Source organism: Chlorocebus sabaeus, chromosome 17 (assembly GCF_047675955.1).
Source record: "Chlorocebus sabaeus isolate Y175 chromosome 17, mChlSab1.0.hap1, whole genome shotgun sequence".
NCBI lineage: Eukaryota > Metazoa > Chordata > Mammalia > Primates > Cercopithecidae > Chlorocebus > Chlorocebus sabaeus.
This window is the reverse complement of record NC_132920.1, coordinates 37542508-37686011: the sequence shown is the minus strand read 5'-3', so window position 1 is coordinate 37686011 and position 143504 is coordinate 37542508. Positions and strand designations below refer to the sequence as shown.

At 47.7% G+C, this 143504-nt stretch overlaps 2 protein-coding genes, 1 long non-coding RNA gene and 1 other non-coding gene across 5 annotated transcripts; 3 read left to right on the top strand and 1 right to left on the bottom strand.

Annotated features, from left to right (window-relative positions):
• Nucleotides 1–7400: 7400 nt before the first annotated feature.
• On the top strand, nucleotides 7401–17576 carry LOC140708939 (uncharacterized). The gene is made up of 2 exons (XR_012089250.1): nucleotides 7401–7594; nucleotides 14941–17576. It is a non-coding gene; the product is annotated as an uncharacterized lncRNA (long non-coding RNA).
• Nucleotides 17577–52968: 35392 nt separating this feature from the next.
• Nucleotides 52969–70593, top strand: CCDC167 (coiled-coil domain containing 167). 2 transcript variants are annotated; one of them, XM_007972742.3, is made up of 4 exons: nucleotides 52969–53061; nucleotides 68395–68489; nucleotides 68724–68776; nucleotides 70237–70593. In XM_007972742.3, exons 1-4 carry the CDS (start codon nucleotides 53020–53022, stop codon nucleotides 70338–70340), a joined length of 294 nt encoding a protein of 97 aa, XP_007970933.1. In that variant the 5' UTR covers nucleotides 52969–53019; the 3' UTR covers nucleotides 70341–70593. The 2 variants fall into 2 exon arrangements, with proteins under 2 accessions (XP_007970933.1, XP_072862043.1); XM_073005942.1 differs by lacking the exon at nucleotides 68724–68776.
• Nucleotides 70594–72009: 1416 nt separating this feature from the next.
• On the bottom strand, nucleotides 72010–119680 carry CMTR1 (cap methyltransferase 1). The gene is made up of 24 exons (XM_007972744.3): nucleotides 119570–119680; nucleotides 117222–117360; nucleotides 109094–109245; nucleotides 106815–106973; nucleotides 102854–102946; nucleotides 101330–101401; nucleotides 100047–100141; nucleotides 99876–99948; nucleotides 94376–94574; nucleotides 93505–93623; nucleotides 91526–91622; nucleotides 91079–91211; nucleotides 90176–90355; nucleotides 82436–82492; nucleotides 81606–81663; nucleotides 81031–81099; nucleotides 79916–80047; nucleotides 78875–78997; nucleotides 78103–78194; nucleotides 77328–77396; nucleotides 75883–75930; nucleotides 75002–75114; nucleotides 74271–74379; nucleotides 72010–73509 (listed from the first exon to the last, which is right to left on the bottom strand). Exons 2-24 carry the CDS (start codon nucleotides 117352–117354, stop codon nucleotides 73377–73379), a joined length of 2508 nt encoding a protein of 835 aa, XP_007970935.1. The 5' UTR covers nucleotides 117355–117360; nucleotides 119570–119680; the 3' UTR covers nucleotides 72010–73376.
• A 110-nt stretch (nucleotides 119681–119790) lies between these two features.
• Nucleotides 119791–120721, top strand: LOC103222347 (uncharacterized). Its single transcript, XR_012089150.1, has 2 exons — nucleotides 119791–119899; nucleotides 120019–120721. It is a non-coding gene; the product is annotated as an uncharacterized protein (transcript).
• Nucleotides 120722–143504: the final 22783 nt, after the last annotated feature.

Here is a 143504-nt window from a genome sequence, read left to right as displayed (position 1 = left end):
TAGAATAATGCATTTAATTACTTCTTCCAGGGGAAGCCTGTTTGGAAGACAGTGAAGGCAATGCTAATAATAGCACTTTGCACCGAGGGCCTCAAACGCAGAGGAAGAGCCATGAGAGCATCTCATTTCTGTTCCCAAGAACTTGAAAGCTCCTGCGAACACTTGTGCCTTCTTCCTCAAGAGGCAGAGGGAATTGTGAAGAAAATGCTGCGGGTTTTCGCTTTTAACTCGCTGTTTTGATCCTCTGCAGCCGCTAGGATATAGGACCCCCAGAGAGACTGGGCGGGGTAGAGGGTGGTTATTGTCTGGTGGAAAGAGTGTGGAGCTGGGGGACACACCTCTTCTTCTCCTTCTTTCTACCATACCCCAAAAGGCAGGGCCAGAGGGAGCCCCCCAAAAATGCCTGCCCTGGCTGAGGCTGTTTCATGCACAGAGCACTGCACAGTAAATCCGGATCATCTATTTTGCCAATTTGGTAAATTATGCTCCTTCTTTGGCCTTGGTCCTGCCCAAGGGTGTTAGGCAAATTACTTAACTGCCCTGAGCCTTGTGTTCCTCATCTGTAAAATGGGCTCGTAAGGATACCTGCATAGAGGCATGCTATGAGGGTTAGATGAGTTAGATCCTATGAATGGGCTTAGAACAGCGTCTGACCCATAGAAAGAGCTCATTAACAATATCAATTACTATTTTCTGAGCAATGAGGTGTTTGAAGCAGATCAGGGACCAAGGAGATAAGGGTGCGAAGGGTATAAGGAGACCTGGTGTGAGGCTTTAGGGAGCGGAGCCAGCTGTGGGGCCCGGAGACAGCAGCCTGTCTAAACAAATTCAAATGTAAATTCTAAAAACGCTCTGCAAGCCAAATACAATGGGTCTGTGGAGTGTGCAGAGCTCTGGGACCAGGAGTTTCAACGGGCTGAGCTTTATGGTCCCTTCTACCATGACAAATCTCTGTTATTCAAGTTCAGGCTCTACCACTCAAATATGGAACCAGCAGAGCCTTAGGGACCTTCAAGTCCAACCAACCCCTTCACCCATTTTACAGGTGAGGAAACTGAGACCCAGAGAGGGGAAGTGGCTGTTCCTCATGCAGGGCGCTGTCCTACGCGGCCTCCTCGCTTGCTGCTGTGTGCTCTTGGGGAAGTGGCTCCAGGCTGGGTTTTGCCTTTGCTTTGCACCCCTCCAGGCTGGGTTTTGCCTTTCCCATAGAAGGAAGAGCTTGGATTGGATGCCAACAGAATGTGGTGAAATAAGGATGAGTTTAGGAGCCAGAGAGGCCTGGATTTAAATCCCAGCTAAAACCTGGGCAGGATCTCTAGTCCCCAAGCCTTATCCCCATCACCTCTATAGGGCTTGGTCTGTGGAGATACCACTACTCTAAGTTGCTTTACTTGGAGAAAGTCATTTATTCCGGGGAAGTGAGTCCTATTATTACCCCCAATTTACTGATAAGGCAACTGAGGCCCACAGAGGTCAAGTAACTTGCCCAAGGTCATGCACCTTGTAGGGTTGACTCTGGGAAGTGTTCAATGTCCGTTGTGTAGCCCAGGGCCCGGCACATAGTGTGCCAGGCACTCAGTGAGCATCAGCCCTGTCCCCAATCCAGTCAGCGACTTCTAGGATGATGTCATCACAGCCAGCCCTCCCAGGAACCAGGAGACCTTTCACACACACTGCATGGCTGTGGATTAATCAAGTGTTGTAACCAAAGATTGGAAAAGAGATTAGGGGATTCGGCTCCTGGAGTGGAACTATTAAAAAAGAAAGAAGGCGCTCAGCTCTGCTACAAAGGAGTGAGGAAATAGGGCCCAGGCCTCCTCTTAGATGCTGGGCAAACACCGGGCGAGGGAGCGTCCCTAACCAGCTCAATGTGTCTGCTGTTGGTCATAAAGACGGGGCTTATTGGCGCTATGGTGCCGGGAGAACCGAAGAGTAACAAAACGGCCTCTTCGGAGCGGGATAAAGAGGCAGGTTTATTACCTTCAACAACGAGGGATGCTCAGGACCACAGCCAGCCCCTCCTGATGAGGAGCCACAGCCCACCCCACTGGGATGCGAGGCCACCCTCACCCCACAGTCTCTGGACCTTTGCTCTCAGCTGACTCCCCTGGCGGGAGCCAGAATGAACCCCCTAACCTGTGCAGTCCTCCACCCTCACCCGTCCAGGCACAGTTGCTCCCCGCTTCCTCCGTCTCCCTCAATGCTTGGCTTGACTGCCTGCACTGAAATTACTGGCTGTGGGACCTTGGGCAAGTCATCTCACATATCGGGGTCTCAGCAGCATCATCTGTAAAACAGAGAAATAATAGAGGCCAATTCATGGGGTCGATGTGGGGATCAAGTGAGGGCTTGTGATGCTCTTAGCCCAGTGTGTGACACTAAGGAAACCCTCAGGAAAAGTCGCTCATGATTATTATGAACAGTTCGGCCCTCACTGCACGTTGTGTTATAATCTGATGATTTGATGTCCCCGATGAGACCATGGGCTCTGAACTCTCATTTCCTCATAACAACCCATGACATAGTTATTAATGTCCCCATTTTAAAGATGATGACACTGAAGCTCAAGGAGGGCCCCAAAGTCACACAGCTTGTACCAGACAAGAGGCAGATCCCAAACGTGGACTCTGTGGTCCTTCCACTCTGCCGCAGGACCTCAGCCTGCTCGAGTGGCCTTTGTGGCTCCCAGCTCTGCAGCCTCAGCTTGCGCTCTGTGCAGCAAATAGTTAAAGATGCTGCTCTAGGACTCAGGCAGGAAATAATTAACGGAAAGCAGCCTCAGTTTAGGAGGGCTCAGAAGCCAGAAGCCAGGTGTGGAGGCCCCTGGGATGTGGGGAGCCAGGGGGCCAAGAGGGCTCTGAGCTGTGGGAGGGAGCTGCCGCCACTCCCGGCAGAAGCGCCAGCCCCAACTGCTTCATCACCAGACGCTGCTGCTGAGAGGGCATGTGCAGAGATACAGGGACACTCACAGGTACAGAGAAGGGCATGTGCAGAGATACAGGGACACTCACAGGTACAGAGACATGGAGATACACACGCAGAAACAGACCCACACACAGAGATGCACATGCACACCCATGCACACTCGTCCTCCTGCGAGGCTGTGTTAGACGGATTGTACCTGCTTCCTAAGGAGAGAGACTGGGTGCTATGACCAGAATGCCTGGGGGCTCCTTGTCATATAAGAGAGATTTGGGCAACTGTGGAAAGTTCAACTCACAGGCCAGTACTGCAGTGGGGCGAGGGGGGTTCCTAGTGTCCTGTTGAGGATAGAGGGTGAAAGATCAGAGGATCTTAGGGTTAGTAGATCGGTTCCCCGCTGACCAGCATCCAGACAATTCTATGACCCTCCCCTCCCGAGAGGTTTCAGACTTTCATGGATATCAGATCCACCTAGGGTGCTGATTTAAAAATTCAGACGCCTGGGCCGCCCCATCAGAGATTATTATCCCCACCTGGCAGGAATGGAAACTGAAACCCAGAGAGGTTAGGTAACTTGCCCAGGACCACACAGCAGGGCTGGTATATGGGCACTCCAGTGCCCAAGCTCTGAACCACCACGCCAGGCTGTTTCAGGCACCTGCAGACCCAGGTGCAGACATCTGAGGACACACCACAACCAATTGCTGAGGGGAGCAAGATGGGGAGCAGGGTGCAGAGCTGGACACAAAGGTCCAGGACCCCAGTCTCAGAGCTCTGTTCCCACGTGGGCCAGGAGACTCAGCTGCGTGAACTGGCTAGACAAGGCTGCGGAATGCAGAGGCAAGTGCCTAGTGGTCAGGAACACTGGTTCCAGAGTTAGCTGGAGCTGTGTGACCTTGGACAAGTGACTCAACCTCTCTGAACCTGTAGTAGAACCAGGATAACAACAGTTCCCACCACAGGGGGCTGTTGTGAAGATTAAATGAACTAATACATGAAAATTAGCACCTAGAGGTGGCATCTGGGTGGGTGGCAGTTTAGTCTCCTACAGACTCAGCTGTGGGGTAGGGGCTAGGTGCATGGCCAGAGGCTGTCTGAGGAGGATTGGTCCATTCCTCTTGGCCCATCCTGGGGCAACTTGAAGCCAGTATGATTCATCTTCCCCTCCAGGAGAGGGACAGAAGGGAGGCTAACCCTGGCTCCAGATGCAGCCCAGCTAGATTCTTCTGCCCTGATCGTGGGCTGCCATCTGTGCAAGGCTGGATGGACCCGCCAGCCTCAGAGGGCAGTTAATTTACAACCCGTGCTGCTCCTTGTCCATACTGGGCCAGAGCGGCCTCAACCCCCAACCCCTCAGTCTCCCAGCAGAAGAATATGCGAGCACTCCTGGGAACAAGTTCCAGCTCGGGTTCCTTCCTTCCTACTTCTGTCAACTCCATCCCTCCAAGCTTTGGCCTCCCCCAGCACCTCATCCAACTGGCAAACTTCCGAGGAGAGGCAGGACAGTGAGCAGGCGCTCTGCCCAGGCTGCCTGGGTTCAACCTCCAGAGCTTACCAGCTCTGCAACCTTGGGTAAGTCGCTTAGCCTCCCTGTGCCTCTGTTTCCTCAGCTATACGATGAAGATAATAATAGAAGCCTCTTTTGCAGGATGATGCGATTATGGGTGTTGCGGAGCTCTGGTCTGCCAGTTCCCGCTGCGAGTCACCGCTGTTCGCTCACCAAGAAACAAGTTGATCAGGAAGCTGCATTGCAGCTGTGGTGTTGTTTTGTTTTGTTTTGTTTTTGTTTTTTGTTGTTGTTGCTTTTGAGACGGAGTCTTGCTCTGTCGCCCAGGCTGGAGTGCAGTGACGTAATCTCGGCTCACTGCAACCTCTACCTCCCAGTTTCAAGTGATTCACCTGCCTCAGCCTCCCGAGTAGTTGGGGTTACAGGCGCCTGCCTGCCAACATGCCAGGCTAATTTTTGTATTTTCAGTAGAGACAGGGTTTCACCATGTTGGCCAGGCTGGTCTTGAACTCCTGACCTCAAGTGATCCACCCACCTCACCCTCCCAAAGTGCTGGGATTACAGCCGCGAGCCACCACGCCTGGCCCAGCTGTGGCTTTTAAGGACACCAGAGAAACACTCATGGAGCCAGAGGTGACAAATCATGGAATTAGAATTACCCTAACCAGCCACAAGGAAAAATCCCTGAGGTGTGTGCTGACTTGATCAGAGGCACCAAGGAAAGGACTCTCGAGAGTGACAGGACCAGTTCTGATGCCTCTCAGGACTTTGAGAATCACCCTAAGGAAAACTTGTGGTGGGCTGGGCGCGGTGACTCACACCTGTAATCCTAGCACTTTGGAGGCCGAGGCGGGTGGATCACTTGAGCCCAGGAGCTCAAGACCAGCCTGGCCAACATGGTGACACCCCGTCTCTACAAAAAAATACAAAAATTAACCAGGCGTGGTGGCACACATCTGTAGTCCCAGCTACTCAGGAGGCTGAGGTGGGAGAATCGCTTGAACCCAGGAGGCAGAGGTTGCAGTGAGCCGAGATTGTGTCACTGCACTCCAGTCTGGACGACAGAGCAAGACATTGTCTCAAAACAAAAAAAACAAAATGACAACAACAAAAACTTGTGGTGAAGGTTCTAAGACGCAGGATGTATTCCAGATAAGAACCCACAAGTGACTCATTGACTTGCACGTCTTCCGAGGTTATCAGCTCATTACTTCCATTAGTAATGTGCCCAGGAGTGAAGGCTGAAGTCACCATTGCAGATGCTTAGGTCAACTATTGTAATAAATTGATTACTAGTTGTTAAAAAATATATTTAGCAGCCACTTCCTAGTGCTGTTGTTAGGATTAAACAATCCCATGTACAAAGGTTTCAAGCAGCCCCAGGCACAGGCTACCCGCTCAGTGATCATTCTCAGCTGCTGGAACCCCTGCAACATGGTGGGTGTGGGGGAGGGGGAGGGGAGTCAGGGAAAGGGATTGACTCAAGGCCTGCAGGCCTCAGCCGGGGGAGGAGGAGGGACCTCGTGTGTAACTAACTGGTCATGAGGGGAGAAGGGCCATGGGTGGTGAGGGGAAGGGCTGAGGGTACCCAGAGGAACAGCCAAAGTCAGGACTGTCCTCTGGGGGGAAGGAAAAGAAAGTTTGCATGGAGGCTGTTCTGCCTGGCTCCCGCTATTCCTCCTTTCATTCTTTCTTCCCTTTCTGCCCCACTCCTGAGGGAGAGACAGACAGGGAGAGAACCGTTGTCAGGCTTCACCCCGCTCCCTGGGCAGGCCTCAGGCCACCAACCGTTCTTTTAGGGCCTCCAGCCCTCTAGACAGGCTGGCCTACGACTCCACTGGGACAGTGTGGCCATTGCTGTAGAAGGCAGGGCTGTGTCCCCCTCAGACTGGGGCTCCCTGAGGCAGGACTGTGTCCCCTCAGACTGGGGCTCCCTGAGTCAGGGCTGTGTCCCCTCAGACGGGGGCTCCCTGAGGCAGGACTGTGCCCCCTCAGACTGGGGCTCCCTGAGTCAGGGCTGTGTCCCCTCAGACTGGGGCTCCCTGAGGAGGGCCCTGTGTCCCCTCAGACTGGGACTCCCTGAGGACGGGGCTGTGTCCCCCTCAGACTGGGGCTCCCTGAGGACAGGACTGAGTCTCCTCCCTGGGAGTCACCTCATTTATCTCCTGGAACAAGACTGACCTCTTGGGTGTTCTAGGGAGGGAAAGGATGTTCCATATACTCAAAAATTCCTTTCTTCTTGCCAATAGGTGGGCCACAGAATAGAGTATTAACGGGCCTGGTAGAAACTGGAAAGACCTGGTAAGGGCCATGGAGTCCACGCTCGGTGGTGGGGGCTGATGGAGGTTATGTTGGGGACATACTCTCTTCCCCGGTCCTGGCCTTGGCCACAGCCAGCAGCTTTCTCAAGCTTGCACCAGTTTCAGGGGACAGGAAGGAGTGTGGATGACTCCCCAATGCCCAGCCTTCTTAGGGAGGAAGCCTCCCGTGGTGTAGGGGTCTGAAAGACCATCTCCACGCAGAAAAACACAGGGATTTATTGAGCTTCAGGGGCTGCCCACTTCGTGTCTGTTGAATAAATAATTGCAAACTCACAGGCCAGTTCCTCCCCTAGCCTAGACCACTCACTTCTGCCAGCCTCTGTCTTCCCAAATCCCGCAGGGCCAGCCCGTGTTCTCCAGTCGGCCCAGCCACACATTGTCTCAACCTCTCTGTCCCCTCATTGCACTGAAGCCTGGCCTCCACTCCAGCCCTCAACCTTGTCACTCATTCAGGAATGCCCAGGCTCCACCACCAGAGACCCTGGTTTAATTGGCTGGTGGTGGGGCAGCAGGACATTGATTCCTTTTCAATCCCCAGGTCATGCTAACACGCATGCTAGCAAAGCTGGGAGTCTAAGCTGTGGGCTCCTCCAGAGGAAGGGGAGCTCCCTTTAATCTCTAAATCCTAGTGTCTAGCACCGTGCCTGGCTCATAATAGGTGCTCAATAAATGTTTCTTAATCAATGATTGCCTAACAGATGGGCCATCCCCTTCCTGGAGCTGCCTGAAGGTTCCCAGGACTGGAGTCACTCCTCCTCTCCAGCAGGCAAGCCAGTGATTAACTCTGTGAATCTCTGTTGCCAGACAGAGCTGGGTTCAAATTCTGCCACTTCCTCAACCTTGGGTAAGTCAAACCTCAGTTTCCTCATCCACCATTGGGGCTGATAACAGCCCCTCCCTCGGATAGTTGTTTTGAGGCTGGAGAACACTTCTGTGAAGGCTTAGCTCAGGCAGTCTGTGTTAACCTGGGTCCTGGTAGGAAACAGATGGGTCATTTGACCTGTTCAGGAGTTTACCAGAGGGGTTGTTTGCACAGGTGTGGGCTGGGTTGAGGAAAGCAACAAGGAACAATGCAGAACGCCTGGGCCGACTGCGCTAGGGAGCTGGCCATCCATAGGCCTAGAGAGGAGACGGGAGGGAGCGGTCAAAGGCACCCAGAGACAAAACTATGCTGTAGGCCAGGCGTGGTGGCTCAGGCCTGTAATCCCAGCACTTTGGGAGGCCGAGGCGGGTGGATCACTTGAGGTCAGGAGTTCAAGACCAGCCTGGCCAAACTGGTGAAACCCTGTCACTACTGAAAATACAAAAGTCAGCTGAGCATGGTGGCAGGTGCCTGTAATCCCAGCTACTCTGGAGGCTGAGGTGGGAGAATCACTTGAACCTGGGAGCTGGAGGTTACCGTGAGTCGAGATCGTGCCATTGCACTTCAGCCTGGGTGAAACGGTGAGACTCGGTCTCAAAAAAAAAAAAAAAAAAAGAAAGCTATGCTGTAGGAGAGGGGCCATGACAGGTACCGTGGACATTGAGGAGGCAGCCACTGCCATCCCAAAATATCTACCCCAACCTCACTCACCTTCCTCCCTCCAGTCTCCAACCATTGGGTAACACCACCCAGAGAAGATCCCAGGATGCGATCCACAGAGTCAGCCTCCTGGGGCACAGTGCAGGGCAGAAGAGGGTGGAGAGGGGATTTGGAGGAGCAAACGGAAGGTCTCCAGCACTGACATCGGCCAGCGCTGATTAAATAGTATTGCTATTATTACTGTTCATTTGGCCCGTGAACCCTCTTGTGATGTCTGACCTTGATATTTAACTTGATATTTAACTGTATTGTATGTACACACGGGGTCTCGCTGGCATAGCAGACAGCCTAAGGGCGGGACCAGGCCCTCGCAGCAGGTGCAGCAGGTGCCCCAAGCACACTGGAGGAAGAAAAGACTACGTCTTTGCACCACAGCACACTTCCACGTTCAGCCACAGGCGTTCACACTTTTGACAAGCCATCAAATGGCTTTTCAATAGCAAGCTTCATTAAAATGGAAGCACATTGCTCTAGTATGCAGATGGGGCCACTTTATTACTTTTTAATTTGTTTACAGAAAGCCCATGTTTGGTGTACACCATCTTTGCAAATAGTAACAAATGGGCATGTTCGCTGCCTCCAAAGCTGTGGTGTCCCTGGATAAATAGACCGAAACTGTGTTGGAGCACTGCGCTTGGTTACTCTTAATAGAATCTGACACGCTCTTCAAAATGTGCGGAAGGCTGGAGGGAAGGGGACCACCGTGTGTGTGGCGTGTGACTTTGGGCTACTCTAGTCCCTCTCTGGGCCCTCTTTTTCAATCTACACAGTAAGAGACCAGGCCCAAATAGAGCCTTTGCAGCTCTCCTCTTCCACGACTTCAAGATTTCTCTACCTTTACCATCCTGGAAGCTGCAAACTTCCTGAACCACCCGCCTCCCAACTCCCAAAGGAAGCCCTCTCCACTCAAATGAGATAAAACAAATTACCAAATTCATTTTGAAAATGGGTCAAATTGAATGGAGAATACTTAATGGAGCATAACTATTCAAGTGGCAGTTAAACACTCATGCGATAGACCCCAAAGCACCAATATTCTCAAACTGGGCAGGACCCTCCAATTCCAGTTTCATTCATTATTAGCTGTGCAGTGTTGCTTAACCTCTCTGTGCCTCAGTTTCCTCACTGGTAAAGTGGGGATTGTAATGATACCCTCCACCTGGGTTGTCGGGGGCATTTGATTCCTTTTTGTGGTTTATTTTGAGGCAGAGTCTTTCCCTGTCACCCAGGCTGGAGTGCAGTGGTGCGATCACGGCTCACTGCAGCCTCAAACTCTTGGGCTCAGGGGATCCTCCCACCTCAGCTTCCCAAGTAGCTGGGACTACAGGTACGCACCACCACCACTTCTGACTAAATTTTTTAAAGTTTATTTTTAGAAATGGGGTCTCACTAAGTTGCTCAGGCTGGTCTCAAACTCCTGGCCTCAAGAGATCTTCCTGCCTCAGTCTCCCAAAGTGCTGGGATTCCAGGCATGAGGCACTGCACCTGGCGGGGATTCGATTCTTCTAACCATTCAGAACAGGTGTGGCATCAGCAAATAGTCAGTAACTGTTAATTACTGTCATTGCCCGTATGCACGGTAGCAGTAGTACTTCCATTACAGAGAAAGGACTTGGGACTATCTGTGTTACATAAAGTGGCCCATTCAGCGAATCTGTCCTGTCCTGATCACACCCAAGGAAGGATGCTTGCCCTTCAAGTCACTTTCTATCACACTCCCCCGGTTTCTTTTTTTCAAGGCACTCGTTATCATGAAAAAAACCCTTTTTATATATCTTCCTATTTGTCATCAGTCTCTCTCCCTCTCACCATGGGCTCCATGAGGGCAGGGACATTGTGTTACTCATGGCTGTCTCCCCAGTGCCTAGAACAGCATTTGGCAGTTTCTCCATAAATGTTTGTCAAATGCATGAACGTCTACATCCGCAAAGTGTGTGGTGTTGCGCAGACATGAGCTCTGGGAACGAAGATGCTTGTTACAAGGGCACTGGTGAAAGTCGGGCCCATGTGGAAGCCACAGTACACAGAGGCACCCCTGACCTCTGAAGTCTGGATTCTTGGAACTATCCATTAAGTGGATTTATAAAACAAGATCAGAAAAGAATACAGGGAACAAAACAATATCCTAATCCCTTTATCTCCTGGGCCTCCCCTCCAGGGGCCTTGGATAAGGTGTCATCTTGTCCTGAAAAAGGGTTCCCAGGGTGCAGAGGCTCTGTGGTGAGGAGGATATGCCATTTTGGGTGACCGGTATGTTACAGTTTTAAAAGTTATCTTGGAGCTGTCATCTCACCTGAGATCTCCTTGTGAGAATGGAAAACCCCACGCCCTCTCGGTGGTGTTGCCCCCCTTTTACAGATGTGGAAGCCGGGGGAAGAGGCAGAACTGACTCGCCCTTCTGACAGCCTACCCACAGCTCCTGCTGATAATACCTCATGGCCTCCTCAGAAAGGAGTATTAATAATCCCGCTAAGGCAAGGGACAGGATTTGTGCATTTCAAATAAATGTTCAGCTATAGGAGATGAAACTGAAAGGAATGGGCCATTCTCAGTTAACCAGTGTATACTATTAGCCAGAAACACACACACACACACACACACACACACACACCCCGACCCCAACAGTCTGGCTGGAAGTATACCTTAAAGGTCATCCCATGGGGTGCCCTCAGAATTTCAGAAAGTATATGTCTCTAATTGATCACTCTAGCAAAGATGCAGGAGACAACATGGTAAAATAAAAAGGTCACTTCTCCTGAGAAGGGTTCAAAGGCATTCTGTTATTATCATTCACAGTAATAACACTCAACACTTAATAAGTTTGCACTAACTATGCACCAGGTACTGTTTTAAGCCCTTCAGATCACAGTAACCTTGTGTTGTATTATTTTCCCCACTTTATTTATTTATTTATTTATTTATTTGAGATGGAGTCTGTCGCCCAGGCTGGAGCGCAGTGGCACAATCTCAGCTCCTTGCAACCTCCACTTCCTGGGCTTAAGCAATTCTCCTGCCTCAGCCTCCCAACGTAGCTGGGACTACAGTATTTTTAGTAGAGACAGTTTCACTATGTTGCCCAAGCTGGTCTCAAACTCCTGACTTCAGGTGATCCACCCGTCTCATTCTCCCAAAGTGCTGGGATTACAGGCGTGAGCCGCTACTCCTGCCCATTTGTCCCACTTTAAAATGAGGACACGGAGGCGCAGAGAAGTGAAGGGGCACCCTCAAATTAACAAAGCTGGTAGGTGGCAGAGCCAGGATTCACATCCAGGCAGACAGGCTCTTGGGCTCACACTCTTCACTCTTACAGCCTGTTGTCTCTCCAAGGGAAAAATCTTAGGAAATTTTTTAAAAAGTAAAAACATACAACATGGTATGGTTTGGCTCTGTGTCCTCACCCAAATCTCATGTTGAAATGTGATCCTGAGTGTTGGAGGTGGGGCCCGGTGGGAGGTGATTGGATCATGGGGGTGGTTTTTAATGATTAAGCACCATCCCCCTAGTACTGTCTTATGAGATCTGCTTGTTTAAAAGTGTGTGGCACTTCCCCCTTTGCCCTTTCTCTCCTGCCACCATGTGAAGAGGTGCTTGCTTCCCCTTCACCTTCCTGAGGCCTCCCAGCCATGCTTCCTGTACAGCCTGCAGAACTGTGAGTCAATGAAACCTCTTTTCTTTATTAACTACCTAGTGTCAGGTAGTTCTCTATAGCAATATGAGAACAGACTAATACATAGCAATATGGTAAGAATCCATCTTATTGCTAAAATTTTAAATCACAAAGATAATTATTAGTAGTGAAAGTGCATGACTGTCCTGTTGGCTGTAAAACCTTCCATGTGATAGCATTATCGGCAAGTGAGGCTACAGAAGATAGCCCAACATTTTGGCTGGTGGACATGATGGGAAGAGCATTTGGGCCACGGTTATAAAACATGTGTCCCAGCATGATTACTTCTGGGTCTCAGAAATGGTGCACTCATCTCACCCCCGCTGTCATTTTACATATAAAGTATGTGAAGCCCAGAGAGGTTAGGTGACTCACCAGAGGTCACCCAGCAAATTATGGGGAAACCTAACCACTCAATTCAATGAATGCTTAACGTCACGTCTACCATTTGATTGAGTTATGTTCTTTGCATTAGAAGCCAGAGAGAAGCCCAATGCCAGATTAGGATGGGCCAAGTTAGCCCGCAAAGGGCTAGAACCAGTTCCTTCCAGGGCTCCAGTCACAGCCCGGGGCTATTTTCTGCCTAAGTGCAGCTGCTGCTGTGGGGTAGTCACTTAAGAGTTTTAGCCCTTGGCTCTCCTCAGGAGAGGAAAAAGGAAAGACCAGACTCCTACTGATCCTTTTGTGCGAGGGCCAATGAATACCTCACACCTTTCAGAAACTTCCAAATAACCCTCTGCCTTCCAATAATTCTAGGAGAATGGAAATTGACTCCCACCTGCCTCTCCTACCACCATTCAAGCTAATGGCTCGGGGAAAGGCCAGGGACCGCTTCTCTGTGTGTCTGCAGCCTCCTCCCTCTCACAGGCCCAGGATATTGATCATCTCCATCAGTGAGGTCACAGGACTGGGTGGGGAGGAGGCAGCTGCCCTGCAGGGGAACCTGAAGACAGCGATCTCCAGCCATGCAGCTGGGAAGTGGGGAGAGCAGAAGAAGGGGGACCAGGAGCCTCTCTGAGGGTCTGTGCTGAAGGCTTTCCAGTGAGGTGACAACGGCTTATTACAGCTAATTTCCTTCCCTTTGCTAGAACCAAAAATCCACAGGGTTTTTGCTGCATATTTGTGTATCTGGCACTCTCAGCTCACCTCCCCTTGGGGACCATAAGAGATGCAGAGGAAAGAAACAACATGGCCTTCCATAATTTCAAAGTCAGTTCCAGAGTTAATAATAAATTAAGAGCTGGGGGCGGGGTGGAAGCCTAGATGTGGCAGACCCGCTCTTGCAGCATAGACCAGCCCCTCTGGGAACACCTTCTGGAAGTCAGCAGGAAAAGTAGGTGCCCTGGGGACCAAAGATGCTGAGGTGGCTTCCCTACTGTGGAAGGCTTCCCCCTGGACCTCAGGTTTCTGTGGTACCCACGCCTGTGGGTGCCCACACCAGGATGGATGGGGATGGAGGTGGGAAGAACTGGAGAGTATTCTCTTCCACTTCTCTCCAGAGCAGACACCAGCCCCATCAGGGCACCCAGTAGTCCCACGGTCTCTGAGGAGGGGGAGCATGGCTGTTTCAGAGAGAACAGGAAGACTTCTCTCCCTGGAAGACAACTGAACCCACTCACCTCTGAGGAGGTTTCCAGACCAGCCGCCATGCCGGTTGGAAATCCAACAGTCCCAAATGCCTGTGTGATTTTGTTATTCATTCTTTAGGTCCTAGGAAGACTATCTCCCAGACTAGAAGCTTCCTGGAGACCAGGGCCTCTGACGTCTGACTGGAAGCTCAATCAGTTCTTGTCAGAGCTAGAGCGTGAGGGGACTGGGGAGCAGCAGGGAGGATACTAGGCAGGTTTTGCCCCAAGTAGGTGGAGTGGAGGGTGGACAAGATCACTGCCCTGAAACATCTGAAGGGCGGTCCTGTAGGCATGGAGTTCACACCTAGGCCAACAAGAAGAGCTAGGATGAATGAGAGATGACACAAGGGACTCGACTTGGGATCCAGAAAAGGGTGAACTTTCTGGGAGTGGCTCAGCAAGAGGCAGTGAGCCTCCCACTTCGGGGGTGGGGGTGCTTCTTGGGAGGGGTCTGGAGCACAAGGTGGTGGTCAGACCAGGCGGCTGTTAAGATCCTTACCAAGCCCAAGAGTCAGTCCATGATGGATAGATGTTCTGGTCTCTTCCACCCCTACACCTAGAGCTCCCCCTCCTGACTACACAGAGAGGGACCAGAGGCAAATGTGCAGGAGGACACAGGAACCCAATCCCAGCCAGGGAGGCCACCAAACAAATCAATCAGGCAAACAGCCACAGACAGAGGATGGACACAGCGGTGGCTGGTGTGGGGATCTGTCCTCCTCTTCCCCACCCCATGGCCTAGAGGACAGTCCCCGTGTCTGCCAGTTGAACAGGCTAATAAGCAGGAAAATCAGTCTTCCCTGCCAATGGAGAGAGTGTTCTGTCCTCTCCACTGCAGGGGAGCGAGGCCTCAGCTCATCCTGCATGCTACAGGGGACCACTCATTCTTCACAAGGAAAATGGAACAGCACAGAGCCAGGGTGTGACTTGCCCACAGCCACACAGCTCACATGGCTGGTAAGAGGAAGGGGTGAGGCAGAGCCCAGGACTCCTACCCTACTGCCAGCCAGTATTCTTTCTCCTGCCCTTGCCTGCCCCTGTGTCACCATCTGCTCCTACAGCAATTGGGATTCCTTTTAAAACATATGTTCATCTCAGGCAGGTCCCAAAGTGGATGGAGAAATGATATATATGTTCTTTGCTGGCCCAGGAAGAGCTGGCAGAAAGAGCTCTTGACATTTCTGGGATACCAGAAGCATTCCTGGGATGCATGGTCCCCATGCTTCCTTCCCACTACCATATTCTCTCCCGAGAACTGCGGAAGCATGGATTTGTCATTCTTCTCCTCCCTGTGCCCATCTGCTTCCTTCCAGGAGCCCCTCCACACCGTGAAGGCCAGACCAGCTCCTCCAGTTCCTGATGGGCTGTTAACAAGAAACTTGGAGGCCAGACCTCTATGCACACTGCTGAGGAGACCAGGGCAGTTCAGGACTGAACACAGCCAGATGTGTTCAGCACAGACCATGACCTCTCCCCGCCTGCGAGGAACAGGAACTAGTTCTGGAACTAATCCACATCTGAACCCAGACCCCTGAAGTCCACCCTCCTTCACCCACCAAAGCAGACAGCTGCGTCCCACAGCCTGGGCCCCTCCTCCACTACCCAGACACTGTCTGAGGCTGGAGACTGGAGGCAGTGACCTCTGGGGATCCCTTGCCTGAGGTTTCTGGTTCCATCAATCCCAGGGAGCTGGAGAAGGAGAGCGGATTTCCCTCCAGGACTCCCGCGGATACCGACCCGAGCACATCAGCTAAAGTCCTCGAAGCAGCGCATTCACAGGCTCCAGAACAGGGCCTGAGGGTCCTATCCCCTCCCCCACCCCTGCCCCTCCTCTCAGACCCAGGGCAATTTCCCTACAAGTGTGCTCACGCTGGGCCCTCTGAGCCACGGCGCCAATTGACTGGATTTCAATCAGAAATCCATCTCCCTTAAGGACCGCTTTGGATAAAAGCAGAAGTAACCTGCAATCTAGATGCTGATGCCAAGCCATAATGGGGAAGCCGGAGAGAAGCCGGGCCCAACTCGGCCCCAGCCCCCAGCTAGGACGAAATCAGGCCTCAGCTGAAGCGGACTCAGCTTCCAGGGCCCGAGGAAAAGAGCCTGAGTTCCCTCCATCTCCGCCACCAGCTGCCACAGGCTAAATCCTCGAGCCTGCCGATGGGGTTAGCCGGCTGCTAGCCGTATTAACAGTCGGCCAGGGGCCGGGGACCAGTCTTGCACCCCTGGGCAGGCCCTCTGTGTGGTTCCCAGCGCGCGCCCAACAAAGGCCCTTACAGGCCGGCTAAGGAGGGTCTGGGTGTCCTTAAGAGCCAGGAGGAGCTGCGGGCTCAGCACTTGTTCCCACCTACCAACCCCCAACCTCATCGCCAGCTGCCGCTTCCGCCCCTGAGTCCTCTCCGGGCTATATTGCGGTCAGGAAAGGGTCACTCCAAGAGAGCGGGGCTGCTCCAATGCCCCTCCCCGCGCCCCGGCGCCTCCAGACCCCGCACTGCGGGCGGGTCTCTAGGGACAGGAGGAACCCCGTGGAGCGCTGTTGGCTCTGGTGCGCAGCACGGACAGCCTCCCTGGTAAATAATGCACGCCTCCCGGGCCAGGCTGCAGCAGGTAGTGTATCAAAGTAATATCGCGCTGCGAATTGCAGTGTAATCGCCGTAATTTAGGGCTCCGTGGGTGAGCCCGTTTCGGAAGGGCTGCGCGCCCGGACGGGCAAGGTGACTTGAGCGTCTGCGCCGGCTTTGACCTCTGGATTTCCTCCAAGCTAAGTGAGCCCATAAAAAATGGAGAAGCCCAGGCTGTCTCCCAGCAAATGGGGTGTGGGCAGAGAGATTGTATTATCTATCCAGACCCAGCGAGATGAATGCACCTGCCGGGAGAAAAGCGATGTCACTGCGCGCACAGCCCTGCAGGTTGGGTATCCGCGTGCGGCGCCCATCCTCTCCCAGGTGGCCGAGAAGGCCGGGCGATGTGTCGGCTGCGCCCTGCCAGGAGCTAGATGTTTTCATTAGGACTTGGGCGGCCCCTGCCGCCGTGAGCTGGAGGATCCGTGCCTCCCACGAGCTGTTCAGCAACCACCTTCCAGGGCCCCCAGGACCTGACTGTGCCATGGCCGCTCCTCCTCCCTCCTGTTGTGCTGGGAAGTTGGGGTATTAATATTCCTGCCCAGGACCTCCTGGGGGCCTGCTGCTCGTCTCCCCTTCCCCAGTTCTACCAGGGAAAGTCATTCTAGGGTGGAGAGATGATAGCAGAAAACGTGTTTGCAGGCTCCCTTCTAACTTCTTGATGGGAGCCAGCTGGAAGCGCAAAAGCTGTGTTGTTCCTCTGTGTTCTGCTCCTGGTGACCTAGAAGGCAATAATCATGAGCCTGTCTCAGGAAAGACAAAGAAACGGAAAAACTTACTAGGGGCGGCAGCCCAGTCACATTGCATCAGCAGAGAGCCTTGTGTCTGCGGCCTCACCTCGGTGCCAGGCAGGGTGTTTTGAGTATCTTTAGAAGCCCCCGCCCCCACCCCATGCCTAATTCCTTTAGAAGCCCCCGACCCCACCCCATGCCTAATTCCCCGATCCAGGAGTTACTGGTTCCTCCTCACCCATCTCTAAATCATTTTACGTCCCTCATTGAAGAGCTGGGGCAGATACCCAGGCTTCCTAGTCTGAGAATCTGCTGATATTCCCCAGCCCTGTTCCACACCCACCTCCAGCTTTTCCTTTTGCCTAGGTGGTGGGCTCTGAGCTAGTAGGGGGACCTTGGAAACCAGCAGTTCTGGTTAAACAAGCCAGAGTGCATCCTTCCCGCAGAACATTCTGCAGCAAGAATGAGGGAGATTTATGTGTATGGGGACATGGAAAGATGTCCAGGATATATTGTTAAACAGAAAAAGCAAGTTGCAGAATAGCATGTAAAGTACAGTCTCATTTGTGTTACATTTTAAATAAAGGCTATATATACTCACATGCTTGCATATGCATAGAAAATGTCTGGAAAGATAAAAAGAGACTGTTAGCAATGGTTGTCCCACGGGATAAGGAGAAGCAGAAAGGGACTTTAACCTCTCATCTTACTGTTATGTACTGTTAAATTTTTTTAACAATTGTATTACTTTCATAATTTAAACATAAATCTTTCCCCTCCCCCCCCACAAAAAAACAACAATCTCTCAGCGCAACCCCTTCTTATGAAACTGAGGCCCAGAGAAGGAAAAGGACTTTCCCAAGTTGCACAGCACTTATAGCTTGGCCTCAGCCCTGGTCCTGCCCTCTCCTCACCCCAGGCACACAGCTCTGCCAACCAGACCCACCAGACCCATGAGGGAATCATGAAATCCACTTCCCAGAGCAGGAAGGGCCCCTGACTGGGGTGCGACCTTACTTGAGGGAGCGGTCAGATAAAGGCAGGGGATCCCAAGACGAGAAGTAGAGACGGATTTGGAACCTGGCTGGACGGCCTGCACTTGCCCGTGACCTTATCCAGCCACCACCAGCCCAGTCTTCTGACACAGCTGGCTTCTCTTGGTCCAGAGTTGGCTGGAGTAGGGACTGAAGGTTCATGCCTAGGGTGACCTACCATCTCGATTTGTCCAGGACTGAGCGGTTTCCTGTGACATGGGACTTTCATTGCTAAAACTGGGCAATCCCGAGAAAACAGGAACAAGCCGGTCACCTTTGTCTTGCCAGACATGTCCGCAGCAACCTGCTAAGAGCCTGGCAAGGACACCTCTGCGTAACTCAAGGGCAAAGCTTCTAGAAGGTTGTCTCTGGGCGGAGAGAGCCAGCCCCTGCTCTGACTTTTCTGAAAAATACGAAGCTGCAAGAGTTAATTTACATTTTGTCAATTGTGCTTTCTCCTTGCATTCGTACACACATGCACACACACACACACACACACACCCCGCTTCTAGTCTCCCTTAGTCTACTGAGAGGCATGTCCACCGGGGCCCAGAGATACCACCCAGAGCCCACTGAGTCTCTTTGAGCAACATAATCCTCAAGACATTGTAGAGCCTATAATTACACATGGGATGCGGTGCGATTTCTCATCTCTCCCTCCCCACCCCAGGAGACAAAAAGGAAATTTCACACCCTAGTGAGCCAGGCTCATCTTTTCCTCTTTGATGCCAGCCTGGGGTTAAAAAGCAGGGACAGACGACACACACCTCCTCTGGGGCCTGATTCCTTGGCTGATTTTGAGATTCAAAGCATGCATCTTAAAGATCATAATCTGATTGTGCTATGCCCGCCTTCCCGGCCGATTAATGGCCTCCTGGCTTCCGCACTGCAGCACCCAGTGCTCTGCAGAAAGTCACCTCCCACACCCCAGCCCCACCTGAGTCTGGCAACCCAGAGCAGAAAAGGCTAAGGCTAAGCAGGGGGCGTGTCAAGGAATGAACAGAGATCTAAGTTCAAGTCCTAGTCCTGTCGCTAGCTAGCTGTGTGACTTTAGATAAATTGCTTGCCCTCTCTGGTCTTTGATTTCCTCACCGTGAAATGAAGATATTGACCTACACGGTCTCTAAGGCCCTTTAGACCCGATAAACCAGACTTCCTTGGTTAAAATCCTGACTTCTCCTTCTAGGTGGGTAAACTTGGGCAAGTTTCTTCACTTTCCTATGCCTCTGTCTTCATCCACCTCATTGTGTTGTAGTAAGAATTAAGTGAGTTAACATTTTAAAAGTGCTGAAAACAGTGCCTGGCACATGCCAAAGCACTTGTGGCAGGGACATTGGTGCTCTGTCTTTATACCCCTGGCACTCACTAGTCCCATGCCTGGCTCTTGTGTGGTTCTCTGCCCTGCCTGATAGGTTTCTTTGATTCCCTCCCATACTCCTACCCTGTCACGCCAGTGTCCTTGCCCTGAGCTCCAGGCAGGCTGGAAGTACAAGGAGTTTAAATGACTCAGAGTAGCCCTCAACCTGATAACTGTAGGGAGTTGGCATATAAATACCCCAGCAGTCCCTCTGAGATAGCTCTGAGGCTTGTTCTGCACAGCCTCACAGAGGTACAGCAGGATTGAGCCCTGTGCCCAGGAGACTAACTGCTCATTCCCACACCTTTTACTGTCTTCCTTCCTGCCCCAGCTTCCCTACCCAGTGCTCCCCAGGATCAGTCTCCAATAAACTACTTGCACCCAAATCCTTCCCTCAGTTATTACTCTGTGCTAATGCACTTTACAAATGTACCTTCGTTCTTTTTTTCTTTTCTTTTCTTTTTTTTTTTTTTTTTTTTTTTTTTTTTTTTTTTTTGAGATAGCATCTCACTTTGTCACCCACACTGGAGTGCAGTGATGCAATCATAGCTCACCACAACCTTCAATTCCTGGACTCAAGAGATCCTTCCACCTCAGCCTCTCAAGTAGCTAGAACTAAAGACATGAGCCACCACGTTTGGCTAATTTTTAAATTTTTGGTAGAGGTGGCGTGTTGCTATGTTGCCCAGGTTGGTCTCAAACTCCTGTCCTCAAGTAATCTTCCTGCCTCAGCCTCCAAAGTGCTGAGATTACAGGGATGAGCCACTGTGCCTAGCCTACCTTCGCTCTTCAAAGCACCTGAGAAGTGAGTGTGATTGTGCCCATGTTACAGATGTGGAAACTGAGGCCAATGGAGGCTAAATGCCTTGCCCCAGACCACACAGCAGGTGAGCGGCCCAGCTGGGATTTGAAGCCATGTTTGTCTGACTCCACAGACTCTACATCTCCATCCGTCTCCCTCTTTTCCCTCTGAGGGGCTGGATCTTGCTTCAGAGACGGAAACCTTATTCCTTCAGAGGTACAGCAGCAGCTCCTTTGCTCCAGGCAGAGAGCAGAGGCACAGGGCTAGGGCCATCTGTGGTATTTTCTCCCTTTCCAGTCACACTCATAGAACCCTTGGGTGGCACAGTCCCAGGCAGAGCAATCAGGCACTTGGTACCACAGCCCCAGTTTACATGCAAACACGTGGAAACCCTTGAGGGAAAGTGGCCTCCCAAAGTGCCAGGATTGGACCGAGCTGCTGCCTGCCCCAAGGGGATGCAGCACTTCCTGGTCCCCAGCTGAGCCCCGTCTCAGCCCCTGCAAGTGTGTGCTGATGGCAAGAGCAACAGGCCATGTGCCTGAGACTTGGGGAGCCAAGCCTCACATCATCCCCTCAGTGCAGAGAGCTCACTTCAGACCTGGCCTTATTACAGTTTTTGGCTTTATACATATCAATAGCTTTTATAGGCACATGGTTCCAAATCCACAAAAGCCTTCCTCTTTTCCTGTGCCCCAGCTTTCCTCTCTGAAGACAACAGCCACTGTCACTGATCTGCTATGAGTCCTTCCAGAGATAGTCTATGCACAGACAAGCACATAAATGCAGTCCTTCCAGAACATTCTTTCTCTCTAGAACAAAATGTCTTGGAGATCTTTCTGTGTGAGTACAGAAAGAACTTCCTAATTCCTTTTTAAAGCTATATAGTATTCCAGTGTATTTATGTCTCATAATTTATTTAACTAGTTCTCAGTGAATGGAGATTTGAGTTATTTCCAATCACTTACTAATATAAATCTTGTAGGTAAGTTATTTCACACACTTGGAAATATAACTGTATGAAAAATAGCTAGAGATAGAATTACTGGGACAAGAGGAATGCACATTTGTAATTTTAAAAGATGTGACCAACGGACCTCCAAAGGTGCTGAGCCATTTACACTCCCACCGGTTATGTGCTGCGCTGAGGCCCAGCTGCATGCCAGGCATGGGTGTGCATTATCGACTTTGGTCTCACTACATTCCTGGGGGGTGGCACTATTATCCTTATTTGATGAGAAAATTGAGAGACTTCAATTTTGCCCAAGAAGACCCAATAAACGTTCTATTATTTCATTACATGCTAGGGTCTGTGCTTTACATTTATTATCTTATTTAACCTTCATAATAGCACTATGAGGTAGGTACTTTTACCATCACCGCTCATTTTCCAAATGAGTCTAGTATTGGAGCTCAGAGAGATTATGTAGCTTTCCTAGCATCACACAGCCAGTGGTAAGTGGCAGAACCAAATATGAGCCTGGGCTCTCCCTGCTCCCACCAGGAGTCTATCACTGGCTTCCTGCTTCCTGCCTTATGTGTGCCTCAAACTCCTCTAGTTTGAGGGACTCTGCACAAAGCAGAGTCCCCTGGAAGCACCAGAGAATCGAGGAGTCAGCGATTGCTAGAAGGTAAGAGCCGGAAAGATCCTGAAAGGGGCAGGGAGGGTGGGACCGGAAATACGAGGGGTGGTTGCCTCGATGTTTGGGAGAGGTGGGGCTGCTGGGATGCTAGATTGTTGTACCCTGCCTGGGATATTCCTTCCCCCCACATGTCCATAGTGCCCCCTATTGAGAAATTCTGCATTTCATTTTGCAGATGCAGAAATAAAGGGAGGATCCCCTTGGAAAAGGCACAAGAGTCCTGCATTGGAGGCAAAGCCAGGACGAGAAATCGCTCTGCGGGGATTCTGGGTCCCACCCCTCCAGGACCAGCACTCTGAACTCTGCGTGGGGCTGCCTCCTGCACAACTTGAAATAAAGTGAACCAGACCAAGCAGCCTTCGTGTGGGAGGAGGGCTCACTTACCAAGCACCTGCTGTATACACATAATCATTTAAGTTCCATGATAGCTCTATCCCTTTACAGAAGAGAAGATTGGCACTAAGTCCCCCAGCTGAAGGAAGGTGTCGGAAGGCAGATTTTGGGAGGCCTGAAACCCAAGCAAAGGGCTTGATGTTGACTGCGATATTGAGTACAGTGAGTTAACAGGGCTCTAGAAACAGGTTCTTGAACCAGGACATAACTTACATGACTTGATCAAATTCGTGCTTTAGGACACTCACTCTGGTGGCAGTGCTTTGCACATGCCATTCCCCCTGCTTGGAATGCCCTTCCCAGACTTGTCTGCCCCAAGAACTGCAGCTCGAAGCTCTCTGTGGAGCATCCCCTGAACCCTGATCCCCCCGAAGGCAGGGGCTGGGTTTTAGCTTTTCATCCCCAAGCTCTGGTCTAGTGTGAGGCACATCATGGGAGCTTCATAAATGTTTATGGGATGAAGGAATGGAGTGAGGAAGGCCTGACAGAGACAGTGGCAGTGGGAAGGAAAGGGAAATGTGAGAACAAGGGAAAGGAAGATGGACAGGGCCCCTTGACTGGTTAGATGTGATGATAACAGCTTATACCTTTTATAGCAACTGTTGTATACCAGTTTTTATAAGGGAGGCACTATTAGCACCTGCATTTGACAAATGAGGAAACTAAGACTCGAAGAGAGTACACAGCTAGTTGGTGCTTGAGGTCATATAACTCGCAGGCGGTAGAGCCAAGCTTTGAATCCAGGCAGGCTAACCCAGGATTCATGCTCTTAACTTCTGGTCTGTTTTGTACAACTTACAAGGACAAGCAGGTAGTAAAGTCAAAACCATCCATCCTGGAAAACTGGATAATGATGCTCAGAGTTCCAGGTCTTCTGATCTCTCATCTGTTGCACTGTCTGCCAGGTGACCCCCTCCCATTCATCACCTCCTTAAAGGCTCAGCCCAGCACCCACCAGGATCCAAGCTCGGTCTCCACAGAATGTGCTGCCTGGACAGAGACTCAGTGTGCAGACATGCGGGTGGGGGACATGTGGGAGCGCAGGCAGGAATCTGGGTCCCACTCCTCAGGCTCTTGGCCTGCCCCAGCAGGCTCCAGGCAGGAAGCCAGTCCAGCCTGCTGTGCCCTGTCTCTGCTGCACCTCCTCCCTCACCCAAGTCACACTCCACACGCTCAGGTTCCTTTGTGGTGGGTGTTTTGATTAATTTTATTCTAATTAATTCAGTAATCTCAAGCTGTTTGCAAAATCTTGCACCGAGCGCTGCTCTGTGATGGATCTGCAGAAGAGGCTACAGACAAACACCGGATTCATGTCATTTCTCCATTGGCGCTATATATATCTTACGGCTGGGAGAGAGTGGGCTGGGGGAGAGCAGCAGGACACTGCCTGCCTGTCAGCTTTTCACTGTCATTCCCCAAATGCCCTCTATTTGCCTGCGGCCAGGGCGTGGGGTCTGTGGTTGGGGCACAGGGACCCCAAAGGCTTTTCTACAGGCAGGCGGGCTTGGTGGCAGGGCTTTGAGCCCTACTCTGCCTCTTCCTCTTTGTGGAGCCTCGGATGGTTTGCTTAACCAGCTTCAGCACCCTCACCTAGAAAACGGAGATGAGCCAGGCACGGTGGCTCACGCCTGCAATCCTAGCACTTTGGGAGGCTGAGGTGGGTGGATCACAAGGTCAGGAGTTCAAGACCAACCTGGCCAAGAGGGTGAAACCCCGTCTCTACTAAAAATACAAAAATTAGCCAGGTGTGGTGGCAGGTGCCTGTAGTCCCAGTTACTTGGGAGGCTGAGGCAGAAGATCACTTGAACCCGGGAGGCGGAGCTCGCTGTGAGCCAGTATCACGCCACTGCACTCCAGCCTGGGCAACAGAGCGAGACTCCATCTCAGAACAACAACAAACAAACAAACAAACAAAAAAGGAAACGGAGATGAAACGCCTATCCTGGCCACCTCAGAGGCATTCAGAGCCAGCTGGAGTATGGGGACAGGCTTGGGAAACTGGAAGGACCTTAGAGTACTGCTAATGTCTTTACTGGAGAAGCCGTAGAAGGTGATGCGGAAGACTCAAACCAGATTTCCTGGGTTTGAATCCTGCCTCAACCTCTTACTAGTGGGGAACTTTGCAGAGGTTACTTCACCTCTCTGTGCCTCAGTTTCCATGTCTGTAAAATAAGGGTGAAAATAGCACCCATCTCAGAGGGTTCATATCAGATTAAATGAATATGAGCAAAGCTTTTAGAACAGTGCTTGGCATGGAGTCAAGCACTATACAGGATAACTATTATTATGGTTATCTTAGTTGTCTTCATCCCTTCAAAATCTTCCCAGTGCATTGTAAATGCCTTCTCTGGTTAGCCAGAACGCACCTTGCACTCCAGTCTCAAAGCACGCATCCTTCCCTCATTTCTCTGAATGTGTTAGTCTTGGCCCATAACTGGTTTCCTCTCCAAGTGGCCAATATCTCTCACCCCAGGTCCGTAACTCCCACCATGGTAGGATTAAGGGGGCTTGGTCCATGAGTGTTCCAGTAGTCCTATCCAAAGGGACTTGGAGGCAACAAGATGATTAGAAGGGAGCTCATCTTAAAGCTGAGTCTGCTAAGTATGCACATTGATTTTACTTAAAATCCAAATACAGGAAGGTTTTCAAAAATTGAGGCAATGTCAATTATGTATATGAAGGGTTATTTTTCTTTTCTATGGAGGGACATTGGGAGGGACACACAGAAATGGGGGACATCCCTCCCGGTACACTTTTGGCACCTGTACTCATGCCATGAAGAGGAAAACAACTGACCCAACCAACGGGTCAATGGAACAGGGTGGTAAGTGATGCTTTAGGTAGGTAGTCAGGGAAGGCCTCTCTGAGGAGGTGTCAAGCCCTGAAAAAAGGGTGAAAAGCCCATTGTGTGACAATATGAGTAAAGAGCACTCCAGGAAGAGGATACAGTGTGCAAAGGCTTGAGGTGGGAATGAGCTTAGGGGTATTTGGGAGACAAAGAATAGCAGCTGATGGGGACAGCAGGATAAATTAGAGTGACGAAGCCACAAGGTCCAGGCCAAGGATTATCAGCCATAATAAGGAGCTGGATTTCATTCTAAAGGTACTGGGAGCCTTTGGAGAGTTTTAAGCCAGAAAGTGACCTGATTTCATTTATGTTTTTAAAAGATCACATTGGCTGCTGTTCTAGCATTCATCCGTCCATCCTTCCACCTGCTTATTAACGAGATTTCCTGCATACCTACTGTGTGCTAGGGTCTGTGCCACGCACTTGCAGTTTAGAATTGAGTAGGATACTGCCCTCCCTCGTGGAGCTCAGTATGGATGAGAAAACGAACTTCTGGTTCTTTCAGAAGCAGGGGTTGAGTGCATGGCAGAGCTGTGTGCAGGGTGTGCACTATGGAGGAAAGGACTGAGGCCCTGGGACTGGGGACAGGAAGAGCTATTGAGAACAGTGGTTCTCCAAAGTGAGTGGCATCAGAATCCCCTGAAGGGTTTGTTAAAAACAGATTGTTGGCCGGGCGCAGTGGCTTATATCTGTAATCCCAGCACTTTGGGCGGCCAAGGCAGGCAGATCATCTGAGGTCAGGAGTTCGAGACCAGTCTGACCAATATGTTGAAACCCTGTCTCTACTAAAAATACAAAAATTAGCGGGGCGTGGTGGTGCACACCTGTAGTCCCAGCTACTCGGGAGGCTGAGACAGGAGAATTGCTTGAACCTGGGAGGCAGAGGTTGCAGTGAGCAGAGATCATGTCACTGTACTCCAGCCTGTGACAGAGTAAAACTCTGTCTCAAAAAAACAAAAAACAAACAAACAAAAGATTGTTGTGCATAACCTCCCTCCAACTGCCACACAGATTCTGATTCAGTAAACCTGGGATGGGCCTGATAATTTGCATTTTTAGCAAGTTTCTAGCTGGTTCTGATACTGCTGGCCCAGGGACTACACTTTGAAAACCACTGTGTAGGAGGATCTCAACTTCTATGGACCAGAAAGAGCTATTTCCAGGAATTTATCTCAGCACCCGAGGTGTGGACAGCTCCCCAACTGGCTCCACCACTCAGGCCTGAGACAGGGAGCCTGCTGAGGACAGCATTTCCCCACCATCTCCCTCCACCCACCACCTACCGCTTGGTTTCCTCTCAGAAACCAGAAACCCCTGCCTCTCCTTGCTCCCTCCCTGGGAAGCACATCCTCAAACTCTATCCTACAACCAAAGGAGCAATTTCACTCTCAGCCACCTTCACTGATTCCTTTCAGGATGCAGAAGACCTCAGTTAGCCCTACACCCACCCCCTGGCCAGCCAACTGCCCCCATCTGTTCCTTTCCCAAAACTGTGACCTGGGCTGGGGGACCCCCCACCCCTCCCACCTCTGTCATCTGCATGCCACAGGCCGGATTCATTTCACAGCTACGTGGTCAGATGTCTCCTCCTCCCCTTCTCCTCTCCCTGCCCTCATCTTTCTCTGAGCTCTGAATGTCCCCTTTTTACCCAGTCATATTTCCCCAGCCCCCACCTCTCCTTACTCTTTTGCCCATCCCATCTGTGATAAATTTGGCAGATTATCCTGTGAAAGCCTCAATTATCAGTGTTCCTGGTCACTTTGGCCCTTAGTCCTTTAGAAAGACAGTGTTGAAATTGCAAGCATTCATCAGAAGCTGAATTTCAAAATTTCTAAAAATTCCCTAATTTGAGGTTGTCTCAACTATTCTTCAAGACCAAAACTCTCCTTGTATTTTTCAGCGGGCAGTTGAGCCCAATCCCTACTCCTCCACCAGATTGTAAACTCCCTGAGAACAAGAAGCTCAGCCGCCCAACTCTGAGCCACTCAACCTAACACAGCGCCCAGCTCCTAGTAAGTACCTAGGAGGTGGCCACTTCATTATTGCTATTACCATGATGGCATTGTGGCTGTTGGTATTGCTATCTGCTCTGCTGTCCTCATGCCTTGCCCAGTGCCTTGCACACAGTAGGGTCTCAGCAAAGTCTTACAGGTACACAGATGACAAATGCATAGTTGTCATCCTCACCTCACTGCTCTTGCCTCCTACTACCCCATTCGCCTGTAACAGCTTCCCCTTCATTTGCCTTTTTTTTCTTTTCTTAACTGCTGCTATGTTCTGAGCCAGAGCATTTGAACGATGTTTGTGCAATAACTCCCCACCCCCACGCCCAGATCTTTGAGGCCTAGGAGATTAGTGTCAGGAGATTTGGTGGGTAATGGGTTCTGGGCAGTAGAAAACAGCCCCCTTTACAGAGATACAATTATACAGGTTATACTTCCCCAAGTTCAGACACAGCCACAGACCTCGGGGAACCTGGTGTCAGCACAGATGGTGCATGGGGCCACATTATGTGGAATATTCTCCACTTGCTATAAAACTGTTGACAAATATAGGAAATGAGATGTTTTTCTTTTCCATGTTTTTTTTTCTTTTCCTTAGCCAAACACTGCAGGCCCTCATGAGTCACAAAAGTTTTGAGATATTGCTCAGAAATATAGGGGGAAAACTCCATATTTCCCCCTGTCAAAGGTTTGGTTTTCTTATTTATTTATTCGCATGCCACTGGGTAAATTGAACGCTGAACAATATTAAAAGGAAATAAACATATCTCTCAGCCGCTCACCAGGGAGCTGGGTTATCAACAAGCCTCCCCAGGTGGGGACAAAGTTGCAGTCTGGAGCGGGGTGGGGTCCAGGGGCCTGCAAAGCGGGGGCCCTGCAGCTCCCCACTCCAGGCAAGTCGAAGCTCCCTCTCCCCTGGTCAGCCGCCAAGACCCACAACTGATGCACACATCCGCTCGGTGTCCACAGCAGCTCCCAGAAGGTGGAAAGACTCCATTTTTATTTCCACCTTTCCAGTACCTGTGCCTCTTACTGACCCATTCCAACACACACACAAGAACATACACACACACACACACACACTCACACGTGCACATCAGCAATGACTAACAAGCCCCAAACTATAATGGAATGTCATTTCAGAGTCCTATCTGCATGGTAGAAATCAGAGGGTGGGATGCCTGAGAGTGTTCATCTGGCCTGTTTACAGTCACTGAGAATTGATACTTACTTTGGGGGAAGAAAAAATATACATTAAAAAAATTATATATATATGTGTATACACACACACACACACACTCAGATACATATCGGTGATGGTTAGATGGATTTTTCTCACCCTGAAAACCATGACAGATGAGTTTTCTTTGGGCCTCTATGCACCTTAAAGGTGCATTTAAACTTACTAAATTAGAATCTGGATCGGTGGCGGTGCCCACCCAACCCTGGCCTCCTCTTCCCCTCAGCAGGAAGGCAGCCAACCAGGTTCTCATTCAAAATTTAATCTTGCCTGAGTGGCATGACCACTTCTGTCTCTGCCCAGTTTCTCTCTTTTTTTTAATTTTTTTTGTTGAGACGGAGTCTCACTGTGTTGCCCAGGCTAGGGGGCAGTGGCGTGATCTCGGCTCACTGTAACCTTCACCTCCCAGGTTCAGGTGGTTCTCCTGCCTCAGCCTCCTGAGTAGCTGGAATTACAGGCATGCACAATCACATCCAGCCAATTTTTGTATTTTTAGTAGAAACAGGATTTTGCCTTGTTGGCCAGGCTGGTCTCGAACTCCTGACCTTGGCCTCCCGAAGTGCTGGGAGTACAGGCTTGAGCCACCACCCCCGGCCTCTGCCTGCTTTCTGCGATGAGAAAGCTGGGCCATCTCCCCAGCGGACAGGTCTGGACTAGGTGAGTTTACAGGGTGAAGGCAGAGACCCCACTGCCCTGGGGTCTTCAGAGGGCCCATCCCCCACTGCAATTGAGTCAAAGTTGACGGGATCATGACAAGCAGTTCACCCAGGATCCAGGAACACAAAACTGTTCTGACACCCATTCTGCTGCTCAAGAACATGCACTGGCTCCCAATTACCCACAACACTGATGCTCCCTCTCAGTGGCAGACCACAGGTGGGGACTGCCTGGAGCTCTGGGTGGAACAGATCTCTGAGGCCTTGTGTGGGTTCAGCAGGGAGACTGCAGTGATCAGTGATTCATGTCTGCCATGAACGAAGGAGGGGAGATTGCAGCCACCCACACTGAATATCAGTCTTCCCCGGACTACAGAACTAAGTCTAGATGCCTCTGCTGCTCTACCAAACTCCTCCACCATCTGACCCCTCATTTCCTCTCCAGTGTCGTTGCCCACTCTTCTCCAGCAGAGCCACGCTGTCACGCCAAGCTTTGCATTGTACTTGACACACACCACTCAGACCAACCTCTGTGCCTTGACTCAAGCTGCCGTTCCCACGCTCCTGCTGCATCTCCATCCTTCCAGTACGAGTTTAGTTCCTAGCATTTCTTAAGGTCCAGCTCAAATCCTCCTCCAGGAAGCTTTCTGAACTGCTCCAATCCATTCCAGCTCTCAAGGCACTCAGGAGCATTACCACATATTGAAATAGTCAGTGTTTGAAGAGTTTCCTATTTCCAAGTACTCATCTCACCAACCTGTTTGGAAACACACCATCACCACCACCAATGAGAATCACATCTGGGTCTTTTTTTTTTTTTTTTCCAAGACAGAATCTTGCTCTGTCACCCAAGCGGGAGTACAGTGGTGCAATCTCGGCTCACTACAACTTCTTCCTTCAAGGTTCAAGCAATTATTCTGCCTCAGCCACCCGAGTAGCTGGGACTACATGTGCCTGCCACCGTGCCTGGCTAATTTTTGTATTTTTAGTAGAGACAGGGTTTCACCATGTTGGCCAGGTTAGTCTCGAACTCCTGAACTTGTGATCCGCCTACCTCAGCCTCCCAAAGTGCTGGGATTACAGGCGTGAGCCACCGCACCCAGCCCTTTCTTTTTTATCCTCCACAGCATTTCACACGATGCTTGCCAGGAACCAGCCTGGCCACAAGCACTTACTGATGTCCACAGGTTTACCTAGGTGCTTTAAGATCCTTGGGGTCTCAGAAACCAAATTTGTGGGGCCAGAGGTGAAATCAGAAAGGTCAACCCTGGACTGAGAGTCCCCCACACACAAGTTCCATTCCTGACTCACTGTGCAACCTGTGGCTTGTGGGCAGGGCCACTTAACTAAATGTCTAGCCCTCAATGTGCCCGTCTGCAAAATGGGCAGCCGTGTTCTGCTCCCTCCCCGCCCACCACACCAGGGGCAGAATTTTCATCTCTACCCTTCCACTGACTAACCAGCGGAGCCAGGGACCCGCCCTCCTCAAGCCCCAGGGCCCTCCCCTGTGCAATGTAATGTTCCCAGTAATGGAGCAGGTGAGCCGGGAAGCCCCGCTCCCCCGAAGGACAACAGCAGGCCACTGGGGAAAGGTGAGGCGTGGGGAGGTAGCAGAGACGTGAGCCCCAGCATCTCATTTTTGGTGGGCTTTCCTTTCCCCAGAGCTCTCTTTCTCCCCCTTCTCTTTTCTCTCCCTTTCCCTGGGGCTAGGAAAAGGTTTGGGAAGACAGATGTGCTCCACAGGGTGTGGGTAGGGGACCCTCTCGCCTCCCCTGGCTGAGCTGCAAAGACGCCTCTGAGGTCTGGAAGTCAGTCACAGGACAAGACAAGGCAGGTGGGGAAGGCTCGAGGCCCTGCAGCCTCCCTTTGGACTTCAGAGAGGGCCTGAGAAGGCAGGCAGGCCCCGGGGAGAATCAAAGAGGGGCAGAGAGAACATGTCAGCCAGGCAGGAGGGCCCCGGCTCCATTCACCACAGGCCCCACCCAGGCAAGTGCCCACAAATCCTTCTTGACCCCACACGGGAACCACAAGCCCCTCCTCTCCCCCCATTTGCTGCAGACCACAGCTGCTCTGCTCCGCCCTTCCCCCTGGAGCCACCACAGATGGTGATGACAGAAACTACGGGAAATATCTGTGGCTCCGGTAACTGAGGAAAGCAGGGCACAGGGCAGGGCGTGCAGCGAGGGCACTGGAGTGCAAGGGCGCTAGAGGCAATAGTGGGCTCTCCAGCAGACCATCCAGGTCAAAACCCAACTCTGCCTCACATAAGCCGTGCGACCGTAGTGAGTCATTTGGCCTTTCTGTACCTCAGTTTCCTCACCTGTAAGACAGAGGTGACTAATGTGGGGACCCAACTTGCACGAGTTAGTCCTCAGAAACAATTTGGATCGGGCATGGTAGTTCACACCTGTAATCCCAGCACTTTGGGAGGCCAAGGAAGGTGGATCACGAGATTGAGAGACTGATACCATCCTGGCTAACAGGGTGAAACCCCGTCTCTACTAAAAATACAAAAAATTATCCAGGCATGGTGGTGGGCACCCATAGTCCTAGCTACTTGGGAGGCTGAGGCAGAAGAATGGCATGAACCCGGGAGGTGGAGCTTACGGTGAGCCGAGATCATGCCATTGCACTCCAGCCTGGGTGACAGAGCAAGACTCCATTTCAAAAAAAAAAAACAAAAATCAAAAAATTAGCCGGGTGTGGTGGCGGACATCTTGAGGCAGGAGGATCGCTTGAGCCTTGAAGGTTAAGGATGCAGTGAGCTGTGATCGCACCACTGCACTCCAGCCCCTGGGCAACAGAGAAAGACCCTGTTTCTTTTTTCTTTTTCTTTCTTTCTTTCTTTTTTTTTTAATGAAGAAAGAAAGAAAGTACTGCGAACAGCGTTTGCCTTTTTTTTTTTTTTTTTTTTTTTGGAGACCGAGTCTCACTCGGTTGCCTAGGCTGGAGTGCAATGGCACCATCTCGACTCACTGCAATCTCCACCTCCCGGGTTCAAGTGATTCTCCTGCCTCAGCCTCCCGAGTAGCTGGGATTACAAGTGCCCACCACCACGCCCAGCTGATTTTTGTATTTTTAGTAGAGACAGGGTTTCACCATGTTGGCCAGCCTGGTCTTGAACTCCTGACCTCTGGTGATCCTCCTGCCTTGGCCTCCCAAAGTGCTGGGATTACAGGTGTGAGCCACCGCACCTGGCCGAACAGTGCTTGCTATCACTATAGAAGCCACTGGGATGTGAGCCCCAGAGGGTACAGACTTTTGCCTCTTTTATTCATGGCTTCATCCCTGTGTCTAGAACAACATCCAGTGCATAGGAAGCACAAATGTTTGTTGAATGAGTGAACTGGGGAGGGGAACACATGGATCAATCGGCGGCCGCCACATGTGTACTCCAGTCAAGGAGGCAAACGCACATGCTGTAACTGTCAATACGGGCCTTTCTGCAAATGTGGAATGTTTACAATGTGCCAGGCAATGTGCTGTGGTGTGGCTGGGGCACAACATAGGGATGAATGAGGCAGGGGCCCTGTGGCAGAGATTGCTGGTCGTCCCCATTCCACTCTCCCCTTCTTCCCTAGTCCTGGAATTCTTGGCCAGGCACATAGCCATACAGAATAAAGACCAGATTTCTCAGCCTCTCTTGCAGCTGGACATAGTCCTCTCACTAAATTCAGACCAATACAGAGCAAAGTGTCAAGTGATAGCTTCTGAAACTCCTTAAGGGATGGCTGGCACTCACTCTTCCCCCAGGTGACTGAAAAGTAGATGAAATGGCTGGAATTGAAGCAGCTGCATTGGACTGTGAGGAGACGGAAGTCACCCCTCACAGCACAAGATAATAGGAGCCTGGGCCTCAGAGGACCATATCAAACAGAGCCACCAACCAGCCCCATACTGCAGACTTTCAAGAGAGGAAGAAATAGCACTGCTAAACTGCATGGGCCAATATTTGGGGTTGTACTATTCATGACCTACAGCCCATGCTAAGGCTAACTGATATGGATGCCTCACTAGAAGCTCACAATCAGCTGGGGGAGGCACACAAAGAAACAGACCAACCCATCCCTCAGAGTGTGGTGAGGACGTGTAGACACAGAGTATTGTGGGAGGAAATGCAGGGGTGGGAGGGGATCTAGGAAGACTTCCTGGAGGGAGTGACATCTACGTCAAGTCCCCAAGTCCCGAAGAACGGGGAGGCCTTTGGTGGGAGGTGGAGGGAGAGGGAAGAAAGTGATATAACTGAGATAGATACATGAAGAGAGTTGGGGAGTTCAGGAGACAGCAAGAGAGAGAACGAGAGAGAGAGGTAAATTTTATCCCAAGGGACTGAGAAAGATTTTTCCGAAGTGAATGGAACAAGGCTCTGAATGATGAGAAAGACTTAGACAGGTTGGGAGGAAGAACAGTCCTGGCTAACAAACAGCAAATGCAAAGGCAAAAAGGCCACGACTGGACATGGCTTAAGTGTGGTGTGCTCAGGGAGGGGGTAGGAATGACGGCAGATGTTGGGGAGGACTTGGAACTATGTACCAGATGCTTCGTATTTTAAGTGTGTAACATGCATTAGCTCGCTTACCCTCACAACCCTCCAAGCTAAGTGCAGTCCTATCATAGTCTCCTTGCACAGATGCAGAAACCAGACACAGGGAGATCAGGCCGCTTGCTAAAGGATGCACAGCAGTGCCCAGCAGGGCTGGGAGTGGAACCTGGGCAGTGGGAATCCTCAGCCCGCATGCTCCACTCTCACAAGGCAGCGGGGTTTGAGGGTACCCACCGCCCCTTCCCTCTCCTGACCTGAGCCCCCGTGTCCACACCCAGCATCTTCTGAGGCTTCCTGTTCGTCCATGCTGGCTTATAGACACATCAGGAGGTTTTGATATTGGACGTGGAGGGAAAGGGAAACGTAACAGCACCAGGAAGGCCGAGGGAAGTCCAGAGCAGCCAAAGAGAAAGGCAGATCTGAAAAGAGAACTCTCGGGTTTACTCAGACACGGCCCTCTTTTCATTTCAGGGGTGAGAGTTCCATCAGGAAGCATCCCGTCTCCCATCTTACACATGTGCTAAGGAGGTAGCAGCTAATTATATACTAACGCGTTTCCGACATTGTCTCGTTTATAACCCTCACATCAGTCCTGTGAGGCTGACAAGCTGACTCTGACTTTATGGATGAGATGAAGCACAGAGAGGGTGAATAACTTGCCTAAGGTTGCCCAGCTCATAAATGAGGGAGCCAGGATTCACCCCAGGTCTGCCTGATGCCAAGTCCACAATCACAGCCACCTCGCTCTTACAAGTCCTCAGGGAGGCTCTTTCTACATCCGTGACAGAATTCTGTTCAGACACCGTGGCCTCCTCCTGCTTCTCCTCCCCTCCCCTCCATCCTGCTGCCACAATCTGTAGTCAGCATATGCCTCAAAAAGGCGACAAAGCCACAGACGTGTCCTCAGAGGTTTTTTTTTAAAAAATGTAGTTTATTATGCAAGAGCTGAGAGAATCGTTGCTAGAAACACCCCTCGCCTTACTTAATCCTGGCACGTTGGAAAACCCATCCAAAGACAGGAATCTGAGCCTCTGGGGCCCAAAGACCTTGGACTGGCTTTCTCCTCCATCCCCTGCCTCTGGAAGGAGGCCCCTTAAATATGATCTGAGACAGAGAAGGGCCTTTCTGAGAAGACATGTGTTCCCCTTGCTCTGTAAGGAGAGGCCCAAACCAGGACTGCCCAGCTGCACAGCTCCAGGGGCCCCATTCCCACAGAGTACAGCGTGCCTGCGTCCGGCAGCTGCTGCAGGCGGCCTCCCATCTCCCCGACTGTCCTCAGTCCTCCAGTGCCCCGTGGTCCAGTTCATCCTCTGGGAGCTTTGCGCTGGCTCCAGGCCTGCCCACTCCAGGCCTTGTGGCATCTTAAGCCCAAACTTGAGTCTGACGGATGGCTGCATGCTGAGCGGCACACGCGCGTCTGGAGTCCTTCCCGGGAGAAGCCCCAAGTACAGCCCAGTAAATCAATAAACAAATTAATAAGCAAATACTGCTGTCTGCTGAGCTGAACTGGGACTCCTGGGCGAACAGATTTAAAATCAACAACAGACGGCCACAGGGCATGCCGGAACCGGGCACCATACCTGGGTGGAATTTTCAGAGCCTCCATTCCCCAGCCCATCGCTCTCAGGACTAGAAACACGGTGAGGCGTGAGGTGGGGGGGACTCCTGATTTGGGGCCGGCAGGGAGCAGCACGGGACAGGCTGTTGTCTGGGAAAACTCCCCACCAGCTTCTACTCTCCCTCACTTGCTCTAGTCTGTTGCTTCCTGCCAAGAGGAGGATTTGGTGCACCCCTGGCAGGACCTTTGATCTAGGTACCACAGATGATGTGACCGAGGAGCCCCAGTCACGTGGGGCACCAGTTAAGCCGATTGGCCCTTCCTAGCTGACTCCCAGCCACACCGCAGCAGCTTCTATTCACTTCTCAGCGGGCTGCAGAGGCAGGGAGAGGGAGGCCAGGCGGTACAGGACTGATCTCTGGGGATGCCATCTCATCACCCTGTTGATGAGAGAGCAGGCAAGCAGGGCACATGGGCCTGGGGAAGACCACAAGGCCAGGTCCTCCAGGCAGAGAGGCCCTGGCAGAAACCTCTTTGCCAACCCCCTCCTGTCCCCACATGCAGAGGCCTGCCCCCTGCAGTGCCCAGGAGGCCAGGGTCAGGAAGCAAACAGAAACGCCTGCACGCCTGCAAATAGACTCCAGCCGAGCTCAGGAGAATTTCCAGCCAGCAGGCCTGTGGCGCCCTTTGCTGAAAGGGCCTTCCGAATGCCCGAGTCTTCTCTTTTGTGCTCACAAATGCCACCCAATCACAGCGGCCGCGAAGCTGCGTAAATAAGGCAGAGTGTCTGCCGGGGGCACTGGCCTCTGGGCTGCCTGCCAGGGCTGTCAGGCCGCCCAGACTTCAATACCGACAGACTTAAGGGACAAGAAAACAGCTCGGGTAAAGGCTTGGAAGCTCAGGAGGGAAGTGACCTGCCTTGTGAGGCGACAGAGATCAGTCTGCTCAGGACCTTCTGATGCGAGGCTGTTGCGAGGCCCATGCCCCGCAGGCTCTCCCCCACTGGGTGGGCACGAATGGTGCCCAGCAGCTGGGGAAGCAGGCCTCGCAAGCGTCATCCTGCTGCTTCCCACACCTCGTGCTGCTGATGAGCGGGGTCCACCCTCTCTTTTGCAGCCCATGGGGAGGGGCTCATCAGGCTACCAGAGCTCTCAGTAAACACTTCAGAAACAAGGGAGGATGCTGCCAGGCGCGGTGGCTCACGCCTGTAATCCCAGCATTGTGGGAGGCCAAGGCAGATGGATCACTTGAGCCCAGGAGTTCGAGACCAATCTGGTCAATGTGGCAAAACCTCGTCTCTACTAAAAATACAAAAATTAGCCGGGCTTTTTGGTGTGGACTATAGTCCCAGCTACTGGGGAGGCTGAGGCAGGAGAATCGCTTGAAACTGGGAGGCAGAGGTTGCAGTGAGCTGAGATCGTGCCATGGCACTCTAGCCTGGGCAACAGAGTGAGACTGTATCTCAAAAAAAAAAAAAAAAAAAAAAGGGAAGATACCAGCCAGCCCCAAACACCTCAGGACACTTGGAGAATTCTGGCCATGAAACTCACCTGCTGGAAAACCCTGGTGACCCACCGGGCCCACAGAAATTGTCAAGACCTTTGAGAACATTCTAACATTCCTTTGCAGAGTCTAGCAGTTATTGGTACCTGCTGTGTCCCAAAGCACCTTTGAGGAAGGTGTCGGGTGGTGACAGTGAGGAAGACAGATATGGTTCCTGCCTTCCCGGAGTCACAGTGAGGGAATCTGGGCTCTCAGATTCACAAGGCGGGGTGTGGGTTCACTGGGCCTGGAAGGCCGTGGAGCATCTCACAGGCTGGGGCAGCAGCAACTCATTGCAGGTGGTGGGGAGGGAGGGCGAGAAGGAAGCCAGTCTGCTGGGGGTTGTCTGGGCAAACAGAAACCTCTCCCATCTCCAGGCTGACCGGGAGAAAGGCGAAGCCCCAGGCCCTGACTCTGCCTCCCAGGCTGCCTGCCCTAGGGCGCTGCTCATTCATTACCACTGTGCTGCCAAGATAGCCCTGGCCTGGACTCCGTCCCACACCAGTTGCCACGTGAGAGGAAAATAACTGGAATCTGGGAAAAATGACAGAGAAAAAAGAGATCGGCTTCAAGGGAACAGGCCCCGAGTGTAACTTTCTGGCCCTGAGGAAGATGAGAAGCTGCACAACGTGGATTGGAGCGCAGGCCCTGGAGCAAGTCCCGACTCTACTCTACATGCTGTGTGGCTTTGGGTGAGTCACTTGACCTCTCTGTGCTTCAGTGTCCTTGTTTGTAAAATGAAAGTAAAGACAGTACCAGTGTTCACAGGGCTGTTGTGGGGATTAAATGAGTGAATACATATTCAGTGCTTAGAGCTACTGCCAGCACATAGGAAGAGCTATATACATGTGACTCATGATTACTCTCAGCGAATAAGGTGGCTGGACCTCCTCAGGGAGGCAGGCATTCTGGGCTGGACCACATCAGCCTTGTATGGATGGGCTAAGAGGAGTGAGAAGAAAAGACAGTGAGGGAGGTAGCCCTGGAGCTACGGGCAGCCCCACCTCCCAGATGAACAATGGAAGAACAGGGAACCCGCTGACCCAGATCGGTGTGCAGCGTGACACGAGCACATGCACTTTTTACACGTGTATGCACTCATACAATCACCATGAAGATCAATTTAATGTTCCCGTCACCCCAGAGTGTTCCTTCAGGGCACTGGCCTTTGAACTCGGTGTTCCTCAAAGCAGGAAAAACACACCCCCACGGGGCGTGAAAGAATCTATTGGGGGCAGAGGAAATGGAATAGAACTTCCACTTCTGTCTGTTTTACCACATGCTTTTCACCTCCCCTTTTTCTGTATACTTTATAATGCACGTATTAGCACAATTGCACATTTAGAATTTACTAATAAATAAGTGTACATTTGCTAGGGATACACGCTGAGTATCTCCTGCTTACCCCTGGGTGCCTCATCTCCTCCACCTCCCTGCTCTGAGGCTGCCCTGCATGGTCTCCATCACCAGGGCTCCCTGCCCTCAGGTGTCAGGTAGGATCTGGCTAAGGGGAGGCTCAGGGAGATCAGAGGACACTGGCAAAGTGCAGTTGGGGAATTGATTCCACTGCTCCATCCCCGCAGGGCACCGCAGGCAACTCTTTCCTGGAAGCTGCTTACAAGTTGATTGTCTCCTTCCAAATTTGGCTCAGCACCCCCTCCCCTCATGGCGTGGCTGTCACAGCCCTGCGGCGCAGCCAGCCCCTGCTTACTGCACTGTCCCTCCAGGCGTCCCTGCACTCGCACCTTTATAAAGAGTCCTTTGTGAAGAAATCTGCTCATATTACCCTAATTGAAAAGTGGCATCTGTCTCCTGCTGGGACCCTGACCTGATATGCGGCACATCCTCAAAAATATTCTACCCACTGGGGTGTGTGAGCCAAGTGTTTGGAGATGACTGTTAGTGCGCTGGATGGTCTCCATTGGTGGTTCAGGGCGGCTTCCCCTTCCCAGGGGAGGAGTGGAAGGAGCCACCTTCCGCATTTGCGCTCAGCTCCAGGTTGGAAGCAGCAAGCACTAAGATAGCAGTGGAGTTTACTGAGCTCCTGCCTGTACCTCGCCAAGGGGTGCCTCCATTCCAGGAGAAGGATGCCCAGGAAGTGGCGGCTGTGCCCTCCTGCCTACAGAGCCTGCTGTCTCAGTCCCTGTTTCCTGTCTGGGGATTCGGCTCTCCCTCAAGGGGCCAGCACTAGATTCATGCAGGGTGCTGGTAGCACCGTGATCACAGCCTCACCCTGCGCAACGTGAGGAGACTTGAATAAAGGGCCTCTACAAAGATGGAGGCAGGGTTTAGGGAAACCAACATGGGGAGCCTCAGAACCCTAGGGCTAGCAAGAGTGGGGAGGCCCCTCTGAGAGTAGCTGCCTAATAGCAGCTGCACACGGGGTCAGAGGGACACGGCCACCCTGTGGTGACCTTGCGGGAGGGACCTGGGGTAATAAATTCCCTATCCTCACTCTCCTCCCTTCCTCCAAACCCAGCTGCAAGCCAGAGGGCAAGGGAGCCCTTGGATGCAGAAAAGTCAGCATTTCAGGCCAAGAAGGAGGGGAAGCCGAGTGTGGAAAGGGGAGTATGCGTCAGAAGAGACAAAGGGAAGGTTTCCTGGATGCACTGCAAATGACCTCTCTTCCACAGAGGCCTGGCCCCTACCCACACGGCTGCTCCTTACCCCTCAGGCGCTCACGGATAACCACATCCCACCTCCACACAACTTCCCTACAGGAATGAGAGCAGAGGGACTGAGCGGTGAGGAAAGGCGGGCGGAGGCTGGAGGAGTGAGCTTGGGCGGATCAAGGCGTGCTTGGAATATCAGATGAAGAAGCCTGAACTTTCCCCATAGGCAGAGCCGTGTCAAGCAGCCGTGCAGTGATCTGGCTAAAGCCAGGCCTGAGCAGGTGCCCTCGTGGAGGGGATGCAGGCAGAAGGTGGAAGGAGAGCTCTCTGATTCCTTACTCAGCTCAAACACAGGAGGCAAGGAGACAGGAGGCCACCGATACAAACGCTGGTGCCTCCAGCGAGACATTTAGGAAGAGCCCCCGAGCCTTTGTTCACTGCCATATACACAGCTGAGCTCAGGCTCTGACTTCCCCTCCAGAGCGCAGGCTTCTGGTGTTGAAGGCTCTGAACTAGCTGGGAAGATGCAGCTGGCAGAGAAGGGGACAGGGGAGCAGCCCCAAGGAACTGAGAGCCAGCTCTGACCCACTGTGCCTCTGACGGACTGTGCTGCTCTAGGCAGGCTCGTGCCTTTCTCGGGGTGGCAGTGTGCTCATCTGGAAAGCGGCAATAAAGCACCCACTTGCTGGGGTTCTTGGAGGGTGGAATGCGACAGCACAGGTGACAGTGTGTGTTTCCCATCAGAAGAAATGCGGGGGTTGGGGGGTAGGCAAGTGCCACTTGATGGGAAGCCCAAAAGAAACGCTAGTGGCTACACATGTCTGATGGAAATGACAGCACCTTTCCTTCTCCCCATGAGGGTTTACCCAGCACCAGTGGGGGCCCTCGCCCTGTGGGCTTCTTGGCGCACAGGAGATGGGGGTCTGCTCTGGCAGGCCGCAAGTGTGGCTGCAGACAAAACACACGCAAAAAACAATGTGAGAACTCTACGAGGCTGCATTCCTCGTTGGGCTGAGTGGAACAGTATAGGTTTCAGTGTATAGGAATTCCAAAAAGGGGGAAATTGGTCAGAGGAGGCAGGGAGTTTAGCTAAGCAGGACTTGGAGAGGTCAGAATTCCATGACAGGAGTCGCCCAGATAAAGGCAGGTGCTGGGAGCAGAAACATCACTGAGGAGGGAGGCAGGCAGGGGGCAGCCCTCTCTCCACCAGCGAGAGCTGGCCGGGAAGGGCCGGATACAGGTCCTGGGGTCCGTGCTCTTCCACACCACACCATGTGTCTTGATAACCAAAGATGTGGAGACCTCACCCCAGAGGAGCCTCTCAAAGCCCTCGCCCGTCCTGCTGACTTTCTTTCACCTCCTCTGAGCCAAGCCCCATCTCTGAATCAGGCCAAACAGCTGCTTTCATCCTCCAGGCGGCTGATACCAGCAAGAGAAAGTGACAGCTTCCTGTCAGTCCTGGAGTTCCTATAAATTCATTCATTCAGCAAATATTTAGTGAACATTTGCTATCATCCTCCACTACGCTAGGCCCTGGGGATCCATCAGTGAGGAGATGGAGCTACATTCTAGTAGAGGAAGACAATAAGCAAAACAAATAAGCAAAATATACAGGAAATGCTATGGAGAAAAAGCAAGGGGAATAAGGGAAATTCAGAGGGGGTTCAATTTAAAGGCAGTAGCCAGGGAGGGCCTTGTGGAGAAGGCAACTTTTGAGTGAAGACTGGAAAGAGGAGACGGAGGGAGCCATGTAGCCTTCAGGAGAGAAGGCATGCCAGGGCCAGGAGTAGGTGAGAGAGTGAGGTACCTCAGAGACAAATGCTCAGGAGGTGTTCCCTCTGGGGTCGTGTTGCAGCCCTGCTCCCCACCACCTCCCTATTGCAACCAGGCTGTTCTCAAACACAAATCTGATCACAGTGGCGCAAAAGCTCAGAGCTGCCCGGGGGCTTGCCTTGGCCTTGGTATAGAATCAGACTCCTGGGAATGGCCCAAAGACCCAGCTGTCCTCCCAGTCTCCTCTCTCCATTCCCTCCTCCCCGTGCACGCCATGCCTCGTCTTTCTCATGCCTCCACCCTTGCAACCTGGAGCCTGGGCCTGGAACACCCTTCCCCCACCTCTGTGTTCTCCTACCTCTTCTAACTTTTTTTTTCTATTAATATTGTAAATATTTAGGACCTACAGAAAAGGTATAAATAACAATAAAATTAATCCCCATGCACTACCACCTCCACCCAGCTTAAGGAAGAAAACATTACCCATGCAATAGAGGCCCCCTGGGCACCTGTCCTAAGCACATCTGTCTCTCCAGTGACCGGGGCTGTCACTATCTTGTTTTTTATATTTACCATTAGTACAGCACAGGTTTGAAAGTTAGACGTGCTGTGGTTTGAAGATTTGTCCCCTCCAAAACTCACGTTGAAAAATTAATTACCATTGTAGCGATATTAGGAGATGGGATCTTTAAGGGGTGATTGGGCCATGAGGGCTCCACCTTCATGCGTGGGTTCATGCCATTATAAAAGGACACATTCAACCCCCTCTGGCTCTCGTTTGCCCTTCCACTTTTCACCATGCAAAGACTAAGCCTTCCTCCCCTCTGGAGGTCACAGCATTCAAGGCCCCATCTTGAAATCAGAATCACCAAATCTGCTGGCATCTTCATATTGGATTTCCCAGCCTCCAGAACTGCAAGCCAATACATTTCTTCTCTTCAATTCCCCAGTCTGTGGTATTCTGTTATCGCAGCACAAAGGGACTAAGACGAGCAGTATGTAGCCCTGTTTTGAATATTTTGAATATTTTCAAACTTTAAGTGAATGGGAGCCTCTGGTTTACATTCCTCTGCAACTTGTCCTTTCACGTAACATTATGTTTGTGAGATTTATCCATGTTGATATGCGTAGATCTAGATCGGAGCTCGGTAAAGTTTTCTGGAAAGGGACAGATTGTTCATATTTTAAGCTTTGTGGGCCCAACAGTCTGTTGCAGCTGCTCAACTCTGTCATTATAGTGTGAAAGCAGATACAGACAATATGTAAATGAATGAATGTGGCCATGTTCCAATACAACCCTGTTTACAAAAATAGGCAGCAAGCTGGATTTGGCCCATGGGCCATAGTTTACTGATCTAGGCCATTTGTTTTCATTGCTGTATAATACTTCATTGTATGACTATACCACAGTTTATTGGTCCATTCTTCTATTCATGGTCTGGTTGAATTATCACTCCCAATTCTTTACTCCAGGACTGTATAGGACTATACATTCACACCCTTTGATGTACAGAGTAGATGGAGAATATATCCCCATCCCGTTGACTCAGGCTTTGGCCTAATGGAATTTAACCAAGCAAATGCTAAAGAATGTGATACAAAAGGAGGTTTTTTGTTGTTGTTCTTGTTGTTTTGAGACGGAGTCTCATTCTGTCACCCAGGCTGGAGTGCAATGGTGTGGTCTCGGCTCACTGCAACATCTGCCTCCTGGGTTCACGCAATTCTCCTGCCTCAGACTCCTCAGTAGCTGGGACTACAGAGGTATGCCATCACACCTGGCTAATTTTTGTATTTTTAGTAGAGATGGGGTTTCACTGTATTGGCCAGGCTGGTCTTGAACTCCTGACCTCGTGATCTGCCTGCTTCAGCCTCCCAAAGTGCTGGGATTACAGGCGTGAGCCAATGCGCCCGGCCGCAAATGGAGGTTTTTAATGTGCTTTTGGGGTTTAGTTTGGCCTCTTGAGGTCCTGTCATTTGCCACAGAAGAGCATGTTCCCAGTAAGCTGTTGTCTTTTCAGCCTGAGTCCCCAAATGAGAGCTACTTGTAGCCAGTGTGAACGTGAGTCCACCCCAGCTCACCTGCACTCCTGTGTGCAAGAAATAAATGTTTGTCCTTATAAGCCAATGATATTCTTAGGATTGTTTGTTACACAGCTTTATTGCAGCAGTAGCTAATGAATACAATGGACATTTACATTTTTTATTTTTTGCTGTTGCAACAAAATTCACACTCATATACCTCAACTGGTGCACAAATGCATCTTCAACTTTGCTAGTTAATGCTGATTTGCTTTCCAGAGTTTTGTACCCATTTACACTCTGTCAGCAATGTCAGAGTTTTCTTGGTTCTACATCCATGTCGACATTGGTTTTGTCAGGTGTCTGCTGATCTGTGGCTGTAAAATTCCATTGCCCATCTAACTCTTACTCATCTTTCTCTTACTCTGGGCCTCCTTCCCTAATGCCCCCATCTGAACTGGGTCCATATACTCATTGCATCCATAGCTCCTTACACTTACCTCTTTCACAGTCCTGGTATTGTATTTATCTATTAATCTGTCACCATACAGACAGACCCTGTCCCCCAACCCAGGCACTTAGCAAATAATTGTTGAATGAAAGTTTCATGACACACTTCAATCAAGCTGGTCAGCTCCTGTCCTAGGCAATGTATAACTGAGACACCTACCTCATCAGAGGTACAGCCCTCATATCAAGGTGTGTCAAAGGACAGAGACTGATTGCTTTTCTTGTGGTTATCACACTTGGGCTTTGAATGTGACTTGTTTTTATGCTAAAAATGTAATCATTCCAGGCTGGATCTCAGAGGAATTGCAGTAGCTAGAGAGATGTGAGTGAAAGCTAAACCCTAAGGGTCTAGGAAGGTTTTGTGGGCAAATGCCATCTTTAAAAAGCAGGTTAGTCGCATAACAAATAGCTTGCATTGCTGCATACTGCTCTAAGCACTTTACATGTACGAGATAAATATCAGAGGAGGAAACTGAGAAAAGTAACTTGCCCTGGGTGCACAGCTGGTGAAGGCCTCACTGTAGCCACCGTCACTCCCTCACCCCAAGGTAATTGCTTTAGAGATCAAACAACTTGACACCTGTCAGAACTACCCCCACGCCCCACCACCAACTACCCCAACTCCCACTACCACCTACCCCCACCACCACCACCACCTACCCCAACCCACCACCTACCTCACTCCCCCACCACCTACCCCCACCACCACCTACTCCCACCACCACCACCACCTACCCCCACCCCCCATCACCACTTACACCACCCACCACCTACCCTTACTCCCCCACCACCTACCCCCACCCCCACCCCCACCTACCCCACCCACCACCTACCTCACTCCCCCACCACCTACCCCCACCCCACCACCACCTACCCTCACCCCCCATCACCACCTACCCCCACCCCCCATCACCATCTACACCACCCACCACCTACCCTTACTCCCCAACCACCTACCCCCCATCACCACCTACCCCCACCCCTACACCACCTACCCCCAACCCCACCACCACCTACCCCCACCCCCCATCACCACCTACCCCCACCCTCCATCACCACCTACCCCCCCCACCCCCATCACCATCTACACCACCCACCACCTACCCTTACTCCCCAACCACCTACCCCCCATCACCACCTACCCCCACCCCCACACCACCTACCCCCAACCCCCACCACCACCTACCCCCACCCCCCATCACCACCTACTCCCACCCTCCATCACCACCTACACCACCCACCACCTACCCTCACTCCCCCACCACCTACCTCCACCCCCACCACCACCTACCCCACCCACCACCTACCTCACTCCCCTACCACCTACCCCCACCACCACCACCACCTACCCCCACCCCCCATCACCATCTACACCACCCACCACCTACCCTTACTCTCCAACCACCTACCCCCCATCACCACCTACCCCCACCCCCACCCCCACCTACCCCCACCCCCCATCACCACCTACCCCCACCCCCCCATCACCACCTACCTCCAACCTTTGGATGGCATGAGTTTGTTTGGTGTGTCCAAGGTCACATTTAAAGAGCAGAGTTTTGAAAAATCCATGGGTAGACGCCTTTGCTGCCAGTCAGCATGATGGAAAAACATGAGCCTTGGAGCCGGGAGGCGGGTTTTAATCCAAGCTTGGCCACAATCTTAATTTAGATTGTTTTGGTTTTAAGGAAAAGAAATCAATAACTTTAATAACTTCAAAACCCCCAAAATGAAGAGGAGAGATGTGCTGTAAGGAATGGGTGGTGCTCGTAGGACAATCAAGGGTTGGAACCAAGAACTGGACCATTGATATAACCATACTGTCATTCTGCCCCTTCCTCCCTGAGCTAACTATGATCGGCATCTCGTCCTAGGGTCAGATTCCCGGGATTTAAAATCTGATTGGCCCGACTTCGGTCAGGTGTGTTCCTCTGATCCAATCAGCTGTGACTGGGTAGGTGGGATCACACAAACCTCAGGAAAGGGGGCCTATTGTGAGCTAGGCAGATATTCTGTAGAAGGTGCCTAATGCAGTTACTATCAGTTGACCTTAGGGAAGATATCTTCCTTCCCAGACTCACAGTTCTCATCTGTAAATGAGAGATTTGATCTGTGTCTGGTTCATCATTACATCTACTATGCCTGTTTAATAAATGTTGAATGGACTACAATGATCTCTATATTGGCTTCTGGTTCTGACCATCTGTCTTTTAGAATTTTCATAAGTAAAGTGTGTGGGTACAAGGAGCTTGCAGTGAGGGAGAAGCAGGGGAGAAGGAGGGTGTGCTGAAACTGGCTAGGGGTGCCTGGGGACTTCAGCTTAAGCAGTCTTTTCTCTGGGCATCTTTCCAGGGCCAATCCTCTGTCCCTACCAAGCAGCATTCTGGCCAGAATTTGGCTTCTCTAATAAACACTGTCCCTGGAGGGACAGTGCCCTTTATAAGCTATTAAATTGGCCACCTGACAGTTGCCAACACAATGCCATTTGAGAAGCATAGTCCAAAGTGGGGGGACTCCGGATTTGATTCCGGTGTCCAGAATCCAGACTCTTCCACTTATTATGTGACCTAGTGGGTCACAGCCCTCTGAGCATCACAGTCTTCGCTGCCCAGACAGATATGGGAATCTTTGTTCTGCCTTATTCATAGAACTGTTTGAGGGATATTGTGTATAAAATTATCCATAATAATTGAACTATATTTGTGGTGTGCTAACTAGATGCCAGGCATAGCATCATGTGCTGAAAAGGATTATTATGTATAATCCTCACAAGAGCCTTATGAGGTAGCTGCTACTATGATCTCTGTTTCACAGATGAAGAAACTGAGGCTCAGAGGTTAAATAACTTGCCCAAGGTCACACAGTTGATGAACAACAGTCAGATGCCATGCTATGAACCACTAGGCTCTAGTACCTTTGTTTGTGGTCCAGTTGTAGACAGACACAACATTATGATTACTTCCCAGGGCCTAAGACCTCTCAGATTAGCTGAACGTTGAGACCCACAGAGCTGGGAAAACAAAACTTGGATACCAGAGAAGCAAACTTCTGGGTTTATTCCTTCTGTCTAAAAACTACATGAATCAAAAAATCTGTGGGCTGTAAATGAAGTAACTCAGCTCACATTAGCTCACTCAAAAAAGGGAATGTGTTGGCCTCCACTCTCCGAGGGGCAAAAGTGAGCTAGGGCACCTGGAATTCAAGTTTCAAACAAGCACCCCCAGGGCAATCTTCCTCATTGTCTCTCACTGCGGCTGCCCTGTGCTGGCTGCCTGCCCTTTCATACTCCATGAGCTTCTTCTCCGGAAGAGAACATTGCTGCCAGCAGTTCCAGCATCACATGTCAGCTGCTCTGCAACCAAACCTAAGGTGGGATTTCCTTTCCCAGCTACAGGTGAAACAAATCTCAGGGAAGGATTCTTATTGGCCCAGCTCAGATCATGAGTCCTCCCTTCTGAACCAATCACTATGGCTAGGGACATGTGGTTCTATGATTGGCTGCCCAGCTTAGATCATATGCCACCCATGTGAATAGTGGGAGTGGGTCTGTTATAAGAAGATGGGGTGGGAGGGGGAGATGGCCACACCGATGTGAAATCTGGGGGACTCTCTGAAGCCTGGGTCACCCCAATTTGTATCCTTTCCAACTGGCAACAACAACCTTGGTTTTCTCCTTCCTCAATCTATATCTACTAAGAAGTCACCTAATAGGCTGTTAGTTTCATATTCTTGTTTTCTTCAGAGAGGCTTATATGGTCTTTTATATAGAAAGAGTGGGTGAGTATCCTCTTCTGCAAACTAGTTCATTCATGGATGTACCTCAACTTTCATGTCTGGAAAATTGGGGCAATGGAGCCTGCCTTACTTTCCTCGCAGAGGTACGTGAGGACCTACAGAGTTAATGGATGCAAACACTGCTGTAGAACGAACAAAGTGCCATATTTACAAACACAGGATCTATTTATTGATTTATTTATGCTCCTTTGTGTTTCAAAAAAGGATTTGAGATAGCTTACCAAAATGCACACAATATAGTGGGATAAAAATAGTGAGGGGATAGAGCAGAGGGAAAACACGGGTAGAAAAATCAAATAAAGCCAGGGAAAATTCTTGTACCTGGAAACTTATGCTCAAAGTCCCTGAACAAGTTTGGTTCTGAGCTTCCTCATGAACAAAGTGGGAAACATGATCAGCTACAAAAAATAGTGTAGTCACAGGATAAGAGAATATCAGCATGCCAGGAAAGGCCACAGAGCCTAGCTCAGCACCAATGTCTGGTAGAAATTTCTTCTCATCAGGAGGATACTGCAGGGTGGGCTGGGCGCGGTGGCTCATGCCTGTAATCCCAGCACTTTGGGAGACTGAGGCAGGTGGATCACCTGAGGTCTGGAGTTCAAGACCAGCCTGGCCACCATGGTGAAACCCCGTCTCTACTAAAAATACAAAAATTAGCCAGGCCTGGTGGCAGGTGCCTGTAATGCCAGCTACTTGAGAGACTGAAGCAGGAGAATCACTCCAACCCAGGAGGCGGAGGTTGCAGTGAGCCGAGATTGCACCAATGCACTCCAGCCTGGGTGACAGAGTGAGACAAAAAAAAAAAAAAAAAAAGATGCTGCAGGGTGGAGTGGTCTGCATATTCAACAACATACACAGATCCTTTGGCTTTCATGTCACTGGATGTCTAACTCTGTTTCATGTGGATTCACTGTCTACCATTTGATTTATATTAACTGAAAACTGGATACCAACGAAATAGCAAGCACATTCTTTTCCCCTCCCTTCCTTCCTTCCTTCCTTCCTTCCTTCCTTCCTTCCTTCCTTCCTTCCTTCCTTCCTTCCTTCTCTTTCTTTTTGCAGGGTAACATAAGGTTGGGTGCAAGGAGTGGTACGTGAGTTTTCCCCAGTGAAGTATGTGGACAAAAAAGTTCTAGCATCTTGGCTTAGCCGAAATGTGTAAAACTCACTAAGACATAAAACTGTTCCAAGCAGGCCATAAAGGCGCTGCTGCCTTTGCCTCAGAACTTGGGCTATAATGTGCTGTCCTGGAACAAAACGCACACATAAATCAGCTTTCACAGTATTTTTAACCACCTACAAAATTCTTCATTTCCTGCCTGAAATGCTTCTGACAGTGAGCGATGCCACTCTCCCTCATTCTTTGCGATGCCACTCTCCCTCATTCTTGCTCTGAAAAGGTTCCCTTCGGGCAGTGATGGGGACCCAACACTGGGCCCCACAGCTCAGGCAAGCCCAGGAGGCACGGGATAGAGGAAATGATCTCCCAGGGTCTCTAGGACAAATAAGCCAGGGATGTGGCTAGCGTAAAAAATGCTTTCGTGCATAGTTGGAAAGGGCACCCCTTCTTGGCACAGGAAGCCCTGTGGGTTCCCCCCTGGGATGCCCTCTCCTGCATCTTTGCCTGACGCAATCTCGTCTGTCCTCCTGGACCCATAGCCTCCACAAAGCTACCCCCAAATACCCATCCCATTCTCTTTCCTCTGCACTCCGAATGCAACAATAGCGAGTACCAGACAGCTGGCATTTAATTAGATGATGTCTGGCATGCACTATTTCATGTTGTCAGTCTGTCACTCTAACTAGATTAAAGAGATCTTGAGGTAATCGTTAGTTCTTACTTATTTGTCTTCCTTACAGCTAACGAGGAAGCTTTATGTCTGCATACCTTACAAATAACAAGGTCATGAAAAACAGGAGCCTAGGGTGACTGTCTCGTTCTCCCCGCTGTACCCATTGAGCAGACAAAATTGAGAGCCAAAGAGGAGGCTTGACCTGCCCAAGGTCATGCAGTGAGAACTTGGGCTAGCCAGGAACGACTCCAGTTCCCCTGTCTGTCAAGGCAGTGTTCTACTTCCCTGAAACACTTAGTTCTAAAACCCCCAAATAGGAGGTTCAGAACCACAGCTCCCTGGGGTAATAAAGACAGACAGACAAACAGCTGGCCCACAGTAATCCATCTGCTCATGGGCAGAATTTCCAACACGGAGGCAAGTCAAGCTGCTCTAAGGCTCAGCAAACAGCCTCCATGGGAATCTAAGCTGGGTCTCTGTATGTGCCAGGGGGATGAAAGGACCTCAGTGGGGTACCTGGAGCACTTGCATCCTCCCTGACACCACACAGGTCACTATTGTCTGCGATGCCTGGGGCAGAGGAAACCCGTAATTGATGGTCTCAGCAGGAAGGACACGTAGACAGGTGGAGAGGGCATCTCCTGTTTATAGAGAGATGCTTGTGTTTGCTAGGGGCTGCCTTTTGCAGTGAACTATACACCCTTGATAGCAGGAAACCACCTAAGTATTTGCCCCAAATTTATAATAACAGATACAATAGTGTCAAAGCTGATAGAAACTGAAAACAAAATAATAACAAAAAATACCCATGGCAACAACTGGTAAGCAAAACCCTGTAACGACAAGCTGGCAGCAGCCTCATCAGTCCTGCTGAGGCTCTCCTGGGCACTCACAAGCCACAGCACCCGGCACTTCGTACTTCTCGCAAACACCCTATGAGTTTGGTATGATGTGCTTGTTTATACATGTGGAAGCTGAGGCTTAGGGGGCTGAAGTATCTTGCCTCACATCACAGGCTGCTAAGAGGCAGAGCTGGGACTGACATCCAAGTTGATCTCCCTCTAAAAGCCTCCCCTTTCACTACAACCCACATAGACTGTCATTCCAACCCCACTTCAAGCATTTCTTCCCATTATCAGACCTGTGGGACAAGGTTTGGTTGGGAAAACACGAGGCTCTTCAGAAAGACAGACAACAGATTGCCCATCATTTCATGGACAAGGGACCGACATGAGGCGCACCCAGATCTCTGTGGCTTTTTCTTGGTGCCAAACAAATGCAGAAGGAGCCACTTCTCAAAGAACACAGTGTTTTTCTTCCTCTTCTCACCTCCCCTGGGCCAGTGCCTGTGATAATTGGGAAGCACGGAGTCTGGTTTTTCTGGGATTGGAACCAATGCTGTGAAGAGAGTTCTGACAATAAATGTTGATTGACAGTTGATGGACAATGTTCTTGAATCAGTTTTTCCTGTGCTGGGTGTTAAGCTGAGAACTGCACTAAGCAACTGCTCAACAGCCTGCTTCCTGTTCAGATAGAATTTACTACACTCTCTCTCTGTGGGCCTCAGTCAGGCAGCCAGGCGAGATGGTATCTCAGGCCCCTTCCAGCTCCATCACTCAATGTCTCTATCAAGAAGAGAACACAGATCTGAAAACATTTTTTTCCCCCAAACACTGAGCTGGGGTTATTATTCACACACACAAACACAGGCACCAACAGAGATAACTGGTCAGGAAATAAGGAGCTTTGATTCTGGTCTCATACTCTTTGACCTAGTAATTCTACTTCTGTGAATTTATCTTAAAGAAAGAATCCAGAGGACAGAGCTGTGTGCACAAAAATGTTTGCTTTCACAATATTTGGAGTTACTGTTAATAAAATGATGTCCAGTGCAACAATGGGAGAGACTCACTTGGTGGCACATGAGGCCACCGCAAATGATAATTTCAAAGACACAGGAAAACATCCTTGGCAGTGGTTTTCAAATTGCAATTCACCCTCCATTAAGGGGTCACGAAATAAACCTAAGAGGTTTCCTGCCACCAACTTGTTTTTATTTTTATTTTTTGAGATGGAGTTTCTCTCTTTTGCCCAGGCTGGAGTGCGGTGGCATGATCTCGGCTTACTGCAACCTCCGCCTTCAAGTTTCAAGTGATTCTCCTGCCTCAGCCTCCCAAGTAGCTGGAATTGCAGGTGCCCACCACCACACCCAGCTAATTTTTGTATTTTTAGTAGAGACGGGCTTTTGCCACATTGGCCAGGCTGCTCTCAAACTCCTGACCCAAAGTGCTGGGATTGAGAGGTGAAGCCAGCTGGACTTCCTGAGTCAAGTGGGAACTTGGAGAACTTTTCTGTCTAACTAGAAGATTGTAAACGCACCAATCAGCATTCTGTGTCTAGCTAAAGGATTGCAAATGCACCATTCAGCACTCTGTAAAAATGCACCAATCAGCGCTCTATGTCTAGCTAAAGGCTTGTAAATGCACCAATCAGCACTCTGTAAAAATGCACCAATCAGTGCTATGTCTAGCTAAAGGATTATAATACACCAATCAGCACTCTGTGTCTAGCTAAGGGATTGTAAATGCACCAACCAGCACTCTGTAAAAACACATCAATCAGTGCTCTGTGTCTAGCGAAAGGATTGTAAACACACCAATCAGCACTCTGTGTCTCGCTAAAGGATTATAAATGCATCCATCAGCACTATGTAAAAATACATCAATCAGCACTCTGTGTCTAAAGGATTGTAAACACACCAATCAACACTCTGTAAAATGGACCAATCAGCACTCTGCACAATGGATCAATTAGCACTCCGTAAATGGGGACAAATAAGGGAATAAAAACTGGCCACCTCCCAGTCAGCAGTGGCAACCCACTCATGTCCCCTTCCATGATCGTGGGAGCTTTGTTCTTTGGCTCTTCACAATAAATCTTGCTGCTGCTCACTCTTTGGGTCTGTGCTACCTTTAAGAACTGTAACACTCACCGGGAAGTCAGCAAGACCAAGAACCCACAAGAAGGAACCAACTCTGGACACAGGATTACAGGCCTGAGCCACCATGCCCGGCCTTGTTTTTTTAATTAAATAGGCAAGAATAGAAAATAACAGAGTGCATCACAGGTGGTAAAGGTACTTACTGTGAAACTTTGGTTTTGGTTTCATGGATAATTGGGCCATGGTATAAAGTATATTTTTTATCATGGGGTCACAGTCAAAACATTTCAAAGGCCGTAGGTCTATGGTGTACAGTATAGTAGGATTACAACAATATAAAATACTGTGTGTGAGGCCAAGCCTGGGAGGAATAAACAGAAGCAAAGAGTAACTGATAAGGTTGGTAGAATAAAGGATGCTGCTTCTCAGTTATATGTATTCTGTGATGTTTGTAGGCTGTTCTTACAATAAAACAAAACAAAAAGAAAAGAAGTCAAGACACAAAGGAGAAATAACAACAGAAGGTCATTATCAGACTCCACTGGCGGAGGAGCTCAGGGCTCCTGCACCGGCCTTGAAGGATGGACAGAATTTGAATCAGGGGCGTGGCCTAAACAGGGACAGGGTTTTTGCTGAAACACAAAAAACACTGAAAGAGAACATGGGGTTAAAAAAGGATCTAAGTGATGCAAAGTGGCTTAAAACTGGGGAAGAAAAGGGCAGGTCCACTCCCGGACTGTCCATTGTGCCCCTGTACCGACTTTTCCTTCCTCCACCCACCTAGGCTGAGACCTCAAGCTAGAGGTTGCCCCTCATAAACATGTCCGCACCAAGCCGGCCGCGCCCCTCAACAAGATGGCGACGCCAGCAGCCCCACCTCCCGCTGCCTTGGTGGCCAATGAGGGAGAAGCATGAAGCCTTGAGCATGCGCATAGTTACTTGGTGGGCGCGTACAGTGATGACTTGGGGATCCGGGCAACTAACATGACTAAAAAGAAGCGGGAGAATCTGGGCGTCGCTCTAGAGGTGAGGGGAAAAGTGGGGGTTGGGCCACCTCGTTAGTTGCCTTCTCCTGGCCGCGGGATAAGGGATGGGCTGGGCTGTAGGTGAGAGGAGGAGCCAAGCGGAGGAAGAGAGGGCGACGAGTCTTGGGGAGAGGGACGGGAGGGGTGAGAAGGCCCACGGGGTTCCCGGAGGCAAGTTAGCAGGAGAGGGTACCCGATGGGCGAACCAGATAGAGAGCATCTCCAGAGAGGAAGGGACATGGAAGTGAAGGGGAGCCCCAAAGACGGCCTGGCATAGAAGTGAGGGAACTCAAAGCGGGGGACACAGAACGAAAGGGTACAAAGGTGAGGGAGACCCCAGAGAAATAGGGACCTGTAGATGAGGGGAACTCCCAAAGGACTAGGACGCAAAGATGAGGGAGCCCATTCTGGTGTATATTGCTAATGGTTTAAATATCCTCTAAAAGGGGAAATTTTTCCTCCAGAGTGTGGAAGCTTGTACCTTCAAAATTACTTTGGGAATATGTAAAGATAATTCGGTCTCATGCGTCCGTGTGAAGAGACCACCAAACAGGCTTTGTGTGAGCAACATGGCTGTTTATTTCACCTGGGTGCAGGCGGGCTGAGTCTGAAAAAAGAGTCAGCAAAGTGTGGTGGATTATCATCAGTTCCTACAGGTTCTGGGATAGGCGGTGGAGTTAAGAGCAATGTTTTGGGGGCAGGGGGTGGATCTCACAAAGTACATTCTCAAAGGTGCGTAGAATTACAAAGAACCTTCTTAAGGGTGGGGGAGATTACAAAGTACATTGATCAGTTAGGTTGGGGCAGAAATAAATCACAATGGTGGAAAGTTATCAGTGTAAGGCTACTTTCACTTCTTTTGTGGATCTTCAGTTGTTTCAGGCCATCTGGATATATACATGCCCGTCACAGGGGATATGATGGCTTAGCTTCTTCAGAGGCCTGTCTGACAAATTCTGGAATTGGTGATGTGACGGAATGGCTTAAAAATAATTTGCTGCATATAGAAGGGAAAGAAAACATGCATATTGAGCAACCACTGTGTGCTACTTTCATTGCATTATCAGTTAATCCTCACTGCAAGCCTGTGAGGTTTGTACAGATGAGGAAATTGAGGTTTCAGGTGGAACCCAGGCTGAGATGGTAGAAGTGCTGGAGCCTGGGAATCAAGCACAGGTGGTCTTCCTGGAAATTCATCTTGCTTCCCGTTTCCCTTCCCTTAGGGCATCCTCCTGGAGGTTGCAGGAGAGGTACCGGGTCATAGTCTTCTTCAGGCTTACTAGTGAGTTCAGTGATTCTCAAACTTTAGCATGCATAGAGTCACAGAGCTTGTTAAAAATGGAGAGTTGAACTCTTCCCACACCCCGAGTAATTCAGTAGGACTTTGATGTGCATTCTTAACAAGGAATCTGCTTTTTTTTTTTTTTTTTTTTTTTTTTAAAGACAGAGTCTCGCTCTGTTGCCCAGGCTGGAGTGCAGTGGCATGATCTTGGCTCACTGTAACCTCTGCCTTCTGGGTTCAAGCGATTCTTGTGCCTCAGCCTCCCGAGTAGCTGGGATTACAGGCACGTGCCACCATGCCTGGCTAATTTTTGTATTTTTGTAGAGATGGGGTTTCACCATGTTGGCCAGGCTGGTCTTGAATACCTGACCTCAAGTGATCTGCCCGCCTTAGCCTCCCAAGGTGCTGGGATTATAGGCATGAGCCACCATACCCAGCCAGAATCAGCATTTTTTTTTTTTAACAAGCCACGCACACCCCATGGTGATGCAGGTAGTTTTAGTAGCACCCGTTGAGAAATATTGGCCTATACTTGGTAGGAAAAAGGTTGATGGAAATGTGAAGAGGATGGTTTATGAATGGTGAAATGAGATGGCACTGCGTGGCAGGAAGAACATAGACTTTATAACCTGTATTAGGGTACAATAAGCTGCAGTAACAGAGAAACTCCAAAACTTAGTGGTTTCAAGAACAAGAAAGTGAGTTTTTTTCTAACAGGCTAGAGCAAGGGGCAGCAGATGTCTGCACATGGTCAGATAGTAACTATTTTAGAAGAGACATGGTCTCTTCTAAAGAGCCAAATGGTCTCGGTTGCAACTACAGTTGCTCCTCATTATTCACGGATTCCACATTTGTGAATTTCCCTAATAGCTAAAATGCATTTGTAACCCCAAAATCAGTACTCTCAGTGCTTTTGTGGCAAATGCAGAGCAGTGGGAAAAAATTTGAGTTGCTCGAGGTCCATGTTCTCAGCTAAAGTCAAACAGGTGATGCCCTGCCTTGTTTCAGCTGTCCTGCTGTAAACAAGGGTCCTTATTGTGTTCTATTTAGTGCCCTGTTTTTTGTTTTTTGTTTTTTTTCATTCTCGTGTTTTTTATTGGTGATTTTGCTGTGTTTTGCTTTTAAGACGGAATCTCGCTCTTGCCCAGGCTAGAGTGTAGTGGTGTACTCTTGGCTCACTGCAACCTCCACCTCCTGTTCAGGTGTTCCCCTCTTCCCCTGCTGCAGCCTCCCTAGTAGCTGGGATTAGCCCACCACCACATCCAGTTAATTTTTGTAGTTTTGGTAAAGACGAGGTCTTGCCATGTCGGCCATGCTGGTCTCGAACTCCTGACCTTAGGTGATCCGCCCACCTCAGCCTCCCAAAGTGCTGGGATTACAGGTGTGAGCCACTGCCCGATTTCGTGGTTTAAAGTGCCCCGCCCACCCCCCCGACCCCCGACCCCCCGCCCCAAGCATAGGGCTGAAGTGCTGTCTGGTGGTGTTCCTAAGTCCAAGAAGGCTGTGATGTGTGGCAGAAGAAAACAGGTTTCTTGGCCGGGCGCGGTGGCTCAAGCCTGTAATCCCAGCACTTTGGGAGGCCGAGATGGGTGGATCATAAGGTCAGGAGATTGAGACCATCCTGGCTAACATGGTGAAATCCCGTCTCTACTAAAAAAATACAAAAAAAACTAGCTGGGCGAGGTGGCGGGCACCTGTAGTCCCAGCTGCTCGGGAGGAGAATGGCGTGAACCCGGGAGGCGGAGCTTGCAGTGAGCCGAGATCCGGCCACTACACTCCAGCCTGGGTGACAGAGCCAGACTTCGTCTCAAAAAAAAAAAAAAAAAAAGAAAACAGGTTTCTTAGATAAACTGTTCAGGCATGATTTAACTCATGTTGGTTGTGAGTCCAGTGGTCCAGTGTTAATGAATCAACTATATATTGAATAAGGTCACTTTAAACAGAATCACACATAAAACAAGATGGCAAAAATGTGTCCATAGGCTTGCAGGAACCCAGCCTGGTTCGGTATTTGCTAATTCAATATTGGAGGCAACTTAATAGGACATAGCTACCAGGAATAACAAAAACCAACTGTATTCAGGCTAAGGAGTATGTAAATGAAGCAATATGTAAATGAGTGGGTGTATCAGTGTTCCACTAAAGCTTTATCTGCAAGAACAGGCATTAGACCATTTGGCCACAGGGCTTAGTTGCCAACTCCTGGTCTAAAGTACCAGGTCTGTGGTGGTTCTGCCAGATTCCCTTCCTCTGTGGCTCCACCATCTCTCAGGATCTTGTCACCTTATCAGTGGAACCAGGGCGTACCCCACTGATGTGTCCACTGGCAGAGAAAGAGGAGAATGGAGGAAGCACACCCACCATCGTGGGCCCAAACTGCCCACTTTCCATTGGAAAGAACTAAGACCCCACCTGAGTGCACGGGGACCAGAGAAACGCGTTCACCAGTCAGGAGGCCACATAGCCAGCTACTGTTTGCTTACTATGGAAGAAGAGACCAGTGTGTTTTCACAGAGAGCCTGTAATCTCACTGCAGATGGCACCTCACCTCACAGTGTGGTTGTGAAGATTAAATGAGACATTGTGTGTGCCCAGCACGTGCCTGGCACAGGATTGGTAATCAAGACACGGTAGCTCCAGCCTTTGTATTTCTTTTGCATCCTTCCACCATGGCTAAGTCAAACTCATTCTTGGGCATTTGTTCCCTTGTCTATAACATGAAGGACTTGAATTTCACCAGGGGTTACAAACTCCTTGACTGTGGCCCAAATACAGATCACAGATGTCTTCTGTTTGGCTGACACAGATTTTTAAGTTTTTATTTTTATTTATTTTTTTGAGACAGGATCTCACTCTGTCACCCAGGCTGGAGTGCAGTGGCGTGATCTCAGCTCACTGCAGCCTCTGCCTCCCAGGTTCAAGCGATTCTCGTGCGTTAGCCTCCCGAGAACCTGAGACTACAGGCGTGCATCACCATGCCCAGCTAAGTTTTGTATTTTTAGTAGAGATGGAGTTTCACCATATTGGCCAGGCTGGTCTCGAACTCATGACTTCAAGTGATCTGCCTGCCTTAGCCTCCCAAAGTGCTGGGATTGCAGGTGTGAGCCACCACACCCAGCTGGATTTTTAAGTTTTTAAACTTGATGGGGCATGTATTCTCCAAGTGCCTTATACTGGGGCAGATTCCATTGTTTTACCCTCTCCATACCACTGTAGATATTTATATTTGCTATCTTGGTCCCTAAGTTTACTTTTTGCTTGGATATTAGAAGATTTGACATCTGTAACCGTGTGCCTTGGCAAAAGCCTGACATCTGGCTGGCTGTCTCCCCACCTTGCTTCTCAGTTGCCCCCAGCGGGTCTAAGTATTGAATGTGCACTGATGCTCAGTAGCAGTAGATATTGTCCTCTTATTAAAAGTCTTGTGCTCAGAGCCAATGAAGTGGTGATTTAATCAAAAATGTTTGTTAATCTGACGAGTGCAATAAAACCCCCACAAGTGAGTGATCTCAGCACCTGCAAACAGTCTTCACTTGTAATGAAGCAATTACCAAGCAGGCACCACTCACCCGTGGGGCTGGCTCAGGCCAGCTGTATAAGCAGTCACCTCTTAGGACGACCAGGGCACCCTCTAGCCTCCCCCTCAGAGTGGTTCCTTTTATCCAATTCATTTGCCACCATATGAGATCTCAGAGTTGGAAAAAACTGTGTTTTAGCTTCTGATAATTTATTCTTAATAAGAAAAGAAAATTAGAGTTCAAATGAGAAATCACCCACCCAGTACTGATTTTAATGTTGTGTGGGAGGAAGGAAATGTTGAATTCCAGTCTAAACTGATAGGAGAATTTTGACTGATGTGAAACCTGTTTGTGTTTTCAGGTCTCTGATAGTAATGAGCTGTTCCTTGGTCATAGCACTTTTCTTTTGTAGCTGGGCTGTTCAAACTGGTGTCTTTAGATGTTTGGTCTTGAGTTAACAGATGTGTGGTGTCTTAGCCAATATCTTAAAGCAGATAATTTGGTTGGATCTGACCCCTAGTACAGAAAGTCTATCAATTTGGAAAGCTTTTGGCTACAAGTTAAAGAAAACTGACCTCAATGATTTAAGCAAATGGGAGTAGACTTTTCCCCCTATAGAAATTTGTAGGGGCCAGGCACATCGGCTCACACCTGTAATCCCAGCACTTTGGGAGGCTGAGGTGGGTGGATCATTTGAGGTCAGGAGTCTGAGACCAACCTGACCAAAATGGTGAAACACTATCTCTACTAAAAATACAAAAATTAGCTGGGAGTGGTGGTACACACCTGTAATCCCAGCTACTCAGGAGGCTGAGGCAGGAGAATTGCTTGAACCCAGGAGGTGGAGGTTGCAGTGAGCTGAGATCGTGCCACTACACTCCAGCCTGGGTGACAGAGACCCCATCTCAAAAAAAAAAAAAAAGAAAAAGAAAAATTTGTAGAAAGGTGGCTACTGGCATTGGTTCAAAAGCTCACCTATGTCAGGGCTGATATTTCTGCATTCTCTTAGCTGTTTCCTCGTGGTCACAAGATAGCAGCCACAGCTCCAGTCATAATATTCAAATTTAAGTCAGGAAGGAGGAGGAAGGAACAACACTGTCCCTTTTATCAACAAAGCATAAGCTTCCCCAGGAATCTCCTAGCTGACTTCTGGAACGTCTCATTGACCAGAACTGGGTCATGAGTAAGCCTAGCTGCAGTGAGGCTGGGAGAGCATCTGCTGAGGTTTTCCACCTTCTGGAGTAGAGGTGGGCAAAGGAGCTGGGGTGGGGAGTTGGTGTTGTGTTGGCCAGTTGACAGTATCTGCTGTAAGGAATAAAAGCTAATGCGAGTCATTGAAAATTCACTGGAATCCTTATCAGAAAAAGAGGGCAGGATCGGCCAGGCGCAGTGGCTCACACCTGTAATCCCAGCACTTTGGGAGGCCGAGGCGGGCAGATCACCTAAGGTCGGGAGTTTGAGACCAACCTGACCAACATAGAGAAACCCTGTCTCTACTAAAAATACAAAATTAGTCGGGCATGGGGGCACATGCCTGTAATCCTGGCTACTCGGGAGGCTGAGGCAGGCGAATCGCTTGAACCTGGGAGGTGGAGGTTGCAGTGAGCTGAGATCACGCCATTGCACTCTAGCCTGGGCAGCAAGAGCGAAACTCCGTCTCAAAAAAAAAAAAAAAAAAAAAAGGGCAGGATCACTGACCATGTGGGAGAAGTGGTAGGCTGAGGGGAGAGAATGGCCTAGGCCAGGAAGAGCACCGGAAGGCTTGACACTTGTGGTTATTTGTATGGTGCCAGCCACTGCAGTAGCCTCGGTGGGGCAGCACCAAGTGTGGAGCACTGCTCTGGAGCAGGCTGTATACAGGGCTCAGGGGAACCTCCCAGTTTCCTGAGACAAGGGCTAGGAGCAGGTGAGTGGGCTGTCAATAAATATTTGCTGAAGTGGCTCGAGTGGCAGGAGGAAGCATTGAACCTTCCACCCTGACGTCTGGGCCCAGCCGAGTGACTGGGTGGTCAGAGGTGAGGAGGCCACAGTAGAGCAGGTGGTTAGACGCCACCTTGCTGGGAGCCCAGAGCCCCAAGCCAGGGGCTGGGAGAAAGGCTCGCAGCACGCAGAGGACTGTTCAGGGGCCGCTGACCATTAAATGAGCCTCACCTGCTGCCAGGCGGGAGCGACAGGTCGCCATTGGGCAGGTGATTTCTCGCGGCAGCCTGCGTCTGGCTCTGCGCCACTTGACGGGGGTCAGGAGACTAAAACCTCATTACCTAGCGCGGCTGGATGGCGGCGTGTGTGGAGTGGCTGTCTGCCAGCATCTTAATTAATGAATTCATAAGGCTCGGGGTGGATGCCAGTTCTTGAAAAGTGCTTTGAGCCTTTCAGCGATGAAGAAGCTTTTGCTAATTTATCAAAAAATAGATATCGGGGGGAAAGAAGAGAAAACAAACCCCACACCACCCTCCGGCCCAGGGACAGCAGGGGTCTTCGGGCGCGGACTGACTCGGGCGTTACTTGTAGGGCTGGCTTGGCCTCCGTCTCCACACGGGAAGGCGTCGGGACTCGCGTGGGCTGCAGCGGCCCCCTCGCCTTTCCGACCTGGCATGGGGGTGCGTGTCCAGGCAAGTGACAAGCCCCTAGGCTCTCCCTGCTCTTCCTGAAAATTGTTCATTGATTAAAAACTGGGAAGGTCGGCCGTCTTCAGCTGCACACTCTTCGAGAGAAATCCTCACAGGGCCTGTTGATGTGGGGAGCCATGGGCGGAGGTTTGTTTTCTGCCCCCACAGAGCTCTGTGAGCTGCCTCCACAGAAAAACGTCCCTTAAACGATGTGGGGATAATGGGCCCTTTGGGGTTTAAGGCTGGTCACCTGGAAAATTGAGGCCCAAGACCCCCGTGTGACTTGCTATGGAGCCTGAAGGCCCCAGATGGAAAGCCCCTGCACTCTTGCCAGAGACCATCTGGGCAGGCACTTGGCTGCTTTACCCATTATAATAAATGTCCTGGGGTCTCCTGACGTGTGAAAATGAGTGGATTTTCAAAAATCCAGTTCCCAGGCTGCTGGGGCTGGAGATGAAACAGCTGACACCACTCTCCTGGCTGTGAATTAGCAAGTGAAAGGGAAGGCTTCAGTACTGCTGGGGAAAGAAGGGTTTCTCAGGCCCAAGTAACCCACCTTTTTCCTTCTCCAAACAGGATCCGTTTTGAGTGAATCTTGGAGGGTGCTTTGACAGTCTAGGTGATCTGGGGCAGGATGCCTGGGATGTTTGTGAAGCTTACTGAGTTGGCTCAGTGTAAGGGCAGACGCTGGGCTTCTGTCTCCTCTGTCTCAGCAAACACATTTCAATCAGGGCTTTCCCTCACAGAGAGTATCTGTTATGTAGACAGAAACTGAGCACAGCCTCGTACAAGATTATTCCGAGTAGAGAATCTGCTGAAGCCAGATCAGCGAGCTTAGATGGGCTTCAGCTGGGATGTGGAATGACCGTTCTGCAGAACCCTTCTTTGTCATGAATGGTTTCATGAGGGATTTTGGAGAAAGCTTGAAGTGGTGGAAAGAGCATAAGCCCTGAAGCAGAAAAACCCAGATTCAGGCTTCAATTCTGCCCCTTCCCAGTTACACGACCTTGGGCAAGGTGCTGAAGACCTCTGCACGGGAGCTTGCACCTCTGTAAGATGCAGATGGGCCCTTGCACAGTGGTTGCAGACACAGGAAGCTGCCCACAATCTGCCCAGCTCCGGGGGGGTAAGGTGTGGAGGTTGTGTCCAGGAGCTAGGGGTCCCTCAAAGCTGGTGAGTGCTGCCTTCTCCATGTGGCATGGTGGTTAAGGGCACAGACCTGGCTGCCCAGCTCCCAGACTTAATGCCTGTGTGACCCTGGACAGTTACCCATGTCTGAGTTCCCTCCATCTTGTCAAATGTGGATGCTAATACCGCCCACCTCACAGGGTTCTTGCAAGCATTACGTGAGTTAATCAGTGTAAAGCGTGTAGGTCAGTGCCTGGCACACAGCACAGACTACAGAAGTGTTGCTGCTGCTGTCACTGTTGTGGTTCCATTTTGTCTGGACTTTTGGTTTCCAGAGGCTGCTTACACTCATGCTGTCATGCAGACACTGGAGACTCCGTGACTTGAGCTTGACTCAGCTACCCTGGCACCACGCTCTTTATTGGAAGGTCTCAGTGCCCAGTAAGGACCTGGCCAGCCAGGTGCAAGGTATGCCCCATGGCCACTGCCTGACCCTGTGGCAAACCTGTCACTCGCTGGCCAGAAGCTCATAAGAGTAAGGCCGGAGAGACAGCAAACAACTTCCTAAACCAGAAAGCAGAGTGGCCTGTGTGGCCCAGCGCCAGGTCCTGGGGGTGCCTTCTGCCCTTTCCCAGAAAAAGGTTGGCCCTAGACAGTGGCTCATTAGGGAGTGGGCAGAGCCACCTCCCCGGCCGTCTAGATGCTCTGTGGGAGCACCATTCAGTAGGAGAATGGAGTGAACGGTAGTCTGTGGCTCCAACTGTCTCATGCTTGTTGGCAGAAGAAAAGCTGCATATGACGCCCCCAACAGCAGCCAGCCCTGGAGCTGGCACCCCTTAGCTGACCTGGCCAGATGCTGGGTGGTTACCTGTGCATGAGCTGGCAGGAAGTTCCCTGCCCCCATTGAGGCCTCTGTGGGGCTCTGATTCTGAGAGGGCCTACACTCCTGAAAAGATGCCTCACGGGGATTTCTGACGAATTTTACAGTTTCTCTTAACACAGTAGTTTTACGGCATATGGGACCCCAGGGAGACTTCCTTAAAGCTCCCAGAATAAGGTGATATTCCCCAAGTCAGGCAGCAGACGGGAGTTTGCTTTTCTGCCTGGGGGCTGCTGAACTCTAGGCCCGAGTGCTTGCAGGAAGAGTCCCTCCCCCTGCTGCTGGGCATGAAGAAGCCATTTCTGCTCTTGGCACTTGCCAGCAGGACTGACGGCCCTACTTGGCTAGGGCCTTGTCCCCAGCACCCCTCAGGCCTACAACACAGCCTCTGCGGCCTTGACTGCCGGGCTGACTTTAGATCTTCTCATTCTTCTTCACAGAGCACCCCCTCTGTGGAGGGCCTTTGGTCTCATGGGTCTCCTCGCTGAGCTCACTCCTCCACCCAGCAGGCCTCAATTTCCTGCCCCAGGCTCTGATACTGAGAGCAGCAGTTCTCATACTGACTTAGGCAGCATCACTACGGGGCTTTTCTGTTTAAAGAAGAGACTTGCTGGGTCCCAGTCCCCAAGGCTTCCCCTGGGGCGTTTCCCACCTTTCTACCTGAGGGAGGTTCCTTCTCCATTCCCTGCCTCATATGCCTCTTTTTCCTTCCTCCTCCCCTCTTCCTTCATGCTTTGTGTCTCCCCTGCCTAGGCAGAGCCCCCCAGCCATCACTCCAGGCAGTTTTTAGCCACTGCTGGTCTCTGGGTGAAGAACAGACTTTCTCCCAGAACACCCTTCACACTCGTCAACCTGTTCCTTGGCCCCCTGGACCACTTGCACAGGGCTTCACACAGGTCTTCACACAGCGCCTCCAAAGGCTCAGGCTGGGCCAGATGCCAGGAAGCACAGTGTGCTGGCTTACAGTGGGTTCATACCACCGCCTCTCTTACCTCCTGGGGTCTCCTGAGCCCCTGCAGATCGCAGCCCGGCGCCCCCTGCTGACTCATCTCAGTGACTGGGACACAGTGCTCTTTTCCCCAGTGTAAAAATTGACCTTGGTTTTCTGAGTATAAATATAATGCATGGGTGCTTCTTAATGTTATTGTACAGCAGGGGGCACCTGCTCTCTGCCCCCACACTGTGCCTGAGTGCCGTCTAGGTCTCTGTCTTGGCTGTCTCCACTTTGCTGGTCACAGTCACAGCCAGAAATGCTGCCCCCGATAGTCCTGGCACCTGAGCCAGCCATGCCTCTTCCTGCCAGGTGGCCCTACTATGCAGCCTGTCGGGCAGGAGTCCTGGGAGCCCCCATGGCCTTCAGAATATAACTTTCCCTTCCTATTGGGCTTGGTTGGATCCCTTCCATGGGGCCTCTTCAGGCTGCCTAGAACCATGGTGTGGGTAAGCCCTGGCTCTGGCTGCTGGGCCTCACCTGCTGTTCCACATTTTCTCAGATGCCCACTGATGCCCAGACTGCCCCGAGGCTGTTCCACCTTGGACATGGCTCCAGGCCTCTCACGCTAGGATTCTACCAGGCACCATGTCTGCAACCTGGCCCTGGCTCCAGAGGCCCACCCTAGCTTTTTCCCCGGGCAGGATCGCAAGGTTCCCACCATGCCATGTTTAGAGCAAGTGAAGCGAGGTGGCTTGTGGCCTGTTGCTGTTCTGACATCTACCCTGGGGGCCCTCCCAGCTGAACCCTTTCATGGACTGGGAATGGCCACATCCAAGCTAGAGGGGCCCTCCTCCCTGCGCTGCCAGTCAGCAACACATGGAGATTCCTCTCCACCTCATACCCCTGCTGCTGTTTTTGTTTTGTTTTGTTTTGTTTTGAGACAGTCTTGCTCTGTCACCCAGGCTGGAGTGCAGTGGTGTCATCTTAGCTCACTGCAAGCCTCCACCTCCTGGGTTCAAGCAATTCTTCTGCCTCAGCCTTCTGAGTTGCTGGGACTACAGGCATGCACCACCACGCCTGGCTAATTTTTGTATTTTTAGTAGAGACAGAGTTTCACCATGCTGGCCAGGATGGTCTCGATCTGACCTCATGATCCGCCCATCTTGGCTTCCCAAAGTGCTGGGATTACAGGCGTGAGCCACTGTGGCCAGCCACACCTCTGCATCTATCACCTTCTCTTACTCTTGCCATGGACTAATTAGGTTTTCTTTTTTCTCCAAAGATCCAGTGCAAACCACTCTCTGATAATAAAGATGGCAAACACTTACTGAACTCTGACTGTGTAAAGCATGTTCTGGGCATCTTACCTGTATGGCTCCATGTCATCCTCACATAACTCTTTGAAATATGAAACGTGGTTATCTTTGTTTTACACATGAGTCAACTGAGCACAGAATTAAGGGACTCGCCTGGTCATACCACAAGTGTGACAGAGCCAAGGGCACTGATTATAGCCCATGCTCCTTACCACTCGCTCACCCGGAACCACCATTCCAGGCTTCTGGGCACTTGAACTCCCAACTGCTTGCCTAGTTCTGGCACTTCTAGAATCTTCTCAACATTTGTCTCCTTATCTGGTCCTAATCCCCATGTCTTCTCTCCTGGTCCTGGCTGTCTTGTCCTCTGTTGCCTTCAGCCTGGTGGTGGCAGGGAGAGAGCTAACCAAAGACTGCATATTTGCCTCAGGTCGTCTGCAAAGTGCATAATCCATGTGCCGTGAGAGTTGGCTGAAAATCCAAGGCAGGACTTCCTTTAAGACACCCTTTCTGGGTCCTCTCCCACCTTTCAGGCCCATCCTGCTGTGTCAGCTCTGCTCTGTAGCCACCACTCCTGACCCCAGCCACAACTAAAAGAGGCATCTGGACCTACCTTTCCTCCCTGCCTCTGCAGCCAGGTCCCCCGGAGTCTCTCCACCCATGTTGACAGCTGGCTCCTGCTTCAGCAAATGCTGCAGGGTGTTTGATTGTCAGTTTCCCGAACCAGGCCCAGTGCTGGGGACCCAGCAGCGTCACCTTCTGAGGATGGGTTTGTGGCCTCTGAAGAGCCTCTTGACAGTTTTAGCCTCCCCTCACTCAGCCCACATCAAGCAGCTGGGTTATAAAGAAGGGGAACTTGCTATTTAGAAGGGAATCAGAGAGAGCTGTCAGCAGGACATAAATATTCATAGAGGGAGGTTAGAACTTGAGTCCCTAAAACCTTGATTTGTGTTCGACCGTTTAAGCCTCATTAAAAAGTGGCAAATGAAAGTGGAATATTCAGTGGAACTGCAGATAAATTGGGCTTGTTCAGATAAAGGCCCCCGACTGCCAGCTCTGCAGGCTCTGCCCAGAGCATGATAGCAGATTGGCTTGGCCACTTGTGGTTTGCCAACCTCAATTTTAAGATTTTGCTTAGCATGAGTTCCTGGCCTTGCTCTGGGGGCAATTACCACTTGTTTGGGCACTTGGTAGCCTTCCAGAGGTGATGAGGGATGGAAGTCCCCAACCTGCTCCCTCCCCAGAATGACATGCAAACCAAGGCCTGGCTCAAAGGCTGTAAGGAGAAATCTCACCTAGGACTAAGACTTGCAGTGGGCAATCTGCAAAGCGCATAATTTATGTGCATGTCTAGTTGTTTCTCCTTCTCCTAGCTTTTTCTAGCTTCTGTGGACATGAGGAGGGAGGGTTTCAGACTCTTGCTACATGAGACCTAAACCGTCTGTCCTAGCCCCTCAGTTCCACCCAAGCTCAGCTCCACTCATTGTGGCTAAAAATACAAAGACTGCAGCAGACTAGGCCTTGTGGTGGGCACAAAGAGGAGACAGATGGTCACTGTTCCTTCTAGGACAGAAGCTTTAGACTCAGGCCTCTGCCAGGACCAGGCAGGTCACATATATAAGTGGAATGGGCCAATCTGTGGGCTAGACCTGACCTACGGGCTGCCAGTTGGCACCATCTAGAGACCCCTAGAGTTTGGGAAGATAGGGTTCGGACACAAACAGGAGGGCAACAAAGAATACACTCAGCCTCATGAAGGAAGGACTGGTTAATGTGCCAGGAGGAGGAGGGTGGAATGCACCCCCTCCCCTGCCACAGCCAAGGGCAGCAGGGAAGCCTGGTGGAGGAGGTAGGGCATCAAGAATTAAGCTTTATTTGTGCTCGAGTGGAATCTGGTTCCCTGATCGTGGTTTCTACACCATAGGAAACTGAGTCTCAGGGTACTGTGGGGCTGGGCTGTGTGCTGGGGGTGCTGCTGTAAAGGGGAGGCCGCATGGTGGCCTGAGGTATTGGCATGGGGCTGCCACTCTTCCCTGAGCCTGGCTTCCCAGTGTTCATTTCCCTGCTGCGCAGGTTCCAGGTAGGCCTTTGGCCTCCCCAGGGACAGCCCCATCTCCTGGCTGGGTCTGTTTCCCAGGACTGCCCTCCTTTTGGGTGCCCATTAGCAGATAAATGACACAATTAACCAGGCAATTAACTCAAGGCTCTGCGGTTGCTCCCTCTCACAGGGCCCTGCTTATGGGGCTGGGGGTGGCAGTGGTGGGGCTGCAGGGCAGGGGTGGATGGTGTGTCATTGCCAGGCCTTCCTCAGGAAGAAGGAAAAGTGGCTGACATGGAAGTGGCTGAGATGGGTGTTCTCCAGAGAGAGAGGCAGAAGGTCCAGAGACTTGGAATGTGACTCCCCTGACACCCAGCCCCAGAATGCCTGCCACCCTCTGACCAGCCATCCTGGGAGGCAGGGATCTTACCTGCAGTCATTTATTACTAACCCTGCAGGGGCTAACTCCAGAAGCGAATGGGGCAGAGAACTGGCTGAGACTGATAAGGAGAGGAGTGTCCCACCCTGACTCCTCAGAAAGTCATTCCATTTGGGGGACCCCCATTCTTCCATTCATGAAATAGAGGTCTTATTTGCCATGTCTCCTAGGGAAGTGACGAGAATGAGTGAAGTCAGAGATGGGAAATGGAGCATTATGGGACTCCGAGGCACTATTCAGTCAGCTGCTGGGAGGGTCACAGAGCCCCCCGAACCCTTCTACCCACTGACACCCAGGCTTGCGCCAGCCAGAGAGATGGCCAGCTAAACACCTGGAGACTGAGTCAGACACAGGAAGATGGACTTTCAATGCCAAATGCATGGTGCCAGGACCCAGGTTTGGACAACCCAGTCCAGTATGTTATTAAACATTTCTCCACAACTCAAATATTTCCCCAAGAACACTTCTCTGAAACTCTAATCAAACAAATGGAAAAAACAGATACCTTAACTATTTTGCTACCTTGATGGTAGGTAAAGTTGTTGCTTAGGAACCAAGTCAGAAAGGAAGAAAGGTGTTTTTGAGGATTTTTCTCAGTGATTTTTCTTGATTCTCAGAGAAAAATGTTTATTTTTACAACTTGAACTACTAAGTTATTAAGATGAAATATGTCAATGAGAAAAACACCTTTGCGTTGCCCCTAGATGTCTAATCACCTGGCCCCACATGTGTGGAGTGTCTGGAAGCCAGTTTCTTCACAGCGTCTCCGCCACTCTAGGATACACCTGTGGGGAAGGTGCGTGCCGTGTTCAGGGTTCTGGTTGCTCCCGTTGTGGGCCCAACTGGGGCATCATGCTGGGGAGACAACAGATCAAGGGGCTGCTTCTCTCCGCCCCCAACCTGTGCTTGGCCCAGACGGCTGGGCCAGCTGTGAGACCCTGGGCAACACCCACTGCTATTTCCAGCGTGGCTCAGGCCACTGTCCTATGCAGCTCAGAGCTGAACCACGTGGAGGCAGAGGACAGCAAAACAAAGATACTCCGGGGAAGACAGGCATGGGTGCCCTGCCCTGCCAAAACGAATGGAGGCAACACCTGTCCAAGAAGACTCCCGGAGGCCCTGCTTCCTGGTCCCAGTGTTTTGAGAGCTAGAAGCCTCAGCAGCCCACCTCTCTGTGGCCTTTGTTTCAGATCGATGGACTAGAGGAGAAGCTGTCCCAGTGTCAGAAAGACCTGGAGGCCGTGAACTCCAGGCTCCACAGCCAGGAGCTGAGCCCAGAGGCCAGGTAATGCTCCTGCCCAGCTACCCCACCCTTCCCCATCAGGCCCCCACCCCTTGTATCTATCCTGGGTCCCCCAAAGTAGACCTGAGGCAGAGGGTTTAGATTCCTGACATCTTAGCTTCAATGTACCCCCCTCCCCCGAACAAGACCCAAGCCCTGCCAACCTGGCATGCCAGCTGCCCCTCAAGTGGGGAAAAAGAAAAGGATTTGGGCCATGAAACTCCTTCCCCCTCACAGGAGGTCCCTGGAGAAGGAGAAAAACAGCCTAATGAGCAAAGCCTCCAACTACGGTAAGAAAGTTCCTTTCAGTTACCAGCCCCAGCCTCCAGTCCCCAGAGCCAGGAAGGGTCAGAAGCCCAAGGGGCCTGACAAGGCAGCAGGGAGCAAGTGGGTTCTTTGGGAGGGAGCCAGCCCCCAGAGGCTGCAGATACCCCTGCTAGGCCCAGCAGCCTGTGGGTCTGTCTGCTCTTTGGGATGAATGGATGTTGCCGTGGCCAGGTCTAGAAGACACTCATTCACCCAGACATCGGAAGTCTGCTCTCCCCCCAGCCCAGCCCACCCCACCACACCCTCCCAGGAAAACCGTGCAGTGGAAGTAAGGGGTAAAGGAAGCCGAACCTCCCACTTGGGTATGGCAAGGGCTCCTGTGGGTGGAGCGATGCCGCCACCTTCTGGGCGCTGGGGGCAGAGGCAGGTAGAGGCGAGGCCCGGCAGGGCACTAGAGGGTGGCTGGCAGGCTGGTGGGCTCCCTGCTGAAGGCTGGGGAGGACCACGGTCAACAGGTGCTCCTCAGACTTGTCTGTTCTGTTCTCCCCTGGGGGACCAGGCCTGGCCAAGAATCAGCCCCAGGAAGGCGCTAATGGCAGGGAGCCCCCCAGAAGCGCTGGTCTGATGAATGCCGTAGGCACAGTACACACCTACTGGCCCTGCCTGGAGTTCAGCATGTCTGGGCTGGGGCAGCCTGGGCCCTGGACTCAGTCTGGCCTGCCCAGAATAGCTCTGCAGGTGTCTCCTTCCGCTGCCCAGCACAGACAGGGATGGGACATCCGTTTCCCTTCAAGTTTAGCGGTTTTCACACAAAACCACACCACCACTCAATTTAGCCCTCACAGAGTACCCTCTACCTGTGTGTCACCTGGAGGGGATACTTAGATACAAGTGTGGCCATAGAGCAGCAGGACTGATTTCCTCTAGAGTCATGACCAGCTGCCTCACGGACACAAACTGCATCTTAGCATCCCTAAATTCTGCTGCACCAGGCACCCGGCAGAGGGCAGGGACTCAGGAAACACGCGGCCCACCTGGCACCTCCTCCACTGTCGGGCCCAAGGAGGCCCCAGGTGCCCTCAGTTTCTGAGGTGGAAGAGATACCTGGAAGGCTGAGCACCACACAGCCAACCCCATGACAGGCTAGCGGACTCACCTGGCGATGTCACACCACCTCCTAGCCGGGCTTTCAGGTGTGGCATTTTTGGTGACTTCTCACCCACCTCATCCTCGACCTCAACCACATTTAAGGAGCAATAGTTGAGCAGCACTGGGCATTGGGACTTTATTAGGCTGGGTCTGTAGCCAAAAGGGTGTCAGGATTTGGGCAGATGAAGAAGGGCAGGGTCATGTTTATGGGTAAGGAGGTGGCTGGGTGCGTCTCTGCCCTCAGCAGTGTGTACCCACTCATTGGAGAGGCAGAGCAGAACAACAGGTGGGCCTAAACTGCCTGTCCCATCCCTATCACCCTCTTTCCTCCCAGAGAAGGAACTGAAGTTTCTTCGGCAAGAGAACCGGAAGAACATGCTGCTCTCTGTGGCCATCTTCATCCTCCTGACGCTCGTCTATGCCTACTGGACTATGTGAGCCTGGCACTTCCCCACAACTAGCACAGGCTTCCACTTGGCCCCTTGATCAGGACCAAGCAGGCACTTCAAGCCTCAATAGGACCAAGGTGCTGGGGTGTTCCCCTCCCAACCTAGTGTTCAAGCATGGCTTCCTGGCGGCCCAGGCCTTGCCTCCCTGGCCTGCTGGGGGGTTCCAGGTCTCCAGAAGGACATGGTGCTGGCTCCTCCCTTAGCCCAAGGGAGAAGCAATAAAGAACACAAAGTTATTCCCATCTGCTGAGTACATGTCATGGTCTGACTAGCGGAGGGTGGGGGCCGGGGGCAGGAAGGGGCAGCAGCAGGGGCGGCACTCAGGAATCAAGAAAGAAGAGATGTTCAAGGGAAAGCTCTGGCTTACAATTCAGAATAGAGGAGAAGGCCCCTAGCTCGAGTGGGAAGTAAGGAGACAGTGGGAAGCACTTCCCAAGCCAAATAGTGGGAGTTACTTCCAGGGCTCGGGCACTGCTGGGGCTGAGCAGCAGACATTGTGCCACCTGTCCATCCCCCCACCACACACTGTCATGCCATCCAGTCAGTGCCATTGCTTGTAATTATGGCAGAAAAAGTGCAGTCTGTGCAGTGAAGGGCGGCTTGGGGACTTGAAGTGGTCATGTGGCAATCCTGGGGGAGTGCGGAGTTAATCCATCTTCGACAGGCAGGCAAGGCTGGAGAGGCTGCGAGCGGGCAGCAAGAGTCATGGTAATGACCAGACAGACTTACGGTGACAGTGGCTAGTAAATCAGGTAGGGTTTGTAGTGAGAAGGAGGGGTGGGGCTGATCAGAGGAGGAGCTGTGGCAGGAGCAGCAAACTCAGACATCCCCCTTACCCTTCCACCCCCCAACTCTAACTCCTAGCTTAGGAATAAGGAGGGGAGCAGGTAGGAGGCTGCAGCAAGGCAGAATAGAGGAAGGGCGTGGATGGCTGAGATGAAACCAATTAAGTAGGAAAAACAAGGGACGGAGTTGCCCAGGGAGCTAAGGTCATCCACGAAGGACTCTTGGGGCTAAAGTGAGGAAGTCCAGCAAAGTGAAGGAGGACTTTGGGAGGAACCAGCACCAGGGCGAAGACTAACTGGTAGATAAATCAGCTGGGAACAGAGAGGGAGGTGCCTGCAGCATCTGCATCCCCCGCCCCCAGGCACAGCCCCCTGCTGGCAGAACCAGCTCTCCTTGGAGGGAAGACAGGCTAGGGTCAGTGAAACCATCTCTCCCTCCCTCTTTCCCCCAAGTCTAGTGACACTAATTGGTCTGACGCCTCTGTTATTTTAGTCACACAGACTGATCTTGGATTGTCACAGTGCCACCATGGAGTGAGATGTGTGATTTATGTAAGGGGGGAAGGTGCCTCTCTGCCCTCCTGGGGCTGTGGGTTCATTCATCTGCAGTCCCTGCTTCTAACAGGAGCTGCATAATTTCCCCCAACTCTTCTTTGGGCCCCCTCTTGAGCAGCAAGCAGCAGCCCTGGGAGCCCTGCAGGGGCCCAAGAGCTTGGACAGGCTCCGATTAAACAAACCCTCTTTTCTCTCCTCTGCTTTGAGTAGCGCTGCCTCCCCTTCACTTCTGACCCACGCTGTTTCATCCAAGCCAGTCTCAGACCACAAAGCACTGAGGACAAACAGCAGCAGCCCCAACACAGAGCCACACAGGCATTAAAAATATGTTTATCTTTAATGATCCAAGATTCTGCAAGACACACTGATATACCCAGAATTGGGTGGAAATACAGCATCTCAGCTGTGCTGCTGCCAGCCTGGGGGTGGGGAGCTGGATGCTGGCTGAAGGACCCCCATGGTGAAGTCGATTCCAACCTCACGGGAGCCTCAGTGCCCTATCTCCATGGAAACCAGCCTGGCACTGGGATGGGGCCCTAGGGAGCCTGCATGAACATCTCTGAGAGGTACTTCCCATTAAAAACAACCACAGGTGCCCTCCCCCACCCCAAGCTACGGCCCAGCTCCCCCTCCTCTCTGCGTTGTCGGACAAGATAAAGGAAATGGGAGTGACCACATAATGACAGACAAAAGCAGACTGTACCTCCTTATTAGGGAAGAAAAAGGAAGGGAAAGGGTAGCAAGGGAGCTGCACTTCCAGCTCAGAATTCTGTCAAGACCCTAGAGCAGCTATGGCAGACAGTGGTGTATGACTGCCAGAGGGCAGCGCTACCCAAACCCCTGGAGGTACCCTTGGTTACTGGTGGGGCCACTGCTGCTGTGGGGGAGAGAAAGACGGGTCTTCAAGGCTGCTTCCTGCCATCTAGCGCTGCCCAATGTTTGGACCAAGAGGGGATGGGACCTAGGATGGCTCTACAACTCCACACTCAGTACGAAAGAGAGGGCTCCCAGGATCTCAATGTGGTATCAGGGACGGATGGCCCACACTCCCTCCTTCCCACCCTGCTGGACTGTCAGACCTCTGAGCTAGGAAGAACTTCAGGGAAGGCCAGGATGAATGGGGGAAGGAGACAAGAAAATCGTCTCCAACTTGGCATCAAAACAGTAAGTTCAAAGAAACAAAACCGTGATTTTTTATAGCAGGTTCTCCTGGCCAGCTCACGACAGCAAGTCTCCACCCACTCAGGGATGGCCCAATAAAAAGTTGGGCAAAGCAAGGGCATGGCTACCCTCAGGGCAGTGCATGGAACTCAGAAAAGTGAGTCTACAGGATGCAGGAGAGAACAGCAGAGCCCACAGCTCTGCCACTCTGACATGTCCTCCATCGGCCCCACGTGCCCTAGGCACTGACCTCATACCTGCCTCAGGAGCAGCTTCCTTCAGGCTGAGTCCTGGCAGGGGAAAGTTCCCAGGCAGGTGGTCCCAGAAGGAACGTGGGAGTGTTCTCTGCAGGGCCCTGCCTGAGCTCTTCAGGGGGATGGGGAGGAGGCCACCCACTCCTCATGCCAGGTGCAGTGCTCCCCAGTCCCTTTTCAAGAGGGGGAAGAAGCCAGCACTATGGGCCCCAGGTGGCCCCGTCTCAGGAATGACAGGGCATTCTGCAGGGGTGGCGCATCCTGAGGCTCTTAGGCCCTGTGCATCTGGATGAAGGAGAGGACATCCTCCTTGGACAGCTTGTCCTGGTCCTGGGGCTTCTGGGAGTCATGCACACGAATGCCATCCCCCCACTCCCAGAAGAGCCGGCCATAGTAGCAGATGCTGGGAGGAGAGGGAGGAGAAAGAGGTTAGGGGACTGCACCCAGATGGCACAGGGGCAAGTGTTCTTAAGGGTGTCGGGCGCAGGGATCTGTCAATGACTTTAGTTGACGGTCTTCCCCCTGGCAGGCAAAAGGTACCCAGTAGGCCCTAGCTCTGCCCTGCCTCCCAGAACCAACTTTTCCCAACAAACAGCTGTTGCTGCTAATTGCATCCAACTGGATTCCTACAATGACTGATATTCCTGGCTTATCTGTCTGTGCTTCTCTAACAGAACAGTATTAGTAGTGTGGTGACAGAAAATGTCAGTGGCTAATTACAGGCACATTAGGGCTGCTGGGGAAGCCTATGACCAACAGTCTAATGGACACTGGGTCCTAAAAAGGGACAGCTGGGACCCTGAGTGCCAAGCGGCAGGGCTGTGGGCCCTCAGCATGTTCCCACCATCAGGTCAGTGTTGGAATGTCACCGAAACGTGGCTGCTCCATGGGGTGGATACGCTGCCCAGATGGGCCTTCACAGCCAGGCCCGTAACCATCACAGCAGGTCCAGGCATCATGCTTCCCTCACCAGCTCTACCCAGGCCCAGCCACACCTGCAGGGGGCTGCCATCCCCACAAAGGTGTTCTCAGGCCTGTGCTCAGGGGAACCCCTACATGGGCAACAGTCTCAGGAACCAGGGTGTGCCCCAGGACAGCTGGCTGACATCCTGCAGGAGTACTTGAGGCTGCTAAGGAGGGCAGGCTTGGAGGAGAGCTACTTACTGAAATGGGGCAATGGAGTCTGCGGGGAGGTCAAAAGTAGAGTCCTTGGTTTTCTTGTTGTAGAAGAACTTCTTCTTGAAGCTTTTGCTGAATCCCATAGTCCAGGGCTCTGACGGGAGGAAGAGGGGATGAAGCCCAGAAGGGGACACAAAGCACTTGTGGAGGACAGGTGCGTGCCTTCCTCCACTCCTGGTGGTCTTATTCCTGCCTCCCCGCAAAAGCAAGCAGGGAACAGCCCGTGAGGCAGCAGCCTTCATCACCAGCCCAAAGGGGCTCCAGGAGAATGACTAAGCAATGACTTCTAAACGATCCCACCCCAGTCTTGCCAACCTGCCATCAGGGTAACATCTCTAGGACTCTGACAGATATAGGACTCTGTTAGCCAGAGGGCTGTGAAGAAAGGGGGATGCAAAATGGAAGAAGCCAAGCTTGACTTTCTGGATCTGCGCTATCTACTGAGAAGGCCCTTTTCCTGCCATGAGAACAACACGTGCTTGTGTACAAGTTGAGCTCCTCTCCCTATTCCCTAACCAACTCCCAGGGCCCATGAAAGAACAGAAGAGGCTCAGGGAACACTGTCCCCTAACATACACCTCAGAGAAATGCCAGCCTAGCTGCTACCCACCTTAGCTGGGAGCCCTTCGCTCTGGCTCAGGTAGGGTCTGGGCCCATCACCTGGTGGGGAGAGGGGAGAGGGGAGGGGATGGCGGGAACAGTCCCTCCTCACCCACCATTCACTGTCCTGACGATGTAGAGGCCCATGGGTACAAAGTGCCGGTCATCACGCCCTGTGTAGCTGAGCTTTGGGGTGCCACTGGAGCCCTTGATGATCTTCATCTCCAACCTGACTTCCCCAAGAAGGTATATACATGAGAGAGAGAAAAGGCCCTGGCTGATAAAATTAGTCTCTGACTAATAAAATCACCCCAACTGTAGTATCTGATCCTGGTTTGACTTAAGACGAAACTGAGGCACAGAGCCGAGTGAGTGGGTGGCCATGCTGAGTTTAGAATTCAGGTCCTGAATTCCTACTCAGGCAGTGGAGGCAGGGGAGTAACAAATGACCCTGCTGTGTCACTGCTGCTTGGAGGATTTCAGGGTAACACCAGTAAGGGTGAGATCTGATACCATGGGTGCTAATGGCAATACTGTGGCCACTAAAGCGTTAATGTAACCTCCACATAAGCACACCCAGGAGACTGAGATCTGTGAGCACCCGCACACCACTAAGAATATGAGGACGCATTTATGCCCCTTCTACCCCTCCAGGCTCAATTTCTCTCAGCACTGGGAGCTGGGATTTATGGTATTTCCAGCAGCTTGCTGCTCTGCCCCTCACAGGGCCCATCGTAACTGTGACAGCATCAATGAGCCCGTATTTCTGCCTGACACAGCCCACCCGGCTCCCTCCTGATAGGATGCTGAAGCAGCTCTCAGCCGGGGGGCTCTTGACTGCAGCGGTGCTGCAGAGAGGCAGGTGAGGTGAGGGGACCACTGGAGCCAGCTCACCACCCCACCCCTGACCCATCTCTATGAAACGGAGGATGACTCCAGGACACGGCCGCACCCCCACCTCCTCTTGAATCTGAGCTTCACCGGTCAAGTCACTCACCTGACAAAAATCTTCTCCATCTCTTCCAGTCTGTACACCTCCTTCACCCTGCGGGTAGAGGGACAGAGACAAAGGCCTCCTGGGGGACATTCTCGTCCAGGAGGCAGCTGGGAGGCAGGAGACTGCACCTGACCTTGGCTTGGGCCCCAGGCCCTCCCTGAAACCACCCAGCCCACCGGCAGCAAGGACACCGAGCCTGCCCTGTGGCTGTTCTACACAGACAAGCCCTGGGTTTCAGAGCTGCCAAGCAGCTCCTCAGGCCTGTGTCAGGGCAACTCGGGAGTGAAACTACGGATACTGGAAGACAGGAGGCAGAAAGAGGAAGAAAAGTCTGGCAGACAAAGATGTCTCCGTCAGCATTCTCACCCCCAAGTCATCTTCACCATCACCAGAGAGGAGAAAACCAAGGAGTAGGCTCTTGCCCAGGTCTGTCCACATGGATTTTAGGCCTTCCGTAACAAGTTACTGCTAAACAGTCCTAATAGTCCTATTATCCACAGCGGGTGGGGAAACCCTAACAAGGATGCAGGGCTCCTGTTTGACGCCCACAGTCAGCTCTTGGGGGCCCTGAACATGTCTTTGGAACTGCTACTGGGGAAGGTTCCCAGAAATCCAGCAATCAAACCACAAGCAATGAAGGCAAGGTTCCCCCTGGGAGCTGTCTTTCAGGACCTAGCAGACAGGACATTTTAAAGTGCAGACAGAAATTCCTTTGAGACTTTCACATGCCACCTATAAAGTGCATTCTCAATACTGAATTTAATTTTAACTAAGTAAATTTATGTTAAAAAGAACAAAAATAATGTGGATAAAGTGTAAACTAGATACCTCAGTCTCCAGCCACATGAAGCCCACAAGAGCAGGGCTAAGCAGTACCCTTTGGCAATAACCTCAGACCTCAGCCTACCGTGGAAAAGTGTGTCCTCCATCTGTCTCCTCCTGACTCTGTTCTCTTCCTCCTTTCTCTCTCAGGGTCCTGGAACTTTCCCACTATCTAACATTACAACAACCCTGGCCTTCTCCCTCAGCACTGGGGGTCCCATTCCCTCAAACCATTCTTCTCTTTTTCATGTTCAAAATTCCCATTCCCTCAGCACCCATTTCTTACCTAAAAAAAAAAATAAAAAGGCCAGGTGATGTGCTAACAATGCTCAAGTGGGAACGGGTGATTCATGAGGTGGGCTGGCACTTTCAGAAGCACGTGCATCTTAACAAGGATGCCTTAACCTCTCAGAATGAAGTTCACCCACTGCCAGGCAGGATGGGGAGATGCTCTGGGGCAAGTCACCTACCTAGCACCCTCAAACAAACTTCTCAGCAAGAATGGTCTTGTCTCTAACACCAACTTGCCTAGTACCCTCCACTCAGCCCTCCCATCCCTCACTGGACAGGAGCAGCAGGTACTGGCCAGAAAGAAGCATGGAGGGGAGGGACCACACGCTCACCTGATGGGATTCATGTCAGGCCGACTGGGCTTGGAAACGGCTTTCACAAATTTCTCGGCAAGCTGAATTCTACAATCCAAACAGTCTCTCTCAGAGGCAAGCCAAGGATGCCTCCACCAGCACCCCTACCCCCAGGGCATTTTCACAGCTCCAGTCAGAGAACCTTCTGAATCTGCGGCAAGACTGCTCCAAGAGGCAGCACCCATGTCCCCCAGGATGCCCGCCCTGCCCTTCTCCACCGACGTCTTTATTCATGCCCCACCCCTGTGGATTCTGACCTCTAATTTCACTATGTCGGTTGGTTTTCCTGAAGTATGCCTTCAGCTGTGCTCAGTCACCTCCACTAGAACTTCAAGTATCATCTTTATTGTATGTGTCTGCCCTGTCACCCCAAAGCATGGACACCACAGTGCACCCACTCAGGTGAAGCAACTTAAATGGGACCACTCAAGCACAGGATATTTCTTCCAAGGAGTACCCCTCTTCCCACAAGGTCACCCTCTTGCTCAACCTTAAATACCTCAACCTGAGCAGCTGTGGCAAAATGGAGTGTGCTGGTATCTCTGATAACCAGGGCCCAAGCCCTAGCCAACTCTGAAGTGGCAACACCAATTCTCACCCTGACTTTGGGACCACCCAGTGGGTGGGAGAGGGAAACTCAGGATGTGGACAAGCAGAGAAGGCCTGGGTGAGGGGCCACACCTCAGGAGGCTGCTGTCCTCCCAAGCTGCCCTGGCCTACCCCCACCCTCCCTACCCTGGGGCCCAGGTCAGACCGCTGGTTAAAGTGCTGCTCCCGAACATCGGTGCCATTCAGCACAAGGACATCGAGGATGTGGATGGCACTGATCTTCCGCTGGGCCTTCCCCTAGAAGGATAAGTAAGTACACTGCCCAATCTGCCAGGCGTCAGCCTTCAGGCCCCACTAACCCCCACCATGGCATGCTGGCTCCATTCCGCCTATAGCCAGGGGAAAGGTAGGGCTCTAAATGCGGGATATTTCTCTTGTCTCCCTCCCAGCTGCTTCTCAGAACGACTGGCCTGGGCTTCTGAGCAGGGTAAGATCCAAGGCATTGGGTGATGAGGCCCCTTGAACCTCAAACCCAGTGAGGTTGCTGCCATGGCACTCCAGCCAGGATCTGGCTTACACCCCTTGCCAACTGTTCCTACTGACTGTGCTGAATGTTACCATATAGATTTCATACTCATGGCTCCTGAGAAATAACAAGTCTCTTCTTTCCCAAGGGATCTCTGGTCAAAAACTAAATCAGCTGCTAAAAAATACCCCGTAGACTCAGTAGGGCCCTTAATGCACAGAGACAATCGAGGTCTCCTCTGATGCACAGAGACTGCGCTCCTCCTTACCTGAACCACTGTGGCTTAGAGCAACTGCTCCGGGAGAAGAGTCATTATAAAGCCTTAGCCCAGCCTTCGGCCCTGTCAGCCACCACACAATGTAACCAAGTTAACTCAGGGCAAAAGGCCAGGTTCAGCAGCTCCCTAGTCCCCTAGCTGCAGGGCCAACACTTGAGCAGAATCATCTCTGACCTCCCCTTTCAGCTCATGCACAATTTCCACAGATAGCAGTGTGTCCCGGGGCAGCTCTGTCTTCAGGTCTAGCTTGATCCAGCGGTCTGACTGGCGGCCATCCCACGTGTAGATCTGGGATTTCTATAGGCAGAGAGAAACAGTCGGGTAAGGAAGGCATGGACATCGAAGGATAAAAGGCTTACTTCTCAAAAGAGCTTTTAGTTGGCAACTACAAACTGATGGGACTGGGAAATGTCAGAAGAAAATGTCTATGAGAAATTAAATCCATTATACTTTAGTGATAATGATAGTAGTGTTCTCCAGTGCCTCTGCAGAAGAGAAGCAGAGATCTGGCTCAGCCTTGGAACAGGCACAGGGCACCACTCAAAAGACCTAAGTCCATAATTAGTGGCCCTCAAAAAAGATCCAATTTCGTGTATGTCTAAGGTGGGTTTGGTGAAGAGTCCAGAGAGCAGAGAAGGAGAGAGTAAGTAAAATGAGAAAAAGACAAAGTGTGAGAGGACACAAAAGAAGTAACTGAGGAAGACAGGATCAAATTATATAGAAACACAAGTCAAGAGCTGAAGGAAAAAGCAATGACTTTACCCAGTTAAGTAAGATAAAGAGCTTGCCAAGGCTCTCCCTCACCTCATTCTAGACTCCAGGGGGCCCAGGGTAGGGACAGGGAGTATCTTTGCAAGACGGGGGATGGCATGGGGTGGTGGTGGTGTTGCAAAGGAATGGCTGCATGGGCTCAAGCCAGATTAGCCTCGTGACCACGCTGCTAGCCTGGGAAGCTCTGTATCACAAGAAAAGCGGCAGTGTTCCCCTTAGCAATGCACAGAGTTGAAGAAACAAATGAAAGAATGAATGAATGACACTTGGCAAACTCAGAGGAAGAAAGGAAATAAAGTTTCAAGAAATACCTTCACTAGAGTTAAAGCAACAGCTACTTAGTGCCAAGAGAACATGTACCAAGTGTGGCAGGCAGCAGTCCAGATTCCCACAAAGGGCAAATCCACCATCCCAAGCTGGGCAGGAAGCCAGCTGCAGACTTACCCCCAGGCCGATGAGGAACTTCTGCTCACTGCCAGACACCATGCAGCGGTAGTCAAACACAGGGCGGATCTTCTCCAGGGTTTTAGAGGTGAGCAGTGTGGGCTTGTAGCTGAAGATGTCAATCTCAGTGCCCTGCAGCCACGAGTCAGAGAAAACACTGTCAGGTTGGGGGAAGGGACAGTATGGGTGCCTATATGGGCTGGGGGCAGGCTCGACAAGGCAAGGGACAGGAAGCATTGGCTCTCTGAAATATGCTCCCCTACACCCCCTTCTCTACCTAACTGTGCACTAAATGGGATCTATTTCCATCTGCTTGGAATGTTCCTGTAGGACCTATTAGGAGAGGCTGGAAAAGTAAAGAACACTGAGTCCCCAGGTACAGATCAATTTACCAGACCTATAAGAAAATGTCACCAGAATATAAAAGCTGCCCCTTCAATAAAACTAAAAGCAAGGATTCTCCAGCAGTTGGTTTGAGAACAGTTTAGTAATCTCTTTACCCCATTTAGAAAATTGTACACATACTATTCTTTTGAGGGCATCTTGAACCTCGGTCTCTACTCCCTGACCCCCACAAAACCAGCACAATTGCCCATGATCTGGGCTAGATTTAAATGAGGCCCAAGTAAAAGCTGGAGGTTGAGTGGTAGGAACAAACAGGGCAAAAGAACTCTGAGGACCAGGTCACCAGAAATAAGACTAAGAAGCTGGGGTTAGGCCAACCCTGCTGTGGGCTTCCCTGGCAGCTCCCTTCACCCTATGCCCAGCTCCCTTGTCTAAGATCATCCTACACTCTATGTCTCTTTTGTAGGCAAATCCCACAGGACCCTGAACTTGCCAGGGTGACACAGCCAGAACCACCCTTTGGGTAGCAGGAATGCTGAGCACAGGCACTGAAGATGAGAATCTTCCACTGGCCTGACTCTGCTCTTGGGGAATTCAACACCCTATACCAAAGGTTCCCCACTGTGGCAGCCTTAGCTCTGCCCCTTAGAATCCATGAGGGGCATCTGCACAAACCCTCTGGAGGCCATGCATTTGGGGCCTCAGTGATACTATCCACATCTAGAGACAGATCTCTAACTTTTTATTTCCACCACAGATACCAGTCTTACCTGGATTAGCTCAAAGAACTTTGATTTGGGGTCAGAGGAAGAAGGAGCCACACGAGCCTGGTCTGGGATCTGAAATAAGACAGCAAAGAGCCTTGACTTTCAAATGCCCGTTTGACCGAGGCCATGTATGAGTGTACGCAGGTGGAGGATAGGGTCAAACTGGGGAGGAGGAATGGCACACAACAAAGGAGGCTAGGCTGATAGGGATGGAGGTGGACTCACTGCTCCCTTTCAGACCCTGTGGCAATGCACCCCAAAGGCTACTGCCCTTTCTCTGGGGCTCTCTGTGGTCAGTGCTGCTACATGGGGCCACCAGTTGCAAAACTGATGCCAGTCCACCTCCCCACACCCCACCCCTTAGTCCTTTCTGACCCAGCTGCAGGGTCAAACCTGCAGTGAAAGGGCCAAGGAGGTAACTACCAGCAATGCCGAGATGTCAACCTCTGGGATGCTGTGAGGGTAGCATGTATTTTTGGATGCGGAGAGACCCTAAGGTGACAGGATTGGAAGTTAACCCCATTCTTCTCTACGGCTTCCCTGCCCCAAAGCAGCAATGGGCTGGGGGAGACACTCACCCCCCAGAGTCGGAGGCACTCCTTCCGGATCTCTGCCTGTCGAGGCTCACTCAGTGTCCTGGGAATATGAAGCCAGTTAGTGATTAAAATCTCTAAGAGGCACAGGAGTGCCCCCTGTGCACCCCTCACATCCCACAGAGAGGAGGCCTGAATGAATGAACATGTGAGTGTACACACAGACACTATGCTGCCACTGGCCCAGCGTGATTACAACACATGCAAGGCTCTCCTTTTGAAGACAGGAGCTCAAACATACATGAAATGGGATTACCTGCCCTTCTCATCACAGTGGGAAAGGAGAAAGTGCCCTCCAGACTACCTGGATGCCAAGGTCCTCTCTGATACCCCTTTTCAATCACCCGTCAACATGTTCTAGCTCCTCCTCTGCTGACACAGGCCATACCAAACCTGTCCGAGCGGATGTCACCATGCCCCTCAAGGCTGAATTAGCTTATGTTCACCCCCTACCAGAGGTTTCTCTGATCAGTCCTACCTCTCCTCTCTTGATCACTCTTTACTCTGTGTCCCCTGGACATTATGTATTCTATTTGTGCTATGCCACTGTACACCCTCTGATGCACTGTTAATAAACTTTCCTGTATCCTTTTCCTGGGTTACTCTTATCTGCCCAAAGACAGTGTAAAGTATTTGGGGACAAGGTTCATGTCATATGCTTCTCTGGCATCCTTCAGAGACCATAGCAGAGTATGAGATAAGAGTAGGTGTTTTAAAATGTTTGTTGAAATGAGAAAAACAACCAGCTTGGGGGGAGGAGCAAAGCAAGATCTTCCCTTGAAATAGGTGGTTTCTGAAAAGTGGGCAACACTCACGTGTCTTGAACAAAGGCATGGATTTTCGCCAGAGCTTTGATCTGCAGACCACAGTGGCTAGAAGAAAAAAAAAATTGTTTGATCTCAGGATTACCAAAAAAGACAGGTAACTGACATCAGGACAGAGAGGTTAAACTGGAGCAGTGGCCTTCTACGTTTGGTGAAGGAGCTGGAGAGTTGAGAAACAAATCCACACCCCTACCCCACAGTGCAGTTATGTGGGGCTTACTGAAGGATGAGGGTAGAACAGGAAAACCGAGTCACTCAGTTCTTAGATCCCAAGTCCTACTAAAAGGAAGCTTCTAATCCCACCCTTAAATCATCTGAGAGTAGAGGTGAGCTCATTCAAAGCCCAGGCTTGGTTCAACTATAGACTAAGCTTACTTGACCCATGTATAGTAACAGTCACCCTTTCTACTTTAGTCTTCACTGTTCTTTACATACAATGTCTGGCATTTAATAAAAAATTATGAGGCATATGATGAAGCAAGAAAATGCTACCCATTGACAAGCGGGAAAACAGGCCAACAGAATAAGACCCAGAGATGGCCCAAATGTTGGAATTCTTAGATGGGGCCTTTAAGATAACTGTGATAAACATGTTAAAAGATCTATTGGAAAGGGTGAATGACATATATAAAAAGGTGAAGATTTTCAGCAAAGATATAGAAACTGTATTTTTTAAAGGCAAATAGAAATTCTAGAAATGAAAATATGTTCGAGATGAGTAATTATTTTGCTGGGATTGGCAGACTGAACATAGTAGAGGAAAGAACCAGTGAACTGGAGGACAGACATGTCAACAGAAACCCAAACTGAAACATAAAAGAGGAAAAAAAGTGAAAAAAAAAAAAAACAAAAACGGATCATCTAGGTATTGGGGACAATAGCAAACTGCTTAACATAAACATAATTGGAGTTCCAGAAGCAGAGGAAAGAATAAAACAATACATTAGGCCGGGTGTGGTGGCTCACACCTGTAATCCCAGCACTCTGGGAGGCTAAGGCTGGCGGATCATCCGAGGTCAGGAGTTTCAGACCAGCCTGACCAACATGGCGAAATTCTGTCTCTACTAAAAACACAAAAACTAGCCAGGCATGGTGGTGGGCGCCTGTAATCCCACCTACTCAGGAGGCTGAAACAGGTGAATCACTTGAACCCCAGAGGAGGAGGCTGCAGTGAGCCAAGATTGCACCACTGCACTCCAGCCTGGGCAACAGAACGAGACTCCATCTCAAAAAAAAAAAAAGAATAAAACAACATATTGACAAACTAATGGCCAAGAAATTTCCTGAAGTGTTGAACGAAATCAATCCAGGGATCCAAGGTCAGTGAACCCCAAGCGGAATAAATACAAAGAAAACCACATATAAATGTATCAAGGTTGATATACTAAAAATAACAGATAAAATATTAAAAGCAGCCAAAGGGAAAAAGACACATGACATACAGGAAAACAACAGGAATAATGGCTGACTTTTCATCAGAAACAAGGGAGGCAGAGAACCATGGAATCATATCTTTAAAGTGCTAAGAGAAAAAACATCAACCTCAAATTCCATACCCAGTGAAAATATCCTTCAAAAATGAAAGGGAAATATACATACATATATATATATATATATATATATATATATATTTTTTTTTTTTTTTTTTTTTTTTTTTTTTTTTTTGAGACAGAGTCTCACTCTATCACCCAGGCTGGAGTGCAGTGGCACGATCTTGGCTCATTGCAACCTCCACCCCCTGGGTTCAAGCAATTCTCTTGCCAGACAGTTTCGCCATGTTGGCCAGGCCAGTCTCAAGCTCCTGGCCTGAAGTGATCCACCTGCCTCGGCCTCCCAAAGTGCTGGGATTACAGGCATGAGCCACCATGCCTGGTCTAAATACATTTTATTTATTTATTTATTTATGATAAAGTCTTGCTCTCTCACCTAGGCTAGAGTGCAATGGCACAATCCCAGCTCAATGCAACCTCTGCCTCCCAGGTTCAAGTGCTTCTTCAGCCTCAGCCTCCCGAGTAGCTGGGATTACAGGTACCCGCCATTATGCCGGGCTAATTTTTGCACTTTTGTAGAGACGAGGTTTCACCATGTTGGTCAGGCTGGTCTCGAACTCCTGACCTCAGGTGATCCACCTGCCTAAGACTCCCAAAGTCCTGGGATTACAGGCATGAGCCACCACACCTGGCCTAAATATATTTTTAAATAGACAAAAGCAGGGAATTAGTCTCCAGCAGACTTGTACTACAAAGACAGGCTAAAAGAAATTCTTTAGGCTGAAGAGAAATGATTCCAAATGGAAATCTGGTTCTACAGGAAGGAATGAAGAACACCAGAAAGGGTAAGTATGTCAGTAAATACCAAAGACCTTTTGTAAAAAAAATTAGATATATATGTGCATGCGTGTGCATCTTTAAAAGACTATAAGCAGTTTAAAGTAAAAATAGTAACTATATAAACTAGGGTTTATATAAAAACAAAAACACAAAGACAAAAAGAATAGCATGTATTGTGTTGTAAGGTTCTTACACTGTTCATAAAGCAACAAAATAGTTTTGGAAGGCAGACTAATAAAAGGTGCATACTGTAATCTCTAGAGCAACAACTAAAACATAACAAAATAAAGTCATCTAAAAAACCTCAAGGAGATAAAAGGAATACTAAAAAATACTGAAGTATTTAAAAAATACTGAATTAGTTATTAAAAAATACTGAATTAGTCCCGCCAAAAATGGAGGGAAGAAAGGAAGAGAAGAACAAAGAACAGGCAGGATAAACAGAAATCAACCAAGATAGGGGATTTAGAGCCAAACATTAATAATTACACTCAATGTAAATGTACCAATCACCCCAATTAAAATGCTGAGACTTTTATCCAGGTCAGACTGGACAAAAAGGTAAGACTTACCCACATGTTGTCTATAAGAAACACATTTAATCATAAAGACAAAGGTAGAAGGACAAAAAAAGACCATACAAACACTAAGCTAAAGAAAGCTTAAGTGGCTATATTAATGTCAGATAAAGCAGACTTTCCGACAAGGAGTTATTACTGGAAATAAATAGGGTATTTCATAACGATAAAAGGTCAATTCATCAAGAAAACAAAACTGTCTTAAACGTGCATATGCCTAATAACAAAGATCCCAAATAACTGAAGAACTGACAAAACTAACGGGAGACACAGACAACTCAATAATCATAGTTAAAGACTTTAACAACCCTCTTAGCAACTGACAGAATAAGTACTCAAAATATCAGTGAAGATTTAGAAGATCTGAAAAACACTATGAACTAACTTGACCAAATTAACATTTATAGAACATTATACCAAGCAACACCAAGATAGAGCATATGATGGGCCATAAAATAAGCCTCATTAAGTTTCAAAGGATCAAAATCATACAGAATACATTCTCTGAGAATGGTGTGACTAAATCTAATAGATATCTTAAAAATCCTGAATTATCTGAATATTAAATATGACATACACATAATCTATGAATCAAAGAACAAATCATAAGGAAAAAATTTAAAATATATGAGCCATAGGATAATTAAAAGACACATATCAAAATGTAAGAGATTCGGCTAAAGCATCCTTTTTTTTTTTTTTTGAGACAGGGTATCATTCTGTCATCCGGGCTGGAGGGTAGTGGTGCAATCTTGGCTCACTGCAACCTCCACCTTCTGGGCTCAAGCAATCCTCTTGCCTCAGCCTCCTGAGTAGCTGGTACCACAGGTATAAGCCACCATGCCGAGCTAATTTTTATACATTTTGTAGAGATAGGGCTTCACCATGTTGCCCAGGCTAGTTTCAAACTCCTGAGCATAAGTAATCAACTGCCTTGGCCTCCCAAAGTGCTGGGATTACAGGTGTGAGTCACCGTGCCTGGCCCTAAAGGATCCTTAAAGGGAAATTCACAACATTAAAAAAATTATATATATACACATATATACGTGCAGAAATAGAAAAGCCCATCCTAAAATTTATAAGGAATCTCAAGGGACACCAAATAGCCAAAATAATCTTGAAAATGATGAGCAAAGTTAGAGAACTCACACTTCCTGATATTAAAACTTCCTACAAAGCTACAGTAATAAAAACTGTCTACTACTGGCATAAAGACAGACACATAAACCAATGGAAGAGATAGCCCAGAAATAAACTCTTATATATATGATCAAATGATAGATGCCAAGACCAATCAATGGGGAAAGGGCAGTGTTTTCAACTAATGGTACTGGGAAAACTAGATATTCACATGCAAAACGACCCTCACCTAATACTATATACAAAAATTAACTTAAAATGAATCAAAGATCTAAATGTAACAGATAAAACTGTAAAACTTGGCCGGGCGCAGTGGCTCATGCCTGTAATTCCAGCACTTTGGGAGGCCGAGGCGGGAGGATCACGAGGTCAACAGATGGAGACCATCCTGGCCAAGAGATGGAGACCATCCTGGCCAACATGGTGAAACTCTGTCTCTACTAAAAATACAAAAATTAGCTGAGCGTGGTGGCATGCACCTGTAATCCCAGCTACTCAGGAGGTTGAGACCGGAGAATTGCTTGAACCTGGGAGGCAGAGGTTGCAGTGAGCTGAGATTGCACCACTGTATTCCAGCCTGGCAACTGAGCAAGACTCCATCTCAAAAAAAAAAAAGAAACTGTAAAACTCTTTAAAAACACAGAGGAAAGATTAATGACATTGAATTTAACAATGATTTCCTGCATATAACACCAAAAGCACAAGGAATAAAAGAAAAAAATAGGTAAATTGGATTACATCAAAATTTTAAACTTAAGTGCATCAAAGGACACAATGAATGCAGTGGGAAAAAAAACCCTACAGAATCCCAGATATTTTCAAATTACATATCTGACAAGTGATTAATATCCAGAATATATAAAGAACTCCTACAATTCAACAACAACAACAAACAAACAAAAACAATTAAAAACAGCCAAAGGTCAGCCAGACATGGTGGCTCATGCCTGAAATCCCAGCACTTTGGGAGGCCTAGGTGGGCAGATCACCTGAGGTCAGTTGAAGACCAGCCTGGCCAACATGTTGTAACCTGTCTCTACTAAAAACACAAAAATTAGCTGGGCATGGTGGCAGGTGCCTGTAATCCCAGCTACTCACAGGACTTGTATCCAGAATGTAAAATAATTCCTGCAACTTAATAAAAAGGCAAATCAATTTTTTTAAATGTTCAAAAGACTTGAAGAAACACTTCATAAAAGAAGATATACAAGTAGCCAATAAGCACATACAAAGGGGTTCAATATAATCCGTTGTCACAGAAATACATATTGAAACCACAATGATATAACACTACACCCCACCAAATGGTTAAAATAAAAGACTGATAATACCACCTGCTGACAAAGATGTAATCAGAACTTCATACTTTGTCAGAAGGAGAATAAAACAATGTATATAAATTGTTTTATTGTTTTTATATATAATATACAATTTTTTTTTTGAGACGGAGTCTCGCTCAGGCTGGAGTGCAATGGCGTGATCTCGGTTCACTGCAACCTCCACCTCCCAGGTTCAAGCGATTCTCCTGCCTCAGCCTCCCCAGTAGCTGGGATTACAGGCATGTGCCACCATGCCCAGCTAAGTTTATATTTTTAGTAGAGATAGGGTTTCACCATGTTGGCCAGGCTAGTCTCGAACTCCTGACCTCAGGTGATCCACCCACCTCGGCCTCCCAAAGTGCTGGGATTACAGGCATGAGCCACGGCGCCCAGCCATAATATACATATTATATGTATACTATATACATATACATTGTTTTATTTTGTGTGTGTGTGTATATATATATGATACACACACACAGTGTTTTAGAAAACTATGTGGTATTTTAAAATAAACATACATCTCCTCTATGATCCAGAATTTCCCACTCAGGTATTTACCCAAGGAAATTACAACATTTGTCCACCCAAGCTTTGTATAAGAATGTTTTTATCAGCTTTATTCGTAACAGCCCCAAACTGTCAAGTGGCCATTGACAAAAGAATCCCCATACAATGGAATGGAATACTAGTCAGCAAGAAAACCAAACCAACTAACACAATATGAATGAATCTCAAAAACATGATGAGGAAAAAATCCCAGACACAAAATACAAAGTTCTAGAACAAGCAAAACTAACCTGTGGTGATAAAAATCAGAAGAGGGGTTACCTTGGGGTTGCCTGAGTAGGGGCACAAGGAAATTTCCTTAGATGATGGAAACGGTTTTTATCTTTTTTTTTTTTTTTTTTTGAGATGAGTCTTGCTCTGTTGCCCAGGCTGGAGTGCAGTGGCACAATCTCAGCTCACTGCAAGCTCCGCCTCCTGGGTTCACGCCATTCTCCTGCCTCAGCCTCCCAAGTAGCTGGGACTACAGGCACCTGCCACCACGCCCGGCTAATTTTTTGTATTTGTATTAGAGACAGGGTTTCACTGTGTTTAGCCAGGATGGTCTCGATCTCCTGACCTCGTGATCTGCCCGCCTCGGCCTCCCAAAGTGCTGGGATTACAGGCATGAGTCACTACGCCCAGTCACGTTTTTTATTGTAATAGGGATGGTAGGCTACAAGGCTATATGCATTTGTCAAAACTGATTAAAGTATACACTTAAGATTTGCATTTCACTTACAGAATTATACCTCCACTTTTTTAGAAAAAGAAAAGTGGTTGGTTATAGAGTTGCTTAAATACTCTGTGCTATTGGAACCACTGAAAAGAAGTCCAGTTCTGCCATGCTTCTACGCACACTTGTTCAGCCAAAAGACATGTTCCATAACCCAGAAGTGTTATAAAGCCCTAGCCAGGCGGATCCCTGGGCCTGTTTGCTTCCTCATCTATAACATGCTGAAGTTTACTGTCTGCTCCACTTTGGTGCCTACCATTGCTATCAAAATGAGGGAGCTTATATGGTAGTACTGTGGAAAGTTAAAACACAAGGCAATACTGGAAAAATAGGAGAGAATAGGACAAAGACTTCTTCCCCTTCTGTGATTCTCCAGGGCCACCTATATCTTCAAACTTCTCTGGGGGACTTAAGGTTGGACCCTTAACTAAGGCTTTTCCAACACCTGTTTGTCCCCCTAAGAGAGCACTTTCTGTTGCTTCACTGCTACTATACAACCCCCCAACCTATCTCCAAGCACTTTTTTCTAAGGCCTGCCCACTGAGAAAACTAAGCCAAATGTCACAACTTGAAATTATTACCACTAACGGAGTGGGGAAAACAAAGAAGATACAGAAAACAGCATTTGGATCACCAGTTGGGAAACTCATGAGCTGGCAAAAGTTTGGGCACTTCCAAAGCATGTTATACACATGCTTTCCATCCATCTCCTGCCTCCAAACAGGGACTTCTCCAGGCAACAAGCATGATGGCCTTCTACAAACAGCAGCAATTAAAGGGAAATTACTCCTGCCTCCAGGGACACAGGCTGCTCTCTGTCAGCTATACACAGGCTCCTGTGGGCAGGCCTATACTAGCCAGGCACCTACCTGCCACCCTTGGGATAGGGCCTGGCAGCAGGATGGGGGTCCCTGAGGGTAACTAACCAAAGTCCCAGGCAGCCCTGGAACCAGCAGACCATACTCAGTTGCCAATTTGTCGGGGCTGACAAAGTGATACCAAGAGCCAACCACTCAGTCTTTCACTCTCTGGTCTTCCTTAGGACCTCAGTGGTGCCAGCAAAAACCAGCCCGTTGGCTTACCTCTCATTGGACCGTATCATGTAGTCAGTAAATTCATGGTCTCCCTTGATCACCTCCAGGGGGACCACCAAGTTGACGTCGGAATCAGTGTTCCGCAGCTGATTGAGTTTAATATTCACTGCGAAGAGGTAATCCCGAACGTCATCTATGCCCACCTTCAGGCCCTTGCACACCACATACCTGGCAGGAGATACTCTGTCACTCCACCGAGCAAGGGCTTCCTCCCCATACATTCCTTTCCCCCAACCCCTTGTGGAATCACAAAGCTTAACAACTTCCCTATTCAACCTTAGGCCTATGCACAAAGAACACCACAGACCCTTTGCGCACTAAAGTTCCCCTCAAATCCTTCCCTGTTAAGCTCTATTTCTACTCTCTATGGCAGTAGTTCCTAACTTCCCTGTGACAGACGGGCTGTGTCACAATCACCTGGGGAGTCTGTCAAATTACAGACCTAATGAATCAAACTCTCCCAGGAGAAGGCCCAGAAATATGTGTTTGTAACAAGCCACCCGGCAATTCTGATTAGTTGCGTTTTCTCTCACCTTGTGTGTGGGCAGTGTCACACTGGGACCCCAGTAGTGCCTTTGGATGGCAGCTCCTTGCCCCTTCCCAGCCCATGCCCCCCGAAGTGTCCCTACTATTGGTCACCTTCTCCTGGACCAAGCTGAGAGTCCCTCACATAAGCATGGAGAATAAGGCTTGGGAGAAGGAGGGAAAAGCTGAACTGGCACATCACAAGACCAAAAGATCCAGGAATCCTGAATCCTGTTGGCTCTCATCACTTCTTTAAAGTCAAGGTTTTAAATGTAGCTTAAGAGGTCATGCCAGAGAGATGCACCATGATTTGCTGTTCTGACATTTAGCCAACTAATCTGGCTAATATAGAGAGAAAGCCTTCACCTCTCTGAGTTGGCAGGACGGCTGGTAATAGGCTTGAAGAGACAAACTCGTTCAAAGCAGCAGTACAGCAGGTAGACAAGCCCCACACTAAACGGTGTGAACAGGTCAAAGGTTTTACAGATGAAGTGGCCTCCTAGATTAGAGAGAAAACACCAAAAGCAGCCAATGGGTCTATTCCAAGAGATGGGTGAAGTAGTCTTGGGAGTAAATATGACAAAGTCAAGGAACCAGCACCTGGGTCTGTTAAAAGTCAGAGACAATTTAAGGGGGAGAACCAGTTTTGGAGGGGACTTTGAGGGTTCTTTCTCCCTAAATTACTCATTTAGCTACCTGTCAGCTAACACAAGCAGATTTTTTTTAACTTCCCCTCCAACCCCTTATACATGCTCTTGTCCAATAGGGCCTCTAGTGGGTCCTGGGGTGAGGAGACAGCTGAGGAAGTGTCACCTGTCCGGACAATGGACAGCGCCATGAGGAACTGACACAGAAGCAGCTGCTTGCTGAGGATCTCCTGCAGGTTCTCCTGCCCCTCCACCGAGAAACCCTGAAATGAGAGCACAAGGAATGGGGTTGGAAAGAGAAAGGAGAAGGACTGAGAATAACATCACTACCTCATCTTCATCAAGAGTTCTTGAAGTGTTTTCATTTATCACCATCTGACTGATGAAGCAGCAGCTCAGTGTTGAGTTATTTTAGAAGGTCACTGGGCTTGTTAGATGGAGTAAGCACAGGACTCAGACCTACCACTGGACCAGCTCCACTTTCCTGCTCTATCATTCCCAGGGGATGGAACCAAGCCTACTTTTCCAAGGAGATGGTCTGGAAAGTGTTTTAACTCATGGGAATCCAGGGAAGAGTAAGGCAGAACAGAGGCAAAATATTGGCTAGTCAGAGGTCAACCACAACATAAGAAACAGAATGCTCTGGTGAGTCCTAACAAGACCAGGGAGTAAGTGCAGTGAGAAAACTCTGCTTCGGCTTCCCACTCTGGTGACAGGAGAAAAGTTAACCTTCCTAGTCACAGTAATCTTTCTCTGTTGACTCAGGTTTTACTTACAATACCCCCTTTCCTGTCCTAAGACCACAGTGCCTCTTCTCTCCAGCTGGCAGACTCTCTGGCCAGGATATTTACCGAAAGAATGTGTGATGCTATTTCTAGAGTGGTCTCCCTCCTTGTGAGATCCCAGCAGGAGACAGAGAGTCAGGCTTACATAAAAGTAAAGGAGGCCAGGGGACATCGGGTGGCAGAGTGTTGTTAAATGGGTATAGTTTCTGTTTTGCAAAATGAAAACTTCTGAAAATCTGTTGTACAACAGTGTGAATAGACTTAACACTGCTGTTAACATTTAAAAATGATTAAGATGATCAAATTTGTGTTTTTCACAATAAAATAAAAAAAATAAAAAGGACACTGACCTCTATTACACAGGCCCCAACCAGGCCAGGTCTCTCTGACTCAGTTCTACAAAAGTGATAGCTAAAGGACTCAGGATAAAAAATGTTTAGCAGCGTCTTCCAGACTTAAAGATGCTTCTCAAAATGCATGTCTGATTATGGAGTCAATTAAAAAAAAAAAAAAAAAGCCTGGGTCACCCCTCTACACTGCTGAAGTGCTAAAGCAGAAAGCCCTTGAGTTCGCAACTCTATAGCTGCCGCACTGCAACAGCTGCCTCATAAGCACTATCAGACTCCCACATCTGCTCAGCCAGAGCAGCCCCTCCCTCACAGCCAGCCCCAAGCCTGTCATCTGTTGTTCCCTGCTGTGCACAGTGCTTCAGTGAGCCTGGGCATCTTTGGATATCACGCTGACATCCTGCCCACCTTCCTTCAGTAGCCACACAGCTACTGCTTGAGAGGCCACCCAAAGAGCCCCAGAGGCTTTTCTCAACTCTAGCTATATGACCCTGGAGCAGCTGCCACACTGTCTGTCCTTCCTCTAGAGTAAGTGGTGGCTCACTCCAGAAAGGAATGCCTGCATTGTCAGATTAGTGGGTGAGAGCTTCTGCTGAACAAAGCTGCAATGGGCTTCCCTCTGTGCCTCAAGCAGCTGCCCATAGACAAGGCCTCTTGAACTTTCACTTTAGCCCAGCCCTGATAAGAGCCTCCCATGGATTCCCGTGCTGCCGTCTTTGGTGAGGTGCCCATCTGTCAGCCTATGAGAGGCTTACAGGTGACCATGTATAGACAGCCTCCACCAGGAGCAACACCAAGATCACCCTACTCCAGGCAAAGGTATCCACAACATCAGTCTCTACAAAATTATCATTTAAAAAATGTACAGAAAGAATAAAAATGCATCCCCTACCATCTGAATTGTGAAATATCACCTCTGGGGGCAGCTAAAGAACCAGACAAAACAAACAATTCTCAAACCTCTAAAATAACAAATCCTTAATGCATCAGTCTATGGAAAAAAGGTAACCTACCCCATCAGCCATCAGAAAGTGGACACCCTTGCGATCTGTGTTATCCAGGACAAAATTCCGAAAAGCAGAGATGTTCTCTGGGCGGGTGATATCTCCATCTCCATCAATCCCACCCTCACCTGTCAGAATACAAGAGTCGTAGTGAGTTCATCTGCCCTATACATGTCAGGAGCTGGGACACGAGTGCTCTGGGACAGATAACACAGGCATCAGGTGTCTCCAGAACTAGGGCCCATCCTGCAAGGCTCCCTTACAGTGATGGACCAGGAGGAAGAATAGTACCCTGCTATAATGAAACACAGTCCCAAACGGGTTGACCAGCCAAAAGTCATCAACTCTTGGAACTTTCTCTTCAAGACCCAAATTATGGTTAAGGCACCAACATCTAGGCATCAATTTTTTAATAAGGACTGTTTAGAAAGGACTTAGGATTTGCTGCCAAATTACAATCAACATAGAGCAGAGGGAATGCTGTGGGTTGCCGAGCTGTCTGCAACCCAGTGCATTCCACACCTGGCACAGAGGACTAGGGATGGGCATGGGTTTGTAGTTGTTAATAACCCTGCCAGTTCTCAGCCAGAGATCAGGCAGCTTCATTATCTCCTGCCACCACAAAAGCAGAGCGCTCCTGAAAGGAGGAATTAATAGAGCCTTGATGAGAATCTGCTGAGGGAGTGTTTGACCTGTATTCTACAGGCCCAGGGTAAAAAGGTATAGTCCAGAGGAAACCAAGATTCTGACAAGATCTGTGAAGCCCAGGGTAAGAGACAGGAAAGAAAACATGTTATGTGGATAACAACTGCTTCTGACCTGAAGTCCCCATACAGGGGCTGTCCCTCATATCTCCTAGTACCCTCCTCAGTGTCCCTACCATAGTAGGGTTCGAAGAGTTCACTGGAAGCAGAGTAGAAGTCCTCCAGCTTGAAGTCATTAGGGCCCTTCAAAGTCATTCCAAAGCCCTTTGCATGCCACTTCTTCCTCCACAGCACATACTCTGAGAAGCCACCTGGGCCTGCACAGACGTCGGCAAAGTACAGAAGCTCAGCTTCCCGGTCCTTCACCAGTGGCTTCTGCAAAGGCAAATGGAGGACAGGAGAGGAAGGAAAACAAGACAGCTCAATGGGGAACAGGAAGGAGAATGCAGGGAGAGTAAAATAAGCCTTTCAACAAGTACAATCCAGAGCTCCCACCAGGGTCACAGCATCCAGGAAATGTATCTTCTGGTGATCAACACCCTTTAGTGTTGCCTCACCCACTCTCAAAATACCCACAACACCTATCACATCACCAGGCCTAGCTCAGACTCCGCATAAAAACATCTTCATGAAGCCGGGCATGGTGGCTCACGCCTGTAATCCCAGCACTTTGGGAGGCCAGAGAGACGGATAGTCTGAGGTCAGGGGTTTGAGACCAGCCTGGCCAACATGGTAAAACCCTGTCTCTACTAAAAATACAAAACATTAGCCAGGCGTGGTGGCGCACACCTGTAAACCCAGCTACTCAGGAAGTTGAGGCACGAGAATTGCTTGAACCCGGGAGGCACAGGTTGCAGTGAGCTGAGATCGTGCCACTGCACTTGAGCCTGGGCAACAGAGCGAGACCCTGTCTCAACAACAACAACAAAAAAACATCTTTATGGGTATCTAACTGTACATTTTTTATTTCTCCGAGTGTTTTCCTCACCATAGACTGCCTTTCAAGAGTCCTACTGAACAGAATATGCCCCACATTACAGATAAGGAAAAAGAGGCACCAAGATACAAAGTCACAAAGTAATCTGTTCACAGCCAGTCTGCAACAAAACTAAATTAGGGTCCAGTTGGCCTAACCACTCGACTCACGTCTTCCTGTCCAACCAAAGCCTGTGGGGCTCTAACATCACCCTCTCCCAGCCATAGGAACCTCCCTTTTCCCATCATAGCCTCTGTCTTCCCTTCTCCCCTTCCTCTTTGGCTCTCCCAACCACCTTTTAAAAAATCCCAAATAACTTTTTATTTTGGAATAATTTTAGATTTACAGAAAAGGTGCCAAGATAGTACAGAGTTCCTGTACCCCTTAGCCAGTCTCCAGTTTTGTTAACACCTTACACCATGGTATGTTTGGCAAAACTAAGAACATTGGTACCTTACTATTAACTAAACTCCAGACTTCATTTAGATTTCACTAATGTTCTTTTTCTGTTTGGGATCCAATCCAAGACACCACATTGCATTTGGTCTTTCTCCTTTTTTGCACTCCCTTTCTTCTTCTCCTGCCCAGTGCTGGGTGTAGGGTTGGGGCAGGGCACAGTCAGAAGCTGACAAGACAGAGAGGGAAGGAAATACTGGTGTGCGGCAACAGCAGCTTCCAGGCAACCGTCAGAGCACCCAGCAAACTCAGGACTGACTAACCATCACTTGAATTTTGGCATAATTACATTTGTGGCCCCTTGAGTAGCTTTCGCTCTCTCTCCCTAGCATTTTTTTTTTTTTTTTTTGTGGCAATGTGGTCTCACTCAGCCCATGCTGGAGTGCAGTGGTACAATAATAGCTCACTGAAACCTTGAACTCCTGAACTCAGGCAATCCTCTTTCTTCAGCCTCCTGAGTAGCTGGAACCGCAGGCATACATCACCACATTCAGCACATTTTTTTTTTTTTTTTTTTTTTAAAGAGACAGGATCTTGGTATATTGCCCAGGCTGGCCTCAAACTCCTGGACTCAAGCAATCCTCCCACTTCAGCCTCCCACAGTGTTGGAATTACAAGTGTAAGTCACCATGCCCAGCCTAGCTTTATCTCTTAACCTCACATTTATGCTGAACCCAGTACTGGCCCATATTGTATGTTTATACTTCTCTTTTACGCAAATGCTAGGTATGCTCTTACCCACACCTGAGCCCTAGACAGTGAAATTCTACCCACCCTCCACAGCAGAGAGGATGAACCATTTGCACTGGTGACAACAAAAGGTTGAGTCATACAAGTGGGTAACTGCAAAAGACTAGAGTTGGCCTCAGACCATGATGAACACTCAGCCAGAAGAGGCTCAGGGACCTCAGTCTTCCCTCTCTACAGGTTCGGCATGGCTGAGTACTGGTCTGAAGTTCTGCAGCTGCTAGATAACGATCAGAAAGCTTTAGGGGAAACAGTCCCAAGAAAGAAATAGACATACTAATGTTTACAACCGAATCACTTCTTGGTGAGAGGGGCCTTTCTTCTGATGATAGCTATCTAGCTTTATCAAAATAGTGAAAAAGTCTCTGGAGAAAGTGACTTTAGCTAAAAATAAATGTCATCATCCTGTTATAAGCCCACTCCAGGCATGCTGGGTCTTAATCATTCTTTCCCCACTTCCCTACTAAGCCAACCCAGCATTCTTGGTTCCTGAGCCATCAATTATTCATCTTTTTGGATTATATTCATTTGCACACAAAAAAGACCTAATGGTATTTACCAAGAACATTATGTAGCATCTTCGAGTCAGCCTGGTGGTAATGAGGCAGGGGTCACAAGTTTAAGCCCTACACATACTGCAAAGAGGGAAAACAAGGTTCTTTGCCACCGGCCGTGTCCTCTGAGTGAACCACTGGTCCAAAGGAAGACTGGGAGATGGATGCAGAATGATCGATGTGAGCACCTCACCCCTGAAAAGGGGGCATGAATATGACCTCGTTCTGTGATTTCAAGACGTATGGTCGTTATAGGTCATGGCCAGGAAGTCTTTTCACAGGAAGGACAGCTGGGGTTCTCAGCCCTGCTACTTACTGCCTGTGCAGTCAAGGACAAGCACACAATATAAGTCATTAAGCTTGAGCTTGCTCAGTTGTAAATTGGGACTGATGCAGGTATTTCTCCAGGCTGTCGTAGGACTAAATAAAGTATCCTATATTGAAAAGCTTTACAAACTGTGAAGTATTAAACAAATTAATGCAAGATGATATTGTACCCAATCAGAAAAACTTCCTCAGAGTCAAAACTCTTATCCCTTTCCATGTTTTTCTCTTTCCAGTGGTGAGTACAGCAGCACTCCGAGTACACTCAATGGAAATTAGACAAATTATGTCTACATTCAGTTGTCTTCTGCAGTGCTTCACACATAATGTATTCTTGTCTCAACAACATCCCCAGGCACACGAACCCCTGATATAATGTAACAGTTTATAATATGCTTCCATATACTCCAAGGATCTAAATTTCTCTCCTTCCTTTGTCTCTTCCAGTTCTTGCTTACAGCTTCTTTATTTTCTGCCTCTCACCCCCTTTCTCCTTTGCCATAACCTGCAGCACCACAGACCTACTTAAAAACTTCACAATTGGCTGGGCATGGGAGTTCACGCCTATAATCCCAACACTTTGGGAGGCCAAGGCAGGTGGATCACCTGAGGTCGGGAGTTTAAGGCCAGCCTGACCAACATGGAGAAACCCTGTCTCCACTAAAAATACAAAATTAGCCAGATGTGCTGGCGCATGCCTGTAATCCCAGCTACTTGGGAGGCTGAGGCAGGAGAATCCCTTGAACCCAGGAGGCAGAGGTTGCAGTGAGCCGAGATCGCGCCATTGCACTCCAGCCTGGGTAACAACAGCAAAACTCCATCTCAAAAAAAAAAAAAAAAACAATTTCAGAGTCTGCTCTATCACTTGTTATCACCTCCTAACCTCTCCACATTCCAAGCTTCAAATTCTCCTGCTCTTAGTCTATAATTTGCCTGATCCAAGAGCCACTACAACCCTACCAAATGTGGGTGTGTGCCTGGGCCTTCAGCCACTCCCTCTTCTGCTGGGGACTGTTCTAGTGTCTCTGCTTGCCTGAAAACCACACCAAGCCTGTTGGGCTTGGCTGTATCTCTGGTCTTCAGGGGAAAACGGAAATGAAAAGAGAGAATAAAACACTAGGGGCTCATGAGAAATCACTTTTTTTATAGTGGAACGTAGAGAAACATTTCTGAAAGGGCAATTCTCCATGGCCACTAACAATCAATTCAGGTCAAGAAGCTGCCTGAAGCATTACAAACACGGCTGCCTTTTCCTATGTAACTAACGTCTCTACCCTCGACCTGAATGGTACAATCCTGATGCCTACTTCATTTTCATGACAGCAAAAGGCAATAACCAGATACCAGCTGCTGGAGGCATTTATATTCAAAAGCCAAAAAAGACACTGTGACTTCCCATCAGCTTGACAGAGCTCCTCTGCCAGGCAGGGGTTTAAAGGAAATCATTTGGAGCTCAGAAAATTAAATCAACATTATATCAACCTAATTTTCTCAAGATGCTAATTCCAAGAGCCCTTTTGTGCTGACTGCTGGTACTGGGGAAAGAGGAGGGAGACCTGGGAGTGAAAAATGAGTAATGGCTGGAGGGGCTACATGCCAGTTTTGCCAGCAAGGAGGAAGCAGTTAGGTAGGTGGAGCTGAAATATTAAAGAACTTGGAAAATAAGTTTCTTTAGCCAGTGGATAATCAGGGGGTCTAGTGGAATGAGGGTGAGTGGAGCAGAAACAGGTTTGGGGATAGCTGGCTCCTGGCCCTGTCACGGTCAAAGAAAAGTAACTTTCTAGGACCAGGTAAAAATGCTTTGAAACCCTGAAGGGTATTCTAGAATGAAATTTCCTTTTTTTCTTTCTCTATCACTATGGAGAGTCTATGTTCAGAGAAATGAGATGCAGCAGAGTAGAAAATCATTTTGCTTTACCACTTCTTGAAAAGGGCCAAAGCCTTATAATTACGATCCCACGCAAAGCTTGTTCAGAGAGGCAGAGAAGGAAAGTGGCTCAGTCTAAAATTACAGTCTCAGTGCTGGGACAACTCTTAAGAGCCTTTTGGTTCTACCCCAGCCCTCTGGCAGGTTAGTACAGCTCATTTCAGAATGAGGCAGCTGAGGCCCAAAGAAGGTGTAAACTTAAGTAATCCCTCCTGCTTCATAAATGCTATGTCCCTCCTCACCACATTCCAACAACACAGGCTAGATTTTCAGATACAACACTGATTTTAAATAGATCAGTGAAAAGGCCCACTGAAATGCCCACATTTCATCCAACACTCAAACCATATTTCCCAGTACCCCCCTCTCATACCAGAAACAGCACCCAAATCAGGTGATGTCACCAAGTTTCAATCTGAAAAATAGCTTGCTATATAAAAACGATATTCACCCTTTCACTCTACCTTCTGTAGGGTTAGGGGCTTGGATTCCAGGACTGAAGCCCTGGAGACAACTGCTTCACTCCTGGGACCACAGAAGCACTGTGGGACCCTATCTGAGGAGCTCAAAGCAAAATATCTCCATCACACAGTCAGAATACTCTCCTAGCATTGAACAAATGGCAATGGCTGAGCCACTGAAGCTTAAACCCACTTAGCACCATGAATTCAGAAGCAGAATCTTGTTCTCACCCCATAAGAGTCCCGCGGATTTGTGAACATGCGATCAAACACAAAATCCATGTTAGCCATCTTCATTGCTGCCCTGCAATAAAGCAAGACAGAAAAGTACTAGATGTACTAGGCTCAACTGAAAAGGTAGAGCAGGGAGCATCAAGGGAGGGGAGGGAAATGTCAGCAAACCTGTTTAGAAAGAAGACTCCTCGGATCATCTCGTAGGGATTGGCCCGAGTCCGAGCTCGCCGCATCTCTTCCCCATCCAGGACATCAAACACGCTCTGCCCAGAGAATCAGAACCTCAAGGTGAGCTCCAGGACAGGAAAGGGATCTTAAGAGCCTGCAGTGCCCAACTCACAGCCCTCCAAGGAACAAGGTTCCTGTGGCATCTCAGCTCTGAAATGTCTCACTGTGTGACCCTAGACAGGTTGCTTAATCGCTTGCTCAACTACCTTGCCGGTAAATTGGTAAAAAAAAAACAACAAACAAAAACAAAAACAATGTAAGCAGGTGCCTGGCACATGGCAAATGGTTAAAAAACAGCACCCGCTGCTACACACAGAGCCACCTCTGGGAATTGCTAATCTTCATAGTAAATCTGTTTCCCCATCCCATACCAGCAGCTACTCTCCAAGGGATCAAAGTTCTGGTATAAAGGCTTACCTGACTAGAGCTCACTTAGAGAGAGGAGAAACAAACAAACAAGACCAGCGTTTTCTGATGGCATCTACCACACAGTAGCAATCCCTTCTCTCAAACTCCCCTGACCAATTTCCTCTCTAGATAAAAAAATCCTCACATTACCTGAGTTCCAGTCACCTTATGGATATTCCCAACCCTATGCCTGCCAAAAAGTAAAATCTGTGAGGCTAGTCTGAGGCCTGCCTTCTTCACCAACCCATTTCCTCCTCAGAGTTTCCCTGACTCATTCTGCCCACAGACAATGTGATTCTCAATTAGGCCAAAAAGTATCAAGGGGAGGCTAACATTTACCCAGGTACTTCACACCCACTATTTCATTTAGTTCTCACAACAACCCCAAGAAATGAGTATTTTCTCCTCATTTTATAGATGAGGAAACTCAAACTCAGAGAAGGTAAAGCAACTGGGCCAAGTTCACACAGTAGAAAGTTGCAGATCTTGGATTTGAATCCCGGTCTATCTGATGCTGAAGAATGACTCCAAACCTTTTGCTACACCAGGCCCTCTCAGGATTACAATGAACAGACCCACTGAGGTTAGGCGGATCCATTCTTGTCTGCTGACCACAGGGACAGCACAACACCCACAGGGCAGAACGGTCACCCGAGAAAAGGACAATTTGCAGATATGAACCAAGCTATGCATCTGATCTCCAGTAAAAATCTTAACTTTAGCCTTCCCACAACCAACTCAAAGGATAAATGGAAAAGTCCAGCAAATCACCTCCCACAAGGTTTTCATATCTGGTTCTAGCCACAAGACCTTACCTTACACTGCAACACACTATGAAGCAGCTCTTCCCCACAAAACTCTGTTTCATCTTCAATAATCATCTTTCTCTACAGGGAGAAAAAAGCAGTAAGTAATGACCACATATGACTGCAATTGTCAGGGATGAAGGAAGAAATTAGGGTTCTAAGTAAGTAAAGCAAGAAGGGACTTGGTTCTCTGCCAAGAAACATCAATCCCTGAAGGGTGGGAAAGAGAAAATCCTAAACCCCTCTGGCTATTCTCCAGATGGCTGTGAGATGAAGCACCCCCTCACCCCCACCCCGGGAGCTCTGAGTAGAGCACCATATGGACACAAGACTCATGAATGCTGAGACTGGGAACATCAAACAGGAAGGAGATATTCAAGCTGTCTAACCCAGGAGCACCGAGGCAGAAGGATGGGGAATGCCTCAAATGACAAAAGCTTGCCCTTCCACCAGGAAGCCTCTCACTCTGTGATGAGTACAAATGCATGATACTAGGCACTGACCTGGTAGCATTTCAGAAAACAGGGACGTTAAGGGGTCTCACGGGGATATCAAGTGCAACCCCCACATGAGTGAAGCCACTTCTAAACCAGTGAAACTCAATCTCTTTGGTCTCAGGTTTTACACTCTTAAAAATTATTGAGGATCCTAAAGAATTTTTGTTTATGCGGGATAGATAATAGATAATCTATTATCTAGAATTCAAATAATTATATTTGAAATTAAAACTGAGATTTTAAAAATATTTTTAAATTCAGTTTAAAAGACTAAACATAAATACTTTACAGAAATATATTTTCAGAAAAATAATCATATTTCAAAAAAGAAAAAAATTAGTGAGGACAGTGGTACTGTTTTCCATTTTTGCAAATTTCTTCAGCATCTGGCTTAACAGAAGGACAGAGCTTCCTCTCTGCTTTTTCATTCAATCTGTTATAATATCACATCATAGCCTCTGGAAAATTCCACTGGACACTTGCGAGAGAATGAGGATGAAAAGTGCAAATAACTTTTCAATATCATTATGAAAACAGTTTTGCCCTTGTGAACTCCCTGAAAGGGTCTTAGAGATCCCCGGGAGCACATATACTTTGAGAACTGCCCTCTAGACTTATTGATTTGGTGGCCATCTACTTTATTCTCACAATTTTCCAGAAGAAGATTAAACAAATTCCCTCTGTAACAATTCCCTCCTTACTTTCTGAGGACAATGTCCTTTCATCTAGCAGTGATCAGAATATACACAGATATGTATGATAAGCCACTTCAAAAGGCATCCATGAAGAAGACAGAGGTTATACATTTTGTCTGCCTTATAATTTAAATGACTCAGAGAAAAGAAAAAGCCCTGCCATATCTCCAAGGGGCATACTTGTAAAGCTCATGACACTCCCTCCTGACACAGCTTTATTCCTACCGTGAATGGTCAGATTCACATTTTTCTTAAACTGCAAGTATATGTACATACCAGACTCGAGCAATTGAAGTCAAGAGGGTGCCAAGAAGTCAGGGTACATTTTCCTGAAAGCCTACCTTTCCCACGACCATCCAATCGCTCATTTCCTGAGTGTCAGGAATTTCAGTGGTACATTCTGGAAACCATGACACCTGCTCACAGGCACTGGGCTACAAACAAAAGAGAGGCTAGTAAGACAGGTATGACAGACCCTCAAAGCTAAACCCCAACTCATCAAGACTTACCCAAAACAATCAAAAGGGACTGAGACAGACCGAAAAGGGTGCAGGTTGCTGAAGCCAAATGCAGTGGTCAGACATGAGAAGTGAGAGCCACAATTCTAAAGTTTAATTTCTAAAGGCCAGCTCCAATTCTGCTTAGAATCCTTAGAAACTTCTCAAACCTAAGGTTTCTTTCATTTGTTCCATCATTATTTAATGAATACCTACTATGTGTTAAGCACTCAGAATGCAGAGTTAAATAGGACATGGTACTTGGCAAAAGGGGCTTGCAATCAGAGCAGTGAAGACACAGAGAAGTAAACAGGCAGTTATCACATATGATGTAGGTCTATGACAAGATAAGTATATCAGACTTAATGACAATGAGTCTCATCTCCTGATTCCTTTCAAAGTGTTATTCACAAAACAATCCAGAAACTGGTAAATAGGATTCCTAGCCCATTCATTCTAAGACAGAACAAAAACTGACATCTCTAATGGCTGCTTCCTCTTAATTTTTCAATTACTTTCCTATCAGGCCAAAACTGTGCATTAGGATCATCTGCAGTGCTTCTAAAGAGTGCTGATGCAGCTGGGTGTGGTGGCTCATGCCCGTAATCCCAGCACTTTGGGAGGCTGAGGTGGGCAGATCACTTGAGGTCAGGAGTTCAAGACGAGCCTGGCCAACACAGTGAAACCCCGTCTCTACTAAAAATACAAAAATCAGCCAGGCGTGCTGGTGCACATCTGTAATCCCAGCTACTTGGGAGGCTGAGGTGGGAGAATCCCTTGAATCCGGAAGGTGGAGGTTGCAGTGAGCCGAGATCGCACCACCGCACTCCAGCCTGGATGACAGAACGAGACTCCATCTTGAAAATAACATAACATAACATAATATAACATAACATAACATAACATAACATAACATAATAAAACAAAATAAAATAATAAAATAAATTAAATTAAATTAAATTAATAGTACTGATGACTGGGGCTGGGCACAGTAGCTCATGCCTGTAATTCCAATGCTTTGGGAGGCCAAGGCAGAAGGACTGCTTGAGGCCAGGAGTTTAAGACCAGTCTGGGCAACACAGCAAGACCCTGTCTCTACCAAAAAAAGTCCAAAACATTAGCCAGGCATGGTGGCACAGGCCTGTAGTTGCAGATACTCAGAAGGCTGAGGTGGGAAGATATCCTGGGCCCAGGATTTCGAAGTTGCAGTTAACTGTGTTTATGCCACTGCATTCCAGCCTGGGCAACAGTCCAAGACCTTGTCTCAAATAAAATAAAAACTAAAAAAAAGTACTGATGCCTGAGACCCACCTCCAGAGTATAAGATTCTGCTGGTCTGAGGTGAGGCCTGGGGATAAGTTTTCAGAAGTCCCCAGATGATTCTACTGCGCAGGCAGCGCTAAGTGCCACCAGGATAGAGAAACATGAAATATAAAACCTAAACAGATGGCTAACCTGCATGGCAGCTTCATATATTGCCTCCCAAGCAAGTGTGGAGAAGAGATTCACCATTGCAAATTGAAGCAACGTGATTAAAAGTAATATTACATGCTCTGAAAGGCATAAAATGGTATCACAAAGCAAGGTCTTGAGGGCAAGCCAACCAGCATCAACAGAGAAAAAGTTGAAAAGAAAAATTACTGAAGCCTTTTGTCCATGAATCTGGCAGTGAATCATGGCTTCTTCTCCTGGTCAAATCTATCACATTTAAGCATAAAGGTGACAGAGTTGGTTATAAATTATAAACTCTAGAGAACAAGCAGCTCATATAAACTTGGAAAGAAAAAGCAGACTCAATCAATGTCCCAATGGAAGTCTGACTATTATAACTACCTACAGAGTGGACTTTGTCCAGAGGGTCATACCCTGTCCTCTACATTCCTAGGCTGCAGTAGCCACTAAGCACGTATCCTGTGGTAACTCCAGGATTGGATATCCACCCCTGGACACCCAGACTCACCTGCTGTAAAGAAGTGGCTGCCAACTGACACTTATCTCTCTTTTTTTTTTTTTTTTCAGACGGAGTCTCGCTCTGTCGCCCAGGCTGGAGTGCAGTGGCGCAAGCTTGGCTCACTGCAAGCTCCGCCTCCTGGGTTCACGCCATTCTCTTGTCTCAGCCTCCGGAGTAGCTGGAACTACAGGTGCCCGCCACCACACCCAGCTAATTTTTTGTATTTTTAGTAGAGACGGGGTTTCCCCATGTTACCCAGGATGGTCTCGATCTCCTGACCTTGAGATCCGCCCGCCTCGGCCTCCCAAAGTGCTGGGATTACAGGCGTGAGCCACCATACTCAGCCCCACTTGACCTAACTTTTACTTTTACTTACAAACTTTTACTTACTTTGGGGCTCTTTTTTTTTTTTTTTTTTTTTTTTTTTTTTTGAGACAAAGTCTCGCTCTGTCGCCCAGGCTGGAAGGCTAGAGTGCAGTGGCGTAATCTCTGCTCACTGCAACCTCTGCTTCCCAGGTTCAAATGATTCTCCTGCTTTAGCCTCCCGAGTAGGTGGGATTACAGGTGTGAGTCACCACACCCAGCTAGTTTTTGTATTTTTAGCAGAGACAGGGTTTCGTCATGTTGGTCAGGCTGGTCTTGAACTCCTGACCTCAGGTGATCCACCCGCCTCGGCCTCCCAAAGTGCTGGGATTACAGGCGTAAGCCACCATGCCCAGCCTATAAGGTGATTTCAGATTTTGAGTTTAGCAATGTTAGTTCAACATCTGCCCCACTGAAAGGATGTGGATTCTGGTTTTAACATGAATGAAGACATAGAAACCACCAGGTACTTCTGAGATGAAAGCCCACAATCAGCAACCAGCAGCAGGTATCTACCCTATTCCGCACTGCCAGTCTCCTGGTCTCAATGCCCACAACTACAAGGCAACAGCGAGACTGGCCCCAGAACCCAAGAGCTCCTCACTCATCAGAATCTTACTCAGAAGACTTATTAGGCTTTTATCACGTGCAGATTCACGTGACTTCTTTCCTGAACTGGAACATTAGGGAGACAAATAAAATATCAATTTTTAAGAGTTCAGAGCCACATTTGAAGCTGAACTACAGCAACTATGCAGAAAGCTAGATGTTTGAGTTCCATTTTCTCTAGTTTCAACCCTGTAATGGTAGTATCTCAATGTTATTTTTAGGTGTTTTTACTGTACCCACTACAGATCCTTCGTGGAGTAAGACAGGACATAAATAAATGGATAAAATAAAATCTCACATTATCTGTGCCATGAAAAGGGATAATGAGAGTTTCTTTGGATCTTCAGGGTGAAAACAAACTGGTACCCAAGTAAGCAGACTACACCCACAGTAGAAAAGCAATGTGGCACAAAAAAAAGCACCCATTTGGAACCTGGATGGCATAAACCTGTGGAGGTACAAGGATCTTCTTAGAAGGCACCTACTCCAGTCACTCACACAGTGAGAGAGTGGGTGCTGCCTCGGCCTGCTTGAACACTTTCAGCAGAGAGAACACACTGCCTCACAAGGTATCCTAGTCCACTAGTGGAGAGGTGTAACTATTTATTAAAGTTTTTATGGAGCCAAACTCTGCTTTTCAAGCATCTTCTACCAATTGGTCTTAGACAGTCCTATAATGCAACAGGAAATCCACATCCCACTATATCTCCCCCAGCCTTCTGTTTTCCATTCTGGATATCCCCAGTACTTTTCATGTAAAAAACTAATTCCACTTTGCTCGTACTGCCTCTGGAGATTTCTAGTTTGTTTATATGGCTTCTTAAAGTCATGCATCCAAAAACACAAGTGGCTTTTCCATCTCCTCCTCCCTTTAACACTTACCTCTGGCTCATCTCGCCAGTCCACGTTCAGCTCCTGGTCAAAGCCCCGGAGTGTCAGACCCAAGCCTCTTCGACCTTTCTGACTGGAAGCCTCAACGATGTCCTTCCGACCCTGGCTGTATTTACCCAATCCTTCACCTTCCCTGAAGCCCATCTTGGCCTGAAAAAGTAATGGAGCACAATTAATTAAGTCCAATAGACTTTTTTTTTTTTTTTTTTTTTTTTGAGACGGAGTCTCACTCTGTCCCCCAGGCTAGAATGCAGTGGCGCGATCTTGGCTCACTGCAAGCTCCACCTCCTGGGTTCATGCCATCCTCCTGCCTCAACCTCCTGAGTAGTTGGGACTACAGGCGCCCACAACCACGCCCGACTAGTTTTTTTGTATTTTCAGTAGAGACGGGGTTTCACTGTGTTAGCCAGGATGGTCTCGATCTCCTGACCTCGTGAACTGCCCGCCTCGGCCTCCCACAATGCTGGGATTACCGGAGTGAGCCACCGTGCCCAGCCCCAACAGACATTTATTTAACCCCATCACATGCCAGACAGTGTGCTAAATCCTAAGAAATAAAGACGAGTAAGGTCTAAAGTTTGTCTTAGCCTAATGAAGAAAAGAAGCATAAATAAATAACTACAGTATAACTGTGGGCCCAGTGGCTGGCTGTTCTGGAGGTTAAAGTCTATGGCAACCAGAAACTGGATAAATGAGATGGGACCTCATAGCTGTAATTAAACACACCCAGAGTAGTTAATGAATCCTATTGGACATCTGTTAATTTGTCTGATTAAGTGAGAAACAGATCTAGAGTAGAGGTGATAAAGAGAACATAATTTAAAACGGAACCACTTCAAGTAACTTGTACCTTACCCTTATCCAGTCAAACCGCCTTACTAGGCAAGGATAACTGGCTTTGCAAGAGACCACTTAAGAGATTAAAAACTTGCCTCATATAAAAGTGAGGTATGGGAAGTGCTATAATACCCTGGGACAGAAACAGTTTTTTAAATGCCACAACTATCTATAAGTTCTTACTAAACTTTAGAGTTACTGGGCCCAGGTATATACCCAAAGATTAGAGACTTGAATCCCAAACCCCAGAGACTCCTGCCTAATAAAAAAAACTCCAGTCCTAAGAAGATCTAAATTTCCCTGGAGGGTCTGTATTCCCTCTGAAAGCGGCATTACCAGCTAAAGAGCTGAATGGAATTCCTAAGGTAGCCACAAATATTTCTCTCAGGTCAAACAAGCTAACTGAGTCACAAGCCTTTCCATCTTTCACTTCCCCAAATCTTGTGCCCTGCAAACTAGAATCCTGACCTATGGCTTTAGCAGTGACAATTCTCATTCTTAAATGAATTCAAGAGAAAATGGAGGGGTCAACTATAATATTTCTTTTTTTTTTTTTTTTTGAGACAGAGTCTCACTTTGTTAATCAGTTTGGACTGCAGTGGCGCGATCTCAGCTCACTGCAACCTCCACCTCTCGGGTTCAAGCGATTCTCCTGACTCAGCCTCCTGAGGAGCTGGGATTACAGGCACCTGCCACCATGCCTGGCTAATTTTTCTGTATTTTTAGTAGAGATGGGGTTTCACCTGTTGGCCAGGCTGGTCTCGAACTCCTGACCTCAAGTTGATCCGTCTGCCTCAGCCTCCCAAAGTGCTGGGATTATAGATGTGAGCCACTGCGCCTGGCCCAATTATAATATTTCTAAAGCTAGACAGAAGGTAAACTTGGATTTCTCTAACATTTGCACATACACTAAGGAATATGAGCAGGTCTTCCTAGTCACATTCTCCTTGTGATATATCAATTAGGTATGAAAGCTGGGAAAAATAATTGGGCCTTCTTTCAGAAAAAGAATAAATGGAATACTCCCATTTATTTTAGGCATCTGGGAGTGAACAGGATTTTAGTCATTTCTTTTGACACCACTCACTAGAGCAAAAATTCACAGCATGAAACTTCTTTACCCACTGACAAATATCCATGTTTAGGGAAGTATATTCACATGCTAATAATAAGAATTCATTACTATGGATATGAAAAGGTGATCCAGTCCAGACAGGACAGCAGAAACAGGCCTAAGCAGTCGCTGCCCATAGATGATACAAACATGATAGATACTTCTATCAAGAAGTGGGTCACATTCTGCTAAATTTCAGTAGCTGATAAGCAAAGGAAAAACCTATGGCCAAATTTTTCTTCTTTTCATACCAACACAAACTGCCCTTCTTTCACTCTGCTGGTGGGGCTTGAGAAACCCAACCCAAGTGCTGACATACCATAAGCTTCTGGGAGACGCTATTATACATGGAATAGCGAGAAGAAGTTCCCTCCACAAGGGAGTCTGCTTTGAATGCATCGTCGAAAGAGTCAGAGCTGTGTTGTTTCCCCTCAGTCTCACTATCAGACCCACTAAGGCTTGTAGTAGATGCTGAAAAAGAAAAAGGAAAATGTTTAGGTAGGTTTATGGCACAAAATAGCCTCCAGAAGTCCAAGTTTCATTTATTCAACTACTGTTCAGTATACACAACGCACATATAAAGTTCATTAAATGACCTAAGGTCAAATCTATTCTCTACCTCTTACTAGCCAGGTAATCTTGGGCAAGTCACTACTGAAAGTTCCTAATGGACTTGACAAAATGGGGGCTCAAAAATAACAGTTTTCCTTCCCCACCCTTTCAATTTCCTCCACTACAAAACTGGGATGGTAATACCTGCTTCACAGGATTGTTTAAAGATTAAATGAAATAATGTATTTGAAAATACGTTGTTGGCTAGGCATGGTGGCTCACGCATAATCCCAGCACTCCAGGAGGCTGAGGTGGGTGGATCACATGAGGTCAAGAGTTCAAGATCAGCCTGGTCAACATGGTGAAACCCTATCTCTACTGAAAATACAAAAATTAGCCGGGTGTGGTAGTGCGGGCCTATAATCCAAGCTACTTGGGAGGCTGAGGCAGGAGAATTGCTTGAACCCAAGAGGCAGAGGTTGCAGTGAGCCGAAATTGTGCCACTGTACTCCAGTCTGGGCAAAAACAGTGAGACTCCATCTCAAAAAAAAAAAAAAAAAAAAAAAAAAAAAAAGAAGTACATTGTCAAATATAAAGTGTATTTACTGAAGATATGATTGTTATTTCTGCTGCTGGTGGTTATTATTTGAACATCAGTATCCAAACATTGATGCCTGATTCCATTTTCAACAATTCCATTATAAGGCTAACATTTTTATTTCTTATAATTGCAAAAAGAACTTTTTTTTTTTGAAGGAACGATATACAAGAAGACCAATAAAAGTGATTATTCACACATTCAGGGTTTAGTACTTGGAGACAGAATACCAAAACAATTACTTGGAACTAGTGAAAGCGAAAGTGAAACTTGACTTACATTTTTATACCACGAAAGTTTACACTGGCTGTCTTTTTATATTTTTTGACTTACGAACCATGTGAACATATTATCTATTAAAATTTAAAATAAACATGAAAATACCAACTTAGCAATGTGGCATAATTCCTTTGAAGAAGGGACACCACTCAGGGTGTTGATTCAAAACTTGGCTACTTGTGAGAAGTAGTGAGGGAAAGTCACAGAAGGCAGTGTGTAAAACATTTTTTAATGGACCCAAGGTGGTCACTATTCAGGTATTTCTAACTTGAAGAATACATTATAATTCTGAAGCCAATCTTCATTGATCCATCCATTTCCCTACCAGAACCAAAACCTGTTAAGGGTTGACATTCAAGAAGAACAAAGCTTTCCCCAGCACTCTAGGCCTAATGATTATCCCCTCCACTGTGCTCCATCCAGTAGTACCAGTGCCATTGGCACAGCACTCATCACATTGCGTTAGAGCCAGTTATTGTTTGCCACCTGCTGTCCCCACTGGACAGGGTCACTCCTGGAGGGCAGGAACTGTGTCACAGTCTGTACCCAACACCTGGACAGAGGTTTTCCATTTAATAGAAATTAATTAAATTATTACCATAGTAAATGTAAAGATGTGTCAGCCAAGTGTCACTTTCCTAAGGACCTACAGAGTATATGACTCCTTAAGACATTTTCTCTTACAAACAGTGCAAGCTGTTCAGGTCTCAAAAGTTTAAGGATGAGAATGGGATCTCCATATCGTAACAGAGAATGGAGCCCTCCTGGGGTTATGATTTAGCTTCTCCACCAGTAGGGAATTAGGACATCTGTCATAGTTCAGAACACTGATACTGTTTAAAAGATCAGACTACTATACTGGTTCAGCACCTATTCTATAAAAGATCGTGCTACATATAATGAGGTACTGTGCAAAAGTAACAATCCTCAGAGAGCTTAAAAATCTAATAGGTAAGATAAACATGCATTTTCAAGGATATAACATTTTACAAAAGAAAGAAAAGATAGGTGAACATGTGTGAAATAATAAACTTAAAACCAAAATTCTGGCTCCTAATAAGTTAGCAAGGAAAAATTTTGGTTGAGAATGTCCCTGTATGAGAGGCACAAAATTCTGCCCTTCCCTTTAAGGTGGCTGTCTAATTCTCTTAATCGAGTTGACTTGCTTACATGAACCAATCTGGCAAACGCCACAGAGTGCCAGAGTGTGCCACTCAGAAAACCCAGACCATTAAGAATGAGTAACCATGGAAACCGAGAGGTGAACTCATATTTCTTTTGTTTTGCATTTTCCTGCATTTGCTGCATTTGTGAGACACAAGAACGTATTAGTTTGAAAATTAGGGGCCAGGCATGGTGGCTCACGCCTGTAATCCCAACACTCTGGGAGGCCAAGGAGGGCGGGTAACCTGAGGTCAGGAGTTCAAGACCAGCCTGACCAAAACGGAGAAACCCCATCTCTACTTAAAATATAAAATTAGCCAGGCGTGGTGGCACATGCCTGTAATCCCAGCTACTCGGGAGGCTGAGGTAGGAGATTCACTTGAACACAGGAGGTGGAGATTGTGGTAAGCAGAGACCGAGCCATTGCACTCCAGTCTGACCAACAAGAGCTAAACTCTGTCTCAAAAAAAAAAAAGAAAAAAATTTAGGGTAAAAGAAAGCTATAAATAAATACATTACCATTCCAAGCCTTGGGAAGAGGTTGGTTCCTTTCCAGAGAAATCTTCCAAGAGCAGCAAATCTGAGGGGAAAGGCCCTCTAAATGGCTCAAGACTGTTCTAGGGCCTCTCGTCTATTCTCCCACGCAGAGGAGAGAGACGCACACTCTGCAACAGAGTGCCCACATGCTAAAGAACTGCACTTCCAAAGGTGTAGATTCTCTTCACCAATTGCATTCATGCCTTCAACCTGTACTGCTTAATACAGAAACAGGTGGTACCAGGAATGTGGGCAGCTCCCTAAGCACAGCCCTAAAGTTCCTCTTGGGCAACCCAGGGATCCAGGGCCCTTACTAATCACAAGCTACAATGCTAAATCAGTTACTATTCCTTTTACCAGCAATCTGGACATTCATAGGTCTACCTATGAAAAAGTCTGAAAACCTGGATCCTCCTCAAAGGAGAGTGTGGCCTTGCTCCAGCTCTAGGGAGTTGCCAGGCTGTTAGACTTGCCTGAGGCCCCAACTATGAGCACGGAAATAGTGCAAATAACATTCCTGGGCACGCAGGGTTCCTGCCACCCTAAGATCTCAAAAGGGAGATCTTTTGCTTCCTTCTGTCTTCAGCATATCTCTGGGCAAAAATGACAGCGAGAACCAAATTTGAGTGGAAGGCTCATGAAGCAAATCAGTGGTGACTCTGGTGTAAAATTCCAGTACCAGACTTTGGCACAAAGATTTTTCCCTCCTACTCTTCCTCCCAAGGTGTTACCTAATGTACACTGTCCTTTCCAGGTTCTAAGAGTGAGGTTAATGTGAGTAAAATATCACCCTACTAGGCAATTCCTTGTAAGATCAAGAAGTGTGCTAGATAAGCAAATAAGTCTTATTTTTTTATTTTATTCACGAGGTATAGGAGGCCACTTCTTATCTTGACACGTTTTAGGCCAAAGATCCCTAGATTATTCCTGATGTCTACAGACTGCCACAGCCACTACTCATTCTTACTCAGGGGCCTTTGAGGCTACTCTTTTCACATGAAAGGGAGACAACTGTCACGGCTGCAGCAGGAACTAAAGAGGAGACTTAGCTTCTCAAGACTGATAAAGAATTTAGCAAACAACGAGCAGATAATTTTGCAATGAGGTCATAAATTAATAGGAGTAACAAGGTCAGTCTATTAAACTCATTAGTTTCATTAAGAATTTGCCAAAGCTGGACGGCATTCCCATTTACCTCCCGGGGAACTCCCCTCCTAAAACCTACCAGAGAGCCCAAAACAGTATTTAGGGTTTTAAGATTTCTTCTCCACCTGATAGAAATCACTATTAAGTCATTACAAGGAAGAAAGATTCAACTTTACAGAGGGAACAGAGGTCTCCTGGCTGTTGGCAAAATTTTTCACATGGCAATACAGCAATGGGACAAACATGGCAAAATTTAAATGGCAGTGACAAGCTGGGCACAGTGGTGTGTGCCTGTAGTCCCAGCTACTTGGGAGGCTGAGGTAGGAAGACCACCTGAGCTCAAGAGTTCATGGCCAGTGTGGGCAACATAGTGAAACCCTGTCTCTAAAAACAGAAAAAGAATACATATACTATGTTTAAAAAATGACAGTGACAACAAAGAGGGGCAGCTCCAACCACTAACGGCCAAGGTGAGCAGCACACAGATACAGAAAAATAAATTACGAATTTTAATAAACATCACATGCTGCTTAACAACTGTTGTGAAATAAACTCATTCCTGCTTAAAGACTCAATTTCTCCGTCGTGCCAGACAAATGGTAACTTGTTAAAGCAATTTAAACAGATACCGATAAAGGAAGCTTTTGATTAAGGTCATGAATCTGGGCTGACAGGAAAGCGATGGTGTTTCAGGGCAAACAGCCTATTTAGGAAAGAATTAAACCTCGTAGAGAGGAAAGCGTCTTTAATGTGATACTGGTGAAGGAGCCCGGCAACTTCCAAAGCAACTCACTGCAGCAGGGCCAGGAGCCCACACCAGATGCACAGCTAAGGAGAGAAGGAATTTTCTTAGGGTCTAGACCATAGTTTCCCTGTGAAAAACCACCAAAAAGAACAAAATGACCTCAACTGCCTCTCCTTACTTCAAAAAGTTATTTGACAGCAAATTTGCAAGAATGTATTTACACTTGAAAATGCCTTCAAACTCCTTTGAAAATACTCAAAAGATCACATGACGCAACAGTGGCCCTGACAACAACATCCCTTTTCCTCTTTACTCTGGCCAAATGTCAGTCTTTGACATGGCAATGTAGCTGCCATGTGAATAATGTAAAATAAACACACTGATTAAACTAAATAGATCTAATAATGAGTCATCACATTGATTTGGCAGACATAGACAGAAATAGTAACTACTATTTTGTTTTTCTAATTGTCCTCCCTAAAGAGCATTTTTCAATCATCTACTTGAACATTATGTTCAGGTAGAAGTGGCTGCAGTAAATGGAAACACCCCTGCTTTAATAGAATGATTTGAATATGAAAGCTGCATATACATTTCAGGGGATATGTAGACAGCAAATCACCAGGGTATACTGTCCAGGGGACACCTAAGAGAATTTGATACATAATATAGATGATATAAATGCTAAGTACTTAATGAAATGATCTTCTGCAGACTGGAGGAGACTGGCAAAATGAAAACTGTGATGCAAGTTAAGCTTCTTGGAAAAGATACTATTGTTGCCTTTTATCAGTTCTATTCAGTAACTATTTACTGAGCTTTTGCTCCAGGCTAGGCATGGTGGGAAAAAAGGCACAGGGAGCAGTCCTGCTGATAAAGATACTGCCCTCAGTTTCTGTGTCAATGCAGAGCTGCCCCTTCCTAAAATAAATTAACCTAGGGAAATCTATAAATGTTGGTTTGCCTCTGCCTCCCATCTTATTTTCTGCAAATGAAAGGACCAAGTGGCACATACAAGGAACTGGACACCCCTGGATTTCCATTTTTTTTTCCTTTTTGAAACAGGATCTTGCTCTGATGCCCAGGCTGGAGTGTAGTGGTACAATCTTGGCTCAGTGCAACCTCTACCTCTTGGGTTCAAGTGATCCCTTCCACCTCAGCCTCCCGAGTAGCTGGCTCTACAGGCACATGCCACCATGCCCAGCTAATATCTGCATTTTTTGTAGAGATGGGTTTTCACCATGTTCCCCAGGCTGGTCTCCAACTCCTGGGCTCAAGCAATCCACCCACCTCAATCCCTGAAAGTATCAGAATTACAGGCATGAGCCATCATGCCCAGCCTGGATTTCCATTCTACACACACGTGTAACAGCAATAGTCAATCCTGACTGAGTCATATAGTACCACTTCCAGAGAAGGAGGAAGAGTAATCTCAATTCAGTCACAAAAGTTTGAAATTTAAATCAGAATGGTTTCCTTGAAGGATCCTTACCCTTATACACTTACCTTCTTTTACCTGGGAATTGTCCTTTCCTTACTTCAAAGAGATGTTATTTGAGAGCAAACGTCTCCCAAGATCCACTTAGAACCAGATATCATTTGTTCCCCAGACATGCTCTCTCTTTTTCCCTTACAGGCCATTTCTCCCAATACCCCTATCCAAGGAGATTCTATCTTCACCAAGTTGCTCAAATTCCAGGTGAGAGGTAAAATTCCCTTTCCTCAAGAATCTCCAGAACCATCGCATCCAGTAAGTTCTTGCCTTCCTACTCAGGAACTTCAATTCCTACCTACCCTGGAATCTACTGTGACTTTAAAGCAGAGGTGTCCAATCTTTTGGCTTCCCTGGGCCACACTGGAAGAAGAATTGTCTTGGGCCACACATAAAACACACTAACAGCAGCTGATGAGCTTAAAAATAAATAAATAAATAAATAAATAAATAAATAAATAAATAAAATCCCCCAAAAATATCATAATGTTTTAAGAAAGTTTACAAATTTGTGTTGGGTCCCATTCAAAGCCATCTGGGGCCACATCAGCCCACGGGCCGCAGGTTGGACAAGCTTGCTTTAAAGGTGTGAATACCTCCATACACAAAGTTGTAAGTAAGTCTCTTATCCAGCCTGGACTACAGTCACACCAATGCTCCATTTACCGTACCACCTGTCAAGCTGCTTCTCTCTGGACCAGCTTCTCAGTAGCAGCTGATGAGTAACTGCCCTTCAATAAGCTTATCACTTGTGAATAAACTGTATTTCCTACTACCTTCGAAGGGTGCTTCACACCCTTTCAGTCACCAATCTGTTATGGAATTTCATTCCAGTTTCCCAGTGATCCAACAGAGGATCCAATATGCAAGCCTGCTGGTGTGCTGGGTTGAATATGGTATCCTCCCCAAAGCCTGTAAATGTGACCTAATTTGGAAATAGGATCTTTCCAGATTACATCAAATGTAATACTAGATTACAGTGGGCCCTATCCAATGACTGATGTCCTTATAAGAAGAGGGAAATTTGCATATAGACACACACAGAGGAAAGGTAGAGGCAGAGATTGGAGTTATGCTACCACAAGCCAAGGAACACCAAGGAATGCCAGCAGCCAGCAGAAGCTAGAAGTGGTAAGGAAGGTCTTCCCAAGAGCCTCTGAGGGAACGTGGCCCCACCAACACTTTGATTTTGGACTATTAGCCTCCAGAACTGTGAGAGAATAAACGTCTGTTGTTTTAGGTCACCCAGTTTGTAGTAATTTGTTACAGCAACCCTAGGAAACTAATACAGGGGGCAAATCAAGGTACACGCAAATTTATCTTGAGGTATTTGAGGCAAGCTCCCAGAAATTTTACCATTTTTCAGAAAGCATCTATGGAAACTGTGAATAACCCTGAAAGACAGGCAAAGCAAAATGCTAGTTTCAACCAGATTAGTGAAATCCTTCCACGCTTAATGCAAACAGTGAACACAGCAATGCTCCAGTACAGTTGGATGTTTCTGACCACGACTGCTGAAGGAATTGAGAAAACAGCATGCATGCAAAAAAGTGAAAATTAGCTCGATGGCTGAAGCAAGAGGCCCTCCCTTACAAAAGAGCCCCAGGATCATTAACAGCTATTCAGGGACAGAGCACTCAATGCTCACCACTACTTCTCACTGGTTTAAGGCACCAAGAGTGCCACCTACTGAAGGACAACCAACAGAAGGCAACTTCTGGAAAAATTACCATTTCTTATTTAAAACAAGTTTCCCCACTCTTAGTAGGAGAATGGCAGAAGGGAAAAGAGTCCATAGCCAACATCTCTCTGTAGAGTATTCCTAATTTTCCTCAAGGGACCAAGGGGCAGAGGACTATAGTCTGCTCCAACCAGACACTGTGTGTTCAAATAACAAGATGGCCAGTGGCCTCAGACCACACAAGCACACGTACCTTTTGCTCCATGACTGACAGAGGAGGGAGGTTCATCGTCAGAAGTGGAGCTGAGGCTCAGGGCAAGCTCTGCAACTCTTTTTTTCTGTTTCTTGATGGGGGCAGTGCATTCTGGGTCAGTTCTCCTCTTCATCGTTAACTGTAACCATAAATCCAGAGAGTCAGCTGCCCTTGGGTCAGAGCCACTGGGATCAGAGCAGGGATTCCAAAGTGTAAATCATCAATGGGATGAGATTTGGCAACTCTACACATCTTCCAGTGCCAGCACTTGAATATAGGAAGGATGCTAGCCAGGTGCTGGTTTTCAATAATAGCTGTTTTACTGGAAAATGTGGTGCTCACAGACTGAGACAGCCCTGGGCCACTGGTGTCACATAACAGAAAGTCATGGATCAACTCCACAAGCCACTGGGGGAAAAGGCTTGGTACTTGTAGTTATTCTATACTTTTGATGCAATATTGGCCATGCATGACAATGTACACTGAAAATGAACTATAAAACCTAATATTAACTAATATTTCCAAGGTGAAGGAACCATCCCAGAATGACTGTTTCATCAGCATTATTTTACCAGAACAATTAAGAAATTACGTATCATAAAAATACTCGTTTTGGTTTACTTCATAACATTTGAAAACATGAAAGAATTGGGAAAGTTTTTAAGCAGAGTAAGGAATGGAAGCAGTGAATGGCTTAAGACTGAGGAAACACAAGAGTGGGAAAGTTATTGGGACTGGAGGTAGTTATCCCATAGAACTGAGTTACAAAAACAACAATTTTAAGGAAATCCGCCTCCACAAAAAAAGATGGAAACCGGTTGGGAGTGGTGGCTCACGCCTATAATCCCAGCACTTTGGGAGAAAGAGGTGGGCTGATCACCCGAGGTAAGGAGTTCAAGACCAGCCTGGCCAACATGGTGAAATCTCATCTCTACCAAAAAAACACAAAAATTAGCCAGGTGGTGGCACATGCCTGTAGTCCCAGCTACTCAGGAGAATGGCTTGAATTGCTGAGGCGGAGGTTGCAGCAAGCCGAGATCACACCACTGCACTCCAGCCTGGGCGACAGAGCAAGACTCTGTCTCAAAAAAAAAAAAAAAAAAAAAAACCAGGCACCATGCCACCATCAATCATCCATCCTCATGGTTAGGTACATGAGAGATAAGCACAAGAAAAAAGAGATGGAATGAAGTGATTATGAAACCCTGAAATCTTAAGGAATGATCAAGTTAAAGAGCAAGCAAGAGTAGTGAATACAGTGCGGCTTACACACAACTGATTGGCTGTAGAGAACTCAGAAAAGAGGACTCAATACAGGGTGGGCAACCAGCTGGGAAACAATCCATAGGGAAGGCGAGGTGCAGCAAGAAACTATTGAAACCCAAAAATGTCACTGATCCCCCCAACCTCATAAAACCCTGGATTACATGTTTCAGTTCTCTCCAACTCAAGGAAGAGCCAATCAATCCAATGCACAATCGCCACCTTCCTGAGAAAGCAGCCTCTTACTAGACACAGGCAGGGGCTGTCCCAGGGAAGAACCGGAGACACTGAGCAAAAAGAAAGCGAGACCAAGCTAAGCTACATTTCACTTTAAGCCGGTAGTCTTAAATACGCCCAAAAGGCCCCCAGGGTGAGCTAAAGGAAGGCTCATCACAGAACTTGCTTCTAGCCATTGCAAGCACCAAAAGCTTTTAAATCTTAAGTAACTCGGGGGGAGACTGGAAGTACAGCAAACTCAAAGCGGATTGTGTTGCATAGTTGTGTGAAAGGCAGGAGAGGTGGATGCTCCTCCCCAAACCACATCACCTTAGATTTGGGCCTTCCAAATCATCTCATCAAACCCTATCATCTTCCACTGGAAAAGACTGCAGCCGCAGAGGGGAAGGCCACACAGCTAACCAGTGCCAAGCTTAAGTGACCCACACAAGCCAGAAGAATGCTCTGGCAGGGAACTTCTAAGCGGAAGGCAAGTGGCCTGGTTCTACCTGCTGCTTCCGCACAGAAGGGGTTCAAATCCCCTCTGCAGTCTTCTCTCCCTGGGCCTCGGTTTGGCACTGCCACCCCTAATCACACAGAGAGAGATAAGCTCCCATGTCCCCCGGCCAGTCCCTTCATTTGAAGATAACGTGAGCGTGTGAATGTGTGCGCAGAGACGTATGTCAGCGGCAGCTCGGGCTCCAGGGAGCCGGCGTTGGAGGTGGGAGGAGGAGGAAAGACATAAGGGGCCAGAAGGCGAGGAGAGTCACGACCGCGGGTGGGGGGCCCAGGCGGCGGTGGAGGGGAGAAGGATGCTGAGCCCGCGCGCCCGCCCGCTCGCTCCCCCCAGGCCGCGCGTCGGCACTCACGCTGAGGGGAAAGAGCGAGCTGCCGGGGAGCGGAGGGGGGTGGTCAGGCCGACACTGTCGCCGCCGCTGCCAGAGCCGCCGCCTCCTCCCTCAGTTTCGTTTCCCCACAAGCCAGCCCAGGTCCGCCAGCCGCGCCGTCGCGCTCGGGTCCAGTACTGCGGGCAGCGCAGCCTGATGACGTCACGGACAGCGCCGCGCTCCGCTCCTCCCCCGGCCGGGTCCTGGCCCCGGGAAAGGCCGCTGGGGTTCTGGCCCGCTCCACCCCTTAACCTGGGAGGTCCAGGGGCGCCTGCGCGGAAAAGTCGCCGGGAAAAGGCTGCAAAAGCAAAAGTAAGTGAGTAGCTCCTCCTCTGGCTCTGAGGAAGAGAAACCAATACAAAAATTGTAAGGGCTAGGTGCCCTCACACGACCTCGTCTTACTTAATCTTATCATTACCTTCATTTTACAGACTAAGAACAAGTTCCGAGAGGCAGATGGTAACCTGGTTGAGGGCAAGAACCCAAGGTTCTTATTCCCTGCTGTATCCCCAACATCCAGCCTATGGGACATCTCAACAGATTTTGAACGAAGGACGGGAGGAAAGAAGGAATGCCGCCCATAGTATCTTACCATATGGACACAGATGGCTCTCCATCCCAAACCTCTCTTCTGATTTTCAGGCCATTATGGCCAAACGTCTGTTGGACATCCTCACTCAGTCACCTCAAACTCCATGAATTCAAATTTCACCTTACGTTCTCCCATCAGCTCACTTTTTTCCTGTTGAAGGGCGCTGCCATCCATCCTGTTGATCCAGCTAGAAATCTGAGGAGTCTCCCTCTTCTTCATACACCAAAGCTTCTCATACACTTGAGTTTATCGCCTAATTGTCTTTCAAATCCATCCATTCACTCCCATCCCCATTGCCACAATTCATGCACTAACCCCGACTCAGCAGAATTTCTCCAGTAATCTCCAAACCCCCGTGACTCTCCAGTTGTGATCCCTCTAATGCGTTCTTCACAAAACCAAAGTGATTTTTTAAATTTTCAACACCTATGAAAAGAAGGGAATTTAAAATTAATTAAACCTGATCCTGTCACAACCCATCAATGATTAAAATCCATCAATGATGTCCTATTGCTCTTAGAATAAAGCTAATGTCTTTAAAATGGCCTCCGAGACCCTCCAGCATGATGCCTTCTTCAGGTATGCCTTGTACTGCCATCCCTTAGTTCTCCCCATGCTGACTCCTGAGTTTATCAAACATGCCATGTCTCGGCCAGGCGCGGTGGCTCACGTCTGTAATCCCAGCACGTTGGGAGGCTGAGGCGGACGAATCACCTGAGGTCAGGAGTTCGAGACCAGCCTGGCCAACATGATGAAACCCCGTCTCTACTGAAGATACAAAAAAAGTAGCTGGGTGTGGTGGTGCGCGCCTATAGTCTCAGTTACTCAGTAGGCTGAGTCAGGAGACTCGCTTGAACCTGGGAAGCGGAGGTTGCAGTGAGCAGAGATTGCACCACTGCACTCCAGCCTGGGCGACAGGGCGAGACTCCATCTCAAAAACAGAACAGAACAAAACAAAACATGCCATGTCTCTTAAGAGTTCAGCCCGCTGCCTGGATCATGCTTCTCCTCTTTGCTGGGCTAATGTCCATTTATCCCTCAGGACTCACTTTAGTGTCCTTATCTCGAAATATTTCCTGATGTCACAAGTCTAGGTTGGGAGCCCCACCTGTGAGCTCCTGAAGCATTCTGTCCCTCCACTATCAAAGCACTTACCACAGTGTTGTGTAATGGCCTGCAGACTCATCTGCCTCCCCAACTCAGCTGTAAACTCTGTGCAGGGAAGATTGTCTGTATTAAATTCACAAGATTTAACAGAGGCTGGTGGTCAGTGCTCAATAGATATTTACTGAATCTGTGGAAGTGTGGAATATGAATGAAGGTTGAGTGATATGTTCAAGGTTACAGAGCTAGGAAGCAGCAAACAGGTATTTACCTAGTTCTCTATGTTCTAAAGCTTAGTGTCCTTTCCACCTCACTAAGGCTTCTTAACATGCTCTGTGATATGAACACTTTTGGTAATCTTGTGGAGCTTATGGATCTGTTCTCAGAATAATTTGAAGGGTATAAAATAAGGTATAGGAAATGAGTTATATTGAAAAAGTTAACATATTTAGCAAATTTAATGATTTAATTTTTATGTAAAGCATTAAATAATGAGAGAATGCATTCAAAATATAGTCAAGTTTAACTTAAATTTTATTTTTTAATATAATATATATGAGTATACCAAATAAATAGTGCTGGAGAAACCAGATAAATATATAGAGAAACATGAACTTTGATTTTTTTTTTTTTTTGAGACGGAGTTTTGCTCTGTTGCCCAGGCTGGAGTGCAATGGCGCAATCTCGGCTTACTGCAATCTCTGCCTCCCGGGTTCACGCCATTCTCCTGCCTCAGCCTCTGGAGTAGCTGGGACTACAGGCGCCCGCCACCACGCCCGGCTAATTTTTTGTATTTTTAGTAGAGACGAGGTTTCACCGTGTTAGCCAAGATGGTCTCGATCTCCTGACCTCATGATCTGCCCGCCTCAGCCTCCCAAAGTGCTGGGATTACAGGCGTGAGCCACCGCTCCAGGCCCACTTTGATTCTTACTTTATGCTAAATGCAAATTAAGTTAAGATAGATCATAACCCTAAACATAAAATCTAAAATGATAAAGCTTATAACAGAAAACATAGGAAAATATTTTTGCAGACTTCGGGTAGACAAAGATTTTTTTTTTATATGGGACCCAGGGAACATTAATCAGAAAGAAGAATAATGATAAAATAGAGTTCATCAAAATAAAAGGCTTCTACTCAACAAAAGACACCATTAAGACATTGAATAATCAAACCATGGAATGAGAGGAAAACATTCACAATACATAAATCTGACAAACGACTTATCTCTAATATATATATGTACATATATATGTGCATATGTATATATATAAAATACCCAAGAATAAAAAGAAAAACAGACATTTCCAATTCCTGTCAAAATGGAAACAGCACATTTCATTCTGTTTCTCCCACTGAATGTAATTTAAAACCTTAGAATGCATGGAACAACCATCTGAGGATTCTGAAAAGTAAATGGTAAAGCATAAAGTAAATGGCCAGAATATGGAGAAAGGAAACCAGAAGTCAAAGAACTGTCAAATCAAGAGCGAGTTTCTCAATTTTTCTCCCCTTCGTTTTCTCCCAGCTTTTACTAAAAGGCAACCTAAAATGCACATATTTTGCACAACAATGTGAATATAGTTAACACTGCTGAACTGTACACTCTTAAATTACATTTGGCTTACATGTGCCTCCGTACATAATGTAATCTAACAATATGTAAACAAACTGTAACCTAACTTGAGAGTATATTCTTTTTTTTTTTTTTTTTTTGAGGCGGAGTCTTGATCTGTGGTCCAGGACAGAGTGCAGCGGCACAATCTCAGCTCACTGCAACCTCCACCTCCCGGGTTCAAGTGATTCTCCTGCCTCAGCCTCCTGAGTAGCTGGGACTACAGGCACATGCCACCACGCCCAGCTAATTTATGTATTTTTAGTAGAGACAGGGGTTTCACCATATTGACCAGGCTGGTCTCGAACTCCTGACCTCGTGATCCGCCTGCCTTGGCCTCCTGAGAGTATATTCTTGTAACAAGTAGCTGAGTCTGGGCTAATCATAGCAGGTAAACTTTCAGTCAGTCATAGGGATGCAAACTGCCAAAATACATCCAAATAAGGCAAATGCCAAACTAACAATCAGGTTATTTTTGTATGTCACTTCCTTTTTCTGTCTATGAATACTGTGTGCCTCCATTGGTAGGTAAAGCTCTTGGAACTTTTACTGGTTTGGGATGCTTCTCAACTCATGAATTGTTTCTTTTCTCAAATAATCTCTGCTAAACTTTATTTATGTAAAGTTTTTCTTTCAATAACACTTAAACATGGTTAAGATGGTAAATTTTATGTTGTGTTTTTCACCATAATTTAAAGAATAGCTATTATAACCATAACCTAAAACACAGGAGTGAAGCCTCTTAAAAAATGAATAGAAGATAGTGAGTCTCTGCAGAAAGAACCAAATGGAAATTTTAGAATTAAAAAGTACAGTAACAAAAACAAAAATTTCACTAGATGGGTTCAATAGCAGAATGATGATGCTGGGGGTGGGGGGAGTCACTAACTTGAAGACAGATCAATGAAAAGTATCAAATGTGAAAAGCAAATTGAAAACAAAAAAGTGAATACACCCTCAGGGACCCAGGGAACAATACCAAATGATCCAATACTTATGTCATCAGAGTGCTACAAAGAAAAGGAGGTGGAAAAAAATTTGGCACTAAAAAATATTTGAAGAAATAATGGGGCTGGGCGCAGTGACTCACGCCTGTAATCCCAGCACTTTGGGAGGCCAAGGTGGGCGGATCACCTGAGTTCAAGACCAGCCTGACCAACATGGTGAAACCCTGTCTCTACTAAAAATATGAAAAATTAGCCAGGCATGGGGGGCGTGCACCTGTAATCCCAGCTACTCGGGAGGCTGAGGCAGGAGAATCACTTGAACCCAGGAGGCGGAGGTTGCAGTGAGCCGAGATCGCGCCATTGCACTCCAGATTGGGCAACAAGAGTGAAACTCTGTCTCAAAAAAAAAAAAAAAAAGAAAGAAATAATGGTTAAACACTTCCAAACAATGGCAAAAGGCATAAATTTTCAGACTCAAAAAGCTCAGAATTTCCCAAACAGTAAATGCCCAAAGAAATCCACTCCCAAATGCATCATAACCAAACTGCTGGAAACTAAAGCCAAATAAAATATCTTAAAAACAGTCAGAGAAGGCCGGGCGCGGTGGCTCAAGCCTGTAATCCCAGCACTTTGGGAGGCCGAGGCGGGCGGATCACGAGGTCAGGAGATCGAGACCATCCTGGCTAACACAGTGAAACCCCGTCTCTACTAAAAATACAAGAAAATTAGCCGGGCGTGGTGGCAGGCGCCTGTAGTCCCAGCTACCCGGGAGGCTGAGGCAGGAGAATGGCGTAAACCCGGGAGGCGGAGCTTGCAGTGAGCCGAGGTCGCGCCACTGCACTCCAACCTGGGGCACAGAGCAAGACTCCGTCTCAAAAAAAAAAAAAAAAAAAAAAACAGTTAGAGAAAGTTGTCAGAATCAAAATGGAGTCACTAATGTTTAAAACTCTGACAGGCCAGGCGCGGTGGCTCATGCCTGTAATCCCAGCACTTTGGGAGCCTGAGGCAGGTGGATTACCTGAGGTTAGGAGCTCAAGACATGCCTGGCCAACATGGTGAAACCCCATCTCTACTAAAAATACAAAAAATTAGCCAGGTGCAGTGGCACACATCTGTAATCCCAGCTACTCAGGAGGCTGAGGCAGGAGAATCACTTGAATCCGAGAGGTGGAGGTTGGAGTAAGCTAAGATCACACCACTGCACTCCAGTCTGGGTGACGGAGTGGGACTCCATCTAAAAAAAAAAACAAAACAAAACAGAAAAACAAAACTCTGACAAACAGAGCCAGGGAAGCCCACGAAGGGAGGGTTCTCATGCATAAATGTCTGATAACAAGAACTATCACAAAAGACTCTGCAAAAATCACAATCTTCCACAAAAGTCATCACAACCTAACAACAACAACAACATACTTCTGCAAGGACATCTCCTAGCAACTGTCTGTCCAAACTTGCAGTGACACCACCCTTGCTATTAAGGATCCTTGTAGTGAAGGATCATTGTCTTGAAACATTTATGTGATCCTCCTCATTTTTCCTCAAAAATTTTTGGTCTTCCCTTACCTATCTGAATACACACATTATTTACTGTGGCGTCTGCATTCCCGTTGCAATGCTTATTCCTGAATAAACATCAGCTTCTTTTTTAGAGAGTTTCTCTCTCTCTCTCTCTCCCTCTCTCTCTCTCTCTCTCTCTCTCATTTAAGTTGACAAAACTATGTATCCCACTTAGGGGAAAAACAATTAGAATGACTATGGATCTTACATCAGAAAGCATGGAGGCCAAAAAAGTAGTGACACAAAAAATTTCAAGTCCAGAAAGAAAAGAACAGTCAACCTGGAATTCTATATCCAGTAGAAATATCCTTCAAGAATGAAAGCAAACTAAAGTGATTCTCAGAGGAAGAAAAACTAAGAGAATTCATCACCAGCCACACTTTGTAAAATAAAGCCTAAAGGAAGTTATTCAGGCTGAAAACAAATGATAACAGAGTAAAACTAGAAATGTCAGGAATGAAGGAAAAGCAATAAAAATGATAAATAGCTAGGTAGATCTATAATAGGCTATTTTTCTCCTTTTAAGTTCTCACAAATATACCTGATGATTAAAAGCAAAACATGGCTGGGCACGGTGGCTCACACCTGTAATCCCAGCACTTGGGGGATTAGGTGGGCGGGGGGCCAAAGTGGGCGGATCACAAGGTCAGGAGATCAAGACCATCCTGGTTAACACGTGAAACCCCGTCTCTACTAAAAATACAAACAATTAGCTGGGCGTGGTGGCGAGCGCCTGTAGTCCCAACTACTTGGGAGGCTGAGGCAGGAGAATGGGGTGAACCCAGAAGGTGGAGCTTACAGTAAGCCGAGATCATGCCCCTGCACTCCATCCAGCCTGGGCGACAGAGCAAGACTCCGTCTCAAAAAAAAAAAAAAGCAAAACATATAACATTGTCTGATAAATTTGCCAATGTGTGTAAATGTAACAGGTATGATAACTACCACATAAACGGGGGAGGGTGAAGGGATCTATAAAGCAGTAAGGTTTCTACATTCCACTGAAAGTGGTAAAATACTAATTCTAAATACACTATGAAAGTTATTCTGGAGTTGCCCTTTTTGGAAAGGCGAAGTAAGGACCTCTGAAATATAATCTTCCATAAAAACAAAGAGAATACCAGCAAAATTGTCAAAATTGGGAGGAGAGGATTCTGGGAAGATGGCAGAGTAGGAAGCACCGGTAATACGGCTTCTCACCTAGACAAAAATTGTGCTGGCAGAATCTGTCTGATGTAACTATTATGGGACTCTGGAGTCTAATAAGGGCTTGCAACATCCAGAGGAAGGCAAGGATGGTAAATTGTGGTTAATTTTGGTTCATTTCAGCTCTTAGCACAGCAGCAGCCGCTCATCTACCACCATATGGCAGACAGCTGTGCACATGTTCCTGGCACAGCTTACAAACAGCTTGTGGGAGCCAGGGTAGGCAAAGAGGACTTTGTCCTCTGATTATGGGGGATCCATGCCCTGATCTCTCATTGCTGCTTCCTATCACAGAGGTATAAACAAAGCAGGGAAAGCCATTGTTGTTGCAACTTCCCCTATTTGTTGCAAGCCTCTTGCCCTCTGGTTGAAGTGACTTCTGGAGATTTAAAGGGCTGGTGACTTCTATTTCCCCCTTTCATTTTTGCTTTTTCTCCTTTTGGGAGCCAGACATTAAAGACTAGGACATTAAAAAATGACTACATATATGGAGCAAATTAGAAAGTGACTGAGCCTGCCCAAGGAAAGTTTCCAAAAAGATCTGAGGAAAATTGGCCAGGTGTGGTGGTGCGTGCTTGTAATCCCAGCTACTTGGAAGGCTGAGGTGGGAGGATTGCTTGAACCTGAGAGACAGAGGTTGCAGTGAGCCAAGACTGTGCTACTGCACTCCAGCCTGGGTAACAGAATGAGACTGCATCTCAGGAAAAAAAAAAAAAAAAAAAAGACCTGAGAAGACCTTAACTCTATACCTCAGGCTCATCCTTGGCACAGAGACAACCTGCACTAATCAAAAAATAAAAATTGAAAAATAAAAACAAATACAAAAAAACAGCAAGTCCTGGGGAAGGTGAGGAACTGGCTTTCCGGAGTTACCATCTTATTAGATGCATATGTCCAATTTTCAACAAAAATTCACAAGGCATACAAAGAAAACAAAAAAGTGTGTCACATTCAAAAGAAAAAATAAATCAACAGAAAATGTCCCTGTGAAAGACCTGATGGCAGATCTACTAGACAAAGACTTAAAAAAAAAGTCTTAAGATGCTCAAAGAACTAAAGGAAGATGTGGAGAAAGTCAAGAAAACAATGTATAAGCAAATTGGAAATATCAACAAATAAATGAAAACCCTAAAAAGAAACAAGAAAAATTTCTGGAGCTGAAAAGTACAATAATCAAAATAAAATATACTCGGCTGGGCGCGGTGGCTCAAGCCTGTAATCCCAGCACTTTGGGAGGCCGAGATGGGCGGATCACGAGGTCAGGAGATCGAGACCATCCTGGCTAACACGGTGAAACCCCGTCTCTACTAAAAAATACAAAAAACTAGCCGGGCGTGGTGGCGGCGCCTGTAGTCCCAGCTACTCGGGAGGCTGAGACAGGAGAATGGCGTGAACCCGGGAGGCGGAGCTTGCAGTGAGCTGAGATCCGGCCACTGCACTCCAGCCTGGGCGACAGAGCGAGACTCCGTCTCAAAAAAAATAAATAAATAAAATAAAATAAAATAAAATAAAATAAAATAAAATAAAATATACTCACTAGAAGGATTCAAAGTCAGATTTGAGCAGGTAGAAGAACGAAGTAGTGGGCCAGGCGTGGTGGCTCATGCCTGTAATCCCAGCACTTTAGGAGGCCAAGGCAGGTGGATCACCTGAGGTCAACCTGACCAACAAGGTGAAACTCCCGTTCTACTAAAAATACAAAAAATTATCTGGGCATGGTGGCAGGTGCCTATATTCCCAGCTAGTTGGGAGGCTGAGACAGGAGAATTGCTTGAACCCAGGAGGCAGAGGTTGCAGTGAGCTGAGATCGTGCCACACTGCACTCCAGCCTGGGCAAAGGAGCGAGACTCCGTCTCGAAAAAAAAAAAAGAAAGAAGTAGTGAACCTGAAGATAGGACAATGTTAATTATTGAGTCTAAGCAACAAAAATAAAAAAGACAACAAAACAAACAGAGTCTAAGGGGCCTCTGGGACACCATGGAGCAGACCAACATATATGCATTGTGGAGTGTCAGAGGGGCAGAGAGAATATTTGAAGAAATAATGACTGAAAACTTCCCAAAATTGATGAATAAAAAGATTCAAATCTGATGAATATATTCAAGAAGCTTAACAAACTCCAAATAAAATAAACTCAAAGATACGCATATTGAGACACATTACAATCAAGTTTAGAAAGACAAAGAGAGAATCTTGAAAGCAGCAAGAAAGAAGCAACTCTTCACATACAAATGATCACCAATAAATGAACAGCAGAGTTTTCATCAAAAACTCTGGCGGCCAGAAAGCAGTGGGCCAATATATTCAAGAATATATTGCTAAAACGTGGTGGCTCACACCTGTAATCCCAGCACTTTGGAAACCCAAGGCGGATCATGAAGTCAGGAGTTCAAGAACAGCCTGGTCAACATGGTACAACCCCGTCTCTACTAAAAATACAAAAAAATTAGCCAGGCATGGTGGCACACGCCTATAATCCCAGCTACTCAGGAGGCTGAGGCACAAGAATTGCTTGAACTCGGGAGGTGGAGGTTACAGTGGGCTGAGATGGCACCACTGCACTCCAGCCTGGGTTTCAGAGCAAAACTTGCTAAAAGAAAAAAAAAAAAAAAATGAAGAATTCTATATCCAGAAAAACTGTCCCTCAAAAGTGAGGGAAAAATTTCCCAGCACTTTGGGAGGCCAAGGCGGGCGGATCACGAAGTCAGGAGTTCGAGACCAGCCTGGCCAACATGGTGAAACCCCCTCTCTACTAAAAATACAAAAATTAGCTGGGCGGTTGGTGCCTGTAATCCCAGCTACTCTGGAAGCTGAGGCAGGAGAATTGCTTGAACCTGGGAGGCAGAGGTTGCCGTGAGCTGAGATTGCACCACTGCACTCTAGCCTGGGCGACAAGAGCAAAACTCCATCTCAAAAAAAAAAAAAAAAAAAAAAAAAAAAAAAAGTGAGGGAAAAATTAAGACATTCCCAGATAAACAAAAGCTGAGAGAGTTTTTGTTACCACTGAATCTGCCCTTCAAGAAATGCTCAAGGAAGTCCTACAGGGTGAAATGAAAGGACACCAGACAATAACTTGAAGCCATATGAAAAACATAAAGATAACAATACAGGTAAATACATGGATGATTATAAAAGCTAGCATTATTGCAACAAAGGTTTGTAATCCACTTTTTATTTTTTATATGATGTGAGAGATGAATACATTTAAAAACAGTTATTAGCCTAAAACCGAGTATTATTTTAACTTTGGTTTGCAACTCTATATTTTTTTTTCTGTATAATTTAGGAGACTAATGCATTTTTAAAATGTTAGTGATACAGGAAGTAAGAAAAAGGTACTTAGGCAGATAGTAAGGGTAAGGGAGTCCTCAGTAAGGTTTTCCTTTTAATTAAAAGCAGCCCCCAAATCATTTTCTTTTCTAACAAAGAGTAGCCTGTAAAATCGAGCTGCAGACATAGACAACCAGGCTAGAAGCTTGCACGGGTGAATGCTGGCAGTTGTGCCAATTAAAAAAAGGCTACCTGTGACTAGGCATGATCAAAATGGCGGGTCCATCTTCTCTTCTCTTTGCCAGCAATGTAAGAACAGACAGTGTACAGTAAGGAACAGACAAGATGGCACTATCCAAGTGGAAAGTTCATTTACATAATAAGATTAGGGTGGGGCAACCAGCCTTCCCCATGTGCTATGTAAATGTCACACCGGTTGAACCAATCTGTGAGCCCTATGTAAATCAGACACCGCCTCCTCAAGCGTGCCTATAAAATCTGCTGTAGTCTGCCGCAGGCCACCGTTTACCTTTTGGACACCTCTCTCTCACAAAAGACAGACCTGCTTTCCTTTCTCCTTTCTTCTGTCTATTAAACTTTCCACTCCTTAACCCACTCCATGAGTGTGTGACAGTGTTGTTAATCTTCTCAGCGTCAGACGACGAACCCTACCCAGGTATTTACCCCAGACTACGAGGCCGCTTCATTAGTTTATGTTTAGGGACACACAATGTAAAAAGATATGTAATTTTGTGACATCTACAATGAAAAGAGGTGAATTCAGTGTTGTATGTAATGAAGCAGTTTTTGTATGTTATTGAAGTTACGCTGGTGTAAATTCAAATTACAGTACTAACACACGATTATCATGTTAAATGTAATCCTAATGGTAACCATAAAGAAAATAGCTAGAGAATATACACAGAAAGAAATGAGAAAGGAATTTAAACATTTTACTACCCCAAAATACATAAAGCATAAAAAAGGACAGTAATGCAAGAATGAGGGACAGAAAAGCTATAAGGCATATAAAAACATATAATGGACTGGGCATGGTGGCTCATGCCTGTAATCCCGACATTTTGGGAGGCTGAAGTGAGTGGGTCACTTAAGGTCAGGAGTTTGAGACCAGCTTGGCCAACATGGCGAAACTCTGTCTCTACTAAAAATACAAAAATTAGCCAGGCATGGTGGCATGTGCCTGTGGTCCCAGCTACTCAGGAGGCTGAGGTGGGAGGATTGCTTGAACCCAGGAGGTGGAAGTTGCAGTGAGCCCAGAGCATGCCACTGCATTCCAGCCTGCGTGACAGAGCAAGACTCTGTCTCAAAAAAAAATTAATTAATTGAATTCAATTGAATAAAAATGAAAACATATAACAAAATGACAGAAGTAAGTCCTTCCTTATCAATAATTACTTTAAGTGTAAAGAAATTAAATTTCCCAATAAAAAGACGAAGATTGGCAGAATGAAAAAAAAAAAAACCCACATGATCCTTTATATGCTGTCTACAAGCCACCCATTTTAGATCCAAAAACACAAATAGATTGAAAATGAAAAGATGGAAAAAGATATTCCATGCAAATAGTAACCAAAAAAGAGTAGAGTGGCTAGACTAATATCAGACAAAATAGATTTTAAATCAAAAAGGGTTATAAGAGACAAAGAATGATATTACATATTGAAGGTTCAATACAGCAAGAAGATAAAAGAATAGTAAATATTTACATACCTAATGACAGGTCATCAAAATACATGATGCAGGCCAGGCACAGAGGCTCACGCCTATAATCCCAGCACTTTGGGAGGCCGAGGTGGGCGGATCACCTGAGGTCAGGAGTTCAAGACCAGACTGGCCAACATGGCGAAACCCCATCTCCACTAAAAATACAATAGCTGGGTGTGGCGGCATGCACCTATAGTCCCAGCTACTCAGGAGGCTGAGGCAGGAGAATCACTTGAACCCATTGAACCCAGAAGGCAGAGGTTGCAAATGAACCAAGATTGCACCACTGCACTCCAGCCTGGGTGACAGAGCAAGACTCCATCTCAAAAAAAAATATATATATATAATATATATGTATATACATGTATATGATGCAAAAATGGACAGAATTGAAGGGAGAAATAGGCAGTTCTACAGCTATAGTTGGAGGTCTCAATACCCCCACTTGCAATGATGGATATAACAACCAGATGAAAGATAGGTAAGAAAATGCAGGAATTAAACAGTATAATAAACCAATCAGGTCAAATAGACATGTTCAGAACACTGTACTCAACAATGACATAATGCACATTCTTCTCAAATGCACATGAAACATTCTCCAGGATAGACCATATGTTAGGCCACAAATTAAGTACCAATAGATTTTAAAAGATAGGGATCACACAAAGTATCTTCTCCAGTCACAATGGGATGGAGTCAGAAATCAATAACAGAAGTAAAACTGGAAATTTCACAAATTTGTGGTATTAAACAACAGACTCTTAAACAACTAATGGATGAAGAAGAAAACATAAATGAAATTAGAAAATACTTAGAAGTAAATGAAAATAAAAAACACAATACACCAAAACTTATGAGATGCAGCAAAAGCAGCGCTAAGGGAGAAATGTATAGCTATAAAGGCTTATATTAAAACAATAAAAAAGATCTAAAACCAGCAACCTAACTTTACAGCTCAAGAAACTACAGGCCAAGCACGGTGGCTCACACCTGTAATCCTAGAACTTTGGGAAGCCAAGGCAGGCGGATCACTTGAGGTCAGGAGTTTGAGACCAGCCTGGCCAACATGGTAAAACTCCGTCTTTACTAAAATACAAAAATCAGCTGGGTGTGGTGGCATGTGCCTGTAACTCAGGAGGCTGAGGCAGGAGAATTGCTTGAAACTGGGAGGCGGAGGTTGCAGTGAGCCGAGGTCCCGCCATTGCACTCCAGCCTGGGGGAACGTGAAATTCGGTCTCTTAAAAAAAAAAAAAAAAAGAAAGAAAAGAAAAAGAAAAAGAAAAAGAGAGAGAGAGAAAGAAGCTAAGGGAAAATGAACAAACTAAACCCAAAGCTGGCCTAAGGGAGTAAACAATGAGATTAGAGCAGAGATAAGGGAGATAAAGAAAATACAGACCAGAAAAACAATAGAGAAAATTTGCCGAGTGAGTTGGTGCATGCCTATAATCCCAGCTACTTGGGAGGCTGAAGCAAGAGAATCACTTGAACCCAGGAGACAAAGGTTGCAGTGAGCCAGAATCGCGCCACTGCACTCTCACCTGGGCAACAGAGCAAAACTCTGTCTCAAAAGATAAAAAAAGAAAGAAAGAAAGAAGGAGAAAAGAAAAAGAAAAACTATAGAGAAAATCAATGAAGTCAAAAGTTAGTTCTTTTAAAAGATTGACAAATCCTAGCACTTTGGGAGGCTGAGGTAGGTGGATTGCCTGAGCTCAGGAGTTTGAGACCAGCCTGGGCAACACGGTGAAACCCCATCTCTACTAAAACACAAAAAATTAGCCAGGCTTGGTGGCATGTGCCTGTAGTTTCAGCTATCTGGGAGGATGAGGCAGAAGAATCACTTGAACCTGGGAGGCGGAGGTTGCAATGAGCCGACATCGCACCACTGCACTCTAGCCTGGACGACAGAGCAAGAATCCGTTTCCAAAAAAAAAAAAAAAAAAATTGACAAAATTTATAAACCTTAAGCTAGATGAATGAAGAAAAAAACTAAAATTATTAAAATCAGAAATGAAAATGCAGACATTACTACCAATTCTAGAAAAATAAGGATTAGGCCGGGTGCGGTGGCTCAAGCCTGTAATCCCAGCACTTTGGGAGGCTGAGACGGGCGGATCACAAAGTCAGGAGATCGAGACCATCCTGGCGAACACGGTGTTCTACTAAAAATACATAAAAAACTAGCTGGGCGAGGTGGCGGGCGCCTGTAGTCCCAGCTACTCGGGAGACTGAGGCAAGAGAATGGCGTAAACCTGGGAGGCGGAGCTTGCAGTGAGCTGAGATCCGGCCACTGCACTCCAGCCTGGGCGACAGAGCGAGGCCCCGTCTCAAAAAAAAAAAAAAAAGAAAAAAAGAAAAATAAGGATTATAAGAGAATATTATGAACAATTGTATGCCAAGGAATTGCATAACCCAGATGAAATGAATAAATTTACGCCGGGCGCGATGGCTCACGCCTGTAATCCCAGCACTTTGGGAGGCCGAGGCGGGCGAATCACGAGGTCAGGAGATCGAGACCATCCTGGCTAACATGGTGAAACCCCGTCTCTACTAAAAATACAAAAATTAGCCGAGCTTGGTGGCGGGCGATTGTAGTCCCAGCTACTTGGGAGGCTGAGGCAGGAGAATGGCGTGAACCCAGGAGGCAGAGGTTGCAGTGAGCTGAGATCCTGCCAGGCCACTGCACTCCAGCCTGGGCGATGGAGAGAGACTCAGTCTCAAAAAAAAAAAAAGAAAGAAAGAAAGAAAAGAAAAGAAAAGAAAACCCATAGAATAGGAAAAAATTTCAAATTATAAATCTGACATGGGTTTAATAGCCAGAACATATAGATACTCTTAAAACTCAACAACAGAAAGACAGAAGACCTGATTAACAAATGGGCAAAAGACCTGAATAGACATTTCCCCAAAGTGGATATACAGATAGCCAATAAGCACATGAAAAGATGTTCAGCATCGTTAAAGAAATTCAAATCAAAACTACAGTGAGATACCACCTCACACCCAAAAGGATGACTACTATTAGAAAAAAAGAAAAAGTGTTAGCAAAGATGTGGAGAAATTGGAACCCTCATTTATGGCTGGTGGTAACGTAAAATGGTACAGTTGCCGTGGAAAACAGTATGGCAATTTCTCAAATCCTTAAACATAGAATTGCCGTATGATCCAGCAATTTCACTTCAGGGTATATACCCAAAAGAATTGAAAGTAGGGTCTTGAAGAGATATTTGTACATCCATGTTCAAAGCAGCATTATTCACAATAGCTAAAATGTGGAAGCAACTAAATTATCTATTGGCAGATAAATGGATAAGCAAAATGTGATATAAAAATACATACAATAGAATTCATTCAGCCATAAAAAGGAAGGAAATTCTGCAATATGCTATAACATGGAGGAACCTTGAGGACATTATGCCAAGTGAAATAGACCAATCACAAAAAGGTAAGTACTATATGATTCCACTTACATAAGATACTTGGAATAGTCAAAAATCATAGAGACAGAAAGCATAATGGTGATCGCCAGAGGCTGCAGGGAGGAGAAATGGGGAGTTAGTGTTCAATGGGTGTAGAGTTTCAGTTTTACAAGATGAAAAGAGTTGTGAATGGCTGGGCGTGATGGCTCACACCTGTAATCCCAGCACTTTGGGAGGTCAAGGTGGGAGGATTGCTTGAGGCCAGGAGTTAAACACAGCATAGGAGACCTCATCTCTACAAAAAATAAAAAATCAGCGATTTGGTAATGCACACCTGTAGTCCTAGTCACGCAGGAGGCTGAAGTGGGAGAATCGCTTGAACCTAGGAGGCCAAGACTGCAGTGAGCTATGATTATACCACTACCCTCCAGCTTGGGCAACAGAGTGAGAACCTGTCTCAAAAAAAAAAAAAAAAAGGCCGGGCACAGTGGCTCATGCCTGTAATCCCAGCACGTTGGGAGGCTGAGGCGGCAGGCAGATTGCCTGAGGTCAGGAGTTCCAGACCAGCCTGGCCACCATGGTGAAATCTCATCTCTACTGAAAATACAAAAATTAGCTGGGCATGGTGGTGTGTGCCTGTAGTCCCAGCTACTCCGGAGGCTAAGGGAGGAGAATCGCTTGAACTCGAGAGGTCAAGGTTGCACTGAGCCGAGATCCCACCACTGCACTCCAGGCTGGGCGACTCTGTCTCAAAAAATAATAATAAAAAAATAAAAGAAAGAAAGAAAAAAGAGAAGAGTTGCAGAGATGGATGATGGTGATGTCCACCCAACATTATGAATGTATTTCATAACATTGAACTGTACACTTAAAAATGGTTAAGAGGACAGTTTCATGTTATGTGATTTTTGTTTTGCTTTGTTTTATTTTGTTTTTTTAAGACACAGGATCTCACTCTGTTGCCCAGGCTGGAGTGCAGTGACACAATCATGGCTCACTGCAGCCTTAACTTAATAGGCTCAAGAAATATTCCTGCCTTGGCCTCTCAAAGTGCTGAGATCACAGGCATGAGCCACCATATCTGGCCATGTTATGTGTATTTTACAGCAATAAAAAAAAAAAAAAATGGAAAAAAAATCTAGCCTCAAGCAATAATATCTGTGGGAAAAAAAAAACTGTCAAAATCAACATTTTTGGTTTTTTTTTTTTTTGAGATGGAGTTTTGCTCTTGTTGCCCAGGCTAGAGTGCAATGGCAAAATCTCGGCTCACCGCAACCTCCGCCTCCTGGGTTCAAGTGATTCTCCTGCCTCAGCCTCCTGAGTAGCCAGGATTACAGGCATGCACCACTAAACCCCAGTTAATTTTGTATTTTTAGTAGAGATGGGGTTTCTCCATTTTGGTCAGGCTGGTCTCGAACTCCCGACCTCAGGTGATCTGCCCACCTCGGCCTGCCATAGTGCTGGGATTACAGCCACGAGCCACTGCACCCGGACCAAAATCAACTTTTTCAGAACTCTAGAAAATATCAAAGGCTTGCAAAATTCGAAGAGTATTTATTCAACAATAATGGCTTAATCTCAGTATACAGAGCTTTGTAGTATTTCAACTTGTTAGAGTTCCAACTCTTTTTGGCAGCTCCATGCTCACCTTCAAAAACAACAGCCTTGCAACTATGATAACTGTGAAAACCAGTAATGAAGCCACCACTAGAGAGGACAAAAATGGGTATTAACTTCCCAAAAGCCCCACTCCCAGAGAAATGATCAGTATTGCACCTGTCTGGAAACTCTCTGAGAAGCTCTATTCTTAGAGCTTGTCTTATTTTACCTAACTCAGGGCTCACTCTGTGCAAACAGTCCTGTCTGCAGAGCATTGTCAAAAATAATTAGCAGCAATTGTTTAACAGTGCAGTTGCCTGAGGCAGCATTACCAATTGGTGCTAACAAAAATATTCAAAAGAAAAACCTGGGGAATGAGATGCCCATAGAAGGCTCACAAAAGCTCTGAATATTCCAAGAGAGCTAGAAGGCTGCATGCATGTGCAGGGCTACACAAATGCCCAGGAGAGATCTGAGAAGGCCCTAATCTCTCACCTTTGACTTTGAGGCTGTATACAATAAAAGCATAAAGTGAAGGTTAAGACACAGTTGTATACTGCCTGCCAGAGCGTTGAAGCCATATACCAACACACACAGAGAGACCTTCAAAAAGGCTGGGAGATTTATTGGTTCATGGAATTTATGGAAATCTGTCCAATCGTTACGCAACCACTAAGCTTACCAAGTAGAGATTCAGTAGACAAGCATGAAAAAGTACATAGACTGCAGAATTAGTCCAGGAAAGTGATTTAAAAAAAAAAAACCAGCAACAAAACAAACCTGGGTGATCTGATTTCCACAGGTACCACATTATTTTAAATGTTGGGCTTTCAACAAAAACTTAAGAGACACACAAAGAAATGGTAAAGTATGACCCATAGACGGGGGGAAGAGCAGTTAATAGAAAGTGTACCTGAAGAAGCACAGACATTGAACATATTAGACAAAGACTTTAAGTCAGCTATTATAATATGTTAAAAGAATTAAAGGAAACTATGTCTAAAGAATTAAAAGAAAGAATGAGGACAATGTCCCACTAAATAGAGAAAATAAAGAGATAAAAATTACTTTTTTTTTTTGAGATGGAGTGTCACTCTGTTGCCCAGGCTGGAGTGCAGTGGCACGATCTTGGCTCACTGCAAGCTCCACCTCCTGGGTTCATGCCATTCTCCTGCCTCAGCCTCCCAAGTAGCTGGGACTACAGGTGCCCACGACCACACCTGGCTAATTTTTTGTCTTTTTTATTTTTTTTTATTTTTTTTTTATTTTCTGAGGCGGAGTCTTGCTCTGTCGCCCAGGCTGGAGTGCAGTGGCACTATCTCGGCTCACTGCAAGCTCCGCCTCCTGGGTTCACACCATTCTGCCTCAGCCTCCCGAGTAGCTGGGACTACAGGCGCCTCCCACCACGCCTGGCTAATTTTTTGTATTTTTAGTAGAGATGGGGTTTCACCGTGTTAGCCAGGATGGTCTCGATCTCCTGACCTCGTGATCCACCCACCTCGGCCTCCCAAAGTGCTGGGATTACAGGCTTGAGCCACCGCGCCCGGCCTTGTCTTTTTTAGTAGAGACAGGGTTTCACCATGTTAGCCAGGATGGTCTCAATCTCCTGACCTTGTGATCCACCCTCCTTGGCCTCCCAAAGTGCTGGGATTATAGGTGTGAGTCACCATGCCTGGCCAAAAATTACTTTTTAAGAAAGAACCAAATAAGACTAAATTGTCTTCTCCAAAAATTTTTATGTTGAAGCCCTAACCTATATCATGACCGTATTTGGAGATGGGGTTTTAGGAAGTATTTAAAGTTAAATGAGGTCCTAGGGATGGGCTCCTAATTTGATAGAATTGATCCACTTATGAGAAGAGGAAGATCACTCACTATCTCCCTCTCCCCTTCCCATTCCTCCGTCCCCCTCTTCCTCCATGTGTATACAATGAAGAAAGACCATAGCACACAGAGAGAAGGTAACCGTCTGTAAGCCAGGAAGAAAACTCCCACCAGAACCTGATCATGCTGGCTGCAGAACTGTGAGAAAATACATTTATTTTGTTTAAGCCACCCTGTCTATGGTATTTTGTTAGGACAGCCCTGACTGACTAAGACAGCACTCAACAGCAGAGTTGAAGTGTCAAAAGAAAGGATCATAAAACTTGAAGTCTAATGAGATTATCCAGGCTAAGGCACAGAAAAAAACAATAGTAATGAAGAAAAATGAACAAAGCCTCAGACACTTATGGGATACCAGCAAGTGTACCAACAAACACATAATGGGAGCCTCAGACATAGAGGATAGAGAGAGGAGCAGAAATAATATTTGAAGAAATAATGGCCAAAAACTTCCCAAATTTACTGAGAAGCATTAATCTGCACAACCAAGAAGCTCAATGACCTCCAAGAAGGATAAACTCAGAGATGCACACTACATTGTCAAAGTGGCAAAAAACAATGAGAGAATCTTGAAAGCAGCAAAAGAAGCATTACATATAAGGGATCCTCAATAAGATTAACAGCTGACTTCTCATTAGAAACCGTGGATGCCAGAAGCCATATTCAAAATGTTGAAAGAAAAAGATGCTCAACCAAGAATTTTTAAAATCACTCTCACTAAATTTGTCTAGCTTACTAATATTTTCAAAGAATTACTTTTTTTTTGTTTTTTGAGATGAAGTCTCACTGTTGTCAGGCTGAAGTGCAGTAGTGTGATCTCGGCTCACTGCAACCTCCACCTCTTGGGTTCAAGTGATTCTCCTTCTGCAGCTTCCCAAGTAGCTGGGACTACAGGCGCCTGCCACCACGCCCAGCTAATTTTTGTATTTTTAGTAGAGACGGGGTTTCACCATGTTGGCAAGGATGGTCTCCATCTCTTGACCTCATGATCCTCCTGCCTCAGTGTCCCAAAGTGCTGGGATTACAGGTGTGAGCCACTGCACCCGGCCACAGCTACCTATTTTTAAAGAGATGGTGTCTGACTGTGTTACTCAGGCTGGCCTTCATCTCCTGGGTTCAAGTGATCCTCCCACCTGAGCCTCCCAAGTAGCTGGGATTACAGACATATGCCACTATGCCCAGGTTCAGCCAAGAATTCCATACCCAGCAAAACTATCTTGTAAATGTGACACAGAGGCCAGGCGCCATGGGTTATGCCTGTAATCCCAGCATTTTGGGAGGCCAAGGCAGGCAGATCATGAGATCAGGAGTTCAAGACCAGCTTAGACAACATGGTGAAACTCCATCTCTACTAAAAATACAAAAATTAGCCAGGTGTGGTGGCTCATGCCTGTAGTCCCAGCTACTTAGGAGGCTAAGGCAGGAGAATTGCTTGAACCTGGAAGGCAGAGGTTGCAAGTGAGCCAAGATCATGCCATTGCACTCCAGCCTGGGCAACAAGAGTGAAACTCCATCTCAAAAACAAAAACCAGAAAAAAGTGACAGATAAATGAAGACATTTCCAGATAAACAAAAACAAAAAAGAGAATTTGCTGTTAGCAGACCTGCCTTACAAAAAATATGGAAAAGAGTCCTTCAAGCTAAAATGAAAGAATACCAGACAGTATATTGAATACATACACACACACACACACACAAACAAACAAACAGATGTTCCTCAACTCAATATGGGGTTAGACCCCAATAAACCCATCATAAGTTTAATTATCATAAGTCAAAAATGCATTTAATACCCCAATAAACCCATTGCAAGATCAAAAAATTGTCCATCAAACCATTCTATGTTGTCAACTGGCTGCCTCAAATCTATTTTGAGAATAGGAACTGGAAAGAAATTATACTCAGAGTTCTCTGTTTCATATTCTCTTCCATTTTCACCCTTTCCTCCTAAGCAGAAAATCAAGTGAGAAGCAACTTGAGAAGATGGATTTTTTCCTTCTTTTAAAAATAAATAAAATGAATAACAAAAATAGTCAAAATTCACTACAGCAATTAAAATTGAGTATTTAAAATTTTCAAAGAATCCAAAAGAAGGCAAGAAAGGGAAAACAGAAGTACAAAAAAACAGAAAACAAATAGTAAAATGGTAGACCTAAGTCCAAACATATCAATAGCTGCATTACACGTCAATAATCTTTAAAAAAGCAAAACAACTAAAAGATATATTATAGAAGGACTTTTTAAAAATCAAGAACCAATTTCATGCTGTGTACAAGAAACTCACTTTAAATATAAGGGCATAAGCTGGGTCTGGTGGCTCACCCCGTAATCCTACCACTTTGGGAGGCCACGGCAGGCAGATTGCGCTAAGGAGTTTGAGACCAGCCTGGGCAAAATGGCAAAAACCCATCTCTACTAAAAATACAAAAAATTAGCCAAGCGTGGTGATATGTGCCTGTAGTCCCAGCTATCTGGGAGGCTGAGGCATGAGAATCACTTGAACCCTGAAGACAGAGATTGCAGCGAGCCAAGATCATGCCACTGCACTCCAGCCTAGGAGACAGAGAGAGACTCTATCTCAAAAAACAAACAAACTATATATATATATATACACACACACACGTGCGCACGCACACACACACACACACACACACATATATAATATTTATTTGTATTATATATTATATATATGGGTATAGGTAGATAAAAGTTAGAAGGATATCAAATAATACAACATGCAAACACTGACCAAAAGAAAGCTAGGCTGGTCTTGGTGACTCAAAGCTATAATCCCAGCACTTTGGGAGGTTGAGGCAGGCGGATCACCTAAGGTCAGGAGTTCAAGACCAGCCTGGCTAACATGGTGAAACGCCCATCTCTACTAAAAATACAAAAATTAGCCAGGCGTGGTGGCGGCTGCCTGTTATCCCAGCTACTCGAGAGGCTGAGGCAGGAAAATCACTTGAACCTGGGAGGCAGAGGTTGCAGTGAGCCAAGATCGTGCCACTGCACCCTAGTCTGGGTGACAGAGCAAGACTTGGCTTCAAAAAAAAAAAAAAAGAAAGCTGACGTGGTTATAATATTAATCAAAGTAGACTTCAGAGTGAGAAAAATTACCAGACATTAAAGAGAGGCATTGTATAATGATAAAAGTAAAATCATCAAGAAGGCATAACAATCCTAAATATGTATGCACATAACAATAGAGCTTCAAAATAAATGAAGCAGTCTGGGTGTGGTGGCTCACACCTATAATCCCAGAACTTTGGGAGGCCGAGGCAGGCGGATTGCTTGAGCTCAGGAGTTCAAGACCAGCCTGAGCAATATGGTGAAACCCTGTCTGAAGGGGTGGCCTGCCCCTCCACACCTGTAGGTGTTTCTCGTTAGGTGGAACGAGAGACTTGAGAAAAGAAATGAGACACAGAGACAAAGTATAGAGAAAGAAAAAGTGGGCCCAGGGGACCGGCGCTCCGCATACCAAGGACCCATGCCGGCACCGGTCTCTGAGTTCCCTCAGTATTTATTGATAATTATCTTTACCATCTTAAAGAAAAGGAAGTGGCAGGATAATAGGATCATTGTAGGGAGAAAGTCAGCAGTAAGACATATGAATAAAGATCTCTGTGACGGCCAGGCGCGGTGACTCAAGCCTGTAATCCCAGCACTTTGGGAGGCTGAGATGGGCGGATCACGAGGTCAGGAGATCGAGACCATCCTGGCTAACACGGTGAAACTCCGTCTCTACTAAAAATACAAAAAACTAGCCGGGCGTGGTGGCGGGCGCCTGTAGTACCAGCTACTCGGGAGGCTGAGGCAGGAGAATGGCCTGAACCCAGGAGGCGGAGCTTGCAGTGAGCTGAGATCTGGCCACTGCACTCTAGCCGGGCGACAGAACGAGACTCTGTCTCAAAAAAAAAAAAAAAAAAAAAAAATCTCTGTGACATGAATAAATTTAAGGAAAAGTGCTGTGCCTTGATATGCATATATAAACATCTCCATAAACCTTTTTAGTGCATAAAGAGCAGCATTGGGCTAGCAAGTCCCGCCTTTCACCCTAAGGTGGTTTTCTCCTTTCTCAGTAAACAGAACATACAATCAGGTTTTATACCGAGATGTTCCATTGCCCAGGGATGGGCAGGAGACAGATGCTTTTCTCTATTTGTGCCAACAACCGCCAAGAGGCCTTCTTTTCTCTTGTACTAGTCCTCCTCAGCACAGACCCTTCACAGGTGTCAGGCTAGGGTTCAATCAGGTCTTTCCCTTCCCACGAGGCCATATTTCAGACCGTCACATGGGGGAGAAACCTTGGACAATACCTAGCTTCCCTAGGCAGAGGTCCCTGTGACCTTTGGCAATGTGCGTATCCCTAGGTACTTGAGATTAAGAGAATGGTGATGACTTTTAACTAGCAAGCTGCCTTCAGGCACTTGTTTAAAAAGTACACCCTGCACAGCCCAAAATCCTTTAAACCTTGAGTCACCATAGCACATGTCTCTTGCAAGGACAAGGTTGGGGGTAGGGTCACAGATTAACAGCATCTCAAATACAGAACAAAATGGAGTCTCTTATGTCTACTTCTTTCTATATAGACACAGTAACAGGCTGATCTTTCTTTCTTTTCCCCATACCTGTCTCTACAAAAGCTGGATGTGGTGGCATGTGTCTGTATTCCCAGCTACTTGGGAGGCTGAGATGGGAAGATCACTTGAGCCTGGGAAGTCAAGGATGCAGTGAGCCAAGATTGTGCCACTGCACTCCAGTCTGGGCAACAGAGCAGGACATTGTCTCAAAAATAAATAAATAAATAAATAAAATTAATGAAACAAAGACTGATAGAAATGAAAGGAAAAATTAACGTCTTAATTTAATTTAATTTAATTTGGAGAGATAAATAGTTAAACATGAGGCCAAAGTACATAAGAAAGCGGCAGCCTTTTATTGCAAATATGCACACACTCTCGGGTGAGGTTCTCCGGTCCTCAGGTATGGGGCCAGGGAAGTT

Coding starts and splice junctions, on each gene's coding strand:
- CCDC167 (XM_007972742.3), top strand. CDS start 53,020: ATGACTAAAAAGAAGCGGGAGAATCTGGGCGTCGCTCTAGAG. Junction 53,062..68,394: donor ATCTGGGCGTCGCTCTAGAG/GTGAGGGGAAAA, acceptor CCTTTGTTTCAG/ATCGATGGACTAGAGGAGAA. Junction 68,777..70,236: donor GAGCAAAGCCTCCAACTACG/GTAAGAAAGTTC, acceptor CTTTCCTCCCAG/AGAAGGAACTGAAGTTTCTT.
- CMTR1 (XM_007972744.3), bottom strand. CDS start 117,354: ATGAAGAGGAGAACTGACCCAGAATGCACTGCCCCCATCAAGAAACAG. Junction 109,246..117,221: donor TGTCAGTCATGGAGCAAAAG/GTACGTGTGCTT, acceptor TTTCTTTTTCAG/CATCTACTACAAGCCTTAGT. Junction 77,397..78,102: donor GAGCAGCACTTTAACCAGCG/GTCTGACCTGGG, acceptor TTTGGATTGTAG/AATTCAGCTTGCCGAGAAAT.